The following is a 144179-nucleotide window of genomic DNA, read 5'->3' as shown; positions in this document are numbered from 1 at the left end:
GTTTGGCTCTTCTCTAAGATGGGAAATAACCCAAAATACCATAGCATCTCCAGGCTTCAACTTTCTAAATGGTGGTAATGTACATGCCATCCATCTAGTTCCAATGAAAACACATTTTTAATGTGATAGCATTAGGAATATGATATAAGTTGTACTTCTTTCCCCCCCTTTCTTTAAATCTTGTTCAAGTCATTACATAGACTCATTTTATAGTCTGGGGTAATGTTTAGGAAAAGTGGGAACTGTGATAGAGCAGTTAAGGCAAAGAAATTGGTGGTAGGCAAAATAATGAGCCTCTAAAGATGCCCATGTCATAATCTTTAGAACCTGTGACTATGTTGTCTTACCTGGAAAGGGGACCTTGCAGATGTGATTAAGTTAAGGATTCTGAGATTGGGAGATTATCCTGGATTATGTGAGTGGGTCCAATGAAATTACCAAGGTCCTTATAAGTGGAAGAAGGAGGTAGAAAGAGAGTCAGTGTCAGAGTGATGCATTGTGAGAAAAACTCACCTGACCATTGCAGGCTTTGAAAATGGAAGGAAACCACAATCAATGAATGTGGGCAGCCCCTAGAACCTAAAAAAAGGCAAGGAAATGGATTCTACCCTATAGCCTCCAGAATGAATGTGGCTCTGCCATCACCCTGATCTTAGCCATTGAGATGCACTTCAGACTTCTGACCTACAGGACTTTAAAGTAATAAATTTTTGTTGTTTCAACCCACACAGCTTATATAGTTTGTTACAGCAGCAAGAGGAACCTAATACAAGATCTCTGGTATCCAAAGTCATAACAACTGAGAAGGCCTCTATAGTAGTTGCTTCAGCAAATCTCAAGGAACTTCCACTACCTTTTCAGTTAGAATAATTTAAGTCTCTCGGCTTATACCATCCTACATGGCTAATCCCTTTAGATCAGAAGTAAGACATTCAAATGGTAGGGACAGCAGGTAATATAAATGAGAGAATTGGATGAATATAAGAAACTGGGGATCAGCAAAGACTGAGGCACACTAGAGGATGCATACACCATCTAACCTAGTGCCATGCAAGAGATTTTTCCACAGTGATGGAAACATTCTATATCCGCACTGTCCAATAGGATAACCAAATAGCCACCTGTGGCTATTGAGTACTTGACACATGCTAGTGTGAATGAGAAGCTGAATTTTTAGTTATGTTTAATGTTCATTAATTTTAAATGTAAATATAAAATATACACATGTGTGTCTTATTAGACAACACAGATATAAAGAGTGTAGAAATAAAGGTGCTAGTGTATCCAGATCTTCTGGTTCTTTTTCTTTTTTCCAGATCTTCTGGTTTTTCAAGAAAAACCAAAAACATATGCTTCCATGTGAAATATCTTGGCTTTTACCTGTTGGCTCAAATTGTCTTTTCGTTAAAAAAAAAAAAAGGCAAGTTTGTTGAGCTATGTTTGAAATGCAAAATATTGTACATATTTAACTGTATACAATTTGATGAATTTGGACATATGCATACACCTGCAAAACCAATGTCACAACCACAGTAATAGATATATCCATCATTTCCAAGAATTTTCTTGTGTCCCTTGTTTTTTGTTTTGTGGGAATAACACTTAACCTGAGATCTACCCTCTTAACAAATTTTTAAGTGCATCATGCAGCATTGTTGAGTGGGGGTGGCTCAAATATTCTTTTAAAGAGTATAAAGGCAGGGATACTAAGGAGACGATCTCTTGCCAGCAGACCAAACAGTGTCCTGTCTGTTCTAGATTTAAACAATCTTTCTTGTGTGAATGGACCTAGAGAGTATTAAACTAAGTGAAATAAGTCAGGCAGAGAAAGACAAATACTATATGACTTCCCTCATATGTTTAATTTAAGAAACAAAACAGATAAACATAGGGGAAAAGTAAAATAAAGAGAGACGCAAACCATAAAACAGACTCTTAACTATAGAGAACGAAGGGTTGATGGAGGGGAGGTGTGTGGGGGGATGGGTTACATTGGTGATGGGGATTAGGAGGGCACTGGTGATGAGCACTGGGTGTCATCAAATCCTATACCTGAAACTAATATTATACTGTATGTTTACTAACTAAAATTTAAATAAAAACTTGGAAGAAAAAATAAATAAATAAAATGTTATTTAATTGGGAAAAAAAATCTCCATGTAGAATCATGTTGTCTGTGAATACAGCTTTAGTCTTTAAATAAATAAATAAATAATAAACAATCTTTCTTCATCTCAGATATTCACCAATTACCTCTGCAAGGCACATCCCTCAGATACTGGAGAGACCCTAAAGATCAATATGTCCTGTAGACCCAAGACTCAAGCTTCCAATCTCCTTGTCACTATTATCATCTTCTAAAGTTCTTACATAGCCTCTGATCACAGAATCTACCACAAACCAAAATTCTAAACTCCATGAGACCAGAGACCAGGTCTTATACTCTTTTGAAGCTCTCATTAGTACCTGGAATGATTCTATTTGTTGCTATTGTTATTGTATTCCAGATGGAAATTTTACAATAGGCATGTTCCATTTAGAGCAAAATTAATGTATACATTCCAGAACTACAACAAAAAATTAGCAGGTGATTTTCTGTTTACATAAAGATTCTTTTATTGGCAACATTCTCTACCATATTTAAGATATGATTCTAGAAGAAAAAATAATATGCAATTATCGGTGGACATTCAAACAGTGATGGTGTCTAAGTTGATGGGCTCAAAACTATTATTAATAAGACAGAAACATATTTGATAACCAAGCCTTAGATCAGAACCAAAAAATAAATAACATTTTTTCAAATTTTAGGTAAGAGATTAAACATTTAATACAAGAACATTATTTCTGCATGTATCATTTGATCAACAAGACAATCCTACAGATAAAGGTACCTTAACATACAGTCTAAATCAAATTAATAATTAAAAAGTAATTGCCCATTTTAAAATTGGGCAAAGGACTTGAATAGATATTTTTCCAAAGAAAATATAGAAATGGCCAAAAGCTCACGAAGAGATGCTCAGCATCATTAGTCTTTAGAAAAATGAATTAAAACTCAATGAGATACCACTTCACATCCATTAGGAAAATAACCAGTGTTGTCAAGGATGTAAAGAAATAGAACATTTGTGCATTGCTAGTGTGAATGTAAAACAGCACAACCATTGTGGAAACAAGTTTGGAGCTCCTCAAGAGTTAAGCATGGAATTACCATATGATCCAGCAATGCCACTTTCAGGTCTATATCCAAATTGAAAGCAGAGACTCAAACAGATATGTACAACAATGGTCAATGCAGCATTATTCACAATAGTCAAAAGGCCGACACAACCCAAGTTTCTATCAACATACAAATAGATAAATAAAATATGGTAAACAAAGCACTACCTGAGCTGTGCCGAACCTAAAAAACAAAACAAAACAAAAAACAAAAAACACAGTGCTAAGACCAAGGTCACAATTTCTTTGGCTATATTTTAGCAACTTAGGTTTTAATGGGAATAACCACTGGTGATTGGCCTGATCAAAACAAAACTGATTTAACTGATCAATGTTCAACCTCCAAAGTCCTCACAGTTCTAGTGTATTTTAATTCTATTATGGCAAAAATTGCTGAAATACCCAGCTTTTTGATTTAAAGACTATTAATTTGGGGACTATGAGTACCCACAGTCTTGAGTTTATGATTGACTGACTCACTACTTAGGAAGACATTAGCAATTGTCAATTAAGCTTTAATGATAGTATTAAAATGCAAACCAGGATAATTCATACACTTTTCTATGACTTGGAAACAGAACTTTTGTTCTACAGAACAAAATCTATTAAAACAGCCTTCATGCATAAATCGACTACAGAACAAAATCTATTAAAACAGTCTTTATGCTTCCTATGCTTCCTATCCCTTTATGCTGCTAAATGGAAAAAGAGAATAATGTGCATGAAACTGATAATAATTAACTCACACTTGCATAGGGCTTTAAAATTTACAAAGTGTTTTAACATACATTTCCTCACTTAATCCTCATTAATATGTTGTTTTGTGGGCTGTAAGCTGAATATTCAAATTTTCCATTATACAATCTAAGATGAAAATAATGCAAGTAACAGTGGCTCTAAGAATGAACTGAGAACCACCTTAAATTTACAAAAGAAAGCTCACAATTTTTTTCTTCATAAAACCAGCAAAAATTCCCTCAAAACTAGAACTATACTCCTTAAATAATTCTTGAGCCTAAATTACTTGTTTGAAACATTTAAAAAAAATTACAATATGTGGGCAAATGAAATTCAAACACAAAGATAAGAATGAGTAAGTAGCTATAAGAGAAGACTAGTCAACCCCTTAATCGCCACAGAAAGACAAACAAGAAAGAAAGGCTGAAAATCTGCTATTTAAAATAAGCATGAGTTAACCTTAAGTTATTTTTAAAAAGATTTTAGTTTTTAAAATTAGTTTGCTCTCCTCGTCTCCTTATGCTTATGCTTTGAGGACTTTGTGGGTTTCAAACATACAACAATGATAAGTAAAACATTTTTAAAGTATTTTAAAATGTGAATAACGCAAAACTGAGATAAGCAATTCCAAGGAGCAAATTGTACAGAAATATTCAATAACGAGCAGGACATCAGTTTCTCTGCATATATAAGGATGCAGAAGAGTATTGGAATTTGGCTCCTGTTGGGGAACAGGATCCTGTTGGATCCCTGCACTCTTGAAAAGAGGGCGGGAGCCTAGATTCTGCTAACCACTGCCTATGGCTGCTACCTGTATGAGCCTCATGCCTACTTTTAAGAGGCAGATGAATATACATACCACTTGGACCAAGATGCTGAGCCAAACTACCCATGACTCAGTGACAGATTCCACAGTAGCCCTATCATCACTGAGGGACAAGTGCTGGGAACCACAACACGAGACAGGGTCCTGAGTCAGAGGCCTGGGGATAGTCAAGTGGGAAGCAGGTAGGTGTAACCTCAGAACTGCTAACCAGGGAACATGGAGTACAGAGCAAGAAATGGCCTTCAATACATGATGAGCCTGCAAACCCTTAAGATCAAAATACATAAATAAAACTATACCAAAGAAAGATAGTCCATAAATCAGAACATGGATTTATGACCAACAAATTGTTTGGCATGCTCAAAGAGATAAAGTAATAACACTCATAAAAATAAGCAAGAAATCCTAAATCCAAAGCAGTTAGTAATAAAATAAGAACAGATGATGATAAATAGAAATCAGTAAAAGTGAACTTGCAAACACTAAAACACAATGAACAGACAAGATAACGCCCTTGTTGGACACAAAGAGAAAAAGGAAATAGCAAATTGGAAGGCAGTCTAAAGAATTAACTCAGAATGCAGGATAGAATGACAAAGGGATTTTAAAGATACCTATATCTGGGATGCCTGGGTGGCTCAGTCAGTTAAGCGTCTGCCTTCAGCTCAGGTCATGATCCCAGGGTCCTGGGATTGAGCCCTGCATCCGGCTCCCTGCTCAACAGGGAATCTGCTTCTTCCTCTCCTCCCTCTGCTTGTCCAATCTCTCTCTCTGAGACAAATAAATAAATAAAATCTTAAAAAAATAAAAATAAAGATACCTATATCTATGTGGATAGAGAAAAGGAGCAAGAGAAAGATGGAGACAGAAAGATGGAGAGACTCAAACGAACACCCAATAATAGTGCCGTAAGAATAGAGTAAAGGATATGGTGGAGACGTAATATTCTCAAAGATAACCACTCAGATCTTCCAGAGTTGATAAGAAAAAAAACAAGGATATGCCAATAAATTTATTTTAAGTTAGATAAAATGGATAATTTTCTAGAAGAGCATAAAAATATCAAAATTGGCTCAAGAAAAAAAAATGAATGGCTAAATAAATAGCCATTAAAGAAACTGAATTAATTTTTTTAAAATCTTTACCAAAAGACGATCCAAATCCCCCATAATTTTATCTGGCACATCTACCCCATCTTCCAGGAACAGATAACTTCTCTGCTACAAAATGATAAGTTAATATAAAGACATTATTAAGCTTTGGTAATTAAAATGGCATGGGACTCATGCAGGAATGGAAAAAGAAAGGAATGAAACAGAAAAGGAAGCTCAGAAACAGACATATGTCCATACTGAAACTTGGTGTATGACAGAGATGTCCCTATAAACAAGAATGGGCTAATTAATAAATGTTCTAGGATAATAACCTTCCAACTATCTATCTGAGGGGCGTCTGGGTGGCACAGTCAGTTAAGCATCTGACTCTTGGTTTCAGCTCAGGTCGTGATCTCAGGGTATTGAGATCAAGCCCCACCTAGGGCTCTGCATTTAGCAGAGTCTGCTTAAGACTTCTCTCCTTCTCCCTCTGTCCCTCCCCGTTTCTCCTCCCACCCCCAAATTAAAAAAAAAAAAAGTAGCTATCTGAAAGTTAAAACTTTCAGAAGTAAATACAGGAAAATACTTTTACGATGTTGGACAGAGTACAGATCATTAAAGATAAAATTGATTTAAAAATTCTACCAAGTTAAAAAAGTGCCTGTGTCTCAAACAGCATCTGAGGGTTGCTGGAGTGGTGGGGGGTGGGAGGGATGGGGTGGCTGGGTGATGGACTCTGGGGAGGGTATGTGCTATGGTGAGCACTGTGAATTGTGTAAGACTGATGAATCACAGACATGTACCCTTGAAATAAATAATACCTTATATGTTAATTAAAAATAATAATAAAATAATTTTAAAAAACATCTTTTTAAAAAGCTAAAACATGAGTCCTAACTGGAAGAAGATACCATATAACCAATAAAAGATCAATATCCAGAATATCAGAGGAAGTCCTCTAAATCATTAAGAGACAACCACCCGGCAGCAAAGGAAATGAACAGACAATTTACAGAGAACCACATACTTGAAAGGATGCTCAGCCTCACTAGTAGTGAAGGCAATTCAAATTAAAACATCAACAGGAGCCCATTTCACACCCATCAAACTAGCAGAATGTAACAAGTCTGAAAATACCAGGTGTTGGAGAGCAAGACGAAAAACAGGAATTCTCATACACACTGCTGGTAATAGACAAAATGGTGTAATGACTTGAAAAGTAATTTGGCAACATTTAATAGAACTGCAGATGTGATTTCTCTTATAAAGTAATTCCCTAGATATATGCATTAAAACTCTCATACATAGGCACAAGAAGAGACAGAAAGACAGGTGTGTGTGGGTGTGCATGTGTGCACATGTGTGTATGTAATTTCCCACCCACCTCACACTTGGTCCCTGAAGTTCAACTGTTCCATACACACATACATGGCCTGTCATTGCAATACAACTCATAAGAGTATAAAAAAATTTAAGGCAGAAATCATGTAAATACCCAGAATTGGAAAATTAACAAATAAGTCATTATTCAGTGATATGGAATACTATAGAGGAGTACAAATGAATGAACGGGAACTAAAGATATCCTAATGTATAAATCTGGAAAACAAAGTGGAGAGGAAAAAATCTGGTTGTAGAATTAAACATATAATTTGATCTAACATGTTTCAAAACAGACAAAATAGTAGTATTTTGTACAGATACATACCTTTTTAATGAAAGCTGCCTAAAAGCTAATGACCACCTTAAGCAAAGTGTATATCTCTGGAGAGTGGGGAGAGAGTAATGGCATTAAGGAGGCACAACACCTATTTTTTTAACTTTTTTTTTATTGGAGAGAGAGAGAGCACACACAGGGGGAGCAGCAAGCAGTGGGAAAGGGACAGCAGACTTCCCGCTGAGCAAGGAGCCTGACTCGGGGCTCAATCCCAGGACCCTGGGATCATGACCAGAGCCGAAGGCAGATGCTTAACCAACTGAGCCACCCAGGCGCCCCAATACCTATTTCCTAAAAGAAAAGAACTAAAGTACATGTAGAATATTGGAGTTGAGTTGTTGACACAGGTCTTTTTTTTATGTACTTGTAAATGTATTTGAATATTTTCTAGTAAAAATATTTTTTCAATAATTTTTATCAGAAAACTCCCCAAGAAAGCTAATTCACTGAAAGTCAGTTAGTTGAAAGAAAACAGAACTCTTAGATTCACAAATAGCAGCTACAAAAACTGTTAGAACTTCTGGGCAAGTGTCATCTTGAAAATAAAAATGAATGACATTTTATAATAAATTCAGAGTTTTATGTTCAGCGAAAAATGTCTATGGATGATTCTCTGAGCATTAAACTAGAAAATGCTGAGGAGGAGCACAAAATGAGACTATTTTCTTAGAAATGTAATCAATAAATTTGTGCAACCATCTATAAAAAAGTGACAAGTATCCTACATAATTTCAAGTTTGATTTTATATTCCTTCAATAGAAATCACTCTTTGCCTTTCAAGTGTGCTCTAACATCTGTGGAGCCACAGAAGAAACACCTAACTGACATCTCAGAGCCTGAGCCCTGGATCTGCCATGTGTGGGTCCTTGCCTTCATTCGTCTCCCCCCCCTCCCCAGGTCCAGGGGCCCTTAGAGCCCTGCCCAGCCCTTAGTCAGTTCTAACCAAGGCTTCCAGGGTATTGACAGTCCAAGAAACATGATTCGGTGGGCTCTAAGTTTCATCCTACTGCCCTAAACAATCTGGCTTTCCAATCCACTCCACACTTGGTCCCTTGAGTTTAGTTGTTCCATATACACACCACAGGCCCACCGCCCCATGAGAAGGAGCATCACGTGCATGCCGGCATCACAGTTCGCCATTTTTCTAGCCCTACTCTCCTAAGCACAAAAGCTTCCAGTTTTCTTATTCCAGTTGTGATGTTTCTGATTCTTTATCCCCAATGTTGACACTTACTTGGAGGCTCCTCCAGGATTTGACACCTTCCTCTACATTCCAGTTCTTGCTCTTTTGCCATAGCCTGGTTCTGCTTCAGATGCTTCCCATTGTCTTAAGTAAACTTCCTCTCTTGCCTCCCAGCCTCCGGACAACCATGCTGCAGTCCTTCCCATGCTGTAGCGACTCAGCAAGTACCCTAAGGTATGGTTACACTTCATGAGGTGCCTGGGCAGAGGGGAGCATTGAGGACCTCCCTGTCCACCAAAAATTGGGCCCATCACTCTAGCGTCTGACCTGTGACTGAGCTTCCACTCTGGATTCCACTCCACTTTTCGTTTCTGGAGTAAAAGCCCTGCCTTGTAAAATTAATAATAATAATAATAGCTACTTACATCTGTCAAGGTTGAATATGAAAAATAGAAAGTACTCTGTAGAGGTATATTTTAATACAGGGATTTAGAAGTTTACACACCTGTTGGAAGAGCCTGGGGAGAGAGGGTCAGGAAAGCCCCCACCAGCCACCTTGGCCTGCAGCACTGATATGGCTGATTCTTTAAGGCTTGCTGGAAAGTTCTGAAAAATCTCTCTGTCTGCATTTCCAGCTGCACTGTCTCCAAAGGCTTCCTTCTCTTATCTTCCAAATATCACCCAAGCATTTCTCTTGGAAACACCCTAACTAAGATCTAGAGAGAGAAGGAGAGTCTGGGAGGTGCAATTCTCAGCTTCTGTAGCATGCAGAGAACTTCCAAGGGGGTGGTACTGATGCTGATTTGACAGCAGACAAGCCAGCACACTAAACATTTACTGAATGCTTGGAATGTGCCAGGCACTGTGCTAAATTATATCATCTAATCTTCACAATAAATCTATGACATGGACACTTTCTCTATTAACAGAAAGAGAAACAAAGCTCAGGAAGGTGAAGAAGTATGCCCATGGTTGTTACACAGCTTAAAAAGGGCTCAATTAAGATTTGAATCTAGGTCACCCGACTGCAAAATCCCATCATTTAACCATCATGCTATATGTCCCTGAAATCTACCCTATTAGTTAGAACCCTTCAAATGAACTAATCCTTACTAGAACCCTCCACCTCCAGTTGGAGACTGATTCTGTATCTTCACCTCTGCTTGGGGTCCTATTTCAAATTGGAAAAACCTACCAGGAACAAGGTGGTGGCTCCCAATTGACCCAGTCTTCCAGCTGCCTGAAGTTTCCTAGAACTCAATAAGGCTTTCTAAGACCAAGACATTCATTAACCACTTCCCTTTTGTCTCTGATATTCAGCTGTGGACCCTTCTCTCAAGGCCAGCTCTATTTCCACACTAGTTCACCTAGACCTCAGCTTCCTCACTTCCTACCCTTTCTCACTAGCTCAAGCTCCCAGCCTCCTTCAATGCCACCAAGGCCAAACCATACATGTCAAGCCAATTCTGTCACTACTCTTTGGAACTCCTGAAACTCCCCACCACAAACAGACTGTGAACACTCTTCCCAATTTGAGTTAATTGGACAACTGGCCTAACACAGCAGAAAAATGTTCTGTAGCCATTACTGCCTACAGAATAATATACTCTCAAGGCCTTCAAAGCCATTCCCAAATGGTTCAAATCTACCTTTCTAGCCTTACAGCCCATTATTTCCCTAAATATATCTTTTATCCTGTCAAAACTCATCTAGTTACCATTTTTCTAAAAAAAACCTGTGTGGACCTGCCTCTCTACTTTTATTCAAGCTCTTCTCTCCACTTGGAATGCCCTTTTTACTCCCCAGTTGCCCCTGGCAAATTACAGCCTATTTCTCAAAGCACATTTCAAATGATACCTAACAAAAATTGTATGTCTCAATAACAAATATCAACACAGTGTGCCTGTATCCTGACTATTTGGGTAAACATATTATCTGCTCTATTGCCCTACAAGCCACCAAGGGCAAGGATTATTTGTCTTAATGATGTCCCTCAGCCACACTTTCACAGACTCCTACAGTGGACTAAGACATGACAGATGATCAATAAAAAACTTTCAAATTTAATGTAGAAGTTGAAAGGAGATCAAGAAAACTGTTATCTAATAAAGCAGAACATTTCTAGTTTTCCCAAATTGGAAAAGACATTCTATACAATAATTTCTAGCTCTACAAAATAGAGAGAATTTAGATGATGCAAGTAGAAGGAAATTTAATATGACACTACCAAAAGGAAAATTCCTGGGGGGAAAATCTAGTCTCTAATTACCAATGGATTTTAAGGTTGGAGACCCATGAAGACTCAGTACACGTTATAGGTTCTGACCATTTACCCAATTATGTTCCATTTGCATCCGTTATTTTAAGTCCTTTAAAACACTTATTCAAGCCCTTGGGATTTCCCCTACCTCCATTCCTAAAAGTATTTCCATCAATGTGTTAAATGAATAACAGAAGCTTTTGCTGAATCCTTGCTGAAACACACTAAATATTGAGACTAGAGAAAATATATCTCCTGAGTCATTGAAATACAGGAATATCAAACACCTGGAGAGAATAATAGCCTAAGAATATAGCAGGCATCAAAGACTGAAGCATTAGGAAGTCTTAAGGCACTGATACCAAAGGTTGTGTGGCAAGGAATCTTCTTTTTTTTTTTCACCGAAAGGACACATTCAGATTATAGGCATAAATATACCTCCATCCTGAGGTATATTCTGCCTGAAGGCAGAAGCTAAAGAACCTAGGCTAGCAGCTGTCAGGTATAATCCAAAGGTCTGGAAGCCAAATATTGAAGACAGAGGTGTTAAGAGTCTGTTAAGAGCCATCGATGTGAATACACAGATTCCTGTGGATATCAGGGATCAGGAGTAAGTCAATTTGAAACACAAAAGGGTCAAAGCAGAGGTGAGGAAGACAACAGGATTTTAATGGTCAAGGTAGACATAAATAAAGCATTGTGAATGTCATATTGATCAAGGCACTGCACACCAAGAACAAGAATGCAAAAGTCCGATTTGTGAAATAAACATGATGTATTTGTGACACTAATACCCTCTGACTTCCTCTATGCATTTTATTAATTGTGAATTATTCCATGTTCACAGGTAAATGGAGAAAGTAATTAAACTAGCGGTAGCACAGGAGCTTTCCTGATACAGGTGAGTTCTATTGGCAGCTAGAATAGGAGTAGATGAAACGAGTGTGGCAGATTATATTTTCCAAAGATGGCCACCACAATATCTCCCTTCAAACGTGCTCTTTGCCATGTGATTTTTTTTATTATGTTATGTTAATCACCATCATTACATCATTAGTTTTTGATGTAGAGTTCCATGATTCATTGTTTGCGTATAACACCCAGTGCTCCATGCCATGTGATCTTACCATTTCCCCATCAAGAAGTGAAGTCTCAATGAAAGAGGAGAGATCACAACCAACACCAAAGAAATACAAACAATTATAAGAACATATTATGAGCAACTATATGCCAGCAAATTAGATAATCTTACAGAAATGGCTGCATTCCTAGAGATGTATCAAATAAAACTGAACCAGGAAGAAATAGAAAACCTGAACGGACCTATAACCACTAAGGAAACTGAAGAAGTCATCAAAAATCTCCCAACAAACAAAAGCCCAGGGCCAGATGGTTTCCCAGGGGAATTCTACCAAACATTTCAAGAAGAATTAATACCTCTTCTTCTGAAACTGTTCCAAAAAATAGAAATGGAAGGAAAACTTCCAAACTCGTTTTATGAGGCCACTATTACCTTGATCCCCAAACCAGACAAAGACCCCATCAAAAAGGAGAATTACAGACCAATATCCTTGATGAACATGGATGCAAAAATTCTCACCAAAATACTAGTCAATAGGATCCAACGGTACATTAAAAGGATTATTCACCATGACCAAGTGGGATTTATCCCTGGGCTGCAAGGTTGGTTCAACATCTGCAGATCAATCAATATGATACAATACATTAATAAAAGAAAGAACAAGAACCGTACAATCCTCTCAATAGATGCAGAAAAAGTATTTGACAAAGTACAACATCCTTTCTTGATCAAAACTCTTCAGAGTATAGGGATAGAAGGTACATACCTCAATATCATAAAAGCCATCTATGAAAAACCTACAGCGAATATCATTCTCAATCGGGAAAAGCTGAGGGCTTTCCCCCTAAGGTCAGGAACGCAGCAGGGATGTCCACTATCACCACTGCTATTCAACATAGTATTAGAAGTCCTAGCCACAGCACTCAGACAACAAAAAGAAATAAAATGCATCCGAATCAGCAAAGAAGAAGTCAAACTCTCATTCTTTGCAGATGATATGATACCGTATGTGGAAAACCCAAAAGACTCCACCCCAAAACTGCTAGAACTCATACAGGAATTCAGTCAAGTGGCAGGATATAAAATCAATGCATAGAAATCAGTGGCATTCCTATACACCAACAACAAGACAGAAGAAAGAGAAATTAAGGAGTCGATCCCATTTACAATTGCACCCAAAACCATAAGATACCTAGGAATATATCTAACCAAAGAGGCAAAGGAGCTGTACTCAGAAAACTATAAAATACCCATGAAAGAAATTGAGGAAGACACAAAGAAATGGAAAAACGTTCCATGCTCATGGATTGGAAGAACAAACATTGTGAAGATGTCAATGCTACCTAGAGCAATCAACACATTCAATGCAATCCCCATCAAAATACCATCCACTTTTTTCAAAGAAATGGAACCAATAATCCTAAAATTTGTATGGAACCAGAAGAGACCCCGAATAGCCAGAGGAATGTTGAAAAAGAAAAGCAAAGCTGGTGGCATCACAATTCCGGACTTCCAGCTCTATGACAAAGCTGTCATCATCAAGACAGTATGGTACTGGCACAAAAACAGACACATAGATCAATGGAACAGAATAGAGAGCCCAGAAATGGACCCTCAACTCTATGGTCAACTAATCTTCAACAAAGCAGGAAAGAATGTCCAATGAAAAAAAGGACAGTCTCTTCAACAAATGGTGTTGGGAAAATTGGACAGCCACATGCAGAAGAATGAAACGGGACCATTTCCTTACACCACCCACAAAAATAGACTCCAAATGGTTGAAAGACCTAAACGTGAGACAGGAGTCCATCAAAATCCTAAAGGAGAACACAGGCAGCAACCTCTTCGACCTCAGCCGCAGCAACTTCTTCCTAGAAACATGGCCAAAGGCAAGGGAACCAAGGGCAAAAATGAACTATTGGGACTTCATCAAGATAAAAAGCTTTTGCACAGCGAAAGAAACAATCAACAAAACCAAAAGACAACAGACAGAACGGAAGAAGATATTTGCAAATGATATATCAGATAAAGGGCTAGTATCCAAAATCTATAAAGAACTTATTAAACTCAACACCCAAAGAACAAATGATCCAATCAAGAAATGGGCAGAAGACATGAACAGACATTTCTCCAAAGAAGACATCCAAATGGCTGACACATGAAAAAGTGCTCAGCATCGCTCGCCATCAGGGAAATCCAAATCAAAACCTCAATGAGATATCACCTCACAGCAGTCAGAATGGCTAAAATTAACAAGTCAGGAAATGACAGATGTTGGCGAGGATGTGAAGAAATGGGAACCCTCCTACACTGCTGGTGGGAATGCAATCTGGTGCAACCACTCTGGAAAACAGTATGGAGGTTCCTCCAAAATTTGAAATAGAGCTACCATACGATCCAGCAATTGCACTACTGGGTATTTACCACAAAGATAAAAATGTAGGGATCCAAAGGGGTACATGCACCCCGATGTTTATAGTAGCAATGTCCACAATAGCCAAACTGTGGAAAGAGCAAAGATGTCCATTGACAGATGAATGGATAAAGAAGATGTGGTATATATATATATATATATATATATATATACACACAATGGAATATTATGCAGCCATCAAAAGGAATGAAATCTTGCCATTTGCAAAGACGTGAATGGAACTGGAGGGAATTATGTTGAGTGAAATAAGTCAATCAGAGAAAGACATGTATCATATGACCTCACTGATATGAGGAATTCTTAATCTCAGGAAACAAACTGAGGGTTGCTGGAGTGGTGGAGGGTGGGAAGGATGGGGTGGCTGGGTGATGGACTTTGGGGAAGGTGTGTGCTGTGGTGAGTGCTGTGAATTGTGTAGGACTGTTGGATCACAGACCTGTACCTCTGAAACAAATACTACATTATATGTTTAAAAAAAAAAAGAAAAAGGAAGAAGATAGCAGGAGAGGAAGAATGAAGTGGGGGGAATCAGAGGGGGAGACGAACCATGAGAGACTATGAACTCTGGAAAACTGAGGGTTCTAGAGGGGAGGGGGATGGGGGATGGGTTAACCTGGTGATGGTATTAAGGAAGGCACATTCTGCATGGAGCATTTGGTGTTATATGCAAACAATGAATCATGGAACACTACATCAAAAACTAATGATGTAATGTATGGTGATTAACATAACATAATTTAAAAAAAAGATTAAATAAATAAATAAATAAATAAATAAATAAATAAATAAGAAGTGAAGTCTCATTACTCTACCTGAGCATGGCCTTTGTGACTTACTTGACCTATACAATGTGGCTGAAGTGACCTTCTAGGACTTCTGAGACAGGATTGTAAGAAGCCTTGCCGCTTCCACCTTGGCCTCATAGAAGGGTCACTCTGGGGCTGCTCCCTCCCAGAACTTGCTGTTATCCTATGAAAGCTCTAGGCCCCAAGGCAAGTCCATGGGTAGGTACTTGGGAGGCCCCAGCTGAGCTCTCAGCAGTTAGCATCAACTGCGAGCCACGTGACATTCCAACTCAACTGAACCGTCAGATAAATGCAGCATTGGCCTCTGTGTGACTTCAATTGCATGAGAGACCCCAAGCTGAGCCCAGTTGATCTACAAAACCATGAGAGAAAATAATAAATTGTTATTTTAAGCCATACGTTTTGGAGTAGCTTGTTATGTAGCAGTAGATAATCAGTACCTGGAGTTACAGGGATGATTTTGAAAATTACCTCTACCGATAGCTAGCAATACCGGGGACATGTCATTTACAGTTATCACCTCTAGCAGACTCAGAAATTCACCGTTTCCCCCATCCATTGCCTTGGAGGTTCTAAAAAAAGTTTGGTGGAGGAAGAATCTGAAAATTAAAATGATATTTGGGAGCATCCAGGGAGTTTGGCTTACACTGTCTCTGTAATGCCTATTGCTGCACATACCTGAGATTTGGCTGGAGCCTGGAACAACCAAAAATGTGAAACAGTGTGTATTAAAAGGCCAGGATGGGGCATGGGCATTAGAGATAATTTAGTAATTACTGAACACCGTAGAGAATCCACACTCTGGCGACAATTGCCACACATAGAATGAAATTTTCCGGAGAGATAAATCAAACCTTTCTCAAACAATTAATACCAGCACTGTGCTATTTGTTATGTTGTTACATTTCCTTGTGAAATATTACAGGTGCCAGGCTATTTCGCTTACCCCTAAGCCTTCAGTTGTTTGGTCCCTGGTAATGCAGGGACATAATGCAGCACATAAAGTGACTCTCAGTTTACAGTCAATTCTCAATTACCCAAGGCTTATGGAACTACAGTTCAGTCCATTAAAGCTCTGCTTAAATATTGGCTTCATTGACTTTTGGGCACATCTGGAAATCCAATCTGTTTAATTATAATTTTGTTATCACAAAGAAGTTCTTTCAAATCTAAATAGCCAATCACCTCCCATGAAAGTTTGGGCTAGATAGAAGGAGGGGGAAAAAAACATTTATGTATTGGCTTTTGTATACACATTGCTTTACCATGCATTATTTAATTTAATCCCTGCAACAATTCTATGAGGTACTGTTATCTTTCTTCTATAGAAAAAGAAACTAAGGCTCAGAGAGGTCAAGTTAGGTTTGCTTCCTTCCCCTATTTTGCTGCTTGACATTAGAATTATAGACTCTAGAATTAAACAGGTTAGAATCAATCCTGTTTTCATCATGATATGTTAACATTAGAATCGGTTTTCTAATGTAAAGTTCATCTCTGTTTTTATATACGACAGTTTCTCTATGTTTCAGCTTTCAGAAAAGTTATATTTTTCTTAAATGACCTGGCTTCTACTTTCTTTTAACTCACATCTTCACTATCTGGGAAACATCTAGCTTTAGAGGTGAAACAGGCAAGCATTTAGCTCAAATAGTAACAGCACTATGCACTAAGACAGAACGAGAAGTGGAAAGAATGCGACACGTCATTTTAAAAGGTATAATGACCACATGACCTGAACTTTTTTTTTATGGTGTTTTTCTCTTTGTTTTCGTAACTACAATTCTACCAGTCAATGTACCCTGAGTTTCATTTGGAAAGCACGGTCATCCTTTGTTTAGAGAGGAAAAGTAGCCCGAGACTAATAGTCTATTAAAAGTTGGTTGGAGGGTATGTGCTATGGCAAGTGCTGTGAATTGTGCAAGACTGTTGAATCACAGATATGTACCTCTGAAACAAATAATGCAATATATGTTAAGAAAAAAAAAAGAAGAAAAAGATAGCAGGAGGGGAAGAATGAAGGGGGGGAAATCGGAGGGCGAGACGAACCATGAGAGACGATGGACTCTGAGAAACAAACTGAGGGTTCTAGAGGAGAGGGGGGTGGGGGGATGGGTTAGCCTGGTGATGGGTATTAAAGAGGGCATGTTCTGCATGGAGCACTGGGTGTTATGCACAAACAATGAATCATGGAACACTACATCCAAAACTAATGATGTAATGTATGATGATTAACATAACAATAAAAAAAATTTTTTAAAAGTTGGTTGGTGGAAATATGGACTGTTAATATGGATACAGATTCTTGCCAATATTGCTTCATATTTACATGCAACACAAGGATGGACATATAAATGGTCTGCAATGCAACTTGTAATTTCAACTTATTAAAAAACTTGGTGTTGGTGACTTATCCATTTACTAAGGGACTCCAGGCAGATGGTTCTAATTCTCTTCCAGTAGTGTGTTGTTTGCCTGGTTCCCGGCTGACAGCTGGAATTAAACAAAGAATTGAGTTTCATTCTTTAGTATGACGATCTTAGGGGAACACTAAGAGGTAAATTAAAAATTAGTCTGCAATCTCTCATATAATGAAATCATAAAAACATTTGCAGGCATCACATAAGATGCAACAACAGAATGCAGAGTGCTATAAATCAGAGAGCACACAGACCATGCTGAAGATTAAGTAATGACAATGCACAAAGTAACATTAGCAGTAATCCTTGAGGAATGCGTTTTACTGGGGTAATATCAATCTTAGCACAGGCAGGCAGGAGGGGAAGAAACAAAAGCAAAGATCAAAAGAGAATCTCTAGCAAATATATATAATTTTTGTATGTAAGGTAAAGGAACACAATATGTAACCTAAATTCTTTTAATCTAAATAAAAGTGTGAAGAAATTAAAATTATCTGTAAGTGATAATTAATAAGCTAGAATTGTGTATCAACCCACAGGGACAGGTTAAAAAAAAAAAAAAAAAACAAGTGAAGGCACTCCATCCCAAAACACCCCAGGGAGTCCTAGACTGCACCTACCATTGCTCCAACTGCCCTGCCAAATTGCTCCCTGCTTGGAGTGCAAGGATGCCCACTCCCACCACTTTTTTTCAACATAGCACTGGAAGTTATAGCTGCAACAATCGACAAGAAAGAGAAACAAAAGCCATCCAAATTGGGAAGGAAAAATCAAAATTGTCGCTATTTGCAGAAGACATGATACTATATCTAGAACACCCTAAAGACTTCACCAAAAAAATATTAAAACTAATAAAATTAATTCAGTAAAGTTGCGGGATACAAAACTAATATACAGAAATCTGTTGCATTTCTATACACTAATAATGAACTAGCAGAAAGAGAAACTAAGAAAACAATCCCATTTACAATTGCACCAAAAATAATAAAATACCTAGGCAGAAACTTATCCAAGGAGGTGAAAGACCTCTACTCTGAAAATGACAAAACACTGATAAAAGAAATTAAAAATGACACAAACAAATGGAAAGATATTCCCCATTCATAGATTGGAAGAATTAATACTGTTAAAATGTCCATACTATCCAAAGCAATCTACAGAGTCAATACAATCCTTATCAAAATACCAATACCATTTTTCACAGAACTAGAGCAAATAATTATAAAATTTGTTTGGAACCACAAAAGACCTTGAAACAACAAAGCAATCTTAAGAAAAATCAAAGCTGGAGGTATCACAATTCCAGATTTCAAGATATATTACAAAGCTATAGTAATCAAAACAGTATGATACTAACACAGAATAGATACATAGATCAATGGAACAGAATAGAGAGTCCAGAAATAATCCCATGCTTATATAGTCAACTAATTTATGACAAAGGAGGCAAGACTATGCAATGGGGAAAAGACACTGTCTTCAGTAAAGCATGCTGGGAAAACTGGACAGCTACATGCAAAAGCAGGAAACTGGACCACTGTCTTACACTATACACAAAAATAAACTCAAAAATGGATTAAAGACCTAAATGAGGAGCACCTGGGTGGCTCAGTTGGTTAAGCATCTGACTCTTGATTTCAGCTCAGGTTATGATCTCAGGGTTGTGAGTTTGAGCCCTGTGTCAGGCTCCACACTTAGTGTGGAGCCTGCTTCAGATTCTCTCTCTCTCCCTCTGCCCCTCACTCCACCACTCCCTCTTGAAAAAGAAAGAAAAAAAAAAGAGTGGGACCTAAATGAGACCTAAAACTATAAAATACCTTAAAGAAAACATAGGCAGTAATCTCAGGGGCATCAGCCTTAGTGACATTTTTCTAGATATGTCTCCTCAAGCAAACGAAACAAAAGCAAAAATAAACTATTGGGTACCAAAATAAAAAGCTTTTGTGCAGGGAAAGAAACAATTAATGAAATGAAAAAGCAGCCTACTGAATAGGAGAAGACATTCACAAATGATATGTCTGATAAGGGGTTAATACCCAAAATATAAAAAGAGGGCACCTGGGTGGCTCAGTTGGTTAAGTGTCTGCCTTGGGCTCAGGTCATGATCCCAGGGATCGAGCCCTACATCAGGCTCCCTGATGTAGCAGGGAGCCTGCTTCTCCCTCTCCTGCCCGCCCCCAGCTTGTGCTCTCTTGTTCTGTCAAATAAATAAATAAAACCTTTAAATAAATAAATATGTATATATATAAAACTTACTTATACAACTCAACACCAAAATAAATAAATAAATAAATAATCCAATTTTAAAATGAGCAGAGGACCTGCATAGACATTTTTCCAAAGAAGACATACAGATGGCCAACAGACATGAAAAGATGCTCAATATCACTAATCATCAGGGAACTATAAATCAAAATCACAGTAAGATATCACCTCACACCTGTCAGAATGGCTATTATCAAAAAGACAAGAAATAACAAGTGTTGGTGAGGATGTAGACATAAGGGCACCCTTGTGCACTGTTGGTAGGAATGTAAATTGGTTCAACAGCTGTGGGAAAAAGCATGGAGATTCCTCAAAATATTGAAAATAGAAATACCATATGCTCAAATAATTCCAGTACTAGGTATTTACCCCCTCCCAAAATATAGAAACACTAATTTGAAAATATATATGCACTCTTATGCTTATTGCAGCATTATTTACAATATCCAAGATATGGAAGCAATCTAAGTGTCATTGACAGGTGAATGGATAAAGATGTGGTGTATATACACACAATGGAATATTATTCAGCCTTAATAAAAGAATGAGATCTTGCCATTTGCAACTCCATGGAAGGACCTAGAGGGTATTATGCTAAGTGAAACGAATCAGACAGAAAAATACCATATGATTTCACTTATATGTGAAATCTACACAAACAAAAGAGCAGGAACAGACCCATAAAGACAGAGAACAAAGTGGTGGTTACCAGAGGGAAGGGAAGGGTGAATGGGCAAAATGGATGAAGAGGAAAGAAAGTTAAAGGCTTCTAGTTAGGAAATGTATAAGTCATGGGAATGAAAGTTACAGCATAGGGAATATAGTCAATGGTATTGTAATAGTGTTGTCTGGTAACAGATGGGAGCTACACTTGCTGTGAGCACAGCATATAGTATAGAGTTGTTGAACCACTATGTTGTACACCTGAAACATGGTGTGTCAACCATACTTCAGTTTCAACAAAGTGAAAACAGCAGATTGTTTCATACTGATAATCAAATAAATATGAAAGAAAAAGGAAGATGTTTGAAAAATTGGACAAAGCCCTTTAGAAAGGAAGATCCACTGAAGAACAGAGATCAGGGACATCACTAGACACAGGGTAGATTGGGCTAATATGGGCCCCCTTCCCATTACACATTGAAGATAGCTCTGCCTGGCACTCCAGCAGCCCTACGTGGTATTGAAGCCAACTGTAGGCTCTAGGAGATAACTGCACTGCGTGGAGTTCAGGGTGGGGACAGTGATGCTAGAACCAGGACCCCTACAAAGAACCAGAAACTAGATCCAGGCATCCAGTCCATGAAATAGAAACTAGACACTGTCCCCATGGAAGGCAAAGTGTCCAGGAACCTTGGGGAAAAAAGAAAGTCTCCTAAAAACAATTTTAAAACCCAATCTTGCCCTACATGCGGGGGAGTCAAGAGATAATACTATGTGAGTGATAATAATAAATTGCTATTTTAATCCATAGCTTCTGGGGTAGCTTGTTATATAGTCGCAGAGTCAGTACCTGGAGTTACAGGGATTCTCCCGCATTGCAGGAATCTCAAGCAAAGAAATTAACACAAGAAATCTGGTCTAGAAGTGATGAAACATGAATCACTGACAGAAGCAAAATCATGTTGAAGTGCTGTTTCTAACTCACTGCAACTCAGACATTAACAGCATGATAAAACCAAGTTAAAGATAAACTCACAATCAAAAATTGCAAATCACATATGGAAATGAACAACCATGAGATGGAGAGAGACAGCATACAAAAATAATGGGAAACTTTACAACCTAAAAATATTTATAAACTATGTACTTAAAATTATTAAAGAAATTAAAAATAGAAAGAATAATGAGTATCTCAGCTATTTCTTGATTTCTTTTTTGGTTGTTTTGTTGTTGTTGTTGTTGTTATTTTATTTTATTATGTTATGTTAATCCCCATACATTACAACATTAGTTTTTGATGTAGTGTATTTCTTGATTTCTAAACTATGCCTTCAGACATTCCTTTGGTAATGTTGGTAGTAAACTCTGTTTTTGTTTATCTGAAAATGGGGGTCAGAAGAGGGTATCAACTACAAAAGTCATGAGGGATTTTGGGGGGATGATGGAAATATTTTATAACTTGATTGTTGTGGGGTTACAAAACCGTTTCGTCAAAACTCACCAAACTGTTCACCTAAAGGGGAGAATCGGACTATATGTAAATTATACCTCAGTGTCTGACATTAAAAAAAAAATATATCAGTCTCTTTTCTTTCAGGGTCTCCACAGACAGAAAACAGAACAACATAGACATTTTCATTCAGAGTATAAGAATTTGTGCAAAGATTCACTAAGCAATAAACTGAAACAAATGAAGCCATGGAAAAAAGTAGATTCAAATCCTACTAAGAGTTCACGGATGTAAGTTAAAATTTACCTGAACATCGGTCCCCAAAAGCAGACAAGGATGAGGCAGCTCCCATGCAAAGCAGCTTCCCTGGTAAGATCTGGTGTTAACACACAGCCACATTTTTGAAAAATTTATAACAAAATATTCACATTCATTTACAGCACTAGAAAAATAATAACTAAATCCTTAGTAAACAGGTTTATCATTGATAAGTCAGAATAAATTTGTTGACTCAGTAAAATAAGGAAATCATTCAAATTCTGACTTTGCCAGTAATAAGTAATATGATCTGGAGACCAGATCTCACTTCTCTGTTCCTTAGAGCCATTCTTTGTGATAATAAAGATGATCCCTCGGGTCCACTCCTGCATTCACATTCTAAGGGTTTATGACAATTTAGACTTAGAAAAGAAGCCACGAAAACTTCAAAGCCAAAATACAAAATTGGAGAAAGTTTTGAGGCCCATAAAACTTAACTTCAGTGGTAGATCGAGGTTGTACAGTTTCAGAGAGTAGTAAAATCATGCTTTCCTCAAAAATCTCCATTGGTGGGGTTTATTGTAGAAACTAATTTCTCACCAATGCAAAGAGAAGAAAAATGTGAATTACAATATTTGAAATTCAATACATGAACTTGAAGAAGAATTAGCAAATCACAGCCTCACATATCATGTCCCATTCCTTCAAAGCTCTATTTTCTCTTTGTAAGAGATGGTGGAAATAGTAGCCAACTCCAGCCAGCTCAAGCAAAACGTGTAGTCTGTTAGAAAAATACCAACAGATCACATAGAACCCGAGAGAAAGAAGTATAGCCAAGCCTCAGAAGGTGCTAAAACAGAACATCAGGACTTGAAGTCATTCTTCTTGATTCTCTGGGGCTATATTAGAGCTTATTCTGGCACCAACTGATTGACTGAAAATTAATTGTGCCACTATCTTGGATCCGCACAGAGCCCACAAGTTAGGGGCTGAGTCCTCCACAAGACTACCCTCATTTTAATGCCAGCCAGACATCGGGGTCCCCAGGCCACCTGCACTTCCGACTGGCCGGCTATAAATTCAGGGGTTCCCACAAACCCCTCAGGCTTGCTAATTTGCTAGACTGACTCACAGAACTCAGAAAAGCGCTATGCTTATTATTACAGTTTTGTTATAAAGGATACAGATCAGGACAAGTCAAATGAAGAGACACAATGGCCAAGGTCTGGGAAGTTCCTAAACACAGAGCATCCATACCCTCTTCCCATGGGATCAGGACATGTCACCCTCTTGGCACATCAATGTATTTATCAATCAGGAAGCTCCACTGAGCTTCAGTGTCCAGAGTGTTTATGGGGGTTTCATTATGTAGGCAGGATTGATTAAATCATCGACCGTGTTACTGAACTCCATTTCTAGCCCTTCACTTCTTCCTAGAGGTCAGACTCCTCAAAGTCGCAAACTTCTAATCATATAGTTGGTCTCTTTGCTGGCCAGCCCCCATCCTGAAGCTATTTTAGAGGCTAACCTTGAGACATCTCATTTGCATAAACTCAGGTGTGATCCAAGGGGCTCATGAATAACAAAGACACTTCTATCACTTGGGAAATTCCAAGAAGCTCTGTGCCCAGAACCTAGAACAAAGGCCAAATTCTTTATTATACAACATAGCTCATCTCAGATTCTCTCTGTGCAGTCTTTTTAAATACTTTTTCTCACACAAGCATTCCTGGCTTTCAGATTCTGGTTGATCACAGCTGTCCCAGTTACAGTGCTCCAGTTTGATATGACCATTCCGTTTCAACACTCAGCTCCAACTAACGACTTACATCTCTGAGTTACCATTTAAAATCTCTAGGAGAGAAAATCCAAATGCCACAGCTTGAGTCAAGAGACGATTGGTCTAAAAAGCTGTGATCAGAGGGACAAAGTCACAGGATGCTTCAAGATAGGCCTAACAATTCTCAGAAAACAGAACATGGACTTGGCAAGCATCAGACAATATATCTAAATGCAAGTTCTACAATCATGAAAAGCATAGGTGCATAAAGCAAGACCCTAGGAAACATGAACAAGGATATGCACAGAGAGAACTAAATATAATCAAGCTCCAAGACTGTTGCCATCCCTCCTATAGTCTCTTTGTAAAATAAACACAGAAATATTTCAGTTCAACTTTATCCAGGTAGGATGTCATTAAGATCAATATGGGAGGCAAACCCAAGTTGGACATGTTCTTCTTGTGTGCAAATAATTCTATTTGGTTTTAGAGAATCATCATCAATGAAGAAAACAGTTTATAGGGAATGGGAGAAAGAGAACATCCATTTGGGAGTACTTTCTGGAATCGAAATATGGAGAGAGCTAATAGAAGACTTAGCTAAAGCCTAACCAAATAGCACATAGTTGAGCAAAAACAGAAAAAAGATAAAGGTCTCTTAAGCTGCATATGAGGAAAGCTAATCAGAGCTAGATTAAGAAAAATGAGAATTTGTCCTAATGATGAAGGAGGAACTCATGAACTCCAAGTGCAAAAACGCAATCTGGCCTCCAGAAGGGACTGAGACCCAGCCTCAAAGGCCCTCATGGCTTCTCTCTGTATGTTTGCCTCTCTCTCTCTCTCTCTCTCTCTCTCTAGCATTCCTATTTTGCTGTTTCTCAGGTCACACAACTGTGTATGAGGGCCACTTCACAACCCTGAGTTTACTTTCTGGGAAAGGTAGGGTCTCTTAGTTCCAGGTCTTTAGCTCCAAGAGACACTGTCTGATTGGCCCAGTCAGAAGCAACCAGCAATGGTATTGGGCAGGGATCACATAGTGCAAACATGGCTGCAGGGTCCACATTTGTGCATCAAGGAGGCAGTGAAGGAGCCACTTGTGAGTTGAGAAGATGCCCCAGAAAGTCGCTCTCATTCTGTTCCATTTACTTAGTTTAGAGAAAAACAATAGCTGCCCTGAATAAGGGACAATGTCTAAAAAGCATCTCTCCAGGCTACATGATAGCTTCTGCATTTAATATTTTTCTAAATTATGTGAAGAGTGAATGCTCTAGAAGGAAGGAAGGAAGGAAGGAAGGAAGGAAGGAAGGAAAGAAGGAAGGGAGGGAGGGAGGTAGTGAGGGAGGAGGGAGGGAGGGAGAAGGGAGGAAGGAAGGAAGGAAGGAAGGAAGGGAGGGAGGAGGGGAGGAAAGAAGGAGGGAGGGAAGCAGGAGGGGAGGAAGGAAGGAGGGAGGGACAACTCACATTTGCAGATGAACAAATATCTCTGAAATATAAGTAAGCCAAGGTGATAGGAATAAAATGTCTACAGATAAACTTCAGTGAGTGTAAGGGAAAGGTAATAAAATCAGGGCAAAGTAAATCCAAATGATCTAAATCCATTAGTTGTAAGAAATCAAAGAAGCATAATCTTGGGTGCACTGAAGAGAATTTCAAGCAGATAAAGACCTAAGATATTCCTACGACCTAAAAGATGAAAGGAGACTTTTATTTATTGAGTAACTTTTAGTCTCAAGTATTATTTACTCATTCACTCATGCAACAGAAATATACAAGGAAAGAAAGGGGGGGAAGGAAAAACTGCTGAGAGGGAAGGGAGAGAATGAAGAGAAGAAAGGGAAAGAGAAAGGCAGACAGACAAGGAGGAAGAGAAATCCCCCCCAAATGTCATACATACCTCAGGAGGCAGGGATTATCAATCTCATTTTTCTTTTTTTTTTTTTTAAAGATTTATTTATTTGAGAGAGCAAGAATGAGAGAGAGAGAGTACATGAGAGGGGGGAGGGTTAGAGGGAGAAGCAGGCTCCTCGCTGAGCAGGGAGCCCGATGTGGGACTCGATCCCAGGACTCCAGGATCATGACCTGAGCCGAAGGCAGTTGCTTAACCAACTGAGCCACCCAGGTGCCCCTTCAATCTCATTTTTCTGATGAGGAAACTGGATTCAAGATCCCATAAAGTACCCAAGACCACCAATTAGTAAGTAGAACCAGGATTCCACCTCACACTGGTCAGAATGGCTGAAATTAACAAATCAGGAAACGACAGATGTTGGTGGGGATGCTGAGAAAGGGGAACCCTCCTACACTGTTGGTGGGAATGCAAGCTGGTGCAACCACTCTGGAAAACAGTATGGAGGTTCCTCAAACAGTTGAAAATAGAGCTAAGGTATGACCCAGCAATTGCACTACTGGGTATTTACCCCAAAGACACAAATGCAGTGATCCGAAGGGGTACGTGCACCCCAATGTTTATAGTAGCAATGTCCACAATAGCCAAACTATGGAAAGAGCCAAGATGTCCACCAACAGATGAATGGATAAAGAAGATGTGGTATATATACACAATGGAATATTATGCAGCCATCAAAAAAAAACCCCGAAATCTTGCCATTTGCAATGACGTGGATGGAACTAGAGGGTATTATGCTTAGAGAAATAAGTCAATCAGAGAAAGACATATATCATATGACCTCACTGATATGAGGAATTCTTAATCTCAGGAAACAAACTGAGGGTTGCTGGAGTGGTGGGGGGTGGGAGGGATGGGGTGGCTGGGTGATAGACAGTGGGGAGGGTATGTGCAATGGTGAGTGCTGTGAATTGTGTAAGACTGATGAATCACAGACCTGTACCTCTGAAACAAATAACATATTATATGTTAAAAAAAAAAAGCTAGTAGGAAGGGAAAAATGAAGGGGGGGGAAATTGGAGGGGGAGACGAATCATGAGAGACTATGGACTCTGAGAAACAAACTGAGGGTTCTGGGGGGGCTGGGGGGATGGGTTAGCCTGGTGATGGGTATTAAAGAGGGCACGTTCTGCGTGGAGCACTGGGTGTTATGCACAAACAATGAATCAGGAACACTACATCAAAAACTAATGATGTAATGTATGGTGATTAACATAACATAGTAAAATAAAATTTTTTAAAAAATTATATACTATAATAAAAACTAAACTCTTGATATTATTAAAAAACAAAAAAAAGAACCAGGATTCCAGGTCAGGTGTGTCTCAGTCCAAGGCCTATGTTCTCTCCACCGCATGATTGCCCCACATTTTCAAGATTTGGCATGAAATTCTTAGAAAAACATTAGAGGACATTAAAATAGCCTAGTAAAAAGGCATGAGGTACTGATTTTTTTTTAATACTACATAGAAGTCCAAAGATGAAACAATAATCCACTTGGAGCCAGAGTATGATACAAAAAAAAAAGGTAAACATACATTTCTTTACCCACCTAGATTTGTACCCCAAAAATGCTGCCCTGTTTGCTTACTAGGGCCTAAAATTTCCAAGAGGAAAACTTTGGTGTCAAGTAGAATGAAAAAATTCAAACCTAAAAACAAAGAAGAAATAATGAAGGGGGGAAAAAGATATATCACATTACAGAAAAATTAATAGGCAAGTAATACCAAAAATAAGGTTAAACTGGAAATCATGTGTAACATTTATGACAGTTACTATTCTTAATAGCTAAAGAGGTCAGGGGCACCTGTGTGGCTCAGTTGTTAAACGTCTGCCTTCGGCTCAGGTCATGATCCCAGGGTCTTGGGATCGAGCCCCGCACTGGGCTCCCTGCTTGGTGGAGAGTCTGCTTCTCCCTCTCCTACTCCCCCTGCTTGTGTTTCTTCTCTCGCTGTGCTGTCAAATAAATAAAATCTTTAAAAAAAAAAATAGCTAAAGAGGTCATACAATAAGAAAACATTAAATGCCTCTATAGCAAAAGGGCAGAGAACTTATGAAAAATTGTCCATCCTTATTAGTAAACCCTAGTATTTGTCTATCCAACTGCAAGTCTTCTTTCTTTTTTTAGTAACAATAACCAGGGTTTGTGGAGGATATGGGGAAATGTGCTTTCTTAATATTGCAAGTGAATATATAAATGGTATGCATTTTCTGGAACACAATTAGTCAATAGTATCAAAAAATTCAAACATCTGTCTACCTTTTGACCCAACACCTGCACTTCTAGGAATGTATTCTAAGACAAAAATTAGATCTCAAAGACTATAAACAATAATGTTTTCATATCCAAGTATCAGTGAAAACTGAAAACACCTAATATCCAAAAATAACAATTGCTTAAAGAAAGTTGATCCATCCACATGTCATAATTGTTTGCAACCACCAGAAAGTATGCTCTAACAAATAGTAATACTCTGACTAATTAAATGAAAAGGGTACATTATGAGATTATGTTTACTTATCTATACAATTTCAGATACACATTATATATTATACATAACACATAATAGAAATAATTTAAAGTACTCATCATATACACACCAAAATATTAACAATAGCTCTTTCTGCATAGAGTTATGGGAGATTTTCACTTTGTACATATAGTTGTTGTTCTCTATTTTTCACAGCTTCCATAATAAATTAAGTTGCATTATTTTTATAATCAGAAAACAATGACTTTAAAATAAAAATGCAAATTTTTCAAAGAGAAGGCATAATTTCTGCTCATCTAGTCTATGTGCAGAATGGATTCAAACAGGCTTTGATCCCAGTGGAGGAGGTCACAAAGGTGACAGCTCATCTTGCGTGGCTGTAAGTAAACTGTCCTATTTATAAATTTGTGGAGCCTTTTTAAATATTCCTTCCCAGAGCAAAACATAACCGTACATTTCTAATAAGAGCAATTTGCTTTTGATGACAAATTCCTACCAAAATAATTAAGACATTATTCAGAATCTTCAAAAGCAATAATACAAATAATAGTAACAGAATAAACACACAATAAAAAGGATAAAATACAAAACCAAAACAAGGTCATCTCATTAAAAACAAGGGATTGCTGTTGAAATGTCCAGGGTCTCATTGGAAGGACTTTATTTTCTTTAATAATAGCTTTGATTTGAGAATGTCAATGCCAAAGTGACTTCATTTTCCTCTCATAATGCTTTCATGACCGGGTGTAGATAGCTCTGAGTGCTCACATGGTTGAGGAGGGTGATTGGTGGAAGAGGGAACATATTATTTGCAATATTCAAAAACAAAACATACTATATGCAGATAATTAATTTTAAAATGTACTATATTTTTTATTTCATAGAAACAGTATAAACTGAGTTAGGGTTTTTTCTTTTTTTATTATTTTATTTTATTTTTTCACTGTGATAAGTATACTCTTTAATCCCCATCACCTATCTGACTCATCCCCTCACTCGCCTCTCTTTGGTGACCATGAGTTCGTTCTCTATTAAACTGAGCTAGGTTTAAGCAAGTCTGGCCCCTCTCTTCCTGTTCTGCTCCCCTTCCCAAATATTTCTGCCACCTTAGGCCAAAGGGGCCAAAATACACCATTACTGAGTCATTCCCTGGGGTCCTGTAGGCATTTCCTTTAACAAGAATCATTCATTATTTGAGAACAAATACTCTCTGTGCCAAACTCAGCTCAGTCCTTGGTTAGTTGCAAGTAAGAAAGTGACCAAGACAACATACCAGGTGAGGGGACTGTGTAGGAAGGACATACATATGGGAAGGCATCCAGCGAGCAAAAGGCAAAGTGAAAGGATCATGAAAGCAAGCACTGCTGGGTATCCATATACAGATAATGGATCTAGTCATCAAATTCCAGAGAAAAGTAATTGATGCCTTTTATAAAATCAAGGAAGCATCCACTGGATCGCATTCTCTTAAGGCCCAGAAAGCAAACCACTCACTCCCTGAAATGAGCTACTTCCTCTTCTAACCACAAGGTGGGGCTCTCCTCAGGCTCTGCAAACGGTGTTTAGGGCTGAAACAGTGGGAAGCTTGCATATAAACCATGCTCCTCCGGTCAATTCAGTTTAAATAGGACTTGCTGCCAAGGAAACACGCCAGGCCAGCAGAGAGTTCTGTCCACGGAGGACTCCTCGTTACTGATGCTGCATCTATACGGGCCAAGGCACCTCCACACTGCTGCAGCCACAACCATCTCTTTCTTTCCTCAAGCTGAGTTTTCAGCTAGGCAACTGAGCTCTCTGCCTACCCCCCCGCCCCCACTTTTTCTTCTTTCTTTTTATTTCTTGGATCTCGTTATTTTATTTTTGTGTTATGAGAAATAAAGTGAAATGTCATGCAATAGCAGATAGGGAGACACGGCCACCCAGATTATTCTTCAGGAGAAGACTGGCTGCCCAGCTGTGAGGACTGCAGTCATCAGAGTACAGCTGTCAGGTCCCTCACAGTCAAAGAGCCACCTCCTTCAAGCCCATGCCCTTCCCAGAGCAGTTGACCTCAGGAGTCTGGGGACGGTGGGTAGGGATTTGGAGACCCAGTCACCTCAACCCAATGCAAGACAACTATAACAGGCAATGCTTGTCCTAGAGCTTTGCTGGGCGGCCACTGCATGTCACCTTTGTCCCCTTGTTAACGCTGCTTCCAGCCCTCTTCGTTTCAAGGTACTAATCCCTGATAAATATCTTGCACCCCAAACTACATGTCCGTGTCTACTTCCAGAGAACACAGCCTGCAACAATGCAAAAATAAATTGCTTAGATCATCTGACAATGATAGGCTATTAAATAATTTGGAGTACTTAGCTTTTGCTTTTATACACTTTTGTGCTGCAGATGTTTTCACTGAATCCCCATTTAGTCATTTATGCAATAAATATTCCAGTGCCTGCCATGAGCTACGCACGGTGCTTGGTAAAGAATACCTGAAAAATATCAGGACTGGAGGAGAAGCAGCCATCTTGGAAGCATGGAAATGAAAGCAAGGATCCAAGGGATGGCAGAAGAGAGCCAGAAAGAGCCTTCGTGGAGCAGTCATGACTGCCCTGTATTGCCTAACTCTGACCTTCTCATTGTGTGAGAAAAGTAACCTCTACTTGGTTTTCTATTATGTACAATGGAACATCAACCCTCGCTGAGAGAATCCCCCCAGTTGGTACTCACTAGGCCTGATGCGAATACCATGACTTGGCCATTGTTTGTTAACTTATTGATGGAGTAAATGAACAAATGAAAGATAGTTCTTACTATGATGTGACCCCACATTCCCTGGTCAAATCCAGAAAGGCAGCCGGTAATAAGGAATAAAGCCCTGAAAAATAGTCTCGTCCCTGACAGCCCACTCCTTGGCTCAAATTTGCTCACTTTAGTCTTCCCTTTTTCATTTCAAAACTATATTCATGTTATTCCTTTTATAGTATTGCCACATGAAAATGAACAACAAGCAAAGCATTTCTCCAGTAAGATCATTTTTGACACTTTTTTCTTCTATGTCTCATACAAAGAAGAGGAAAATTTGACACATGGGCTGTGGGGCTGTACAAACTTATTGCATATAACTTAAAATGCTTCAGTTTCAGGGAAACTGAGAGATAAATGGCATGTCTATAACTATCCTTGCACCATCAATAAATTTCAAATTACTATCTACTCTCAAAAGAGGAGAAAATGTTAATTTCTTATGAAACTTCAGAAGTTACATATTTGGTAATTTGTTATATCATAAAGTCCTGGACACAGAAGGTGTCTTGAGATTCTACTTATCTGAAGGGAAGTTTTCAATTAATTGTTCGATTGGGATGTAAGAAGACCACCAAGAAAAGCCTGACCCATGAAGCAAATCCAGGCTCGCTGAGGTTCACGAAAGCTTTCCACCAAAATTACCAGCCACTACTGGTGGTATGACACTCTATTCAGCTATATCCCTATAAATTTCCTCCTTCCCAACAATGTTTCCTCTTAATTTATCAATTTATATATCTATTCAACAGACTTTCATTAAACACCAATTACATGCAGGCATAATAGAAATAATAGTAGAAAAGCAAGTAGAGGTTACTTTTCTCACACAATGAGAAGGTCAGAGATAGGCAATCCAGACACTGGAAAGAAATAAGGCATGGTCCTGGATCTCAAACTACAGAATTTACGGACAGATTTAAACACACCACATAGCATTTCAATACAATATCGTGTGTCTAACAGAGCTGGGCATGGGCTATTTGGGGAAATCACAGAATAGGGAAACCTAGCCTAGCATAGAAGAACAGTACAAGAAGTTTTCCTCAGAGAAAATGGCCTTTGAGTTATCCTAAACAATGAAAAGAAGTTACCTCTACCTACTGTAAATGTATTCAAATCCAACTCCTTCTCCACACATCCACCTCTCCTAGCCAAGTCCATCATTCACCTACCTAGGCCATCGCAAGAGTCTCCTCACAGGTCTCCCTGCTGTGAACTCAGGCCCCTACAGCAGCCAGAGGGAGCCTCCTTCAGATGATATCACCTAGTGATATCATGGCTTTCCTACATCCTTAAAATAAATGTCTTTGCCATGTCTCTAGGAACCGATATGATCTGGTATCTGGCTACCTATTCAATTTCATTTCCTATAACTCTTCCTCTGGCTCACTGCTCTCCATCCACACTTGCACCCTTGACACTCCTCAAACACAACAAGAAATCTATTTCAGGGCCTTTGTACTTGCTGTTCCCTGTGCTTAGAAATATTCTAGCGGCTTACTCACTTCATGTGGGTCTCTGCTCAAATGTCACTTCCTCAGAGAGGCCCGCCAGGACCATACCATTGAAAATACTATGCACCATCCCTTTACTTGACTTCATTTTTCTTCCTAACACTTGTCAATATCTAACATTATATGGAATTATCCATTGTTTATCTCTCCCTCTGGAATGTAAGTCCAATGAGACTAAGATTTTACTTAGTTCAATGTTATGTCCCCAGTACCTGCAGCAATTCCTATTATTCACAATAGACAAACAATAGACATCTGTTGAATAAATAAACCCGTTGCATATGCCCACAACCCAGAAAAGAAGAAATAAAAGGAGAGTGTGTTTAGAAGTTGTTTACACGGCAGGCCCAGGCACTCTGCTCCCATTCTAATTGAGCTAAACAGTCTGTCTAGCTAACTGCATGAAACCAAACAAAGAAAAGATCAGCTTCAAAGTGGGTACAAAGTTAGGGGTGGTTGGAGGGTTTGGGCAGGATTACTTGTCTGAAAAGTTTTTGAAACAGTATTGTCAGCAAATCAGAGCCATGATACTAGAAGCCTTTTTAAATCTTTCAAGTTCTAAGTGACTATAACCCAAGTCCATTTGGGAACATGCTCAGCCACCTCAGCTTGATGTCACACTCTAAAGATAGGGTATTGTGATGGACAGGGTTCCTGAAGAAACGTTTCTTTGCAATCTCGGTGGGAAGCCATGTAAGAATTTCCTACACACAGAGATAAGAGTTCTTAAAATGGTGACCGAGAGGCCCATTCTATATTTAGGGATTGGGGTGGGATTGGGTTGGGGGGGCTTGTATTATATTTTTATGTATTCAAACATTAGAAGATTTCATATTAAAATCCATATGTTCTAGTATCTCTTAAAAATAGGAGAACTCTAGCAAAACGTAATAGTCGCCTGGAGCCTGGTTATAGCTGCTCCCTTCACTCCGTAGCTTGCCACCACGCTTGACACAACCTCTTTATTACCTCAGGTGGGTTCTCTCATTTATTTGACCCGTCTGGGCCAGGTAGGCATGTAAGTCTTGATTCCTGGCCTTAAACTTGATTGGTTACTTGTCCCAGAGTCAGGAAGATCATAAAAAGAACAAAACAATGCCATGAAGAACCACCAAGTATTAAAATGACACAAGTCCTTGTAGGAACATAGAGCTGGAAGGGGCCTCAGAAATCATCGGGTCAACTCCATTATTACAGATGGGGGAACAGAAGCCCAGGTGAGTCAGACTTGAACAGATCAAGATCAGATCTCCTGATCTCTCAATGAGTGGTTATCGGAACACATATTTGCAGGTTAGCAAACATTGCCATGTAACCCTGCTCAGTGTCACAGCCACCCCCTGAGCTTCATCCCTAATGTTTGCCAAACATTTTTAAAAATCTAAATATTAAGAAAAGACAGCATTGGGGTGCCTGGGTGGCTCAGTCGTTAAGCGTCTGCCTTCGGCTCAGGTCATGATTCCAGGTCCTGGGACCGAGCCCCGCATCGGGCTCCCTGCTTGGTGGGAAGCCTGCTTCTCCCTCTCCCACTCCCACTGCTTGTGTTCCCTCTCTCGCTGTGTCTCTCTCTGTCAAATAAATAAATAAAATCTTTAAAAAAAAAAAAAAGAAAAGAAAAGACAGCATTTATAACCATGTAAGGGCAATTGAGAAAAATTTATGGAGTAAAAATCTCATGAGGCCAGGATAAGATTTGGAGAACTGAGTTGGCCTCTGTCAGAGAAAAGTAAATTCTTTTGGTAAAAAGCCAGATAGTAAATATTTTAAATTTTGTGGGTCATACCGTCTCTATGGCCACAACTCAACTCTGCCATGGACCCCATTGGTCCATCCATGGCTGTTGAGGCAGCCATAGACAATATGTAAATAAATAGGTGTGACTCTGTTCCAATAAAATTTTACTTACAGATACTGAAAGTTGGATTTCATGTAATTCTGTGTCATGAAACCATACTCTTTGATATTTTTTTTGGGACCACTTAAAAATGTAAAAATCACTCTTAGCTCGAGGGCTGTACAAAAAGAGGTGGTGGGCAGGATTTGACCCGGGGGCCATAGTTTCCTGATGTCTGGCCTAGACAATGAGAGCAGATAGGAAGAGCAGTCAATCCTGCTTGCCCTGCTCTCCCAGGGCTTCTTCCAGTTTGAATATAAGAGATCTCCTAACTCACAGGTCTGACTTTCTAACGACAGTATTTGAATTGTCTTATAGTTTATCAAGTTTACCCCGTTACTCATATTCTCTTGTTTGCTCTTCACAATGATTCTATTAGATACGTGGAGCAGGTCTATGTGTATATTGCATTTCAAATTTGTTCATTTTTTGTGCAGGTTATAATGACAATAACAGAAGAAAAATTTGCCCAAAATATCACCACCTCAGGAAAAAATATTTGACATTTTTCTTTATACTTCTCTACTATTTTTTTATATGTATGCGAACTTTTACTGAATTGGCATCATAATGCGGATAAAATGGTATATTCCAGTTCTTCCCATAGTGGATTTATGCATCACACCATATTACTAAATAGGCCTCATGGTGAATATTTAAGATTCTGTGTAATATGCCATTATTTATTTAATCCTTTCTCTTTTATTGAACATTTAGGAACTTTCCAATTACTTACCATGATAAATAATGCTGCAATGAATGTTTTTATTCACTTTACTTTATAGGAGTATTTCCTTGATATTCCCAGAAGTGAGGTTACCAGATTACTCTGATTATTAATATGCTTTGGACATTCCTTTCAAAAAAGTTATACCAAAGCAGTTTTCATTAGCACAGGGCAAAACAATGGGCCACGGAGCAGCTCAGCTCTGTCATTGACTTTGGCGTGAACTTGGGAAGTCACTTCTACTTTAAGCTTGAATTATGCCACCTGTCAAAAGAGGAACATAATCTATGCCTTCTGTGAGAATTAAAAGAGAGTACCTATGTAAAGGTGACCCACAATAAGCAACTTCCAAACACCAGTGAAGATGCTATGAAATGTTGATGATGAGATTGATAATAGTGGTGATGAAGGTGATCTGACAGTGATGCTGATCTCCAGTTTATCTGGGAAGAACCAAGGTTCAGATGTTAGTGTCTTGCCCAATGCCACAAACTTGGTGAAGAGCACTTCAGACTCTAATTTATGCCTTTTGCTGTTTCCCTTTGATGGCACCCAAGGATCACCTGGGACTTTGGGTATATAGTTTTGATTTCTTGCTCACTCTCAGTGGCATTTCATTTGCAGACTGACTTTTAAGTCCCAGATATCAGCCAATCTGTTCCCTCCAGATTCTTGGACCCCATTGGTCCATCTCTAACCTGCTACACAAATCCAGAGGTGACGCTTTTTTCCTTTTTATTTTTTAAATTAGGGGTGCCTGGGTGGCTCAGTCGGTTAAATGGCTGCCTTCAGCTCAGGTCATAATCCCAGGGTCCTGGGATCGAGCCCCGCATCAGGATCCCTGCTCGGCGGGGAGCCTGCTTCTCCCTCTCCCACTCCCCCTGCTTCTCCCTCTCCCACTCCCCTTGTTTGTGTTCCTGCTCTCGCTATCGCTCTCTGTCAAATAAATAAAATCTTAAAAAAATAAATTAACTAATTAAACAAGTAACAGATGAGCATTATGTGACATAATATTTGTGCCTTTGAGCCCTCATATCGGCCAGGTCACTAAACTTGCCACAGCAGCTTCCCTTCTGACAGCATCTAGATTTCTATTAAAGGATATGTCGACAAGTTCTAACTCTGAGTTCATTTATATTCATAATCTTTTATCCACATTCTGATATTTCAAGGTTAATGAAATCAGTACTCCTGAAACTGAGAATTAATATCCAAGAAGAATTCACATGAAAGAAAAATGCAATACTTCCTCCTCTTTATTTCTTCCTTTACAAAAACAATATCCCCAAGAAAGGTCACAATTAGAGGCAAGAAAAATTAATGTGAGAATTTTGACAAAACCTATAATCTCTATTTTCTATAATCTTATTCTGAATGAAATACAAAGATAGAAGTCTACAAACTTTCTTGTCAGTTCTTAATCAGTCCTCCCAAGGCGGTTTTCTCTAAGTTTACTCATTGATAGCTGTGCTTCTAGGTGTTGATCGCATTGGGTGGCAACTGTGATTTAAAGTATTTGAAGCAAATCTGGTTCTAGGAATTAAGGATACCTGTGGTTATGGATTGGGGGCATATGTGGGTCTAGAGCAAGTGTCAGGAGACTTTTTTCTTAAATAGCTAGATAGTAAAGTTTTAGCCTTTGCAGGCAAAAGGTCTCTGTTGCAACTCCTCACTCTGCTACTACAACACAGAAACAGCCGCCGACTCTGTGTAAATGAATAGGTGTGGCTATGTCCCAGTGAAACTTCATTTACCAAAGCAGATGGTAGGCCTGCAGGCCATAGTTTGCGGACCGCTGGTCTAGAAGCTGATAGAACTTGCACTTCTAGATGTCAGTATCTTGGCACTTTTTAACATTTGATAATACTCCAATGGCACATACGATCTCAATTTTGGTGTTTTCTGGCACTTTGTGAAACCAGCACATGGTGAAGCCTTCTTGGGACTTGTTGGCACTTATTATTCTAGACCTTGATAGCACTTGAGGGTTTATGCTTGATCATTCTTGTGGTTGTGAGTGCTAGTGGCATTTACATTTCTAGAAGGGTTACCTAATGGCATTAAGGGTCATTTGCCAATCCTAAAGTCATAGCCCTGAGCCCATAGTAAACACTCAGAGAATGTTTGTTGAGTGAATAAATGATCTCTTTGGGGGTCTTCAAGGTGTGCTAAAAATTGTATCTCTAATATTCACAATCTCTCTATTCCATGCTTTGTATTCAACAAAAACTGGCTACTTACTTTGGAAAAAGTGACAGACTTAGGCCAACAGGTGGCTTGGGTTTTCATTGATACTCGCAGTCACCATGTTAGAAAATCTTCGTTGAGAATCTACTGTGTACAGGGTATAGTACTTCCTCTAACCAATCATTTCAAACGTTGTATTGAGGTATCTTGGGTTCACAGCTTTATAAATATCTCTTATGGAAGCATGGTATATCTTCCAAAGTACTCTGGAGAAATTTCTGCATTCCCAAAGGAATCCACAGATCCTACTGGCCTCATTCTTAAATAAATAAATATGGAATTTTAACTTTCTTCTGCACCACTCTGAGAATGTGCTACCCTATATTAGAAAACTCCAATTTTACAAGGATAAAATAATGAGAACAAAGTCAGTTTTACCTATTGACCTAAAAACATGATGAGAAATAAAACATTACTTTGAAAAAAATTCCACTTATCTTCAACGAATTTGTTTTTTAAAATAAAATAACTAAACGAAGATGGCAATATTTATGTAGAAGGAGTTTGCAAGCTGGTCTGAAAAGCCATACTAACTACCAAGGTTTTGGCACCATCATGTGGCCATTTAGATTTATCCATTAAAAACTAAAGTAAGTGCCACCGTAACCAGTGTAGTCCCACAACTCCGCATGAATCATAACCGATATCTGGAAATAAAGAGGAAACTCTTCAAAGCAGAGTTTCAGTCAAACCTGATCTCTGACAGGGGACAAAAGATTATTATAATCAAACTGTTACCTGACTTACAAAGTTAGCTTGATCCAATTATTGTCAAGCCTTGGGGAATGTACTGACTAAATGTCTCCTGAATTTTCTCTCTTCCGTCTCTCCCACAGCCAGCACCCTAGTCCAAAGACCACATCTGTTTCTCAGCCAATCTGTCTCATAGCCTTCTAGCCCAATCTCCCTGCAAACCCTCTTGATTCCCTCCAATTCATTCTCTACTCTGTTGCCACAGTGATTTGTGTTAATATAAAAACTGATGGTGTCACTCCTAAACTCTACCTAAAAGCCTTCAATAACATCCCATTTCTTAAGAAAAATGTCCCAACAAACGGAGGGTTCTAGAGGGGAGGGGGGTGGGGGGATGGGTCAGCCTGGTGATGGGTATTAAAGAGGGCACGTTCTGCGTGGAGCACTGGGTGTTATGCACAAACAATGAATCATGGAACACTACATCAAAAACTAATGATGTAATGTATGGTGATTAACATAACAATAGAAAATTTAAAGAAAAATGCCCCAATCCTAACACAGCCCGCAAGCCTCATCGAGCTGTCCAGTGCAGCACCTCTAGCCACATGTGGTTATTGAGCCCTTGAAATGTGACTAGTGCAAATTAAGTGTGCTATCAATGTAAAATGCACCCTAGGCTTTGACTACTTAAAACATAAAAAAGAATCTTGCCATTTGCAACACGTAGATGGAGCTAGCGGGTATTTCGCTAAGCGAAATAAGTCGATCAGAGAAAGACAATTATCATATGATTTCACTCATATGTGGAATTTAAGAAACAAAACAGAGGAGCATAGAGGAAGAAAGAGAAAAATAAAACAAGACAAAATCAGAGAGGGAGACAAACCATAAGAGACTCTTAAGCATAAGAAACAAACTGAGGGTTGCTGGGGCGCCTGGGTGGCTCAGTCGTTAAGCGTCTGCCTTCGGCTCAGGTCAATGATCCCGGGGTCCTGGGATCGAGCCCCGCATGGGCTCCCTGCTCAGTGGGAAGCCTGCTTCTCCCTCTCCCACTGCCCCTGCTTGTGTTCCCTCTCTCACTGTGTCGCTCTCTGTCAAATAAATAAGTAAAATCTTTAAAAAAAAAAAAAACAAACCTGAGGGTTGCTGGAGGGGAGGGGTTGGAGGGATGGGGTAACTGGGTGGATGGGCATTAAGGAGGGCACGTGATGTAATGAGCACCGGGTGTTATGTAAGACTGATGAATCACTGAACTCTACCTCTGAAACAAATAATACACTATATGTTAATTTATTGAATTTAGTTAAAATAAAATTAAATGTAAAAAAAAGAATGTAAATTATCTCATTACTAATTTTTATAGTGATTACATGATTACATTACATGAAATGATAATGCTTTAGATAGAATGGTTTAAATACATTTTAAACTTATTTTCACCTGTTTCTTTTTACTCCTACAAACGTGGATCTAAAACCTGAGGCTATAGTGAAGCAAACAGGAAGTTCCTTTCCCAATGGCGCTTACATCTCTTGGGAGAAACAGAGCATAAACAACATGTATCAGACAGGATGTGAGATAATGACACACCTTAACAAGAAGGGAGACATGAGGACCTGGACCGGTGGCTGAATTTTACATAAGGAATTTTAGGCAAGGCATCATTAACTAGGTGATTTTGAGTCGGAGGAAAAGTGAGGGAAGATACCAGGAGAAAAATTCATTACGGGCAGAGGAAACAGCAAGGGCAAAGGCAGGGGCAGATCTTGTTTATTTAAGAACTAGGAAAGAAATCAGTGTGGCTTAAGCTCAGCTAACAAGACGAGAAGGGGAGGTCAGGGTAATACCAGAGCCAGTTCTATGGACTTTAGCTGAGGGAGACAGGAAGCTACCAGAGATTTTCAGTATCACATTTATGCTGATGCAGAAATTTTATCTCCGGGGGTGCCTGGGCAGTGCAGTCAGTTAAGCATCCAGCTCTTGGTTTGGCTCAGGTTGTGATCTCAGGGTCATGAGATCAAGTTCTGCGGGGGGTTCTGCACTGAGTGCGGAGTCTACTTAAGAGTCTCTCTCCCTCTGCCCCTCCCCCTCCACTAGCTTGCGTGTGCGCTCTCTCTCTCTCTCTCTCTAAAAAAGAAAGAAAAAAAAGAAATCTTATCTCCAGCCGTAGCTCTTTACCTAACTCAAACCTATATATCCAACCGCTCAGCATCTTCCCCTGGTTGTCTAAAAACTCTTTCAGATGTTACATAGACACCACTGATTGCTGATATACCAGTCCTCCATGCCCTGCCAAGATCTGCTTCTCACCCAGAATTCCCTGTCTTGCTAAAATTGGGTCTGCATAAACCTATTTACCACTTACATAAAAATAATTTACAATAAAAAGCTTCCAGTTTCAGCTCCAATATGTAAAAAGATTCAAAATTGTCGGGGCACCTGGGTGGCTCAGTTGGTTGAGCATCTTTGGGTCATGATCCCAGGGTCCTAGGATCAGGCCCCACATCGGGCTCCCTGCTTGGTGGGGAGGCTGCTTCTCCCTCTCCTGCTCCCCCTGCTTGTGCCTGTGCTCTCTTTCTTTCTCTCTCTCTGTCAAACAAATTAAATCTTAAAAAAAGAGAGATTCAAAATTATCACCCTCAAATTCCAACAAGAAACAGCTGATCAAACTGAAAATCAATGGCTTTTCTTGGACCATCACAGACCTGGGGTAACAAGGCAGATAACACCCTGAAATCTGGAGCGACAGGTGCATGCATTGAGTTACAGCCAAGATCTGCTTACCTGGAGGAGAAGCTGCTGGAGTCATAAACTGGTAGCCTCAGATTCCACATGGTTGCTACGATTACAGAGAATTTGACTCCTAGGCAACTGACAGATGTCAAAGGCTTTCCCAAGTTAGAAATGAAACCCAGAAGTAAAATATTTACAGAAGCCATGAAATCTAAAAGACAGGTTTGACTACCTAAAAATGAAGAACTTCTATACAACAAAAGGAAAAAAAAGTTAAAAGATAACTAAGAAACTGTAGGGAATTATTTGCAGCATAGGTAACAAAAACTCAATGTCCATAATATATAAATAACACCTACAAATCAATTTTTTTAAAAGAAAACCCAACACATTGAAGCATAAGCTGGCATTTGGAAAAAAAATTGTATTTGAAGCAGGCATTTGGGAAAAAAATAGTTGCATTTGGGGAGAATCTAGTAGATTGAGAAAAAATGTTGAGACAGATAACATTCAGTGTCAAAGGGACATGGGGGAAAAAAAGGCACTGTAAAACAACACTGGTAGGTGTATATGTTGGTAAACCTTTCTCAGTGCACAATTTGACAGCATTTGCCAAAATATTAAATGTGCAGACTTTTTGAGCCAGCAATTTCACTTCTAGAAATTATTAAGTGGATATATAGAAATACATTTATGAGCAAGTTCTTGTTACATTGTTTCCAATACAGAAAACTGGAAACAATTTAACATTCACCATTAGGAACTGGTTAGGGTAGGTATACCCATTCAGAAAGGTTCTATGCATGTGATCAAGGCCTGTTGTAACTTATCTACTGTCTTAAGAAAATGTCCATGATTTGTATTTAAATAACAAAAGCATGATAAATATTCAGTCTTATCTCCAAAAAAAAAGCACTTAATGTATTTATTCAAGACTTCTTTTTTGGCCCCACAATGAAGTTTTACACTTTCTTCCAAAAGGACTTTTATAGGTTGTTTATTTCTGTATGGTTTATGTTCTATGTTGCCATTATGAATGGAATATGTTTTTCTATTATATTTCCCAAATAAATTTCTATAGTTATATAAAATATGTTTTTTTATATAAGAAATCTGCTGATTTTGTATGTTTAATTTATAATTGAACTCCTTAATGAACCATCATATTGTTTCTAGTAGTTTCATTACCTACCACTTCTATTTTTTAAATTTCCTTTCCTACCCCCCAAGAGAAGCTGTTAAATACGATTGCAGTTCAGGGGAATTTTACTGCTAAACACCTGGGAAAAGAGAGTAGGGAACCATAAAATTACACATATTTGGAAACAAAATTGTTTTGCAAAATCAGGTAAGTCACTATGCGGTCTCTGAACTAAGGTTCCTAAAGTCATTCTCCATCTAGGCAGTGATGTTATTCACATACTTTTTAAGTTTTCTCCAAATGAAAACTTGGGCAGGAGCACAATATGTAAACCCAAGCTTGTCTGGTTGATGCTGCCCTAAAAATTACTCTTTTTCAATGCATGGAGGTCCCGAGATAACTTTTGGACTCAAATAAACAGGGCATTTGCTACAGTCCTAATGGAATGTTCTGTGATCGTCATCTTCTGGGATTTGATTTGGCTTTAAGGAACCAAAAAAAACCAAAATACTGCACATGGTGACTCTTTGCTTTAAGCCTTATTTAGCCAATTCTTGAAAATTCCTACCTGTTGACCTTAAAAACATATCACACTGAGTGATTAAAATACCAATGTTCCTGCTGATTTTATGTCTATATGAAGGTTATCAATTTAACAAAGGTCTTACTCTGTATGCCCACCACTGCTGAAGGAGAGACAGCTTCCCCAGAAGTGAGGAAATTCAAATCAAAAGTGGAAAGGAAGGAAAAAAAAAAACTTTTAAAACAATGTAGACTAAGGATGGAGCTTTACAACAGTGGGGCTTTCACCCGAAACTGTGCCTGGTGCAAATCATTCTCCAAGTTGCATTTACATAATTGGCTAAAGAGAAGTCTGCTGTCTGGCAAGCACTCACGTATAAATTTGGTTCTTTGAGTCCTATGTCAGGTAGGACTGGCAGCTGTGCTTTGGGACTTCTCTCACTCTCCTGGCACACATCTCTGTGTGCTTGCATAAAATTCCATCTGGTGGTATATGGAGGGATTTTAATTGCAAGACTGCATTTGCTGAGTGGATGAGATTAAAACATCAAAAGTTTTCCACATGATGAAATTGCATCTCCCAGCATTATACTTTTTGAATCACTGACTAGGCTACACTACATTGTTTTTGAGCAAAAGCCTTTCTCCCCAAATCATGTTTTACAGCAGAAGAAGCTGTCATGCTCTGAGCAATCACAGTGACCAGAAGGCTTTCTCTAAAGCAAACACTGTCAGCTGCTCAGGCTCTATAGAAAGTACAGTATGGCCCAGGGATTAAATGAATATCTTTGGTAACTGCTTTGCCATGATTGGTATAAAGAGAATAAATACACAATTGAGGAAAATTGCAGCTATCCAGATGCACATTACTTAATTAGCTTAGCCACAACTGAATGCACTAATCATTTTCCCCTTAACATGTCCTGCTTTCACTCCTCTTTCTTACAAGTTAATTGTACCCCCATCCCCAGGCTTTGGCTACACTCTAGCTTTCTGTCTAGGTTTAAGTCCGGGCATAGAAGCTACAGAATGCAATACCTCCTCTTATAGCCAAACGATGCATGTATAAGTTCTATCTGTGTCCATATCTTCCTGCCCACAGAACTCTCCCCTTGACCCTGAATATACTGCACATTTGTTTTATGCATCAAGTATTGCTGATGAAAAGTCTGATATCATTCTGATTTTCTTTTCTTTGTAGGTAATCTTTTTTTATTTTTTTAAATCACTGGTAGCCTTTAGGATTTAAAATACTAGGGTCCCTAGTATTTTAAACTTGCACTACAAAGAGTTCCTTTTTGTGAGAGGCGTAAGGTCTGTATGTAGGTTCATTTTTTACCATATGGATTTCCCATTGTTCCAGCACCACTTGCTGAAAAGATTATTCTTTCTCTATTGCAGTGCCTCTGCTCCTTTGTCAAAGATCTGAGGGGTCTATTTCTAAGCTTCCTATTTTGTTTCATTGATTATGTCAACTGTGTGTCTGTTCTTCCAACAACAACATGCTATCAGTTTGCCCTGCAAGAAAGGTTTACAAATGCATACTTCCACCAACACTGTTTTACATTGATCTTTTAGCCTCATCCCCATCAACACTACATGTTATCTGTTTTTTTAATGATTTTTCCAATCTACTAGACACCCCCCTTCAGAAAAAAATCTTCCTTTTTTTCAAAATGCCTGCTTACCCTTTAATATATTGGGTGATATTTTTTAATGATTTACTGGTACTGTTAACATATTATATATTGACCTTTTGTTACCAATTTGTAAATAGTTCCCTCCAGTTTCCTAGTTACCTTTTAACTTTTTTTTCCTTTTGTTGTACAGAAGTTCTTCATTTTTATGTAAGCAAACCCATCTCTTAGATTTCATGACTTGTATAAACATCTTACTTCTGGTTTCATTTCTAACTTTAAAAAGCCTGTGACACCTGCCAGGTGCCTCGGAGTCAAATTCTCAGTTTAATTATAGTAACCATGTGGAATCTGTGGTTTACATATTATCATTTGAAGTTTTTGCTTTCTCATCTCAGCATTCTAATGTTCTTAACATTACTTAGTATTTGATTTGGCTAATGTATCTAATACCACCTTAATTAATGTGTCTGTCTCACAGGAAATAAACTCCCAGCACAAAGTGAGTAAGAGTAAATGTACATTCTACTCCTAGGTACATACCCCAAAGAATTGAAACCAGGTGTTCAAACAAAAACTCGTACACAGATGTTTATAGCAGCACTATTCACAAAAGCCAAAATGTGGAAATAACCCAAATATCCAACACATGATAAATGAATAAACAAAATGTGGTATGTCATACATTGGAATAGTATTCAGTCATTACTAGGAATAAAATATTGATACATACCACAAACCTAATGAACCTTGAAAACTTTATACTCAGTAAAAGGAACCAGATACAAAAGTTCACATATTGTATGATTCCATCTATAGGAAATAATCGAGAATAAGTGAATTCCCAGAGACAGAAAGCAAGTGAGTGGTTGCCAGGGACTGTGTGTGGGGAGAGAGTAATGGAGAGTGATTACATAATAAGTATGGGGTTTCTTTATGGGATGATGAAAATGTTTCGGAAGTACATAGAGGGAACGGTTGCACAACATTTGTGAATATACTACATGCCACTGAATTGTACACTTTATTTTTTTTTATTTTTTATTTATTTGACAGAGAGAGATACAGCGAGAGAGGGAACACAAGCAGGGGGAGTGGGAGAGGGAGAAGCAGGCTTCCTGCGGAGCAGGGAGCCCGATGCGGGGCTTGATCGCAGGACTCTGGGCCATGACCTGAGCCGAAGGCCAATGCTTAACCACCGAGCCACACAGGCGCCCCTGAATTGTACACTTTAAATGGTTAAGTGTACATTATGTGAATTGCACCTGTTTTCTTTAAATACAAATATATAATAAACACTTCTTTCTTAGTTGGGGATCTTAATCTCTACCTACTGCAAATGATTATTATAATGCTTAGATAATAAACAGCAAGTTAGAGCATTGTACAAATAAGAGCATGATCAAATATAACACAATCATGATTGTTTTCCCTTCTAGGACAGATTTTGCCTTCCTTTCAAAGCTTCTCAGCTGTGGTTTGTCATTCGTAAATCTGTTAGGACAACAAATTGCTTAGTTTCCACCCCTGCTCTGCTTGAATTTCAATAAAAGGAAGGTCATGGTTAAAATTCTAGCCCGTCTCTGTCCCTGCTCCAATTAGGAGCAAGCAGCTGGTGTTCCTACTGACTGGATTACAAACTGTGTGGACTCCAAAAAAGCACAAAAGGCAAAACCTGTGAGCCCCTTCCCTAAGGGCACAGTTCACTTTGGTGTTGCTGTTTTATTTTCTTATTCAAAAATTAAACATTGTTGAGCACCAACTATGTGTCGGGTACCTGGGATACATTTACCAACAAACCAGTCAAAAATTGCCAGTCCTTGTGCAGCTTGCCTTCTGTAGAGGGAGAGAGAAAAAACAATAATAAACTTAATAAAGAAGTAAATTTTATAGTTTGTTAAAAGGTGATGAAGTGCTATGGGAAATGGGAAAGGAAGGAGCATTAGGAGGGTAAGAAAGGGTACCATTTCTAATAAGTGATCAGGCAAAGGCTCCTTGGAAGAGTGGAATGTGAACAAAGATGTTCAGGAAGAAAGAGGTGGACCTCCAGGAATCTGACACTTATCATGAAGAGTGCCTCATGCAGAGCCTAGGCAAATGTCCTAAGGCAGGAACATGTTAGAGTCTCAGCAAGGAGACCAGTGTGGTTAGAAAGGAGCAATGGGAGAGAAGACAGAAATTAGATCAGAGAGGTAGAGAGGGAAACAGATCACACCTGGTCCTTGTGGGCAGTTATAAGGACTTTGGTCATGAGCAAATGGCAAGGTTCTGAGCAGAGGCCTTGCTCATGCCCAGCTTGTTCCAGCTGGGTTTCCCTCAATGACTCCAGCTCAGCATAACCGCCCAGAATCATAGGCTTCTTATGCACATTTCAGAATCTTCTTAACCCTATCTCTTCCTTTAGCCGCTGCTGCAATTACTAGTTCTCTATAGTTACTAGTTCTTCGATCTCCTTTGTCCCAGAGCAACTAGAACATGCCCTGCCTTAGGCTGCACTGCATACCACTTGCTTTCTGCCCAGGAATTCTTTTGAGGCTGAGCAAAGATGTCTTCCAAATCACGTGCAATTCTTAATCCAGATGTACAAGGAAGTTAACATCAGTGAAGCCATTCATGACCGTGGGGAACAGAAGTCAAGGAGTAAATGCTCCCCTCTTGCATCGCCATGCATTTCTTAAGGCTCCTCAGGAAGTGTCACTGGATCCAACACAAGATGCCTCTAGCACTCATTCAACTCAGTAACACATCCTTGTGGGTGTGGTTTTTCCTCCCTTCCGGTTTCATTCCTCCATCCTGTACCCCTGCTCCCTGAGACCATATTTCCAAATAAATTGACTTCACACAAACCTATCTCAAGTTCTGCAGGAACTTGAAGGGAAATTAGGGGAAATCCAGTTTAAGACACCTCCCTACACTTTCAAACTGTGCTCTTACTCCAGAGTGCAGCCCTCTAGAATGCGGTACCTGCCTGGAATGTCACAAACTGTCACACTCACCCAGCCTTGATTGACAACCAGTTCTACACCGGCTGTCCCTTTAGCTCCCTCTGTTCCCCACAGCCAGAAACAGAAAAATGAACCCAGCAGATTGCGAAAGGGCTGGGATGCCATGCCCAGAATTTGTAGGCAGAAGAGATTCATTGGATGTTTTTAATCAGGGGAGGAATGTGATCACATTTTGGAAAAATAACCAACAGCAGTGTAGATGGTAGATGGGAAGAAGAAAGTCTGGAGCCAGGTTGGATTGCCATAGGTTGAGGGGCTGGCAGGACAGCTGCAGGATAAAGATAAACAGATGAGGGAACATGGTGATGTGAGGATGTGGTTGAAGGGATAGACTGTATTGAGATTGTACTGAGATCCCTCATATTGAATGGGAAAGGTACAGAAGCCAGGCACAGTGGATGGCCTAAAAGAATCAAGACAGTCAGAAAGTGGTGAGAAGTGAGAAGGGACAAAAAGGTGAAACTTTAAAATGTCCATCTTACTTCTTAATTACAATTCTGAGTGGAAAGCTTGGTATAAATACATGGATACTAATCACTCAGATGAGGTTTGGGGATTATTGGTGGATTTCAAGGATAATTGGACTGAATATGCAATGAAATTCAATTCTGCTTAACTGATGGGAACTAATCTCATTTCAAAGTCTAAAGTGAGAATGGACAAAAACTTTCTATTAGTTCAGCATAAATATTAATATGGGGCCATGGGTACAGGACTAGAAAAATGAGGCCAGAGTACAGCCTTAAATGTACTTATAATAATGGTCAGAATGAAATGCTATAGAATTTGTAAAACTTAACTACACTGATACAAATATAAGTAAATTAACAATCTTTTAAGCCAACTTTAAAAATAAATTTGGTTTATCAATTTGGTGATTTTTCCTTTTTCCTAGTAATTTAACTTTTCCATTTTCTTTCTATAATTGAATAGTCACTCATCTTCCTTTTTACAATTAAAATTATTTTCATAGACATGAAAAATAAAGAGCCAAGATAAATGCAAAAGCCAAGATAGGAATGAGTCTGTAAACCAACGAGATTTTTGCTTGTTTGTGTGGTTCTTTTACTTTTATCTAATTATAATGGATGTTCAAAATCACTTCCACTAAACTGCATTCATCACCTTCAAAAAAGTCCAGAAAAAATATAACAAGGCTTAAAAAACTACAAATCAATATATGTACCAATAAAAAAGTAAATAGCTAAATCTCACTGTATCAATTATCTATTGCCACATTAATGCTTTGTAACCAACACCCACAAATCCTCATTGGCATACACAATCTTTCAGTGTTCTCATCACTGTGGATTGGCTGTGTGGTTCTGCTGATCTCACTGGGCTCACTCAAGTGTCTGTGGGTTGGGTAGGTGGCTCTGATTTAGTCAGAGCTTTATTGAATCCATTTAACTGGGCCAGTTCTGCTTTCACTCTCCTGGAAACAACAGGCTAGCTAGGAATGTCCTTCTCATGGCAATGGCAGAAGCTCAGTTGCAAAAACACTTTTCAAGACTTGGCTTGCACCACATTCCCAACATCCCATTGACCAAAGCAAGTCATCTGAGCCCGAAATTGGGACGTTACATCCTGCTCACAGTGGAAGAGTGCTGGAAAGGAACCTGGCAAAGGGCACAGATACAATGTAGAGGGAAAAAATCCAGCCACTGGTGCAACCTACCATACCCATTGGTCAGAATTTACCCAAGGAAATATTTTAAAAGGACAAAAAACAAAACTATGCATAGGACTCATTCATTAACATACTGATTACAATATGGAAAAATTAGAAATGTAAATATCCATGAATAGAGGCCTTGTTAAGCACATCATGATATAAGAAAATGATCATTTATACCACTATTAAAATTGATGTAGATACTTTTTTCTTTATCTTTTTAAAATATTTATTTGAGAGAGGGAAAGTACACCCACGAGCCAGGGAGGGGCCAAGGAAGAGAATCTTTAAGCAGACTCCCTACTGAGTGTGGAGCCCATCATGGAGCTTGATCTCACGACCCATGAGATCATGACCTGAGCCGAAATCAAGAGTTAGATGCTTAACTGAATGAGCCATCCAAGCACCCCAATCCTTTTCTTTTTTAAATGGAAAGATGTCCAGGGCACCTGGGTGGCTCAGTCGGCTGAGCATCTAACTCTTGATCTAGGCTCAGGTTATGATCTCAGAGTCGTGAGATTGAGCCCCATATCAAGCTCTGTGCTGAGCATGGAGTCTACTCAGAATTCTCTCCCTCTCTGCCTCTGCTCTGCCCCTCCCCCCACTCGCTCTCGCTCGCTCTCTCAAAAAAAAAAAAAAAAGATTAAATGGAAAGATGTCTACTACATGTAGTAGACTGGAAAGGGATGCAGGGGAGAAGCAACTTACAGAGTAGAATGAATGGTATGAATCCATTTATGTAAAATACATACATATTTTCACATGTTATATGCATAAGAAATATCTCAAACAATGTCATCTATACTTTCCTCTGAACTCTAATTTCAGATGTTTATTTCTTTCTCCGTATTATTTGATTTTTTTATAATACTTGAATATTTTACAGAAGCAATACAGTGCTCAAAAAATAAGTAACTCCTCTTTAAGATTAAATATAGAGGGAATAGACCTTTCTTCTTAATTTTATTCCTGATTCATTGTCAAGATTTAGATGGGAAGTCCTAGTTTTTATCCACAAAAAAAGAGAGTAAATATGCATTTAAAAACAAACTTTTGGGGCACCTGGGTGGTTCAGTTAAGCATCTGACTCTTGGTTTCAGCTCAGGTCATGATCTTAGAGTCCTAAGATCAAGTCCCTTGTTGGGCTCCACACTCAGTGTAGAGTCTGTTTGAGATTCTCTCCCTTGCCCTCTGTCCCTCCCCTTAGCTCATGCTGTCCCTCCCTCTCTCTCTAAAATAAATAAATAAAATCTTTAGGAAAAAAGTTTACTTTTTAATTAACTGCGGGGAAAGTACAAGGGTATTTGTTATATTGTGCTTTATACTCTTTTGTGTCTTATTTCATATTAAATATTTTTGAAAAATTCTTAAGCCAAACCTGTTTCACTACTCCATGTATTTGTATTATAAATGCAATTTTTTATTAGCCTCTGTCATGATGTCCAAAAAGGAAGATGTTCAAATTTGAGACTATTTTTAATAATTTGATATAATCCTCTAAAATATAATCATTCATTTAATAAAACAATCATTTATTGAACTCCTACTGTATACAATGTACTATATCAAGGGCCATGAAGGCTTTTTTAAATGTACATGATAAAGAGTCTACTCTCAAAGAGCCAAAAGTTTCATATTTCGAGGAATATTCTCTAAGTAGAAAATGATATGAAGAATTTCTACCTCTAAAGTTACCTAATATCATGTTAGCATCAATGGCTTGAAATGACCACGTAGGTGTTCTGGGTCCATGCTTCTATTGGCTTGAAACTGCTCCAAAAACTGTGGGCAGTCAATAAACAACTTTATGCCCCCAATTACAAGCATTCTGGCTACAGGGCACCAAAAGGAATCTATACTAAAGAAAAAGAACAAAAAGAGTGATGTTAAATAGTAAGCCTAGTATGGTGATCCAAAATTGGTCAATATCCCAAGGTGACTACTCATCAAGACTACTTAAAGTTCCTGCATATAGTTTGTTTTCAAAAGAATCTAATGTATGTAACTCAGTCTGAGCTTAATATGACCACGTACACAAATTCAACTGCCATATTTTCAACTCATTGTCCTCCACTTTCCACCAAAAATAGGGATTCCAGCTGCCTGTATGTTAATATACACTGCAAGAACTTTGCATCATTACCAAACACCATATTGCAGTCAGGCTTCCTAGTAGAATACTGAATTGGTGATATACTCATTTTACTTTTTGAATACCAAGTACCAATTGAAGGCAATATTTGCTTCTTTGCTCTAAAATTCTATAGTTCAGTTTTTTGGTACAATTGCATTTATTTTTTTAATTGTCTTTATTTATTTATTTGAGAGAGCGAGAATAGAGAGAGAGAGCACATGAGAGGGGGGAGGGTCAGAGGGAGAAGCAGACTCCTGCTGAGCAGGGAGCCTGATGCGGGACTCCATCCCGGGACTCCAGGATTATGACCTGAGCCGAAGGCAGTCGCTTAACCAACTGAGCCACCCAGGCACCCTCAGTACAACTGCATTTAGATGTTGACCTACATTTAAAGCATTTTCATTCAGGTCCTGTCTTCCTTCATTGATTGTATATTCCTTAAAGACCATTCAGGTCCTGCCTTCCTTCACTGATCGTATATTCCTTAAAGACAAGAACAGTATCTATTAATCATTGAAGCCCCAGAACCCCTACCACGCTGTCTGGTAAAGAGTAGACTCTTGATAAGTGGTTTCTAAATAAATGAATAAATTCTATTTCTACTTCTAAGCGATAAAAATAAATCTGATGAGATAAAATTAAAAGAGCACTGGACTTTGAGTACAGAGATGTAGACATGGCTACCAAACCACACATTCACTTTGCAATACTATCATCTTTTACAGCAAAATCTTCCTCCACTGAGAGAGACTAAAAATGCTAGATATTTACTTTTCCTGCCTTCCTTGTTACTAGGGATAAAAATATAACCAAGTTCTAGCCAATGAGATATATAGATAAATATTGGCAGAATTATTTATTAGAAAGATGTCTCTCCTAAGTAAAGAGAGGAAGAAGGAAAGAATGTGAGAGATGAAAAGACAGAGAGAGAGGTAGACAAAATCAAGGAAAAAAGGGGGAGGGGAGAGAGAGAAACAGGGAAGAAGGAAGGGAGAGAAAAAAGAGGCAGAGGGAGAGACTGAGAGAGAAAAAGAGGTCTCCTATCTTTCTCCTTCTGCTTTAGATTGATTCCATAATGTGAAGATGTGATGTTTGGAGCTACTGTAATCATCTTGTTGCTTTGAGGGAAAGATGAAGAGAATCAGAGACATCAGTCTAGCTCTCTAAACTAACCTAGAACCATTGGTTTCCAATCTTCTTCTAACGTGACATCATTAAATGTCTTTTTTGTTTACACCACTGTTAGCTAGGTAGCCAGTCATAATGAGCCAAAAGTATAATATTTGATGTAGAAGGCATAGGTTTAAGTCCCAGCTCTGCGACTTACTATTTGTGTGACCTTAGAAAAACTTCTTAATGTCTCTGATTCTTCCTTTCTCTATCTATCATGACCTTCCTGACAGGGATGGCATAATGAAGGGAGGAACAATGGAGAACAGTAAACAGCTATAAAAATCAACTTAATTGAAAATTGAAACTAAAGATATTCTCATAGTGTTTCAATGACTGTCAACAGATCATGTCCTCAAATCTCGAAATCAACAGGTAAATATACGTATACCATAAAAACAAAATCAAAATCTGCTGACAAAGAGAAGCAATTAAATTCCTTACATCTCTAGCTTATCTTCCTACCAGAGAGAACTCACAAGCCTCATTTGACCAACTCCAAGAAGTACTTTTTTTCTAAAATACTATAACATAATTTTAAACAATATGGATTTTAGTCTTCTTAAAATATGTTTAAAGTGGGCCAAGAGACATTTTTCTGGAACATAATTACAGCAAATATGGACTAATTACAGGATCAAGCCAAAGGCTGTGTTTCTACGACAGATTGCACACTATAACATATAATGGCTCAGTCACAGCAGCGTATAATTACTCAGCATTCACAGCTAAGTCCTTTCTATGCTGGAGGGCCAAATGTAACCATGCAAATACTAAAAAATAAGACTTTAGACGAGTACATGGATCAGAGAGAGCATACATGTTTTGTTTTCAGGTTGCCTAGTCTACGACTCAGGATGATTTGGTATTCTTTGTTGCACACATTTGTGGGAGTGAACTCCAGCCAGCTTAAAGTCAAACAAGCAGAGGCACAGCCTGCCCTAAATGAGAGGCTTAGACTTGACTTCTTGCTGATCACAGCAGACTGTAGTAACTATTATTTTATCCACTCAGCATACACACTTTCTTCTCTCCTTTCTTCTGGTAACAAATTTTCCCCACTAGTCATAGGCTTGGGCATGTGACCCAAACAAAAATCAGTTAAGTGCCACGCCCTCCTGACCCCAGTGACTGGTTCAGGAATGTGCATGTGACCCATGGATGGCCAATCAGAATCCTGCTCTGGACTTACTGTATGAATGTTAAGAAAAGTCCATCTCCATAAGAGAGAATCAGCTCAGTACATAGAAATAACTAGTTTCATTGTTTGGGTCAGGCTTTTAGCTTCTGCATAACTGGCAAGTTACCAATCAATGACTTCTTTTTTTTTTTAAATTCAATTAACCAACAGAGTACATCATTAGTTTCAGATGTAGCATTCAGTAATTTATCAGTTGTGTATAATACCCAGTGCTCATCACATCACGTGCCCTCCTTAATGCCCATCCAAATGACTTCTGGCAAATATTCGCTGGTTAACCCAAGGGAATATGACTCAATTGTTCCTCCAGATGGTAGCAAGCAAAAAGTGGTCAGTAAAATCAGCTATCATCTGAACGCAGGTAGAATTCAGGAAAGACTTGGGTTATCTATACCGTTAGAACACTGATTAACATAACAAGCAGAAATAAAAAGTAATTGAGAATAAAGATTAATTGATCCAAAGAAGAATCTAGAGCAGCACTATCCAAGAGAAATATCCATGAGAGATGATGGACTCTGAAAAACAAACTGAGGGTTCTAGAGGGGAGGGGGTGGGGGGATGGGTTAGCCTGGTGATGGGTATTAAAGAGGGCACGTTCTGCGTGGAGCACTGGGTGTTATGCACAAACAATGAATCATGGAACACTATATTAAAAACTAATGATGTAATGTATGGTGATTAACATAACAATAAAAAATTAAAACAAAACAAAACAAAAATATCCTGTAAGCCAAATTTAATTTTAAATTCTCTAGTATTAGCTATACTTTAGAAAGTAAAATAAAAGGTGAAAATAATTTTAGCAAATTTTATTTAACCTAATATAGCCAAAGTCTTATCATTTTAACATATAATTAATATTCTAAAATTATTAGTAAGATTTTTTTTAGTAGTAAGTATTGAAATCCCATGTGTGTTTTATACTTACAGCTTATCTCAATTCAGACTAGCCATATTTCTTTTTTTTTTAAGATTTATTTATTTATTTTGGGGGGTGGGGGAAGGGTAAAGGGAGAAGGAGAGAGAGTCCCAAGCAGACTCCATGCTAAGCACTGAACACAGAGCCCGATGTGGGGCTTGATCCCATGACCCTGAGATCATGACCTGAGCAGATACTAAGAGTCAGACGCTCAACCGACTGTGCCACCCAGGTGCCCCTAGCCATATTTTAAGTGCTCAACAGCCACATGTGGCTAGTGGCTACTACATTAAATAGTAAAGGTCTAGAGAATAAAATATCCTGATTTTTAAGTTTTGGTGGCAGCTCCCTGTTACACTTTGAGCTGGGAATCAGGGTGATTTTCCCTAAACCAAAGACTCATTTACCAATGTGAAAAATAAAAATCCCATCTTTGATATTAAAAGGCAATTCCAAGATTATACGTGGGTGTGGGTACACCCAGACATGTGCGCCAAGAACCTGAAACACCTCCTGTGGACTATTACACCTCCTCAGCGAACACACAACGAGTCATCTTCTCTGCACCTGTGCCCAGATTGTTGAGCTCTCTCTCGGAGAAAAATCCTATAACTCTGAGCATTGGTATCATTTACAAATTCAAGGCTTCAAATCTCAACTTGAAACTCAATATTACCCAAAATAGCCTGCCCCTGATCAATTCCCTTTGCCATTGTCCTCAAAAGCAATTTCATGTCTTCACCATTTTCTTTAGGTCTACTACCTTTGCACACCACCTTCTTCTGTCATTCCTCCCTGGGCAACCCCAACCGTCCTTCATAGAGAAATGGAAGCTTCACATAAGAACCCCATTTCCCTACCCCTGTTTCCTCCTTCAAACTCCAGGCTTCAACCTTCATCCATCCTTTTTGGCCTCTTATCTAAATCTAACTGCAGTCACCTCTTGCCTCTGTCAGGCTTTTCTCCATCAATCACATCACCCCTTGCATATCCAACCTTTCTTCTCTGCTTCCTCTTTTTCTTCAGCATCTAAAGTTCAAAATTTTATTGTATTGAAATTATACATATCCAATTATTGCTACTGCTTGCTTTCTCTGCATCCCTTTGTAGCAATCTACCCTCCTTACTCTATTAAAACTGCCCGAAGATACCTCCTCCTGGAAAATCCAACACAGCCTGTTCTATCTTTATGTTATTGTTTCTCAGCAATATTTGACCAAGTTAAGCATGTCCTCTGTCATGAAAATCTTTCCACACTTGACTCCATAACATCAGTAACTTTCTGATTTCTTCTTTTTCTGGCTTTTAACAATTTCTTTGCCATTTTTTTTCTCCTTTGCCTATTATTTAATTGTTCTTCCTTAAATATCAACCGTCTTCCTTCTTCATTTTCCAAGTGTGGTCCGTGGACCAGTAGCATCACCATCATCTGGGAGCTTGATGGAAATTCAGAATCTTGGACCACACCCCATACCTTCTGAATCAGAATCTGCATTTTAACAAGATTCCCAGGCACAAGAGGCATATCAAACTTACTCTGGTCCCACGTGCATATCTGATACCATGTGTTTCGATAAAGGGAAGATCGTGAGAGGCGTAATCATAAAAGAATACATTGGAGTTGGAGTTGGAGTTGAATTTGACATGAGCCTAAAAGGATGGGGAGGACCAGGATTCATGTAAATAAAAAGTGACAGGAAGCACAAAGCCCATTTATCTTCAAAACTGATAATGTAACCCTTTTTCCCCAAGGCAGTAGTCTCCTGCCAGGGAATATAAGGAAGAGGTAACAGTTCAGAGTTTCTTCAGCTAGTATGACAATTCACCTAGACTTCTTGGTCTCAACCCTCTTCAAATTTCTTTTCATTCACAATTATTTGTTGAGCTTCTACTCAATAATGTCAGGTACTATTCCCAGTGCTGGTGATAGAGCAAAGAACAAAACACAAAAGTTTCTGCACTCACATTCTTAGTAGAAGTATTTATTTTCTCCCCTTAATGAGTCATTTAGAAGAAAGAAGTCATCATGCAACTTGAGTCCCTTTGTGATTAACTCCCTATCAAGCTCGAAGGTTCAGGAAGAATTCCAAAATATCACTCGAAATACTTGAAAGCAAAGACTTTATACTGGGAAAACTTACAAGTAAGGGTCTGTAGGCAAAGAAGACCTGGATCCTTCATGTTCCCATTGCTTCTACAAAGAGGCTTGCTGGAAGCTGATCCTCTGGTAACCCCAGAATGACTGAGGCACTTATTCAATGTTTATACAGGCTGAACTCTGATATCACAACAAAAAAGAATGTCCCTGCCCTCCCCTGCTGGAGGTGAATATCCATGACAAATGCAAATCCACCACCACATCTGAGAAACTTTTTCCAAGTAGATGAACAGGTTTATTGGTGCATATAAAAACAATATGGAACATTCTGTTGTAGCTCTTAGTTATACAGATTTCACTTGTGACATATTCCCCACCACTTTAATGGACTAATTAGAACCACCACCATAGTTCAACCACAGTAGTGCACCATAAAAATGAGTATGGAACGCTTGTCCACAAATGTGAAAGTAAGTCTATTATAATAGAGTCGTTAGGAGCAGAAAAATATTGATAACAAAACACTAAACCACAGAAAATTTACAGTGGAATTATAGAATAACTGCAGAAATAGAGCATCTCCCTGACACTTTCATAAAAGGATGTTTTCCTCAAACCCTAAAGATCATGACCTTCAATAAGGTCAATAATTGTAAAAATTTCAACTGTAAGTCACCACACTTATCTCTTTACATTTCTCTTTTTATATTGCATTTTAATGCTGATAAAATAAAACAGTGGAGAAAAAAGTAGAGCTCTGATATCATGCCTCTTACCTTCCAATTTGATTTCAATCCCATTATCACATATTTCCAGAAATACACAATAGTGCCAAATAGCTTTCTCTATCTTGGGGTAGTTTCCCTGTATATTAGCTTCATTGTAAAATTATTGTGCCTCCTACATGCAGACTAAAATTCCAAACAATGGCTAATGACAAATTTCCCTATAGTTCACTGATTCCTCCCAGAAAAATGGATTTTCTACCCAGCTAAAATTAATTACCATTGTTATAGAAATCAGAATGCATCTGTCAGCTTGAACAGAAAACACTGTGTGCTTTGCTTTCCTTTTTATCATATCAGTAATGCATTCTCCAAAATCAATTAGTATCCTATAATCTTCCTGAAGAAATAGCTACCCACTATACCTGCTTACTGTGGAAAAGCCCCTGGGTTTGTGTATTCCTCGGGCACAAGAATCTCATGACCATTCAGACACCTTTTTGGGGAATAGGAGAAGGCTTCAGCAAATATTTTATCTCCTGTAGCCTGCCCCAAGAATATAAAGGATCTGGGAAAGTGACACTATGGTACTAGGAGCCCGAGATGGGGAGGGTCAGGGCGTTGAAGTTACTACTTCTACCTAACAAGCCACCTAAAACTTAGTGGCTCAATCAGCAGCCATGTATTATTCCTCATAGATCTACAGGGCCACCAGGCAGTTAGCTCATTTGAGCCCACTTCTATGTCTGCAGTCAGCTAGCAGGTTCAGCAATGGCTCCAGCAGGACACCTTGGAGGTCTCAACTCTCCTCTCTGTGGTCTCACCTTTCAGCGAGCTGGCCTGGGCTTATTCTCAGGACAGCAGCAAGGAGAGAAGAGAAGCATGCAAAACCCTTTAGTGACTCAGCTTGGAAGGGGCATCCCATCTGGTCCACAGCAGGCTTTTAGCCAGAGCAAATCACCAGTCAGCCCAGATTTAAGGCACAGGAAAGTGGATTCTACTTCTTGATGAGAAGATTTTAAAAATCACATTGCAAAGGGCTAACATAGGGGGTAGAGCATTATTAAAATGTTTCAGCCCTAAGTCTAACATTCATAGGAAGTCCCTGGATAGCCTCCTTGGGTATTACACTTCTACCTGGCACCTCCTTGAGATCATGTTCATGCTGAGACTTTCTCTTACTGTGGTCTCATCTTGCAGATGCTGTTACACCCAAAAGGGCAAGTCAGAGAAGAGAGAGCACCAGAGGAAAAGAAGATGATGTTGCCTGTGTCTGTAGGACTTCACTGTCTCTCAGCTCCCACCAGCACATCCGAAACACTTGCTGTGGCTTCTTCGTGGGGGGGAGTGAGCTTTCCCACCCCTTGACTTTGGGAGACCCATGTGCCTTGCCTTGGCCAATGACATGTGCCACCAGCAAAGATTTAAAATGCATTTGGGGCGCCTGGGTGGCTCAGTCAGTTGAGGAGCTGCCTCTTGATTTCAGCTCATGTCATAATCTCAGGGTCTTGGGATGGAAGCCCCGAGTCAGGCTCCATGCTCAGTGGGGAACCTGCTTCATGATTTTCTCTCTCTCCCTCTGCCCCTCCCCCTTTACGCGCACCCTCTCACTTTCTCTAATAAATAAATCTTTTAAAAAATAAATAAATAAAAATGAAATGTGTTTATACATTGCTTATATTATTGCATTTAGGCCTGGGCCACAAGAAAAACATACCCTGAGTAGACACTGCCCCTTCAGCATGGAGCAAACCAGCCTAGACAATCCACAGGTGCGTGACCCACAAACAAATGCTTACAGTTGTATGTAACTGAAATTGTGTGACTGCTAAACAGCAAGCATTGAATGAATTATTGATAAACTGAATTAAAAGAGTAAAGAAAAAGACAAGGAGGAGACTAGAAATTCCGAAGGCAGGAAACCAGCAAAGAGATGATGGAATCACTATCTTTAATCTGGGTTTGTACAACACATGAATTTTCTGGAGAGAAATCATGCAGAAAGAGTCTTTTTTTCTTTATTGAGCATTACAATCATTGATCCAAGAACATCTTTTCTATTGTGTGTGTGTGTGTGTGTGTGTGTGTGTGTGTGTGTGCGCGCGCGCGCGTGCGCGCATGTGCATGTGTGTATAAACATATTTCTTATTTAATAGCAGGTGCTGGCCATGACCACTCATTAGGTGAGAACTTTGCATTATTTTTGTAAGTATAACAGGACAGACTGGTGTTTGTTCAAGAACTAAACCACCTTCCCCCATCTGTGAAATGGAGATTAACATGCTAAGATGCTTCAAAGGATTCTGTTTTCTGGGTTGTTTTTTTTTTTTTTTATCTTTCAAAGAATAATGGAAAAAATAATTGAAAACACTTAAGAAATACAAAGTGATATAAACACTAAATAATAATTACTTGTGAGAACTGAAATGAGAATTGCTTTGCCAAGAATCCTAAGTTAGATTATAGCTCCATTATTTGTGAGGAACAGCTAATGGGAATCTTCATTAAAATTTCTAATTTTCTACTGACTGACTCTTTACCAGATCAAAATTATTAACAAATCCATATCAACCATCCATCATGAAAAAGAATGATATTCAGCGCAACCAGCCTAATTTCCTTTTGGGATACAGTTGATCAGGGTTGTCAGAAGTCACACAGCCATTGCAGAAAGATGTACTCCTAGTTGGAGAGGAAAAAAATCATTCCCCCTGGCAGATAAATCTTCACAAGGATACGAGGCTGGGGCCTCTAGTTAGTTAGTTGGAAGACTAACTGATATAATATCTGTCTTATCACCATTCCAAAAGACTCATGGCTGATTTACTTATGTACACTAATAATAACAACAATAACAATAGCTACCAGTTATTGAATAACTACTATGTGCCAGGCACTTTATATATATTATCTTATCCCCAACACCTATTACATACAGTTCTTTATATACAATAGAAGTTATTGTATACTTAGAATAGAATACAATAGAATAGAATACAATACAATAGAACACAATAGAAGTTAATGAATACTTAATGAATGAATGAATATTCCTTCTTACAAATAAGAAAAATGGGACTTAAGGAATTTAAATGACTTGTGTGGCACATAACAGAGCCAGAATTCAAAGAAACTTTCTGAATCCAAAGCTTAGTCTAGGACACATTGTACATTCTAGTACATCTTACTCCCTCTCCAGTGTAGACACAAAGAACATAATGTAAACTAACAGAATCCTTGCTCTTTCAACATTTCTGGATCTAAATCAAGGCAAAGTTACTTGGTGCAGCCTGAGTTCAGTGGGGTCCAGCTGTCCCATGCAAAGTAAGGTGGAGTGCCATGGATCAGATCAGGGTGATTTTCTCTATGCCCTTCTCTGATTCTCCCCGTGTGCCTTCTGGAAATCAATCTGAAGTAAGGTATCCTGGTTATTTCGAAGCACAGCCTCCACCATAGGGCCTCAGCTCCAGCCCTTCCCTAGTTCTCTCATTGGTCAACCACCCTGAGAACACACTGACCTGCCCTCGTTCTACAAAGATGACCCTGTTACCCAGCTCCAGGAAAACATATGGGCTGACTGGGGCTTCCAGGGACCCTTAATCTTCTAATTTTCCTCTTATCTATCTGGCTACCCAGAACACTCCCCACAGCCCACTTAGCTCACCATGTTCCTCTCCAGTGTTTGCTATAATTTCATGAGCATAAAATTTGGAGCCAGAAATCCCAGCTCTGTCTTTTACTAACTGACTTAAAGAATGTCTCATAATCGGGGCACCTGAGTGGCTCAGTCAGTTGAGCATCTGACTCTAGATTTCAGTTCAGGTCATGATCTTGGGGTAGTGAGATCGAGCCCCGCATTGGGCTCCGAGTTGAGTGTAGAGCACACTTAAGATTCTCTCTCCCCCTCCTTTTGTCCCTTGCCTCCTGCTCACATGTGCGCTCTCTGTTAAAAAAAGGAAAGAAAAAGGAATGTCTCATAATCATCTTAAGCCTTGGCTTTCTCATCTATAAAGTGGCAATGAATCTAAGCAGAAAAAAAATGTACTTTAAGGCAGGCCTGGGACGCCTGGGTGCCTCAGTCAGTTAAGTATCTGCCTTTGGCTCAGGTCATGATCCCAGGGTCCTAGGATTGAGCCCCACATCAAGGCTCCCTGCTCAGTGGGGAGCCGACTTCTCCCTCTGCCTGCTGTTCCCCCTGCTTGTGCTCTCTCTCTCTGACAAACAAATAAATAAAATCTTTAAAAAAAATAATAAGGCAGGCCTTTCAAATCTCACCAAAAGTATTGTCAATCCACATACTTCAGATAGAATATTATGACAAAATGGGATGAAGGAGAGTGATTTTAGATGAGGGAGCTTTGTCTGTGACCCTAAGATCATGCTGCCTAGGAGCCTACCTGATTCCCCCTTTACACTGGCCCTGAACCATAGCTCTTAAAAGAGGTAGATGTAATAAAAACTCAGTGAGGGCAAGGATTTTTGTTTGGTTTACTAATATATCCTAAGGACTTGACACATAGTTGGTGTTCAGCAAATATTTGTGGAATGAATGAATAGAGAAATTGCCATAAATGGCCAAACTTAGAGCAATTATACCCACTGGGGAAGTAATTGGCCTAGTGGTTTAAAGCAGCAATTTAGGGGTCTGACAGATTTGAGTTCCATTTCTGGTTCTGCATCTTACAAACTATGGGAGCTTGGGCAGGAGCTAAACTCCTAGGCCTGAGTTTCATCATCTGGAAATGAAAATAATAATAGCATCTACTTTCTTAGGGCTGTTTGAAGGATTAAATAAGATAATATATGGAAAACATTTAACGCAGTGCCTGGCACAGAGACCAATTGCTGGGAGGAAGAAAAGCTATGAGTATTGCAGGAGTGGTCATGTGAGTCAGAGGTCCTTTGGTTTATGGATTGCATTTGTGTTCTCTTTATAGGTATAAGTGACAGCAATTCATTCATTCACTCAGCAAATACGTTTTAGGGACTTTCTATGAGCTAGACATTGATTTAGGCACAGGGGATGTTTCAGGGAACAAAACAACAAACTTCTGGCAGAAACAAATGAAATAAATGAGTAAATTACAAGGTATGTTAGAAGGTAACTAATGCTTTGGAAAATTAAAAGTAGAGCAGGGTGAGTGTGATAAGCAACGGGAGGTGGGAAGCAGAATGTAGTATTTAAATAGGGTGATTCTTGAGAAGGTGACATTTGAGCAAAGACTTAAAGGAGGTGAGAGACTTGGTCATGTAGGAATCTGGAAGATGAGCACTAAAGGCAAAAGGGAACAGCCAGTGCAAAGGTCCTGTGGAGGTATATGACAGGTGCCTTTATGAGTCTGAAAAGAGATAATCAGGGCTGGAGTAGAATGAATGGAGGTGGGTACAGATTATTTAGAAGCTGGTAAGCCATTGTAAGGACTTCAATACTTATTTTGAGTAGTACAGGTAAGACAGGAGGGGTTTGAACAGAGGAATCATTTGACGTAGCCTGGGTTTTAAAAGGGTTATTCTGGCTGCTGAGTTGAGAACGTGTCATAGGGAAGCAAGTTCACAAACAGGTACACCTGTGAAGAAGCTATTGCAGTGAATGTGGACAGGAGATAATGGTGACATGGACCAAGGTAGCAGGGTTCTGGGAAATGGCAAGAAATGGATAGATTCCAGATATATTTTAAGATGATTAGAATGGGTAGAAGTCAGAGGTTTGCCCCAGTGAAGGTCTGCTCATCTCCACCTATTTCCAGATGCCATGATGCCCAATCAGTAAAGATAAATATGAATCATTTCATAAAATTATAGTGGGTGGGCCTTGCCCTGTTCAAAGAAACATTGCCTCCACTGCTGACTTTTATTCAGAATTAGAAATTTATAAAACTCGGCCTGTTTGCTAACGTCACAAAAAGAGAGCTGTTATGTGCTAACTCATGAAGGTACATACTATCCTTGAAAGGTGTGTGTTCTTGTGAACTTGGATCAAGTCAAGTCTCTAGTTCTAACCACTAATTTCTAGGCAATCTAGAGGATACAGGAACATGTTAAATAATACAACAGACTTGCAACCAGCAACATACAAATGCGTAAAAGTCTATAAAACAAATGATCTGCTTCTTTAACAGATAAATTGCAAGGGGAAAAGAGAGGAAAGAGACTGACTCCTCTAGACTGAAAATGACTTAAGAGCTACCTCTTCCAAATGTATTAACCTTATTTGGATCCTGTTTTTCAGTAAGTCCATATTTTTAAAAATTTATGAGATATTTGGGCAAATTTTCACAATTGATATTTTATAATATTAACACATTATTATTAATGCTTTTAGGTGTGAAAATGGATCATGGTTATGTTTTTTAAAAGAAAAAGGGTGTATCCCTTGTATCCTACTAGAGTAGGAGTTGACAAACACTTTCTAAAAAGGGTCAGATAGAAAATATTTTAAGCTTGTGGACCAAACATTCTGTCACAACTACACAACTCCACCATTATAGAACAAAAGCAACCACCCACCATAAGTAAATGAATAGGCATCACTGTTGCTGAGAAAGAAAATCTTTTCCTCTACACTCTTAGATTCTTTTAATGGGGGCTTGTGAATTAAACTGCATGAAAAACAGATTAGGAAAGACAGATTTTTATTCATGTACATTAGAGTTCACACATATAAGAGGTGGTCAGAATTTGGGACTTATGTATCACCTTAATAAGGGAAGGGGGGGGCAAAGGACACTTATGGGAAACCAAACGACTTTTAGAAAAGATAAATGGGCCCTTAGGAAAATAGATGACACATATGATAGTTTTGTGACAATGTCTGTTTAGATGTGGTTCCAACTTCTTTGTAATAAGAATCAACCTTTCATTGTGCTGAAATTCCTGGGGAGGGAATTTATGAGAGTTGAGTTCTTTTGGGAGACTCTGCTCTTAGGCAGATAAGGGAGTTGATGGAAGAAAAGCCTATTCTCAAATGACTTCAGCTCAAAATAATTTTTATGCCCCATGGAATATTCTGGACCCCTTCACTACGTTCTAATTAAGCTTTATTGTAAAACAGACATTAGGCTGTAATTTGCTACCTCTATGTTAGAGATACATATTGGAATATTTATATGTGAAGTAATATGATGTATGAAATCTGTTTCAAAATAATCAATTAGGGGAAGTGAATGGGCATTTAGGTAAAACAAGATTGCCCATAAATGGATAACTGCTAATGAGCACATAAAGGTTTATTTATACTTTGCTCTATATTTTTAAATGTTTGCTATTTCCCATCATAAAGGTAAAAAAAAAATGGTGAAAAAAAAAGAAGCAAAACAAAAGCAACGAAACACGATAATACTTAAGATTTTGAATTAATCACTATTATTGAACACATTATATTCCAGGAACAGTGCTAACCGCTTTATATGTACTAACTCATTTAATCTTCAAAACAACCTTAAGAAGTAGGTACTATTATTATCCCCATTTTACAGATGAGGAGCACGAGATACAAAAAGGTTAAATAAATAGCCAAAGTCACAGAGCTCATAAAAGGTCAGAACCAGTATCTGACCTAGGCCGGTTGGCTCCAGAGTCCAGTCTCTTAAAATACAATACAAGTTACTTACTAGGTATAAGATGCCTATGGATTTGTAGAATTCTCTCTCTGTTCTCTGCTAACAATGACTCTTTTCTAGTTAATATGCTGCTCCAGTAATGTCTAGTCTGGGAGGATTACCTCCTGGATCTTTGCATTCTACATTATTATTCATCTTTCTGAACGGGAATATGATAACTAAGCTCAGTTATTAAAATAATCTAAATCCCTCTGTATCTGAATGCATTTTTTAATCAACCTTCTCCCTCTTGCTTTCGTCCAAAATACAACAACGAAAAAATCTTCTTGAGGAGAAAAAAGACCCAATGGCTTGTATAAAACATGAGCATTTGAGTCCTGCTAATCTCAAGTATACAATTTGAACCAGGCAGGCATAGATTCAGGTCAGAAGCCAGTATTTTCAACCATCACTGTGTCCAAAGGATTTCACATGAGCAGTATTAGCATAATCTTTAAATAGACATCAAAAAACAAAACCCAGGCTACAAGGAACCTTGAGAGGTCATCTAATCCCCCCTGCTGCTAGGAAGGGGTGGGCCTGAGCCAGCCAAGAGAGGCAACCTTTCATCCCTTCACCAGGAATTTCATAAGCTTCTTTGTTAACATTTCTACGCTTCAAAATGCTTATTTTAGGGGAAATTCCTGAAGTCTGGATATGGTGCTTTTTACCTTGACAAAGTTTTTCTCCATTTAATAATAGGTCTCAGGATGACACTATAATAGTAATAATTAACAAATAAATATAGGTATAAAACATAAAAATAATGATAAAATCCAAAAGCATTTGAATTTTCTGGACGTAGCAACAAAGGTCCTGGAGAATTCATTACTATGGAAAAAACCATACTCGTCTCTTAACATAATAGCCGCTTTTTATACAGATGATCACACTCAGTGTATTACTGATCAACCTATTTGAGGCTCAAAATCATTGTTGCACAAGTAGTATTATTGACTCCATTCACAGATGAGAAAATCAAGGCCCAGCAACAGTGATTTCAATCTAGGTCTACTAAGTCCAAATCTCCCAGTGTGCCCACCACACAACCCTGGGAAAGCAAGGAGATCTTTAGGTGGGTTGTTGGCCATCAGACCATAGTTAACAGAGTTTGGCTAGGGTGGAATCAAGCAGTGAAAGGAAAAATGAAATTCTCGTGTGCTGTTTTCTGAAGTCGGGCCAGACCCAAATGGCAACATGCATATCAGTTACTTTGAGGTTATAACGTATTTTTAGCCAGTGATGAGGGGTGTGGAGAATGAGTTGACTTACATTCTTCCACACTGCTTCAATTTTTAAAAATGCACATATATCGGGGCACCCAGGTAGCTCAGTCGGTTAAGTGTCTGACTTGATTTGGGCTCAGATCATGATCTCAGGGTTGTGAGATGGAGCCCTGCACCAAGCTCTGTGCTGGCTGTGGAGCATGCTTAAGATTCTCTCTCTTTCTGCCCCTCCCCTGCCCTGCACTTGCTTATTGCTCTCTCTCTCACTCTCTCTCTCTCTCAAAAAAAAAAATATATATATGGGGTTCCTGGGTGGCTTAGTCAGTTAAGCATCTGCCTTCAGCTCAGGTCATGATGCCAAGGTCCTGGGATTGAGCCCCACATCGGGCTCCCTGCTCAGTGGGGGATCGGCTTCACCCTCTCCCTCTACCTACCATTCCCCCTGCTTGTGCTCTCTCTCTGTCAAATAAATAAAATCTTTTAAAAAATGAGCATATATCACACATCATCTGTGGTATATGAAAAATATACCATCAGTGTTTTTACCTATAAATTAGTAGGTCCTTCCCTTAAGATACAATGGTGAATTTTAAAATTCTAAGTATTACAGGGCGCCTGGGTGACTCAGTTGGTTAAGCAACCGCCTTCGGCTCAGGTCATGATCCTGGAGTCCCGGGATCAAGTCCCACATTGGGCTCCCTGCTCAGCAGGGAGTCTGCTTCTCCCTCTGATGCTCTTCCCTCTCGTGCTCTCTGGCTCTCATTCTCTCTCTCTCAAATAAATAAATAAAATCTTTAAAAAAAATAAAATTCTAAGTATTACAAAATTCTAAATAAAGATATACAAATATTGTACCTGGAAAGAGCAGAATATTTACACCTAGAGAGGATTATTTTGATTTTCAAGTTGGGGTTTGATTATCAGACTTTAAACATTCTAATTTAATCTACCAATAGCTGCAAAACCCAAATAGGTCACATCTTTGTTCTTTTCCAAATAGACAAAGGAGACATCCAATAAACTTCCCACCGTTCCTTCACCCAACTCAAAACAGGGTCCATAAGAGTTATCTACCCCCTTTCTGTATGATTTCTCTTTTTTTAAAAAAGATTTTATTTATTTATTTGACAGAGAGAGACACAGCGAGAGAGGGAACACAAGCAGGGGGAGCGGGAGAGGGAGAAGCAGACTTCCCGCTGAACAGGGAACCCGATGTGGGGCTTGATCCCAGGACCCTGGGACCATGACCTGAGCCAAAGGCAGACGCTTAACAACTGAGCCATCCAGGCGCCCCTCTGTATGATTTCTCGTAATAGGGAGCTTCAACCCTTGCTCTTTGAGCAGGTGTTATATTCTTGAGGTTAAGAAGATGCTCTTTGGGGTCAGAAGATACCCTTGAGCCGCTGTTCTGCCACTTTTCGACTGTGTAACTTTGGACCAGATTTTTAACTTCAAATTCCTTATCCATAAAATGAGGACAACAATATTACCAAAATTACATAGTTGTTATGAGGATTAAATGAGAAGATATTAAGAAAGGCACTTGAAACAATGCATGGCATGTAAGCATTAGTTATTGTTCTTATAATTACTATTATCACTCCAGTACTGAAATCCACCTTTCTAAGATTATACTGCAAAGTTTCTGGATACTTCACTAGTGCAGAAAGATTAGATGGCTAAACATTTCAGAGAATGTAAGAGAATGTGCTTCCTTGAAGAGTTAGGGCAGGAACTGTAAAAATACAGCCCACTGACCAAATCTGCCCCCATCCCTGCCAAATACTGCTACACCCACCCACTCATTTATGCATTGTCTATCACTGCTTTTGAACTATAAGGGGAAGGTTGAGAAGTTGTAACTGAGACCATATAACATAACATGTAACATCATGAGCCGAGCCAAAGGCAAACACATAATTGACTGAGCTACCCAGGCACCCTTAAACGGGTATAATTTCTGATAGTAACAAGAGATAAAAAGAAATACCATAGGGCTCGGGGATGGAGAGAGATTAGTAAGGAAGAGAAGGGGCTACTTTATTTTGTTTTTTTAAGATTCTATTTGTCAGAGAGAGAGCGAGCACAAGCAGGCGAAGCCGAGCAAGGAGCCCAAGGTGGAACTTGAACCCAGGACCCTGGGATCATAACCTGAACCAAAGGCAGGCGCTTAACTGACTGAGCCACCCAGGCATCCCAGGGGGCTACTTTAGATTGCGTGACCAAAGAAGACATCTGCCAAGAAGAGACATTTGTGCTGAAACCTGAATAACAAGAGGAAGCCAATTTGCATATAAATTTAAAAAAAAAATCACGTTCCAGGAAAAGGAAAGAGCAAGCATAAAAGCAGAAATGAGCATTGTGTATTTGAGGAAGAGAAAGAACACCAGTGTGGCTTGAATGTGAGTAGGATGAGGTGAGATTGGAGAGGGAGGTCAGGGCCAAATCACGTAGAGTCTCAGGCCTTAGTCAGGTGTTTGAATTGCATCCTACATCAAATGGGAAGCCATGGGAAGATTTTCAACAGAGAAATGACATGATCTGATTTATATCATACAAAGATCAATTTGGCAAATATGACAAAAGTGAATGCTGTTTAGGAAGCATTGGATAAGCGGAAGCAGGGAGACCAAAAAGTTGGCCCTTGTACTTGTTCAGGGGATAAGCTGGAATTGCTGAAGGACTGGAAATGGGAAAACAAAAGCAGGGGAATCGAGGATGACTCTAACTAGTCTTGTGGTCTAAGCAACTTGTGGTCTAAGCAACCAGGTAATTGGTAGAGCAATTTTCAAGATTAATTCATTTGTTCACTCAGCAAATGTTTATTGAGGACCTACTTTGTGCCAGGTACTATTCTAGGTACCAGGAACTCTAGCAGTAAAATAAACAGCAAAAATTCCTACTCTGGTAAAATTTATATTCTAGGAGGGAATAGTAAATACAGAAGATTAGGGAGAAGCAAAGAATTTGGGGAGGAAGGTGGGGGGTAATCATTTACCAGATCCTGCTGATTCTGTCTCCTAAATATTTCTTGTAGTAGTTCAAGTTGAGGGGTGCCTGGGTGGCTTAGTCATTGGGCAACTGGGCTCGGATCATGATCCCAGGGTCCCGGGATCGAGCCCTGCATTGGGCTCCCTGCTCTGCGGGAAGCCTGCTTCTCCCTCTCCCACTCCCCCTGCTTGTGTTCCCTCTCTCGCTGTGTCTCTCTCTGTCAAATAAATAAATAAAATCTTCAAGTTGAAAAAGACGGCAGCTACTTTAAAGCCACATTCACCTTGTTAAATTAATTAAATGAGGAAGCTATTAGACTGAGGTGGCTCCAAGATCATGGCAGCTGATGTAAACAAACCAAAATCTAAGCCTGTATATGCCTCGTTTATTAAATAGAAACCTAAGGACAACCAATCACAAACAGCCAACTAGGATATAAGCTATAGCCAATCAATAATTGCCTTGCTTTGCTTCTGCCTTTTGTCTATAAAATCTCTCCCTGAGCTCTTGCTGGTGGAACGCTCCTAACCGTTTCTCGTTTGGTACTGGCCAAGTGAATCAATAAATTTTCAGATAAACTCTGAAAATGTTTAGTATGCCTCATTTTATCTTTTAACGAAGAGTAGACTTGAAAGACATTGGTGAGAGGAAATCTTCCTAACGGGCAGAGCTGCAAACAACACAACTGGCCATCTGCTTTGTACAAAAGAAGCCCAAGAAGTGAGACTATATAAAGATTCCTAGAGAGTAGCCAAAAGTCTGGCCTTTAGTCAGGGGTCTGGAAAGAAAAAGACAGAAAGATCAGAGATAAGAATATCTGGTGCAGAGTCATGCAGACGGACATATAGACACTTAGTCGAAGAATAAAGACTTTTGTATCACACATTTATACCCCCCAGAAAACATTCACCACTGTAAAGGAACTGAACAACCAGGTAGACAAAAGCCTTGTCATTGGCAACCTCAGAACTTGTATGAAAGACACATGAAAGAAGTAGTCACAGCGGCAGAAATGGAGGCTACATATGGGTCCACCAATATGGACTCCCACTTATGAGATGGATCTAGCTACTGCTGCCTCCATTTACTAAGTACAATTTAGCTACAGCAGCGCCCGCTTGTCTGCAGAGGATACCTTCCAAGACCCCTAATGGATGCCTGAAACCACGGATAGTACCTAACCCCACAAATACTATGTTTTTTCCTATACATACATACCTATGATAGAGCTTACTTTATAAATTAAGCACAGTGAGAGACTGACAATAATAAAATAGAACAATTATAATATACTGTATAAAGTTATGTGAACGTGCACTCTCAAAATACCTTACTGTGCTGTACTCACCCTTCTCCTGGTGCCGACTGCAGATAGAAAATGCCTACGTGAGGAGATGACATGAGGTGAACATTGCGGGCGCTGTGACGGAGCACTGGGCTCTTACTGACTTTCTGACCATCCATCAGGAGGATGACTGGCTTCTGGACTTGGCTGCGGGCAGGGAATTGAAACCTCAGAAAACCAAACTGCGGGTAAAGGGGAACTACTTACTGTACCATTGCCCCTGAATGTCCAACATAGCTCAGAAAGAAGCATCTGTGTCTCATGGTCATAGGTATAGATACCTATTTCAGGGGAGGATGTGCCTGTCCTGCCCACAGAGCCTCAGCCAGCACCACTATCTGCAGGCTCATGGAATACCAGATCCACAGGCATGGAACCCCACACAACACAGCCTCTGAGCGGTGCTTCACAAACTCGGGCGCTTCTGTAACAAGATCTGAAACTGGCCTCTTGCACCCACCGGAAGGCAAGGAAAGACTGAAGAAAGAGGCTGGCCACTCCTGATTGGTAGGTAGCTGTCTTAACAAGTAAATGAATTTTATGAGGCTTGTTTCCAGTGGATCTCTGCATCAGCTGCAAGAATCTTTAAAGTTTATGTAGAGGCCTTAATGAGGTTCAGTCGTGTAACTGCCCAGATAGTCTCAACAACACATTGCTCGCTCAAGGCTGTGTCCTTGAAACTGCCTCCCTCTGTAGAAACCGAGGGCTGAATGTACATTTCCAGGACATGGGAGGGAATCAGGAGCTTCTAATTGCCCGGGTCCAGCCGGAGGGTCAACTGGTGTTTCTGTCCTCTGCATGACCTCCTCCAACACTTTACCCCTCCTGACCTGCCTTGAAAATCTTACATGCCCCCGCCCCCAACCCTGGCCTCTTCTGCAAATTACCCTGAGCAGGCAGCAAGGAGTTTCACGGGACAGAAGTGACTCACATGACAGCTACCTGGCTGCACTGGAGGCAGATGCCACAACCATACAGACACATGCAAGAGAACACAGATTAAGATAATGATTCCCAAAATAAAGAACAACTTTTTTCCACCAAAGACCCCATGAAACAAACCACCAATTTATTAAGTCACTGAAGAAGAGTGTCAGTTCATTCAGAATATTCCCTTGTATCCTCATGTGACTCTGCTAATGTATTAGCATTAACAGGTATGAACACACAGCATTCTCTTGGGTAATGGCATAGGCGCCTCCTTGCAAGGCAGTAATAACATTCAAGGCCATCCTTTTTTGGAGGATAGTTTTTCTCGTTAGAGACATTTCAGTGTTCAGTAAGGACAGGCTGTATTGGCTATCATTTAAGGCTCCCTAAGTAAATTTAGTAAGGCCTTCTATGTGAGCTATCATGCCCTCCAGGCCAATGGTGGGAACAAAGACAATGGCCAAATGATTGTACCAGTGGAAAACAGAAGGTGTCCATCTGGCCTAGAGGAGAGTGAGTTTGGCAGCTTTAGGAATTTGACCTGGTTATAATACCCTGCCTGTTTCCTGGGGGAAGCAGCACGGTCAGACATGAGGAGATGGACTGGGGGCCAGATATGCCAGACCAGGACCTCTACCTTCCCCCTGTTTACAATGGTGCATGCTTCATTCCAGGTATAGTACATTTCAAAGGTCCAGCTTGCAGAGGACAACTGGATCCCAGTGCAGATTAAGTAGTTCCTCCACACCCAGGGGTGCAAAGTAATTATTCATCCATTCTGGTGGGACACCACATTTCAAATTCCAGTAGGTAACACCTTTCCCAGACATCATGGGACTTGGTATTCTCAAAAGCATAGCACTTTGATCCATGGTGACAGTTGGGAGGGGGGACTGTTTCCCACAATTCCCATACCTTTGTACTGGGTATCTCAGCAGGGTCCTCAGTCTGGCATACAGAGCAACAAGCGCTACTGGTTGATCATTCAAATGTATTAAAACATGGGAGAGTACCTTAGTCTACCCGGGGAAGGTGGTTTTACCCTTTAGTAATTTAATCTATTGCTTGCAGATTACAGGGAAGATGGAACCTCCATTTGATATCATACTATTTTGCCCAGTTTTGTATATCATGACATCTGCAATGTGACCCCTAATCACTATCTATTTGATGAGGGTATCTACATGGTACTTAGCTTCTCTAATACCCTAATGGTGGCAGCATGGTTTGTGCAGTGACAAAGGAATGCTTGGGTTAGGCCAGACACAATGTCAACACAAACCAAGGCATATTTAGAACCCTCACTTGGAGGGAGAGGGCCAACATCATCAACTTGCCAATCCCTCATCGGTTGGGAACTCCGGTGAACGGCCCTAGAGTCTTTTGGCAATTGCCTTAGGCATTGTTTAGAACACACAAGACATGTTGTTACTGCATTAACCAAGTCCCTGTATTTCGAGGGCAATTTGGCATTCTTGGCAATATGCCATTCCACCTGGGCACTGAGGTGGCATCCACGGAAGGGCCAGTACGAGGGCTCATACAGAGCAAATGGCATTAACTTCCTGATTGCCAGGAAGTGTCAGTGCCTTAGGAGCCAGGATATAGAAGGCAGTGAGAAATGTCTCAGGCCCTTGCAGGTGAACCCAAATCCACATATCCTGACCTCACAAGGGCTTATTCATGATCATCCATCTCTCACCTTCCCGCTGGTCCAAGCCATGGGGTTAATCCCTTTAGAATAGCCCAACTGTCAGTACAGAGGATTAATGGCCAGGGCTCATGAGTGATCACCAGCCAAACTGCTCTGAGTTCAACTCACTGGCTGCTGTAGTTCTTTCCTGTTACAAGGAGAACAGATTCTTACTGAACTTATGCAAATAACTATATGGACATGAAAATAAGAATACACATTAAGATTTTCCAAATTCTGGAGGAATCGGGTAGGGAAGAAAAGATAAATGTTTCAACTTTGTTCATAAAGGTATATGTTGGCAAATTGCTGATAGCTGAAGAAAAAAAGAGAAAAAAAATCTTCTTAACTCTGGAAAAACAAAACAAAAAAATCAACGTTTCCAATAAAAACTCATAAAAATTATAGACATCATCAGCTTTTCCATTAGAGTTCTATAAATTCTTATTAGTTCAGTAGTATGATCTTAGTTATCAAACGCCTGTACTTGTCAGTCTTTTCCATGAATCTCCTGGAAGATGAAGCACTTTTGCAGGAACACTTCTGCAAGGGCATCGGAGTACAACAATAACTGTCTGTAAATGATAAGACTTAAAAATAGCTATGGTTAAAGGGGCGCCTGAGTGGCTCAGTTGGTTAAGCGACTGCCTTTGGCTCAGGTCATGATCCCGGAGTCCCAGGATCGAGTCCCACATTGGGCTCCCTGCTCCGCGAGGAGCCTGCTTCTCCCTCTGACCCTCTCCCCTCTCATGTACTCTCTCTCTCATTCTCGCTCTCTCAAAGAAATAAATTTTAAAAAAATAGCTATGGTTAAGATCTGGTAAGAGTTCATTACAATGTGATTAACATGGAAATTTGGTTATTTCTGTGACACACATCCTCTTGATGACTCCTCCAATACCGAGCAGGGCGGCTTCCAGCACAGCAAAGGGGATGGACCAGAGGAGCAGGCCAATGACATGGGATCCATGAGTTGTATCCCATGTCATACCATCCAGAAGCAGCCAGCCTCAGAGAATGCTGGAACAGTCTTCTAAAGGCAAACCTTAATGAGTAGCTCAGAAGCAATATCCTGAATGTGGTGCCATCTTCAAGATGCAGTATATGCTAAAATCAAAGACTTCTGTATGGGGTCAAGTCCCCAATAAGAAGAACACAAAGGGTGTGGGGAACAGGAGTGGCCCTACGTACCATCACTCCCAATGATTCAATCACAATGGGGAATTTTATACTTCCCATCCTTGCAACTCTGGGCTCTTCAGTGTTAGAATTCTGGTCTCCAAAGGGTATACATATTCTTGCCAGGAAACACAGAAAGTGCCACATTGAACAACAAACTATAGTTACCACTAGGACACTTTGGACTCCTTGTGCCCGGAGCCCAGAAAGTCAACATACTGGCTGTGGTATTTGACCCTAATCAGCTGAAGAAGGTGGTGCTGCTTTACAAGGAGGACAGGGAGAATATGTGTGGAATCTAAGTGGTGTACTTGGGCACCTTCTGGTATTTCCTTGCCTCCTGATGCCAGTGGTCTAGACACAAACAGCAACTGCTGTCTGGAAAAGGTGTGGTATGATTGCCTAGGGCCCAGGCTGTCGGGAATGAAGGTTTGAGTCACACCACCAGGAAAGCCAGCAAGGCCTGCCATGGTAACAACTGAGTGCGAGGAAGAATTCAGGATGAATAGTGGATTATGGGGAGGGTGAGGACCAGAGTGAACCTGAAACCTACCGCAGCATTAGGAGCTATTTGTCCCACTAAGCTTCCTCTTCTAGGAGAAGTGGTTCAACAGTCTCTATGAGGCTGTTACGTTCACCTGTTATCCTCTGATGCTGATGCTCTGATCCATCTGAAGTCCACAGGGCAGGCAGTTGGGAAGGGAAGATGGATGTAAAGTTTCAGTAACAAGCTGGAACCCACCACCGCGGGAATGAACTGAAATCACTCAGGCCTTGCTGCGTCTGACGGTGGTGGTATGGGGCAAAGCTGGGGCCCTTCATTATCATGGAGCTAGACACATACCTGGTCCAGGAGTCAGGGAAAGAGAAGGAAGATCCAGCGGAAGGGAAAGCAGTTGCGGGCTCAGCCACTGCCTCGTCATCAAGGTGAGCCAGCAAAGCCCCAACACGTATCTGCTAAAAAATGGCTGCTGCTTCACCCCCACCCACCCCCCAAATCTCCCACAAGAATCTCTTGAGGCCAGCACTAACCAACAACATAAACAGAATTCTAGGAAATGCAGGTCAGCCTAGCCAAGTCGACACCTTACAAAACCATCCTCAACTTACCTTAAATGACCTCCCGTTACTTTTATGTCCTTAACAAAACTTGTAAGGTTCCTTGTGACCTGACTTCCAGCAGATTTTTTGCTGTATCTCCTATTCCTCGCCACCACCGCCCCCAATCTCAGGCTGTATGTATTTATGTTTAGCTTTTCTAACCTTTCTACACTATTCCTCAAGACTGCAATACTCTTCCTTCCTTTCCTCTCTTCCCCTTAACCTGGCTGAGACCTATGCACCCATATGGGCTCAGCTTCTTTTAGGAAACCTTCCCTGACATATCACTTTATCATCAGTGGCCAGTACAAAACCAGGGCCATAGTTAGCACCCAACAAATTTTGGTTGAGGAAATTAATATGTGCCAGTGACCGTTAAAACAGATTATAACTGAATGAACATGGGTGCAATCTTAAGTCATACAGGGGATAAAGTGCCATAGTTAAAGTCAGTAGACAGACAATATATCCAGCCTATTAAAACATGTGGAACACTATTCAGTTCTGCAGAAACATATATGCTCCATTTATCCACTCACTCACTCTAGCCCTTTGCTACCATTTCAACACACACTTCTTGCCTTAATCTGAGTCTCCCACAAAGCAGAGGCTAATGCAAGGTAGTTTGTTTAGGAGGTGATTTCCGGGAGCAGGGTAAAACTCAGGAAGGGACGAAAGGGAAGGGGGTAAAAGCCAGTAAAGAGGGTTATTGAGCTGGTTAATGCCTGAGCACTAAAGTTTTATCTGACCAGAAGCCCCCTGAGGAACTGCGGAGAACATGAACTATGCCTCTGAGAGGAGGCGGACGCACTCAACTCACCCTATCCCTCACTGGTTTTGACTGCTGCTCCAGGGGACTTGTCCCTGCCCCTTCCCAACGCTCCCAGCTAGATGGGATGTCCCCTGGACAAAGCCCCAGGGTGGAAAATTAAGAGGCACCACCAGCACTGGCAGGGGACATTAGAAGCAGACACAAAAATTATCTACCATAGCTGCAATAAAGGTGGGCTGAGGTGATGTGGCTTAAGTCACCAGCAAGTTCCCAAGGACCTTTATCTCCATTAATCACTAGCTGCCACCATAAATACAAAAAGAGTAAGAAACACCAAACCAATCTTCTCTCCTTCTTTCAGAGAACTCATGACTGGGACATTTAGGGAAATTTCACTAATCGACTGCACCTCTGTATGGATAATATGAAGAAAAGAGAGCTAGCTAGATAGAAGGGGTAAAGAGCTCATTGCTGGTTGACTGCTTTATTCAAAGAATGCTGATCACTGAGGCAAACTCCCAGTTATATTTGTATTCCTTCTCCTTATGTTGTATGGGAATGGCATGCCTGGAGTTGTACAATGCAACAATCTTGCCTAGCACAGAGCAGCTACTCACCCAATGTTTGTGGAAGGGACAAGAGCGGGTGAAACATCAAAGAGCTGTGTGACCTAGAGTATTAGGAAAATAGAGATCAGTGGTTCTCCTATGAGGACTGTTTCGCCACCCAGAAAATACCTGGCAATGTCTAGAGACATTTTGGTTGTCAGAACTAGAGAAGACCGTGCTTCTGCAATCTAGTGGGTAAAGATGAGGATGCTGCTAAGCATCCTATAACATATAGGACAGCTCCCCTTACCCCAACAAAGAATTATCCTGTCCAAAATATCAATAGTGGCAGGGCTGAGAAACCCTGACACCGATGAAGGGTATATGGGTATTGATATAGACCGATATATATAGATTGATACATATTGATATATTTATATAAACATTTTAATTCTCCACTTAATATAGTTCATATGTTTTAAAAATCAATGTTTAATTACAAATGATTTGTCCTACATGCCAGCAATACAAAGTGTTGCATTAGTACCACCAAAACCAAAGGAATTGGTGAGTCCAATACGTCTTTTCTCAATTTTCCATTCCTGTGCCTTTAGTGGAACATAATTGAGATCAAATTCTGGTTCTGTACAGTCCAGGTTTAAAGTAGGTGGTAGTTTTTGATAATAACAAGCCAGAGCAGTAAAAGCTGCCTCAACCGCCCCTGCAGCTCCCAACAGATGTCCCGTGGCTCCCTTAGTTGAAGAAACCGCAAGGGAAGGTGCATGGTCTTTGAAAAGATTTTTGATAGCTTTGTTTTCAGCAGCATCTCCCAATGGGGTGGAAGTAGCATGTGCGTTGACATAGGATATCTCTTCAGGTTGTACACCTGCATCTTTTACAGCTGCAGCCATACATCTAATAAAATAAGGAAAGAAATTTATCAGAACTAAGTTTAGTTTGAACACAGGAGTCCTTATATGGCTTATGAGAAAGAAATAAACATACATGCTGGATGAAGAGACTCCTTTCCTCTAATAACAGAACCCCAACTTGGATTACCATAGGAGTTAGAATGCCACCTGCACAGGAATAATGAGTCACCCCCAGTACCCTGGACTGATTCAACACCATGAGATAAATACAAAGGCCTATGGGTTTTATAATCTCTAACAAAATGTATTTCCACTTACTTGAATTGGTATTTTTCCCTGGGGAAAAACCATGTTGACTCAAGCCTAGAATAGTTTTTCTTCTAGGAATTTATCAGTGGGGTGTGTGTGTGTGTGTATGTAGTGATTCCAAATGTGGAGAAAAATTTTATAACCGTGTTTTAATTTTTTCTCACGTTTAAATATAAAACTTGGCATATTTCCCAATAATCTAAAGATGTCTGCACCATTACTTTGGTGCTTCAAATAACCTCTCAAAATTCTATTTAAGCTTTAAGAATTCTAAATAAATGAAGTACAATGCCAAGCCAAAAAAAAAAAAACAAATCCAAAAAGAAAACATTTCTCTGGAAGAATCTTTGAAAACATCATGAATGTCAACACCTTCTCTTTTAGTTCCCGATCTCTGGGTTGCATATATTTCCTTAAGAGGCATCTCAGTGTATAATTTGAAGTGTGATGAAGGGTTTCACCTGAATATAACTAGTTCTTCATGTAGCTGGCTACTATGTTTGATACTTCTAGCACCAGCAACTATTTACCAAAACTCAAAAGCATAATTCAGAGGCCAGTAAAGTATGGCCCTGGCCAGATGCCTGTTTTTACAAACACAGCTGACCCTTGAATAACATGGGTTTGAACTGTGTGGGTCCGCTTACATGTGGACTTTTTTACACTACTGTACTATAAATGTATTTTCTCCTCCTTATGATTTTCTTAACAACATTTTTTCTCTAGCTTACCTTATTGTAAGAAAACAGTATATAATACATACACAAAATACGTGTATGTTGACTATGTTATCAGGAAGGCTTTTTGTCAACAATAGCCTATTAGTAGTTAAGTTTTGGAGAAGTCAAAGTTATACATGGATTTCTGACTGCACGGTGGGCCAGTGCCCCTGACCCCTGCATTGTTCAAAGGTCAACTGTACTTTCACTGGAGCACATCCATTCATTTTTGTATTGTCTATGGCTGCTTTCACACTAGAAGACAGATTTGAATAATTGTGACAGACACCCTATGGCCCACAAAGCTGAAAATACTATTTGTCCCTTTACAGAAAAGGTCTGCCAACCCTTGGTCAAGTTAACTGGTTAAAACATAATATGATCAGGCGCCTGGGTGGTTCGGTTGGTTAAGTGTCTTCCTTTGGCTCAGGTCATGATCCCTGGGTCCTGGGATTGAGTCCTGCATCGGGCTCCCTGCTCGGCGGGAAGCCTGCTTCTCCCTCTGCCCGCTATTCCCCCTGCTTGTTCTCGCTCTCTGTCAAATAAATAAATAAGAATTATTTAGGGGCGCCTGGGTGGCTCAGTCGTTAAGCATCTGTCTTCGGCTCAGATCATGATCCCAGTGTCCTGGGGTCGAGCCCCACGTCGAGCCCGGTGTCTGGCTCCCTGCTCCGCGGGAAACCTGCTTCTCCCTCTCCCACTCCCCCTGCTTGTGTTCCCTCTCTCGCTGTCTCTCTCTCTGTCAAGTAAATAAATCTTTAAAAAAAAAAATTATTTAAAAAACCCCAAAAAACAAAAAACATAATATGATCTAAGCAGGCTAACCTATTAGCTAACACATTAACAGGGATTTTTTTTTTTTTAACTATCTATTCTGCAATATCAACTTGCTTTTCAAATTGTGGTCCTCAGACCAGCAGCATCAGCATCATGCGAGCTTGTTAGAAAGGCAGAATCTCTAGCACCACACCAGGCCTAGAGTCAGAATCCCTGGGTAGTGAAAAGTTAGAAAGTACTGATTTAGTAACAGCAGAACCCTGTTGAAATGACACAGAGACCAGACACAACTAGAAGGGTTGACTTTACCGTCTGAGTCTGATGAAGGGCCAAAGAGGAGGACTGTGGGAGGGAGCACTCTGACAGTTGTTAAGCACAACTGGAAGTATGAAAAATTGGCAAAGACACACATGGCCCTCTTCACAACTTTACAGGCCTTAACTAAAATCCAATGTTTGTTAAAGACGTTCAAATGGTTTCAAATCTTACAAACATGTTAAAGAATTCAAAACCATTTTGTCTAGTCTAAAATGGAAAAACATCAAAGATACTGTACACCAAGGGCAGATACTACTATATTGGACTCCCCAGTTTGAAAGTCTAATAAAATGTCTTATTTGAAGAAATATTTTAAATAGAGTAAGTCTTGGGGCACCTAGGTGGTGCAGCTGGTTGAGCGGCCCTTGGTTGAGCTGCTCCTGGTTTCGGCTCAGGTTGTGATCTTGGGGTCCTGGGATCATGGGATCGGCGTGGAGTCTGCTTGGGATTCTCTCTCCTCTCCCTCTGCTCCTCCCCCACACATGCTCTCTCTAATAGGTAAATAAATCTTTTAAAAACAAAACAAGTCTTTACCTTAAGGCACCTTCTCCTTCAGGGTCAGGCGCAGTTATGTGACCAGCATCACCTGAGAGTCCATAGCCCAAAACTTCTGCATAGATCCGGGCCCCTCGTTGAACAGCATGATCATATTCTTCCAGCACCAGCACAGCTGCACCTTCTCCCATGACAAAACCATCTCTCTTTGGGTGAAATGGTCTACATGCCAACTTAGGATCAGGGTTTGTGCTCAGAGCACGGGCTCTGGAAAACCCAGCAAGAGATAAAGGACTAATGCAAGAATCTGTACCTCCAGCCACCATCACATCAGCATCACCATGGGCTATAAATCTAAAAGAGTCTCCCACAGCATGAGCTCCTGTGGTACAGGCTGTAGACACTGCATGATTGGGGCCCTTGAGTTTATATCGAATACTGACCTGGCCTGCTGCCATATTGACCAGAATCTTAGGGACAAAGAATGGGCTGACTTTACTATAACCTTTTGTCTGAAACATCAAAGCAGTTTCAGAAACAACTTCAAGAGGAACCATTCCCATGCCAATTGCAACTCCGGTAGCCATTTGATCCGCTTCTGATTGAGGGTGCCAGCCAGAATCTTTCATGGCTAACTCTGCAGCCCCAATGGCCATAATGGTGGGAGAAGACATGAACTTGATATCGGATTTGGACACAAAGTTTTGTTCATTGAACTGACCTTCATCACAACCTCTTGGCACATAAGCAGCAACACTGCAAGGGATATTCTTATACTCCTCACTGACCAGTGAAATAATTCCACTCTCTCCTCGAATAAGACGATCCCAGACCAGCTGAGTTCCAACACCCAGAGGAGTCACTAAGCCAATGCCTGTAATGACAACCCGCCTACGAAATCTGAACGTTGGCGCAGTTCCGAAAAACCTTTTACTTCCTAATAATCGCTGGCATAATCTCGAATATAGATGAGAGCTTGTAATTTTTAATAAATTTTCCAAGCAGTTTGACACCATGGTTGAGATTCAGATGATCAGAAGCACATTCCTGAAACAGATCACAACACGTTCAGGAAGTAATCACTGCTGTTTAAATAGCTTATAGGCCTAGGAAACAATAGCCGAAAACTTCTTTCAGGTGCTCGGTGTGAGCTGTTAACGAACACAAGGAAAATAACGTTAACATCACTTTATACTTATCGTCAAACCAACTGTTTGGAGTTCCCTTTTTAGACTGTAAGTACCCTCAGACATTCCAAGACAAAGAGGTGAAATGATGATTCATTCAATTCACCACAACAGAATTACACCATGAAAAACATAAAGGCATTCCCAGCCTTTTATGGACTGCAGAAAGCATCCTTTATCAGGATTACTGAGGCCTTATGCTAAGAAGTATTTCTGGTGCCAATGACACAAAAAACACTTCAGGGCCTATTCTTTGAGGTAGGAGTAAGTGAACGTTATTGATCTTCAAAAACGTGGAGATAATTAGGGTTTTAATCCAGGGGCGGGGTTTGGGAGTGAGGGGGCGTGACCAGCTCCCCACACCGCCTCCCAAGCACCGCACCCCACCCCACCCCACCCCACCCCACCCCACCCCCCGAAGAAAGCATGCCGAGAGGGAAAGACACCAGGCCCGGGTCATCAGACTCCCCTTTTCCGATCCAACCCCCACCCGATCTGGCGGTGGAGGAGCGGAAGGAGAAGCTTAGCAAGCAGCTGATACCTTCACCAGGCCTGGCGCCGGCCGCGCAGCCGCCGTCTGCACACGCACGTCCGCTCATGCGCGCGCACACGCACGCGCTACGTCTGAGCCGGGTGCGGCCACTGGCCCTTCCTTCGCGTCACCTTGGTGGAGGTCATACCGCGGGTGACTGCGAGGCTCAGGTTGCACGGGAGGGAACGGCCCTCGTGCGACTTCAGTGACTGGATGATAATTAAGAACGTGCACAGGACGCGAGGAGATAGCTTTTTGCCGATCAGAAAAGGATTTTGAGGGGGGTAATGATGTCCAAATATTTCCATCTGCTGGGAGAAGGGACGCTGTCATATTCTACTGAAATCCTTGGGAAGAATTAAGGAAATTACTGTAGCCTTAAAGTCATTACTGTACCTCCCAAAGCTGTTTATAATAGTAAAGTAGAACTAACCAAAGTGCCCAGCATCAGGAAATGGGTTATTTTGTAGTACAACTAAAGGCTGTGGAAAGAGGTCGAAACCCTGTTAGGAGATACAGGTTACAAAATATATATACTTTTTAAAATACGTGTGTGTATATATTTATTTATTTTAAGATCTGCAAGGATGTACAGATTGTGAAGTTCTCCCATTTTGCCTAGTCTTATTTACTATTTTTTCTACAATAAACAAATATTGTTGGATCTGGGGCAGGGCTGAAAAATGCCATGCACAATGTCTAACAAGAATGGAAACAAAAACAGATTACAGACATTTATTCCTAAGTGTCTAAAAAAAAACTTCATTTGTTCAGTTAGCTGTGAATCGATAAAGGGAAAAATATAACATGAAATATTTTTTTAAAAAAGGAAAGCAGCAAGGTATTTATTTAGATGACCATCTGTTGCTCACATGCTATCCCAGGTATGAGGTTTGTGTCCTTTTTCTTTTTCAGATAAAGGATTGGTGATGTAATCTGCATCTGATCCTCCCAGCCATATTTGTTTCTTTCTGGACAGTGTGTCTTGAAATGATTGTTTACTAGTGCTCTGCCTTCTTTCCCAGCTCTAGAGAATAATTTTGGTCAAGCTTAGCTTTTCCTGGTTAGTTTGGAAATGTACTTTCCATAAAATAGTTTAGGAAAGCCCAGTATGACCTTTAGTCTTCCTTGATCCAAGGCCTATTCAGTTACTTCTTAGCATGACCTTCATTCATTAACTAGAGAGTTAATTTAAGAGGAATTAAACAAACACATGTGGTTATAAAATAACTAAAACTTGTGAGTGAGAAATATCCAACCTTGCTGTCCCTTTTCATTGTTTGCAATATGTTGAAATTACAGTGTGAAAAGAATTCTTTTGAACCCAAACTCCTATGAAACATACAGTTTTAATGTACTGTTTTTTCTTTTGTAATATCACAAGATTATCTTGGATAAGAAGTGACAAATCAATTAAAATCTTGTAGAAAAGTAAAACCACCAGAAAGTCATTTCATTTTTATTTCTACCTCTGATCTCCTTTCCTTTGGTTTGGAAAGGGGTAAGAATGTCTATGATAATCCAATAGCCATAAAATGATTTAGTACCATATTCCTTGCTGGTGATGCTGATGCTGATTTAACCACGGCTGTAAACTCATGATTTCCATGAAAGCAGGGCCAATGCTTATCTACTTCACTGCTTCACAGTACCTAGCACAGTGCCAGGCATGTAGTAGCCACTTCATAAATATTTGGTGAATGACTGAATTATGAAATGAATGAATAAACACATACACTTCTATTGGTTAGTATATATACACTGCTTTGTGTGTTTTTCTACAAATGACTTTTTTTTCTTTTCACAGTAACTTATTTCATCAACTCAAGGGCTGCCTGTGTGTAAGGTATGATCATCAGTTCAGTCTTTCCTACTAGATTCAAAATCTCTTATGTCCTTCCTCAGACTGCTTTGTACACAACAGGTGCTCAATAAATAATTGTTGGTTAATCACTTAATGCAATCACACAATAGTGAATCACCGCACCAGTTCCTAAAAGGCTTCACCCCTTCTCCTTGTTACAGTCTTCACTGAGGTCAGTGTTTTCTTTTTTATGTCAAAACTGATCCTAGGGAAATTTAATGGGTTATTTCTTTTTTCTATTCCATTTAAGAATAGTGCCACCATGTGTCAACTCTAATGATGGTGTGCTTAATAAAGGTGGAATCCTAAAAAAAAAAAAATTTTATTATTTTGGAGTAAAAAAAATAACGGAAAGATCACTGATTTAAAACTAGAACAACCTTTAGTTGAAGCAATGTTAAAGTATAAAGAGATTAAGAGTAGCCTACTATCTTCAACTTTTCTAAAGGAACCAAAAAAATATTTTCAACTTAGTGGAAGAAGCAGACAGGGAAAAGAACGAGTCAAAGTCCCTTATAATAAACCCTCTTAACAGCTGCATAAATGGTGATATCCAAGAGAGACTTGTATTTACTCAAGTACTTCAACAGGAATATTGGTAAACAGTAATTTGGAATGATTTAAATTTCAGGTGATTTAAAATAAACAACTTACTAAATTACCCTCAAAATGATGATTTCTATGATTTCTTAGACTGTGCATTATTATTACAATATTAACTCTATGGCATTGGTTTTCACACTGTGCTTGCATGTTCCCCACAAAGATGCCTGGTGGCCATTATCTCTGTCAAGAGACAGGCTAAGCTGATGGCAGGCATTCTGTCCCTCTGCCCGCCACGCCCCCTCCACCAGCTTCAATTCTAGAGCATGTCCACATTGGTGTTTTCTATATACTGGGTTTCCTCCTAAGAATTTATTTGAAGAAAAAAAAGTCAAAATACTATATAGTATATAATAACTTTAAGCCACTATAAGGATAAATAAATGTGAAAAAAGAAACTCAAATTAAGGTGAATATAGTTTGTGGTTAGAGACAGCTAGCTATAATTCTAGGCCCCTTTCCCCGCACCTTTCCATCCTTTAGAGTTGTGGGTAGTACATGTCCAGCTAGGGACTACATTTCCCAGCCTTCCCTCTTTTATCTAGATGGGGCTTCATTTTCTCCAATTTTATGGTAGAGAAAATGCTGTATGTCATTTTGGGTGCATGTGGTTAAGAAGCAGGTATGCCTTCTTTTTGCCCAACCACTAACTAAATGCAGAAGTCTCTGAGGTTCTATGGCAGGAGTTAGCCAACTACAGGCCAAATCCAGCAGGCTGCCTGTTTTTGTAAACGGTTTCATGGGAATGCAGCCATGCCCATTCATATCAGAGTACTGTCTACAGAACTACAAGGGCAGAGGCAGAATTAAAAGAGTTGAAACAGAGACCCTATGGCCACAAAGCCTTAAACATTACAATCTGGCCCAACAAAAAAATGTTTGTTGACCTCTATGCTACAGGATGGAACGAGCCTGGGAGCCTGAATCATTACATGGAGGAAAGTTGCCCATTGACTAATGACACCTGCTTTTTATTTATTTCTAAGATTTTATTTATTCATCAGAGAGAGAGAAAGGGCACAAGCGGGGGAAGCTGCAGGCAGAGGAGAAACAGGCTCCCCGCTGAGCAAGGAGCCTGATACAGGACTCGATCCCAGGACCCCAGGATCATGACCTGAGCCGAAGGCAGACACTTAACTGACTGAGCCACCCAGGTGTCCCTGACACCTGTTTTTTAAACTGTTATGTGGCAAGAAAGAAATTTCTCTTGTGTTAAGTCACTGAAAATTTTAATTACAGCAGCTAGTAACATACCATCAGTTAAACACACTAGTCTTGGAAGCTGGTCCAAAAACCTACATATTAAAAACTTTTCCCACATATCTAGCAGATGAATGGTGATTGAAGCAGATGGCATAGTTCAAGGTCTTGCTCTGAGATACTGAAAGAAAAGTTCAAATTTAAGAAGCAAACAGAAGATAAATCATCAAGAACATTTAAATAAGCTACTTACGCAAATAACTTACCTTAAAAACAAGGTCAAGAAAAATATTTGTTGAGGTTTGAAAGGTAGGTCTGCAAAGAAGGAAGCCATTGGTAAAGTACACTTTCAAGGACATGGTGAGGCATTGAATGGATTAAAGAAGTTAAGATTCATCTTCTAAAAGGAATAAAGGACATTAATGACATGATCTACCTGTGATACAAAGTCACAAAATAATACCTGCCCTTACTATGTGAGATGCATATTTTTACTGCCAACCCCCCCCCTCCCATTTTATTCTATTCTATTTTGTCCTTATGGTACGTAGGTTTTATGCTGGTCACTACACGGTAAATTGAGTCCACAACCCACTACTTTGCAACCTGCGGTTTGAAAACTACTTCTTTACGGAGACGTCATACTATTTGAACTGCTACTTACGAAAAAGATTTTTCATTCATCTAATTCTAAAAAGAATATATATATACCAGAAACCCAGCAGAGTATACAGACACCCGTTTGGTTTTAAACATTTGTTGCTCCTTCCTTCTGGGGTCTTTTCATCCACACGTATCTAGGAACACCTGGCAGTCTGCGAGGAGGAAGCTATAAGATTGCTTTGTTCGGGGAAAAGGGGTGGTTGTACTACAGGGTTTCCCCACCTTCGTGGCTGGATCAATCTAAGCCCACTCTAGGGCGCGGAAGGAGCGGATTTCTGGGACAAACAGGCCAGCATCTCCCTGCTCCTCCTAGCTGAAGCCCCCGAGCCCTGACAATCAAGCACCCCGCCCCTTCCTTCTGATCGAAGCCCCGAGGCCCTGGCGACGATGCCCCAGTCCCTCCAGGTCCAAACGGCAAAGCCTCCCGGAACCACCCCCAGCCCGCCGCGCTGAGGCCGCCCCCGCCCCTCCAGACCAGTCCCCCGCCCCTCCCCTCCAAGCCCCTCCACCTTCGGGTCGAGCGCCCCGCCCCTCCCGGCTCGCCGCAGAGGAGGCCGCGCGTTGTAGCGCCTGCTCAGTGCGGGACGCGGCGCGCGAGGGGCGGCGACGGCCGCGGGCGCTCAAGCATGGCGGCAGCGGCGCTGGGCAGCGCGTCGGGGTCCGCGTCCCCGGCTGTGGCCGAGCTGTGCCAGAACACCCCAGAGACCTTTCTGGAGGCCTCCAAGCTGTTGCTCACCTATGCGGACAACATCCTCAGGTGCGGGGCTGAGGAGTCGCACGGGGTGCCACCGCGGGCGGGGAGGGGACGCCTGGTTGGCCGGGGTTTAGGGGCGCCCGGCTCGGGCCCCGAAGGGTGGCGAGGCCAGGAGGGACCGGGGCCTGAGCCTTGCCCCGGCTCAGAATCGGAGCCCACCGGCCAGGGGCCTCGAGACCCGGCCGGGCCACTCCCTCCCGAGAAGAGTAAGTTTCTTTGCACTTATGATTTGGCACCTAATGTCGGGGTCCTCTAGGGTGAACTGGCGGTCGCGGGCATGGCGCAGGGCGGAGGGAGGTGAGAAGGCGTGTCCTAAACACTTGCTTCCGATCGAGTTAACTCTCTTAATGTCAGCACAGAAACGGTAACAGCCTTTCATTCCCTCTGCGTGGATTTTCCCGAACATAGTACCTTAGCCGCAGGCTTATGAGAAGTTAGTCTGTAAAAACCCTACCACTTCAGTAGTAGTATGCTTTAATATCCAGCCCCCCAACGTTTTGTGAATACCTTAATATTAAAGCATACTACTACTGAAGTGGTGGGGTTTTTACATTTTTATGGCCTTTTCCTGCCCACTTTTGTTGATTGAAATATTAACCTTATTAAAGCTACAATTTTTCTCTTAATACCTGTATTCTGCTTTTCAACATGACCTTTTAAGTAAGAATTAGTGAAGATTACCTTGGCTGAGAGTGTTTTGTTTCATTCTCTTGTGAGCAAAAGTACACTTGTAGATCCTTAAGGGACCTTACAGGTTTGGGGAATTGGGAGGCAATTTTGATTATTCATTTTGAATCATTATCCACTTCAGTTCTTAGATCAAATCATGTAGTGGCTTGTGTGGGGGAGGGAAATGGAACCAAGGTTAAAGGAGCTCCAGGTGCCAGGTACTTGAGTGGGGTTACCTCATTCATCAGGTTACCATGATTACTATCTAGGTTCTTTCTCCCACCTCACCCCCTGGTGCACTTGTTCTTCTATGTGGCGGATATATTGGCATGAAGTCTAAAAGGAAATTCTTAGTTTCAAGGTTATAGATTTGATGTGACCCAATTTTAGAGACACTAGTTACAAGTGTGTTTTAACCCATGGCATTTCATTGTTCATGGCAATATATTGTTCATAGAGGTAACATTAAGGATTCTAAAAGTAAATTGAAGGAAAAATGAACCTTTATTATTCGCCAAATGCTATAATGGATATGCAGCATGTGCAGCGTACACAGCTACACAATTGTGACCTATGTGGAGACTGCCTTTCTCCTCTGTGACATCTTCTCAACTCACCTCCACCCTGTGAGGTCTAACAGCTCTTCAAAGCACAGGGATGCCAGTAGACTCTGATGGATGAACTCATAAGCTGAGTCCTCCGGATCTTATGAGTTGAGACCTCCAACCTGAAAGCCACCAAACTATTTAAACCCCATTATTCAGAAAAGGGAAGTGGCCTTGTAATAGAATTCACTTCTGCTTTTAATCTAGTGAAACCCAAAATGCTAAAATCAAGGTGTTTTGAGGAAGGAAAACCTTTGCATGCAAATAATGACTTGGCATCATAATCACCATTATGAATATTTATCAAACTCATAGAAGAAACCTTGCTTTCAGTTCATGTTACAGTCTTTCCTATGGCTTATGTTTCTAATCTTGAAAAGTTTTTATCTAAAAAGGGAATTAGGAGTCTGGAACTCATAATTGAAGATGGTATGAAAAGCTACCCTTGTTTAGTTAAGTACAAGTATACCTTGTTTTATTGCTCTTCACTTTATTGTGCTTTGCAAATACTGTTTTTTTGGGTTTTTTTTTTTTTACAAATTGAAGGTTTGTGGTGTTGAGCGAGTCTATCGGTGCCATTTTTCCCAACAGCTCGCTTTGTATCTCTGTGTCACATTTTGGTAATTCTTGTAATATTCATACTTTTTCATTATTGTATTTGTTATGGTGATCCCTGATCAGTGAGCTCTTTCATTTAATTGAAATAGAGTTGACACACAATGTTACATTAGTTTCAGTAGTACAACATAGTGATTCCACAAGTCTGTACATTATACTGTGCTCACAAGTGTAGTTACCATCTGTCATATACAGTTCTATTATAATACCATTAACTATATTCCCTATATGTATCTTTTATCTCCATGATTTTTTTTTTTAGTGAGCTCTGTGCCCAATGTGAGGCTTGAACTTATGACCCCAAGATGAAGAGTCACATGCTCTACTGACTGAGCCATCCAGCCCCAGCCCCACCCCCGTGACTTATTCCATAACTGGAAGCCTGTATCTCCCACTCCCCTTCACCCATTCTGCCCATCCCACACTCCCCCCTCTGCCCCCGCAACCATCATTTGTACTCTGTATTTATGTGTTTGATTCTGTTTTTTTATCCACATTAAGTGAAATCATGTGGTATTTGTCTTTCTCTGTTTGACTTCTCTTGTCATAATGCCACCTAGATCCATCCATGTTGTCACAGATGACAAGATCTCATTCTTTTTTTTATGGCCGAGTAATATTCCATTGTGTATCTATACCATATCTTCTTTATCCTGCGATCAGTTATCTTGATGTTAATATTGTTTTGGGATGCACCAACTGCACCCACATAAGATGGCAAACTTAATCTATACATGCTGTGTGTGTTCTGACTGCTCCTCCCGTTGGCCCTTCTCCTGTCCCTCCCTTTTCCTTAGGCCTCCCGGTGTCCTGACACACAATAATAATTTAAATTAGGCCAGTCAATAACCCTGCAGTGACCTAAGTGTTAAAGTGAAAGGAAGGGGTGCACATCTCTCACTGTAAATCCAAAACTAAAAGTCATTCAGCTTAGTGAGGAGGGCATGTCAAAATCCATGATAGCCCAAAAGCTAGGCCTTTTGTACCAAACAGCCAAGTTGCAAATGCAAAACAGAAGTTCTTGAAGGAGGTTAAAAGTGCTAATCCAGTGTACACACAAATGATGAGAAGGCGAAATAGCCTTATTGCTACTAATGGAAGAATTTTTAATGGTCTAAATAGAGGATGAAGCCATCCACAACATTCTCCTAAAAACCAAAGCCTAATCCCGAGCAAGGCCTTACCTCTTCAGTTCTCTGAAGGTTGAGAGAGGTGACGAAGTTGAAGAAGAAAAGTTGCAAGCTAGCAGAGGTTGGTTCATGAGGTTTAAGGAAAGAAGCTGTCTCCATAACACAGAAGAGCAGGGTGAAGTAGCAAGTGCTGATGAGTAGCTGCAAGTTATCCAGAAGACCCAGCTAAGATGATTCATGAAGGTGGCTACACTACAACAGGTTTTCAGTGTAGACCAAATAGCCTTTGATTGGAAGAAGATGCCATCAAAGATTTCATAGCTAGAGAGAAGTCAATGTCTGGCTTCAAAGGACAGGCTGACTTTTATGTTAGGGATTAATACAGCAGGTGACTTTAAGCTGAAGTCAGTGCTTGTTAACCATGCTGAAAATCCTAGGGCCCTTAAGAATTATGCCAAATCTACTTGGCCTATACTCTATAAATGGAAGAAACAAAGCCTGGGTGATAGCTAGCACATCATCCATCATTGACAATGCACCTGGTCGCCTAAGAGCTCTGATGGAAATGTACAATGACATAATGTTGTTTTCATGCCTGCTAACACAGCATCCATTCTGCAGCCCATGGATCAAGGAGTCATGTGGACTTTGAAGTCTTTTATTTTAACATTTACATTTTATAGAGCTATAGCTGCCATAGATAATAATTCCTTTGATGGATCTGGGCAAAGTAAGTTGAAAACCTTTTGGAAAGGATTCACCATTCTAGATGCCATTAACATTTGTGATTCATGGAAGGAGGTCAAAATATCAACATTAATAGGTGTTTGGAAGAAATTGATTCTAATCCTCATGGATGACTTGAGGGATTCAAGACTTAGTGGAGGAGGGAACTGCAGATGTGGTGGAGATAGCAAGAGAACTCAAATTAGAAGTGGAGCCTACAGATACAGCTAACTTGCGGCAATCATGATAAAACTTTCATGGATGAGGAGTTGCTTTTTATGGATTAGCAAAGGAAGTGGTTTCTTGAGATGGAATCTTCTCCTGGTGATGATGCTGTGAAGATTGTTGAAATCACAACAAAGAATTTAGGATATAACAAACTTTGTTGCTAAAGCAGCAGCAGGGTTTGAGGGGATTGAGTCCAATTTTGAAAGCTGTTCTATCAAACAGCATTGCATGCTACAGAGAAATTGTTCATGAAAGGAAGGGTCAGTTGATGTGGCATATTTTACTGTCTTGTTTTAAGAAATTGCCACACCCACCCCAACCTTTAGCAACTCTCAATATTGAGGCAAACCCTCCACCAGCAAAAAGATTACAACTCGGGGCACCTGGGTGGCTCAGTCGTTAAGGGTCTGCCTTCGGCTCAGGTCATGATCCCAGGGTCCTGGGATCGAGCCCCGCATCAGGCTCCCTGCTTGGCGGGAAGCCTGCTTCTCCCTCCCCCACTCCCCCTGCTTGTGTTCCCTCTCCCGCTGTGTCTCTCTCTGTCAAACAAATAAATAAAATCTTTTTTAAAGAAATACAACTCACTGAAAGTTCATATGGTAGTTAGCATTTCTTAGCATTAAAGTATGTTTAAGGTATGTGTACAATTTTTTAAAACATAATGCTATTAAAGACTTAATAGACTACCGTGTAGTATAAATATAACTTTTATATGCAGTGGGAAATTTTAAAAATTCATTTGACTTGCTTTAGTGTAATTTTCACTTTACTACAGTGGTCCAAACCCTAACCTATAGTATCTCAGAGGTGTGCTTATAATAGTATTAGTCCCTGCTCTTATATTAGAATTAAAACTCCTTTAGGCTTCAGGGAGTTAGAAAACACGCTTTATTCCACTTCTAAGTCCAGTGACTTGTTAACCTCTTAACAGAAAGCCCCTGATCTCTTCTTGATCTCTAGCTACACTATCTTACAGATCCATTAAACTAACTTATTTAAGAGTAGGAAAAAAACCAAGGTTTCTGTTCCTTTTGCTGTTTTGGGAAATCAATCAGTATTAGAGATAAGGGACTGTGTCAGGGATGTTGTCTTGATATATCTTGTTCCTGCCTCAGGGTTTGACATAGTATTTTATGAAATGAATGCTGAAATGAGAATTTCATTACTAGGTTTTGTTTTGTTTTGTTTTGTTTTGTTTTTAGCAGCAATATTTGTCACTGCACTCAAGTGAAGGTAATATTTTTGATTACATTTCAAATTTCTGCTTCAGGTGATGTTTACCTATTCCCCAACTAAGAGTTATAAAGTCAATGAAATTATAGAATAAAACATAAACTAATTTGCATGCACAATATGCTATGGGTTTGAACTCCTTACTTTTTTTTTTTAGTTCACTGACTTAAAGATGAGCTGTCCTCAATAATACCTACTTTGCAAAGTTTATAATAGTTTGACTAGCATTCCACATGTGTTCCTTAGATAATTTGCTCTTTAATTCTTTAAAAAATATGTTTGATGGGACGCCTGGGTGGCTCAGTCGTTAAGCGTCTGCCTTCGGCTCAGGTCATGATCCCGGAGTCCTGGGATCGAGCCCCACATCGGGCTCCCTGCTCGGCAGGAAGCCTGCTTCTCCCTCTCCCACTCGCCCTGCTTGTGTTCCCTCTCTCGCTGTGTCTCTTTGTCAAATAAATAAAATCTTTAAAAAAAAAATATGTTTGATGTTCCACTAATTTCCTTTGCAAACTGCACACAGTTATTGGTTACAAACTGCACTGCGTATGATTGGGAACGGCCAAGAACGGAAAGTGGTTTCTTCCAAGAAAATAACTATGTTTAGGAGAAAGACACAAGTATGGAAAATAGCCACAGCATAAAATCTAGAGAACAATTGGAAGACAGTGTTCAAGCAGTTACATGTTTATGTGTGGAGCTAGCGCAGGGACCTAGTGTGGAAGACTTTTGAGAATGGAGGTTTGGTAAGATGGGATGGGTTCGTGGACTAGCAGAGAACATATATTTGACATAAGAGGCAAGAGAAAATGATTGTACTTTCTAGAGTCAAAGAGAAACATGAAGGAATTTCATGTAGAATAATGGTGTAAGAAGACACAGGGCATGGGTTTCATTTGTGAAGCTATTACAGTAATCATAAGCATAAATGGGGATAGAATAGAGAAAGAAGTATCGGAGGCAGGGATTGGCAGTTCTTGATGACTGAATGCAAGGAGTAGAGCCGGTAAAGAGAGGAGACGAAATAACCCAAATAACTTCAGGTTTCTAATCTAGGTGACTGTTGACAACTGGAGAAATTTAGAGAGGATTGGTGAGTTTGTTGGCATATTGTATGGTGGAGAGTATGTAAGCTTTGTAATAAGACCAGTGGGTTTAAATCCCAGTCAACCATTTCCTAGGAGTGTGGTTATAGGCAATTTATGTAAAGTCTCTGGGTTTCAGTTTCCTCATTTTTTTTCAGTTTCCTCATTTTTAAGAGGAAAGAGAAATGCCTGCATTATAGGATTGTTGCAAAAGAGAAATGAAGGCACACACGTTATCTGTTGTTGCCATTATTCAGTTTTTCATGTTGAACAAGCTAGATTATGTGTATGTTTCCATTTTTGTCAGCTATATAGAATGGTAGAGTTAGAGCCAGAGATGGTTCCCAGATGGTTCTAAAGATGTTTTTGAAAAATTGACATGTATCTCAGAATAATAGATTTTCAGAAGGACCAGAAATATTTTTGTAAATGGCCTACAAACCACCTTTTTGATTAGTAATAAAAATACAAGATTATAGGATCTCTCATGTACTAAATTTCCATTTATGTAAACCCTTTCTGAGATTATGCATTCTAAAGAGGTAGAGGGCTAGTAAATGGTTAGATATATTTAATAATCAGCATTTCTGAAATTCTGAAATAGAAACATTTTAAGTTTTTCTTTTTTCTGAGTCTGTGACCTCAGTAGGAAGCTACATGTCTTAAAATCTTTTGGGGGTGCCTGGGTGGCTCAGTCAGTTAAGTGTCTGCCTTTGGCTCAGGTCATGATCCCAGGGTCTTAGGATCAAGCCCTTCATCAAGCCCTGCATAGGGCTCCCTACTCAGCAGGGAGCCTGCTTTTCCCTCCCCCTCTGCTATTCCCCCTGCTTATGTGCGCTCTCTCTCTCAAATAAATAAAATCTTTTAAACAAAAATCTTTTTTTTTTTGTTTAAAAGATTTTGTTTTTTCATTCATTTTAGAGAGCAGGGGCTGGGGACTGGGACTCAGAAGGGAAAGGAACAGGGAAAGAATCCCAAGCAGACCCCATGCTGAGCACAGAGCCTGACATGGGGCTTAAATCCTATGATCCCAAGATCATGACCTGAGCTGAAACCAAGAGCCGGACCCTCAACTGACTGAGCCACCCAGGTGCCCCAGTGTGTCTTAAGATCTTAATTATATGGTTGATTCTAACTTTCAAGGTGAAAAGCATGACTTGTTTTTTTACCATTCAGTTGTAAAAACAAAGACAACTAGGAAGACACCAAAATATGTTCAAAGTGGTGGTGAGTGGGTCAGGACGTTTTGCTGCCCATTCAAGGTCCCATTCTTTCAACATCATCCAACAAACAACCAAAAAAAAAAAATAGAGTGCAAAATTATTGCTAACAAGCAAGATAAATATTACAAGTTGCAGAAATAGTTAAGGGTCAGCAGAGGTAGAAAAAGCACATTGAAGAATTACAGCAAAAAATATTTGAGAAAAGTCTGCAGAGGAAATTAAGTTAATGGAAGAAGAAAATGAAGCAAAAATAAAGGTGATCCTTAGAGGTACTTTAGACACTGCAAGATAAGGAGAATACTAATGAGTTCAAGGATGGTGGATACGCTGGGATGATGCTGTGAAGCTAGAGATTTAGAAAGTGGTACTTTTCCAAGGGCAGGAAATGGGATCTGTTGGGTTTGAGCTCTAATGGCTTTATGGCCCAGTTCTCTAAGCCTGTGAGGGCTTCAGGACAAACTTTTGGCACTATTGTGTGTTTAGTGCTATGGCTGGTGTGCTCAACATATTTAAAAAGAGGAAGATAGGATTTGGGTAACTGGACATTACTGTTGGTTTTTTTGTTTGTTTGTTTGCATTATGTTTTTAGTGAGAAAAACAGATAAATGGTATGGAAGGCCCATAGATGTTAAAAGGTAGAAAATTGCTGACTAGACTAGAGCAGAAAAGCTATATCAAGAGTTACTTTGAAACATGTATCAAAATAATAAGCTGTATCAGATCAGCTAGTCTAGGTTTTATAAGAATTTTTAAACAGTGGTGAAAGAGGGAGGAAAAACTAGAAAATTAAAGCCAGAGAAAGACTTTGATCATGTAAAAATCTGGAAGCTATTGGGGAAAAAACAGGTTTAAAAATAAAAAAAAATCAGTGAGTTTTGCACCAGTAGATTGTATCATCCTAGTGGTACTAATGTTTATGACCCTGTGAAATGTGTTGAATATCATGAAAAGATGCTTCATTTATCTATAACTGACATTGATAAATGTAGGAGTATTGTATAGTTTAATGTTTTTTGTTTAAGTGGTAAGAAAAGGAGGCACACTTATGATATAATGTGGCATAAAAGCCAGGGTTGGTGAATACCTTGCTGTGCTCAGGGCAGTCCCCTACAACAAAGACCTCAAATGTCAATAATGCCAAGGTTGAGAAACTCTCATTTTAAAACACAGAATAAAAGAATAGAGCATATATTTTTCTTTGTGTTTTCCAACCACCTGTGATGCTCAAAAGACCTGTGTTGAAGAACAGTGTTTTTGTTTTTAATTTCCAATTTTTTGTGGATCTGTAACTTATATAAAGTACAATAAAAATTTCATGGCAAATCAAATTGTTAGAAAAATTGCTGAGTAGTCTCAATTTCTGCACTTCTCGTGAATGACTAGCAAGGAGTTTATAGATGGGCACCAGTCTGTGGACATTTTGAATAACACTATTTTAGAGCTTTATCTCTGAATATTCTGTACTAAACTTGAATAATTTTTGAAATTAAGGAAAAGTTTAAAGAAGATTTGTGTATTTATGACAGTTTGGCAATAGAGAGTTGCTTGATGGAAAACAAACTGAAATATGTTGAAATTTCCACAGTTAAATTAGGACAAGAATGGTTAGTGAGTTGCTAGCCTTTGTCCACCATCCCCATTCCATACCCCAGGCAGATGGCCTCAGCACTCCTTCCTATGGACCCCTGACACAGCCTCAGAATCCTTAAAATAGTGCTAATAGAAGCCACTACTATTGTGAGGGAGTTTGTGTCAGATATGAAATCTGCTCCTCAGGACACCTGGGTGGCTCAGTTGGTTAAGCGTCTGCCTTTGGCTGAGGTCATGATGCGTGGGTCCTGGGATCGAGTCCCGCATCAGGCTCCTTACTCAGCGGTGAGCCTACCTCTCCCTCTGCCTGCCACTCCTCCTGCTTGTGCGTGCTCTCTCTGACAAATAAAATCATATAAAAAAATTACTCATCCTAATTATGTTCGGAAGACTTTTTGAGTATAATACTGTGATTATCTTTTTTTTAATTTTAATTTATTTGAGAGAGAGAACATGAGCAGGGAGGAGGATCACACGGAGAGGGAGAAGCAGACTCCCCGCTGAGCTGAGCAGGGAGCCTGACGTTGATCCCAGGACCCCGAGATCATGACCTGAGCCAAAGGCAGATGCTTAACTGGCAGTCCCACCCAGGTGCCCCAATACTGTGATTATCTTAACCTTGTATTTTTTTTCTGATTTTTTTTAAAACAGCCTTTCTGATTTATCAAGGTTATTAAAAATTTCAAAGCTTTTCATATGCTGGTGTCATCCCATGTATGCTATTCAAAATCTTAATCATGGTAAAAAAAAAAAATTGGCTGTGACAGAAATACATCTTAAGGTGAAACAGAACTTAAGAGTAAAAGCAATCATTGGTCTAGGGAAGAAAGAAAATCAAGTGACTCTAAGGTGTACCTGGGTTTGTATTTGTCAGAGGTAAAGTGTTTGAGGAACTGTGATCCATTTTTATATAGATTCTTAGTGTTTTTTTATTCATGCATTTCACAAGTATTTGTTAACTATCATCTATGCATCAGGCACCATTCTTGATTGAGATCCATCAGAACAAAATAGGCAAAACCTACACCCATGTCTGGAGCTTACCTAGGTTTTTTTCTTAGCAACCTAAAAACTCATAAAGGTATGTGGCTTTAATAGCATAGAATGAAAATGTTGCATGGGTTTCTCTTATGGAAGCATTAATATTATCAGCTATGAAATTAAACAGTAAGGTGGTAGTAAATGTATATTGAGGTAAGAATCACAGAATCAGGCTATTTTTCCAGACTGTGCTTCCTCTTTCTTTAAAGTTGGGAACTGTAATACCTTGTAGCAGTGTAGCCAATATAAAATGTAAAAAGGAGTGCAAAAACACTGTGAAAGTATAAATTGTTATATATAATCAAACTTTTTTTATTTAAATCAGAAACCCTAATGATGAAAAATATAGATCTATCCGGATTGGAAACACAGCTTTTTCTACCAGACTCTTACCTGTCAGAGGAGCCGTTGAATGTTTATTTGAAATGGGCTTTGAAGAGGTAAGTTGAAGGGTTTCTTCTCCCCGGTTCATGTATAAAGAATTTATTATAATGTTGATGGATAATTATCTAAATAAGATAATATTTTTAAATTAATGGATCATTTTGGAAATCTGCAGAACTAGTTACTTCTTCACCTATTAGACATTTAAAAATCACAGTAAATATATTTTAAAATCACAGGAGAATATAACAACTCTCCCACAGGGAAAATTCTTACAAGTTTTAATCCTTCAGAACAGGGAGGTCAGACATACAACCCAAAGACCAAATTGTGGGTCATTTTAGACTTTGCGAAAATCTGATTTGTAAGTACACAACGAATTCTAGTAAGATCTAGCCATCTGTCTCCAGTAAGAAATGAAAAGAGTAAATACAGAAAAGCTGAGTTCAATTGCCACATGTAAGGGATTTCTTCTGTGACAGAAGTGAAGAATCTCAGTATGTTTTTTTGTTTTTTAGTCAAAATAAAAGCTTGGTGTTTTCATCTTCTGGAATCTTGTACATAGCTTTTTTTTTTAATTTTTTAAAGATTTATGTATTTATTAGAGAGAGAGAGAGCACAAGTAGGCAGAGAGAGAGGGAGAAGCAGACTCCCCGCAGAGCAGGGAGCCCGACATAGGGCTCGATCCCAGGACTCTGGGATCGTGACCTGAGCCAAAGGCAGCTGCTTAACCAACTGGGGAGCCACCCAGGCGCCCCAGTACATAGCTTAATTTTATGACACAATGAAAGTAGTTATCAATATTGTCAATTTTCTTTATGTATATATGCTTAATCATTTCTAGTTTATGGAATACTGAAAGAACTTGAACCAGGTTGTGGATACACATTAGTCCATAGCAGTCAGAAATATCAAGGCTATAGAAATTGTTAAAGAGATCTGCTGAGTTGCCATAAGAAGTACTTTCCTTCCTGCCTCTCTGCTTTTCTTCCCCGATTCTGTCCCAGGCCCTGAAGGGTATAGTAGTGAACTAGAGAAATAGATCCCATCTCACATGGAGCCTGGTTCTAATAGGTTAGACAAACAGTAGACAGGAAAGCAAGGAAGGGTGCAAAGAGGAAAATACGGCATGGTGATACACTAAAAAGCAGCTGTAGAGGTGGGCAGCTACGTAAGAATGAGTGGTTAGGGAAGGCCTCTCAGGAGATAATATTTGAGCTGGGACCTAAATGAAAAGCATTTCAGATACCTGAAGCCCTCAGGTAAGAGTGCTTCAAACAGAAGGATTCACATATGCAACAGACTTCTAGCAGGATTAGCTTTGGCACAGATAGTAGCTACACAGGCCAGCAGAATCCAGGGTGTGCGGTTTTGAGGACTGTGATAAAGACTTGGACTTCATTCTAAGTGAGATGGGAAACCACAGGAAGGTTCTAGACATGGAATAATATTTTAGCTGTTGTAAAGTGAATGTTCTGGATGTTCTGGGATGGAGGCAAGAGATGAAGCAGTGAGACCAGTTAGAAAGCTTTTATCAGCCTAAAGGAGAAACAAAAATGGTTTGAAAATGGTTCCATGAGGGCAGAGCCTTTTATCTTTTTGTTCCCTCTTGCTAGCTCCTAGAATACATTGGGGCACTCAGTAAACATTTGTTGAATTAAAGACTGATAGCAGTGGAGATGGGGGAAAAGTAGAGACATCTAGAATTTTTTTTTAAGCAGAGCCTGCAGGACTTGATGAATTGATTGTGGGGTACAAGGGAAAGGAAGGAATCAGGGATACTACTAGGTTTTGGTTTGAGCATCTAAGTGGATGCAAGTACCATTAATTCAGATTGAGAAATCTTGGAGTGTAGCAGATGCCAGGAGAAATCACTGCTTCCTCATTTTGGATGATTATAACCAATATACTGTTAACCATTCAAGTAGAGATAACAAGTAGGCAGTTGGATGTATGAGTCTGTAACTCAAAAGGAGAGGTCAGGGCGCCTGGGTGGCTCAGTTGGTTAAGCGACTGCCTTCGGCTCAGGTCATGATCCTGGAGTCCCGGGATCGAGTCCCACATCGGGCTCCCTGCTCAGCGGGGAGTCTGCTTCTCCCTCTGACCCTCTTCCCTCTCATGCTCTCTGTCTCTCATTCTCTCTCTCTCAAATAAATAAAATCTTTAAAAAAAAAATAAAAAAGATAAATTGTTCAATAAAAAAAAAAAGAGGTCAGCCTGGAGGTATAAATTATGTTGTCATCTGCTTGTTAGTTACCGACATCTGAACATAAAGAACTTAAAAGGATAGAAGGAAAAATTGAGAACATTGCTGATTTTGTTCAAGGAAATACAGACTTTTGAGTTAAATGACAGAAAAATTTAGTAAATGACAACTGGAAACTGATTTCTCAGTTTTGAAGTGTCACATATTCTGTGGAGTCATATTTGTCTTTTCATTCAACGAATATTTGAGTGCCGGGTGTGGTGACAACCATCCCAGTTTGCCTGGGGCTGTCCTGGGTTTAGTACTCAAAATCCCACATTCTAGTAAACCCATCTCAGGAGACCCAAAGGTTGGGCACACCAGTGCCAGGTAACAAGCCAGATTGAGACTTGCAGTAGTATTTGACACAAATGGAGCAACAATTTCAGAAACGATTAACATGCTTTGATCAGACTGATTTATACTTCAAATTTCTGATTGTCTTTAGACTTTGCACCTCAGGACCCATCTGCAATAATTTTTTTTTTTTTAAGATTTTATTTATTTATTTGACAGAGCGAGAGAGAGCACAAACAGGGCGAGCGGCAGGCAGAGGGAGAGAGAGAAGCAGGCTCCCCGAGGAGCAGGGAGCCTGATGTGGGGCTGGATCCCAGGACACTGGGATCATGACCTAAGCCGAAGGCAGTCGCTTAACCAACTGAGCCACCCAGGCGCCCCTGCAATAAATGTTTTATCAGTGTGGCTAAGTTGCAGAAGGAACCAATGGAACTGCAATTGAACTCTACCATTAGAAAGAAACTCAGTAGGCTTTAAGATGAAGTAGGAATCTCAGACCCATCCCCAAAATGTTCAGGTATATATTAAAATCCTGGGTACTTTTGGGCCTACTTGCCTCTGAGGCTACATTCTTTGTGAAAATTTTGAGAAGGAGGTTAAGAAAGACTGGGATCTGCATGGATATGCGACTCCTCCGGCTTCCTGAGTGGAGTGGTTCTCATCAGGTACCATAGGAGGAGGGCAGTTTTGGTTGTTTTGGTGACTGAAAGATATTACCAGCATTTAGTGGGCAGGAGCCAGGTTTGCTTAACATCTGACAGTGACAATTGTCTTAGCAAAAATGTGTTGAGAAATACGGATTTTGTTAAATACTGGAATTCTCATTAATTTCTTAAAGTGTTATTGTATCTAGTGCATTAAGCCTGTAATTTCGTTCTTTTGTGAAAATACAGTGCTGTGGATGAAACTTTTTGGTATAGACACTTTGGCCATAATCCTGCATTTTTTTAGGACTGGTCCTGAAAAGTTAGAAGGGAAGGGAGCAAGGCACAAGCAGCATCTCTGTCTTATCAGGGCCTTCTCTGTGGTATGGACTGAACATAGATCCAGATAGCTGTTACGCTGGATTTCCACCTTGGCCCATGGTGTCTTCTACCTCTCTCAGTGCTGCTCAACTAACGGTATGAGATGGGAAGCCTCTGTATTTGGTTTTAACCTAGATATCTGGTTTCTAAAGAGAAACCTCATCAGAGATGTGAGGTGGTTTCTTTCTAATGTTGGAAAATCATTGCGATCCAATGCTAATCATATATGTCATTATCACAGCTGTAGAAATATTCTCTTTTTGCTCAACACTTCCAACTATTAGTACAAGCTTATGGTTTTTGGTCTCTGTTCAGTCTAAGATGTAGTCAGTTTTAGCTTAACAATTAAAGTTTACTCCAACAATTATTCTGTAGCATCAGGCAGATTATTTTACTTTCCTGAGCTTTCATATTTTCATATAAAGAATAGTGATAAGCCTAATAATACCTACATTTCAGGGTGATTGTGAGAATTACTTGAGATAACATACATAAAATGTTTAGCATAGCACCTAGAACACATGAACACAATAAATGATAGTTTTGTTTTTACAGCTATTATGGGTAATGAATATATAGAGCTTAATGGCCTCTTCTAGCTTTTTAAAAGGGATTCATATGGAATTAATTTTCATGTCATTAGTGAGAAGTGTGTTGGTCAGTTGATTCTGATAGGTCTGCCGTCACCAGGGAAATAGGTCATTCTCATTTGTGGAGCCTAACTTAAAATAAGCTTAAAATCTGCAGGTCTGTCTACTACACGTTAACAATCATTTTATCTCATATGCAGTTGGTGGAAATAATTATTTTAACACTGTTACTTCTCGATGCCTTGAAACTTGATTGAAGATATTTTCATTTAACTTTTGTTTTGTAATTTGCTGACTACATTGTGAGCTTTGTTGTAATGTTTGTTGTATTGTAAAGCACTCTGATTATATGATGGGTATTCATTAAATGAATCACCACTTGAAGAACGGGATTTTTGTTTGTTTTGTTTGGACCACCTTTGTATTACTGTTAACAATCCATAGTTTTGAATTGACCATCAGGCTGTACTTTCTGTTTTCTTGGAAAAATTAGTGTACCCTATATCCAAACTTCTAATCATGTAGCTATTCTTTAAAGTCTTGGGTTTAGGAGATTCAAAGGTTGTTATATATATAACTTCTTGACCCTGGATCATTTTGTATGGCTGCATCTCTAGTAATTACTATTATTTCATAAGGAATTTCACAGAGAATAGTAGTATCATATACAATTGCAGAGAAGATAGGAATGTGCATTTTTATAATTCTTATGAGACTTTGTGACTTACTATTTCTAAAAGAAAAGATTTTTCTAACAGCCTTTGAACCAATCAAATAAGCTAAGCATTATATGCAAAGGAGGAGACCAATTTTCTTAACTTCTTGTTTCATATATAGGCACTTTTTACCTTTAACTACTTAAAAAAAAGTGCCATAATGGTAGGAAAACAGAATGATTGTTAAATATGATGTATTCTATGGTATTGATTTCATTTTATAGATATATATGAATGTCAGTATAAAGCAAAGGTTAAAATTTTTCCCAATTTTATAAATTCCAGGGAGAAACACATCTTATCTTTCCTAAAAAAGCTTCAGTGGAGCAGCTGCAAAAAATTCGTGACCTGATTGCCATAGAGAGAAGTAGCAGATTGGATGGATCAAATAAGAGTTACAAAGTAGAATTATCTCAGCAACCTGCATCCAGTACCCAGCTTCCTCTAACACAGTCTTCAAATCCTAGTGGGTTAATCCAGCATGCAGGGAACAGTGAAGGACAGTCATCAAATCGACCACCTGCTCCAATGGTAATGTTAGAATTAAACCTTTCTTAACTATTCAAAGTATTGAAACAGCTTTGAGATATGTTGTGATTTATTCCTGAATTTATGCCCTCGGTATTCTTGGTTCTTAGAATGTAATACATCCAGATTTCCGTAGGTCTTTAAAAAATTGTCAAATTTGTAACAAAGAGAAAATGGTTGTCTTTTTTTATACTTTTATTGATTTTTTTTAAAGATTTTATTTATTTGAGAGAGCGAGAATGAGAGAGAGAGAGCACATGAGAGGGGGGAGGGTCAGAGTTGGTTAACTCTGACTGCCTTCGGCTCAGGTCATGATCCTGGAGTCCCGGGATCAAGTCCCGCATCGGGCTCCCTGCTGCTCAGCAGGGAGTCTGCTTCTCCCTTTTTTATACTTTTAAATCTTAACTTTTGGTTTATTGCTTCTTAGGCATTTTATCATTTTGTCGTTCATAAATGTACCCATTGCCTTGGTACATAAATCAGTAACAAATTAGCATATGTCTTTAAAACAAAGTAACAGACTTGCTGGACAGTAGCAGTCATATTAGATTTCCTTTACTGGAAACTGATGACTTCTGATCTAAATTTTACCTGCTGCCATTCATTATGAAGATTATTAATTCCAATAACCTAAGCATTATCAATCCCTCAGTTTGATAAAAGAAATCAGCTTCTTTAAGGTAAATAACAATGCATTAATTTATTGAGAGGAGTGCTACCAGATTAGTGAAGTTTAGTTAGTGGCATACACAGATGCATACTTCTGAAGAACTGCAATCAAACTTTTGATCTCTTACAGGCATCCTTGGTACACTTAACCAATCTCATTTAAGAGGAAACTATCCTATTTACAAAAATTCCTTTTGACAGAGGTCCTTAAGTTTTCCTCTGAATTTTCACTCAAAAATTTCACGATTTTTTTTCTATAGTAATTTTGTCAGTAGCCAGCTTAAACTTGTATTCTCTTATTTTAATTTTGGTAAATCTTGGCACTCTCCTCCATAAAACGGAACTTATATAGAGAGTCAGTTATTAAATCTACCCTTAATTTTCTGCAGTTGAGTAATTGCAGAGTCTTTAACCTCACTTCCCTGGTGGTGATTTCTTTGTTTATGCTGAAAAGACCCTAAGCTTGTCTTTGAAAACTAAAGAAAAAAGGTAGTAAAGGCTATCGGGAAGAGACAGAGTTAACTGTCCTTTTATATCGTTCTTGTTGAGTGGTTTCCAAACTTTTTTTGTGGAGGATTAACTCCTCTAAAACATATTTCTTTGTGCTTCAATTTACTTACAGTCTTTAAAATATTTTCTCCTCTCATTAGCTTCACAGCTAATGTTTACTTATAATAATAATAAATACAACTAGTGTTTACAAATGCTTTCGAGAAACTGTTACTGAATATGTCAGATCAATTAGTAATGATACTAAATGGCTGTGGGTATTCCATGAGATGGCATACATGAAAACATTGTAAACTATAAAGGTTTGCTCTTGGTAATAATACTTTCTGTAAAGTATCTGAGCTGCTCCATTCAGTACAAAGTTATCACAGAATAATGGAAAAATGTGACTACTTAATTCTAATGTGACATAATAGTAACCCTACTAGTCAGTCCGTTCCTTAGAAGAGTGGTTTTCGGTTACACATCTTAACAGTAATAAAATGTTGAGTACATAACCCAGCATCTATTTCCTTATAAATTATATACTTTTAGTATGTTATGTACCTTATACAACAATTTTGTAAAAAAGGTGAAATAAAAAGTAAATCTAAGATGCGCCCCAGTGGATTCTTTTGTGCCCCTCTCATGAGCATGTGTGTTCCATCTTGTCCTCAGTTTTGCAGTTAAGGTTGATACAGAAGCACATTTAACTTCTTCATTTTGAGCACCATTTCTTACGTTTTCTAATTACAGTGTTAGAATATATCTTTTAGCCCTACTTTATCTTTTGTTGAATCTCAGTGTTACAGTTTAAAATGCACAGTACTAACCAGCTTTACAGAAAAGAGTGTAGGGGCGCCTGGGTGGCTCAGATGGTTAAGCGTCTGCCTTTGGCTCAGGTCATGATCCCAGGGTCCTGGGATCGAGTCCCACATCGGGCTCCCTGCTCCTTGGGAGCCTGCTTCTCTCTCTCTCCCCCTCTGTCTCTCATGAATAAATAAATAAAATCTTTAAAAAAAAAAAGAAAGAAAAGAGTGTAATACATGAAAACATTTTATTTTACAAAGTAGCTATTTCCTGGACTAAGTAGTATTTTGTTAGTGTTCTGACTCAGAAGATAAATTCACATTTTCTGACTCTTCTGTAACCTCTTTTTTTTTTTTTTGATTCTTAACTTTGTATTTTAGATATAATTTGGGGCCTTTAAAACACTGTAATCATCAGAAAGCCTCTGGATACTAAACTAAAAACAAAATGTCATTTTATTGACAAAACAAATGTAGAGTTGAGAAGAAAATAACTTTCCTATACACATATGCTTTTAGTAGGCAGTCTATTACCAATTCTTATTTTTCTAGTCCTTGGGACACGTATCTTTTTCTGAGTTCCTTAAGGGAATTGGGAGAAATTAGAATGCATCTTGTTTTTTATCACCAAGTCTTGGTTATCCCTGGATCACTGGAATGCATAGTTTAAAAAAGTATTTTGTCATTTAAGCATTCATCACCACTATTTGTTATACTACAGAATTTGACATTTATGTTCCCCTGCCTTGCCTGTTTTGAGTGGGGGTACTTAATTGATAATTAAAATAGACCAAAGTCAAGCAGCAAGAGAAAGAATTAAAAAGCATTGAATGCGTATAAACTAGATAAGTCCTGAGCACTCATGTGCTCATAACTATTATATTTCTTTGGTTAAAACTGCAAAGTAAAATTTTGAAATATAAATTGATAGTCAATGATGTTGAAGTTTGCCAATTAAGCTTTTCCTTTAAGATATAAAGTACTGGAATATATTGGTACTCAATAAAAGGTGATGTTAGAAACTTATTTTGCTGCTTTTTCTGGATATTTCATGTAAGTGGAATTACACAATATGTAGTTTTTTGCTTTTGGCTTCTTGTACTTTGTATGTTTTTGAAGTTTATTCATACTGTAGGATGTATCAGTAATTTATTCCATTTTATTGCTGGATAGTATTCCATGACGGACATTTGGGTTGTTTCCCATCTTTGCCAATTATGAATAATGCTGCTGTGAACATTCACATACAAGGTTTTGTGTGGGCGTGTTTTCATTTGGGTAGATTCCTAGGAGTGGAACCACTAGGCTGTATGGTAAGTTTATGTTTAATGTTTTAAGAAATTGCCAAGCTGTTTTCCAAAGTTGTGGCACCATTTTACATTCTCACCAGCAGTGTGTGAATGTTACAATTTTTCAGTATCCTCACTGACACTTGTTATGTTTTTTTATTGTGGCAATTTTAGTGGATATTAGGTAGTATCTCATTGTGGCTTTAATTTGCATTTCCCTAATGACTCAATTGACTTTTAAATTTGCTGGTTATACATGCTGAGTGTCTAGTGTTCCTAAAGGACATAATTTCCCAATAACCCTTTACATATTTTTATACCCTTTGCCTTCGAAAAGGAGTTTCAAAACAGCAGAGATAGTTTTTCAAAGACATAGAACATTAGAATGTTAAAAGCATTATATTTCCACTTTTGCAACTTTATCTAGGTTGAAAATATGTGATTCTGAAGTATGATTTGCTTAAAATAAGCCTTCAGTTGTTACACTAGTTTAGCTGCATACTTTTATTTGGCACATGCCTACTTTTAAAATGTGTATAGAATTGTTAAGGACTTTTCAACAATTCTAATCACTCTAGAAATTCTTGCCCGTTGTGTATATGGGTATGCATTTATTTATTTAAAAGAATTATAATTTGAAATTATTCTGTTGAAATTATAAATGTATTGTTAGACAATGATGAGTTGGTTTATTTTTTTATGAGTTGGTTTATTTTTAAACTTAATCTCATAAGAAACCTTTTAGTCTGGATCTTTATATGATCTTTATTAGAGAAGAAGTCTTCTATTTGGACATAAGATTTAAATGTCCAATTTCTTGTTGTGAACCTACCATTCTTAAAGGTAAAATATACTGCATATCGGATCACTTAAATTACGTCTGTATACCAGAATTCTTAGCATCCATTAAAAATGATGCTGTGGTCTATTTTGGCATTAAGAGAGTTATTATATGGGGAAAAAATAGTAAACTGAGAATTCCAAAATTAAACAACATATGTTGTGTATATGTATATTATATTTCAATTTTTTTTATTAAAAATGCACATACATAAATATATTCATTTTTAAAAGGTCTGGAAAGCTATACACAGACATCTTAGCCATAATTTTATCTTAAGGTGAAATTACAGGTGATTCCTTATTATTTATACCACTCAGTATTTCCTGAGAATTTCTTACAACAACATTTACTTTTATAAATAGAAAAAAGGGGAGGGGATTGTAAGAAATAAGGTGATTGAAGTCACAAGCTGATTAAAACTAAGGTTAAAAAATTATTAAACAGAACTTTTGTGCTTAAAAACATGTTCTAAATTTAAAAGTCACAAAAGTAAAAGGCTACATAAAGGTAGAAGGAAGACTGGTGGACTTGAGGACCCCTGGTCCTTTACTAAAGAAGTAAATTTGCTAATCCAGCTTCCACGGGTTATATCACATGATTTGACAAGATATGCATATTGTATATTTTTTCTTAAAAGAGTCTTGAATATATTTCACATTAGAAACCAAAATAATTGAAATCTAAGTATGATCAGTGAAGCAAATCATCTTTTTGACCTAAAACCAGATAGATTGCACATTTTGAACTTCTCTTTGTACTCCAAATAACTTCACCTCCCTCAGGCCCTCAGGCAGTTAACTGCTGCCTTGTGTACCTGGTTGCCCAGCTGCTGTAGTTGCCATGCAATCAGCAGACTTTGCTTTTATCTCTTAGTGTGTATGGAGTTGTGCCAAAGAATATGTAAAGAAATAAGGCAAGAAAATAAACTCTATTGTTCAGGATTGTTTGCCATAAAAACCACAACGAATGAGGTAATTTCCAGATTGGAAGTATCAAATTGAAAATAAAAGTTCTTTAGATGAGTTCTTACCCTCTCTCAGTAAACAAAAACCTACGTTTAAGAACAATAACAAAAATATAGCTGTGCCTCCTTTTTGTAAGAATTCTTTAAAAATGGAGACCTGTTTTGTGTATTTCTGTATCAGTTCTGGTAAAGGAGCATATTCCTCCCTGTTGGGAATACCCTGGATTTCTCATCACTAGATCTTCAGTAAGTTTCTTCAGTCATCTGTTGCACTCATCCCTTCTGGAAGTGGGGCAACCGGATCTGCTCTAAACAAGAGTCAGTTCCTCCTCTGTCTCTGCGTCCCTTCTTCTCTGCTCACTGTGGAATCTCACATGGACTGTGTGCAGTCTTGAACTTCCTCTTTTCTTGGGGATTCTTCTCATTGGCATTTAAACCTTGCTTTATAAAGGCCAGTTTTCCTCTAAGGTTAGGCTGTTGGCATCAGGATGAGCTGGACATTCAGGTTCCTAGATGTAACCCCAGACTGGCTAAATCAGAAAGGGATGGGGAGGAATTGGGGAATCTGTATTTTTCACAAGCAGATCAATGTTTAGGAACCTTTCCTGTAAACTCTCCTATCTGAGAAACAAGCCAGCATACAAATATCCCTGGATCCTACATGTCCTGTAGTTCTCATTTCTTTACAGCAAGTTTCCTGAAGAGCTCCCTGTACTCATCACTGTAGCTTTACTTCTCACATACTTGTCTAGCAAGCTTCCATTCTTTAATCATGTACCCTATCAGTAAAATGTTTGAGCATAGCCTTTCAATATATATTTTTGTTATGAATTATATACATGTACTATTATGCCATTATACTGTATCGGGAAACAATGTCAACAGAAGCTATTGAGTAAATGTTTTTAATTTTTAAAAATGTATTAATATATCATTGATGTAAGGGGCGGCTGGGTGCTTCAGTTGGTTAAATGTCTGCCTTTGGCTCAGGTCATGATCCCAGAGTCCTGGGATAAAGCCCCACATCAGGCTCCCTGCTCAGCGGGGAGTCTGCTTCTCCCTCTGCCTCTCCTCCCTGCTTGTGTTCTCTCAAATAAATAAATAAATTTTTAAAATAAAGATAATCACAGTATTATACTCAAAAGACCTTCAGAACATAATTTAGGATGATGAGATTTCTTTTTTTTTTTAGGATTTTATTTTTAAGTAATCACACTCAACTCAGGGCTTGAACTCACAACCCCAGGATCAAGAACTGCACGCTCCATCAACTGAGCCAGCCAAGTGCCTCCAGTCTTTATAATCTTTTACAGCTAGGTTGAGGGTTCATTAGTGAAAACTATATAACATAATCTATAAATTCACTTAGCCAGGCACATATGAATCGCAAAACCTTGTAATATGCTAAGAGTAGAAGTAGGAGTGAACATGCCAGTTGTTAACTCCCTCTGTAGTTTGATCCTTTCTCTCCTCAGGCTAGCTTGCTAGCCACTGATCACCCAAATACTAAATGTTATTATAACTTAATTGCTTTATTTTTTGGCGAAAAAAAAACATAAATAGGAGTTCTAATATTTTCTGTACACTTTCCAGTAGACCATTTTGTGCAGCTGCTTTGGTACTCTTAGGCCACTTGGGACACAGTTTCACAACTAAGTTTTTTACAACTTGTTTTCCTTATTAACACTATTAGAAATCGTCCTAAGATCATCAAAAATCTCCATGCTGCTAAATTTAATATACTTACTTTCAGTTCATTTTTACTTGACCGTTCATCATCTTTAGCTCAATCATTTCCTGGTTTTTCTTCTACCATAAGTGGTTCAACCATTGACCCAGTTAGTTGCTCACTCAAAATCCACAGATTACTAATGTATTTTTCTACTTTTCTAACTGCCCCGACTCCACAGTTCAGTCACCAGGACTTGTTGATCCTATTTCCTAAGTTCTTTTTACACTTTACTTCTACTAAAGCCACCAGCTCTTTCAGATTTCTGCAGTCGGCTTCCATTGGATCATCTGTAACCTCCTTTCTCTAGCTACAGCTAGAGTGATATTCTGAAAATGTAAATCTGATGGTTTTACTCCCTTGCTTAAGTGTCTTTAATAGCTTCCATTACAATGGAAAGAGACCAGAAAGATCTAGCCATTTATCAACTCTGCTTCATCCTCAGCTTTCTCCGCCATTTCCCCTTGGTTCTCCATGCTCTCAACACCCTGATTTTCTCCATGATCCTACATAATTTCCTAAGCATGTTCCCATAAACATACTCCCCAGCTACCTGTATGCTGTTCCTTCCTATAGGATTAGCTTTCCCTTTCCTATTAGCTTCTTATCCTTAGTACTTTGCCACAAATATAAAAAATCTTTCTTCAGGGAATTCTAGGTTCAGAATCCCTGTTGTACAGTGTCACTATCCTCTATATTTGCTTACTCTTCTTACACCTATGAATAAATTGTCTAACTTACCATTATATCCCCAGTAACTAGCAAATAATAAAGGCTCATTAAATATTTGAGTAAATGAACATTGTTGTACCAGTATTAGTTTCTGTATCCATAGACTACTTTGTGAGGATGATATCCTTGACTATTTTGGTCTCCATTATTTTTCCAGTATGTAACACAGACACACACACACAAATATTTGTTGACTTAATAATGGTGGTTTTGTCATTATTTAATGCCTTTCCCTCCCTTAGACAATAAAGTCATCGTGTCTTTCTTATGCACCTATCCCCAGTGCTTTAAAAAATCCTGGATAATGTCAGGGAGTATTTGATAATGGTTTTTATTTTTTAAATTAATCTATGTCTACTTTTTTAATATACACATTTAATCCATTCGTATTTACCATAATTGCTAATATGTTTGAATTTATTTCTGACATCTTATTTTGTGTTGCCTGTGTCCTTTTGTTTTTTTCCCTTTTTCCCATCTTTGTTTTATTTTGAGAACAGTTTTCTTCCATTATTTTCCCTTTAAAAATTAGAAAGTTAAATATTTTCTTTTTTAGTCTTCTATTGCACTTAAATTTTTAATGCAAATATTTACTTTTATACTTTTTTACTAATATAATAAGACAGGAACCTCAGAAAGTTTTTACTCTTTTTCTCCTCCCTTCCTTGCTACCTTCTTTATGAGAAAATTTGAGATTTTGCTTTTCAATTATGATTATTTTTAATAATCAGAACTTAGGTTTTACTAGTTTATTTTTTTAACTCCTGCTTTTATCTCAGTTTCTACTCCTGGGTGATCTGTTTATTTACTTTGATTATATTATATTTTGAGGGGACAATAACTTTAAGAATTCTTTTAGATAAGATTTAGGAGTGATACACTTCTGTACTGCTACATATCAGAAAACGGATTTATTCTGCCCTCCTGTGTGATTAGTTTGGCTGGGTAGGAATCCTGTGTTCCCAGTCTTTTTCCCTCAGAATTTCAAAGATTTTGCTTTATTGTTTCTAATGAGATGTCTGATTCATAAAAGGCTTTTGGAATTTTGTTTTTCTACTTACCTGTTATGAAATGTCACTATTTTATGCCCTGTTTTATCCCCATTCATACTGGCTCTTTCTTCAACTCTCAGAAATTGGTTTCCATTATTTCTTTGAGAAGTTTATCTTTTCTACTGTTTCTACTCTACTTTCTGGACTTCCTGTCAGCTGGATTTGGAAACGTTTGGATTTATCTTCAGTGTCTATTTAGGTTTTTTTTGTGCCACGTTCTCAGAAAATGTCTTGGCTCAGTCTTCTAATCACTCTTTAGCTATGTTTATTCTTCGGTTTGACACCATGTGTACTTTCTTATTTCACTGTTTAAATTTTTTAATTTCCAAGATCCATGGTTGTCTTTCTCTTACTGTATACTGTCGAATCTCTGAAGACAGACTTGCTGCTATGGCTACAGGGTTAGTTCTTCTGATGTTGATTGTAGTTTATCTTTGCAACAGTATGGGTTGTTGCAGATCCAGTGAGTCTGAGAGCTCCTGCTAGCCTATCTGTGAATGCAGCATCTGCTTCTAGCAACTGTGGGGAGGGGTAGAACATGCTACAAGATGGTCTGTACCAGAAGCAACTGTTCTGAGCTTGGATGTTTCTCTTTCCTTTTGGGAATCTAAGCAGCTCCCTCACTTCTCAGAAGCATAGTTCTTTGTTGAGAAGGAATGATGGGGTGGGGGCAGGGAGAAGATGTCTAACTATTCCTCCTGCAGAGCCCAGCCAGTGTCACTAATGTTTGTTCCAAGGCCCTTTTCTGTCTGGATCCTGTGGCTCCTCTGCTCTTGGGATTATTTTGAAAACTTTAGTTTGTATAACCACTCTTTTGGGGGGGGGCATATTGCCATAGTTTTTTCCTTTAATCCATTTGTATCTGTTTTTCCTCTTTCAGGAATTTCTCAAAATTCCTGATCCCTTAAGAGTACTCCTCCTTTGCTAATGCCATATGGAGTTTTGTTTTGTTTTGTTTTTTGTTTTAATTATGTTACTTGCAGGGATTTGAACTGGAAAGGCTGTCAGATGCATTGCTCAGAGCACTATTTCTTTTTTTTTTTTTAAGATTTATTTATTTTAGAGAGCAGTCAGGTGCACATGAGCCGGGGGAGGGGCCAAAGGAGAGGGAGAGATCATGCAGACTCCCTGCTAAGCATGGAGCCCAACTCAGGGCTTGATCCCAGGACTCCACAGTCATTACTGGAGCCAAAAAAATGACCTGAGCCAAAATGAAGAGTCAGCCACTTAACCAACTGGGCCACCCAGGCGCCCCTCAGTGCACTATCTTGATCCAGACTTGTAATCAAGAATCTAGCATATCTCTGTTTAAATATGTCCTCAATAATATATTCAGAGAAATAGAATAGATATATCTTTGACTGTGACACACACATGGGTATCTCCTAAAACTAATATTGTATAGCTTTTGAGTATTATTATATTTCAGTGAATCCATACATTCCTCTTTATTTATGAAATCATAGAACCACCGTTTTCGGTTATGTGTTGTTTTTGTAGCATATGGAGAAAAGCTAACCAATATTTTTTTTCTATTAGGTTACTACTGATTCAGTCATTCTAAAAGTTCTCCGGTCCAACATTCAGCATGTGCTGGTCTATGAGAACCTTGCTCTCCAGGAGAAAGCACTGGCTTGTATTCCAGTCCAAGAACTAAAAAGGAGATCTCAAGAAAAGTTATCTAGAGCTAGAAAATTGGATAAAGGTAGTGGCTTTATATAACCATTCATTGCTAAATATACATCATTGCTAAAGACAAACACTGAACTGCCTTTTGCTGTATACATCATAAAATTCTAATCTATTTCTATTTTGATTTTTAAGAGTACAACAGTAGTAAAATTTTACCGCATGTACCTCAGACACATCTATTAACACATCTTTTTTTTTTTTAAACCTCAGTATGTGTTTGCAGTTTAATCATTGGTATATGAGTTTTTTTAGGTATAATAGAACTTAAGTCTGTGGAACATATGATAGTATTATTAGTGAATTTTAATGTGAATTAGAAGCTATGTTCAAGATTAATCCATATGATTAGACCATTGATTAATTTTGGCTAATAAAGATAGTATTTACTGGTGTATGGTTCTTCCTCACCCACTGTTGTCCACTGCCTAGGAATAAATTCAGCTCTGCCACTTTACTGTGCATTACTGAGCAAGTAATTTGATCTCTATGCCTCAGTATCTTCATTTGAAAATAGGATGATTTTTAAAAATAGGTGAAATAGTACATGTAAATGGCTCAGAACAATACCTACCACATTCATCAACCAATAATTATTTGTGTGTTATCATTAATGGTCTTAAGATTTTAGTTGTTAAATTTTTCCAATGGTAGCATTTTTACTTTGAGTTTTTATGTAATTAGCTTTTATCTAATTCATTTCTTAATACTATATTTTCTAGGGGACTATGTAATTTTTCTGGTGGTTACCTTAGTTTGCAATAAATGTTTTAACTGAGTCCACCTTCAAAAACACTATTCTGATTCATGTATGGTGCAGATACCTTTTAACAGAATCATCCCAATTCTTCCCTCCCATCCTTATAACATTGCTGTCATATGCTATAATCACCCAGTATGTTGCTATTGTTATTATTTAAAGAAGTTACTTTTTACGCCAAGAATAAGAAAACAAAAGATTCTCTTTTACTTTCATATATTCCTTTTCTGATGCTTCCTTTCTGTAGATCCAAGTTTCTGATCTGTATCATTTTCCCTCTTCCTAAAGAACTTCTTTTAATATTTCGTCCAGGGCAGATCTGCTAGAGATGAATTCCCTCAATTTTTCATTGCCTGAGAAACCCTTAATTTTTTCTTCACTTTTGAAGGATAATTTCACTGGGATATAGAATTCTGGGTTGGTGAGGTTTTTCTTTCAATAACACTTTAAATATTTTACCCTCCTGTTCTTGCCTGCATTGTTTATGACAAGAAGTCTGCTATAATTCCCATCTTTATTCCTGTTTAGGTAAGGTTTCCCCCATATCCCCTCAACTTACTCCCCATCCCCAGCTTTATTCAAGATTATCTCTGTCTTTGGTTTTCTACAGTTTGAATATGACATGCCTAGGTATAGTTTCTTGGTTGGTGTTTTTTGAGCTTCCTAGATCTGTGGTTTGGAATCTCATTAATTTTGGAAAATTCTTGACCATTATTGCTTCAGATACTTCTTTTGTTTCTTCCTCTCTTTTCCTTCTGTATTCCAAAATGAATGTATCGTATTTTACTTTTATCTGTCTCTGCCTCAATTTCCCACAGTTCTTAGATGTTCTGGTCCATTTTGAGATTCTCCTGCAGTTCTGTGCCTTTTTTTTTTTTCCTCTTTGATTTTCAGTTTAGGAAGTTTCTGTTAACCTATCTTCAAGCTCACAGACTCTGGCCTTGGCTGTGTCCCATCTACTGATGAGCCCATGAAAGGCATTCTGTTACAGTGTTTTTGATTTCTAGCATTTCCTCTAGATTTTTTTAAAGCTTCTAAAGAAACAAAAAAAATCTATTTATGTTATCCGTCTTACATGTTGTTTACTTTTTTCATGAGAGCACCTAATATATTAATCAGAGTTACTTTAAATTCTTTGTTAATTCCAAAATCTGGGTGGTTCTGATACTTACTTTATCACTTCAGACTGATTTTTCTTGCCTTTTAACACATCTTGTATTTGTTGGAAGTTAGACGTGATGCATTGGCTAGTAGGAGCTGAGGTGAATAGGCCCTTTATATAAGGTCTTATGTCCGTTTAACAAGGAGTTGGGCTATGTTTAATGTTAGTTGTAGGTGTCAGAACCTTCAGACTTGCTCTGGTATTCTTCTTGTCTCCCCTGTTGTCTTTGGGCTTTTCTAAAAACTCCTTAGATACAGTCTGCATCTTTTAGTAGACTCCATTGTTGTTACACCAGAGCCTTGTTGGTGTAGTGGTAAGGTACGGGGGAGTAGAAGCCCCCTGTAATCTGATGATTAAGTCTCAGTGCTTTAGTGGGCCTGTATCCTCAGGCCTGTGACCTTCCCAAGTCTTTCTTAACTTTTTCCCCCCATAGACGAGATAGGAAGACTAGAAGTGGCTAGGGTCAGGGAAGTTAGTTCCCTTTCCCCACTTCAGAAAAGGCTCTGGTAAAATCTTTTTCCCTGAAGAGTAGGCCTTTATTGTAAAGAACGTTCTGGGCATACTTTGCAATTCTTAATCTTCTCCTCTTCTTTTCAGAGCTATGAGATCTTTTTTGGTTCTTCACCAAGAAAACCAAGTAGGATTCTTGGAGGGAAAACCCACAAAAGTGTTAGGAACCCCTCCTAAGATTGTGTTTCTTACTCAAGCTAGTCCATATTCAGCCTCCAGCAATTTGTTGAAATTATCATTTAAGTGTTTTTACCAATTTATGACTCCAGTGGCTTCTGTTCCATGTAGCAGATGGCTGGTTGTGATTCTGTGTATTTGGCTAAGATTCTCTGTATTTGTCTCATCTCTCCAGATTTCAGGGTGACAGTTTGCCCTGTGAATTCTAAGGAGCTCAAGAAAAGTCAATGATTTTGGTTTGTTCAGTTTTTTGTTTTCATAACGATGGGAATGACAACTCTAAGCTCTTTACATGTCAGAGCTAAAACCAGAAGTCTCTCTGAGGGATTAATTATGTATCTCTTTTCCTTTTTTTAATCATTTAATCACTTCTTACATATGTTGTTTAGGTATTTTGCTGCCCATTGTATTTTGGTAGTTTTGTTTTTATTATAATATTATACTATGTCATTTTCTTGTATTTGAAGACCATTCTGGGGCTTAGACTTAATTCAGCAACATTGCTGTGAGACCTTGAGACAGTTCTTCATCTTCTTGGATTAACAGTTTTTTTACTGTTTATGAAATAAGAATGCTTATTAACGTGATCACAAAGGCCCTGTCCACATTAAAGTACTGTGTTCCTTCAGACGATCCCTGACATAAATGCCTGTTTAACAGGTACTTACCGAAGCATGTTTTATGTGTGAGTCAGTCATTCAGCTGAGTCCCACAGAGGAGACACAATTAGCAGTGTCCCTGTTGACATTTGCCTGGCATTTTTTTTCCCCTCTAATTATAAAGGTAATACATGGCTTTTTTTTTTTTTGGTAGAAAATTTGGAAAATAGGGGTAAGATAAGCCATCTATAACTTCATTCATAGTATGACTTACGAGATTTGTCTATATATTCTTTCACACTTAAAATTTAAAAGCAGTATAATGGAGTTTTAATTTAAGTAGGAAGGAAAGAACATCAGGTTGGTAGAATGGTATTATGAAAATCAGTAAAAGACTGAGCTTTTTTTTTTTTTTAAAGGTTATAAAGGATGAGTTAGAATAGTAACCTAAGATGCCAAAGGACTTATTAAGCCAGGGATTGGGGATATTGTTCCAAATGTAGTTAACAGGATGTGTGGAGGCAGAAAAGTTAGATTCTATACGGGGAACAATGAATAATAAAATCTGGCTGTGTGTAGTGTAGGAGTGGGTAAAACAGTAGTGAGAGATCAAGTAGACTGAGATCATATTTTGGTTGACATTGAATTTCAGGCAGAGAAATGTATACTGAATTTATCTTATATTTTTAATCTTTCCAAAAAGAACTAGAGATAAAATGGAACAAAGAATACTTCTAACAAAGTTTTAAAATAGAAAATAAGGACCAAAGAAATTAGGAGGATGTACATGTCTTACTTGTAAGGCTAACATTACAATCTTAGTATGATTGAACATAGAGCAAAAATGTTATGTAATCTATTCATTAGCAAGGAGGAAATAAAGCGTTCGCTCAGGAAAGTCAAGTATTCTTTGGTTACTTAATTCAGCAGCATTAACCATTGAAGCTTTAAGCAAGTGAGTGACATCAGAGGTGTGCTTAAGGAAGATTGATCTAGGAAAACCTTGTAAGATGAACAAGAATAAGAGAGTGCAAGGAGAGAACAGTTGAAACACAGTAGTAATAGAGAGGAATAGGGTGAACAGGGTATTGTGACAGCAGGGGAGAAAATGGATGTGAGTTATTGGGGTGATAGAATACATATTGTTTGCAGTTGATGAGTACATTTGATGTGACAAGGCATCGTGTATGCTTAAGGAAAATGTCAAGGAGGACTTTCCAGTTTTGAATTCAGGCAACTAGAAGATTAGAGGAGTCAATAGGAACAGGCTTTGAAGGGAAATGTTTTAAAGTAACTGCTGGCCATTATCTGGACCAGGTGAAAATGTAGGTCTGGAATTCTGTTAAGAAGTACACTTTAGGGTGATAGGTAAAACTGTGCAAGTAAATGAGATTTCCCAGAATGAAAAGGCAAGGGGGAAAGGGAGGATTGCAAAGGTTCTAGAAAACAGGACGGTACTAGTACTAAATACATGTAGGTATTTATATTTAAATTAAGTTTTAAAAAATTAAAAATCCAGTTCTTTAGTTACAGTCAACACATTTTAAGTACTTATTAACCACAAGTGACTTAGTGGCAACCCTGTTGGACAGTGTGGATATGAATTATCTCCATTATTGCTGAAAGTTCTATTGGATGGTACTGTTCCACAAAAACAGTAGGATACTGAAAGAGTTACAGTCGTAAGTAGAGGAAATTCAAATATATAGTGAAATAAGTGGTATTATAGACATAATGAATGGATCATTGAGGGTTAGACTGGGCTGTGAGTAATGGGATTTGTGACCCCAATGGCTTAGGATTTATTTTCTCATGTAAGAAATTATTGAGGTAGGCAGGCTGATGCTATTGGTAAGCTCTGAAACATTATCAGAGGCCTGGGTCCCTTCTGTCTTTTGGCTCTGGCATACATGGTTTCCATTCTGCAGGTTACATCTCATAGTCTAAGATGGCTGCTAAAGCTCCAGCCACTATATCTGCAGACCAGGCATCAGGAAGACGAAAGGGAGAAAAAGCAAAATGGAACTACTGAGCCTGTTCTCTTGAAGCAGCCTTCTTTGGACTCTCACCCAAATTTAGTCAATCTTTAGTCTTTTAGCTGATGCATTGCCATCCCAAATAAATTAGAATTCTGTAAATAAAGTACGGGCTTTTGGATATTGTGTGGCAGCCAGGTCCCTCTGCCCCAGTGACTATCTGGCTCTGAGATGATGACAAAGCCTCATTTGTCCAGGTTGGTGATTTTTTCTCATTCATGATTGTGTTTTGTTTTTTTTTGGTTTTTTGTTGTTGTTTTTTTTTCTTTTCATTTTCTCCCCAAGTTAAATCTTACTCTGAGTTTCTAAACTAGGAAAGAGTATTCTGGTTTGTAGCAGAAGTGAGGACCTAGGAACCCTACCCACTGAGATACCTTTAGAGATAGTTGAGGCTCAGAGAAGCATGATTCCATAGCTCTGGCTTGGAAGATTTGTCATGATTGAGTATTCCAGATATAGGGGAAACACCTTTTGTGAAGAGGAAAGAACCCTGTCGTTTTGGGAAAGTGAAACAAAATATATGTTGGCCTACTAAATTGAATATGAAGACATGGGAGGAAGAATGTTGAGTACTAAGGTGTGTCAAAGGACGAGGCTACCTGTACTGATGTTTTTACTGATTTTCTTCTCATTCTCTCTTTTGCACACTAATGGTCTGTGATTTTCATAGAATGGAGTTAAGACCTACACTTGTTAATTTTATCTTTGTTACTGAAAAGTTATGAGAAATCTATTGTATTTTTGAAGATGCTAAATGTATTAATCTGAAGTCTTGATTATAATTTTAAAATGTACTCTCCACACTCTAATATATTCTCCATATTCTCACAGAAATTTAGTATCTTAAAAAAACAAATAAAAAAGAATTCAGCATCTAAGTCCAGCCTCTCTTTAAGCCCCGTATCTCTGAGCTTTCTGAGCTCTTGTCCTCTCTGGACAGGATTTCACTTGCATTTCTCTGAGCCATAATTCAGGACATTGCTTGATCAAGGAGCACTGACCCTCAGGTGGGCCTCACTCTCCGTGCAATAGTCCTACTTCTAACTGGGAGGCTGCCGCTCTATACCTGCAGTACATATAACACAGAAGCACAAGGATGCTGTCTTCCTTTCCCTTCTTTTCCCAATTTGATAATGACTATTTGGTGAACAGTATTAATTCTAATTAATATTATGAGGCTTCTTTGTTTAGTCCTTCCATCATTCATTCAGATACATACTGAGCACCTATTGTGTGACAAACACAGCTCAAGGCCCCTACTGTCATGGGGTGAGACAGACTACAAAACCCCAAATACTCAAATAGAATAGGTAGATAAGTGCTGGGAAGACAAACAAGTCAGGTTAACAGTACAGAGAGTGCCTAGAAAGATGCTTTTTGGTATAGGGTTGTCAGAAAAGGCTTCTCTGGAAAGCAGTGACTTCCATTCCAGGTAGAGGGCACCAGCAACTGCAAAGGCTCCCCGAGGTGAGAGTGAGCTTGGCGCATTGAAAGGATGACAAGGAGGACCTGATGCCTGTAGCAGAATAAACAAGACAGAGGTCAGAAAAGTAAAGGGGGTACATTAGTTTCCTCTGTCTGCTGTAACAAATTATCACAAACTTGGTGACCTAAAATAACAGAAATTTATTGACTCCTGGTTCTGGAAGCCAGAAGGCCATAATCAGTGTCACTGGGGCCACGATATCTCTCTCTGTTCCGCTGTCTCATCACCTTCTGTGTGTGTGTGTGTGTAAAATTTCCCTCTGCTCCCCTCTCAGAAGGATAGTATGCATTTAGGGTCCACTCAGATAATCCAGTATAATCCCCCCATCTCCAGGTCCTTAACTTCATCATATCTTCAAAGACCTTTTTTTTTTTCTTTTGCTGTATCTGGTAACAGTTTTAGACTCCAGGGGTTACAATGTGGGTATCTTTTGGTGGACCGTTGTTCAGCCTACCAGAGGAGACCAGTTGTGATAACAAAGAGTAAGAGTAGAGACTTTGAATTGTATCCTGAGTGAGATGGGAACCTCATTGGAGGGTTTTGAGTGATATAATCTACCTTGCATTTTTAAAAAGATTACTCTGCTTTAGGCACTTGATAGAGAAGAACGGTGGCAGTGCTGTATTACTAAAGTTCATTTTTAATTGAATACAAACTTTCATATTATATGAGAAAAGCTAAAATCTCCCTGTCAGTCTGTCCTACACCTCTTCCGTAGGTAACAGCTATTATCATGTGATACGTTCCTTTTCATATCTTCGCCTATGTATTTATATCCATAAATAATTACCTGAAAAAATAGTTTAAGTTGTATGGGTTTACATAAAATTTATCATCCCATATATATTGAGTTTCTTGGTGTTTTTCATTTACTAACTTGTCTTAGAAATCTTTTTAACCATAGTGTTCTATAGTATGCATATACTAATATTTATACAGTTTCCTATTGATAGACATTGAGATTATTTACCATTTTTCTCTATTCTAAATGCTCCTGCAGTGAGAATTCTTGTAAAGCATGCCTTATGGTATATATGCACAAGTATTTCTCTGAGATAAATATAAAAATGTCAAGGGTGTGTGACTTAACACTGTAAAGGATCCTCTCAAGTAAATTGCCTTTCAGTTCACATCAGAAGTGTCCGAGAGTATTTATTTCCACTTAATGAAATTATTGGACTTCTTTTATAGACTTTGAATTTTTCTAATGGGTTTGCTGATATTCTTATCGATTTATAGAAGTTCTTTATATATTCTGGATACTTTTCTTTATTAGACATGTTACATTTTTTTTTTCTCCCAGTGTTCTTTGCTTACTTTAGTGTATCTTTTGAAATTCATAAGCTATAACTTTAAATATAAGAAAGTTTATTTTTTCCCATTATTGATTTCACAGTCTGCATCTTGTTTAAGAAGGCCCTTCCCTATCACAGTCATAAAGGTATTCTTTTGTAACTTCTATTGCCTTCATAGTATTCCTTCTCTCAATATAGAATTTTTATATTGTCCCCAAATCATTTATTGAACAGTCCATCCTCTTAGAACTACTTTGAAAGGCTAACTTTATTAGATACTATGTATCACTTAGAAATCTGTTTTTCAGGAGTCATTCTTTTGTTTCAGTGATCTGCTTTGTATGTTCTTCACCAATATCACAATATTTTGATTATTAGAATTTTGTGATGTGTTTTGACATGTACTAAATGAATTTATCATATTGCTCTTAGTCAAATTTTATGAAAAAATATTTTATAAATTTTTAATTAAATTTTTTAAATTAAATACTTTTTAAATTTTTTTATAATTATAATTGGGTTTACATTAAATTACAGATTAATTTGTAGAGAATTAACAACTTTGGAAAATTGTTTTCCCAACCAGGAACGTAATATATTTCCGCCCTTTATATTCTCTAGTTTTTTCCTAATATAGGTTTTTTTTCATTTGGCACTATATCAAACAGAAATAGAGTATAATGTATCAAACACCTATGACCAACATTAAACTTTACTAGATCTTCACATTATGCCATATATTTCCTTCATATTATGATCACTTCTTAATAATAAAACAAGAAAGAGATGAGAACTCTCTGTGTCTCCCAGATTCTTTTCTCCTCTCCTTCTCTTCTTCCCAGAGGTACCACAGTCTTGAATATTGTCAAGAGACATCTTTTTATTTGATAAATAGATACAATTTTATGTAATATTATAAGCCATACTTACTTTCCAGGGTTGTTATATACTGTGTAGACATTGTTGTGTTTTTAGGTGATTTATGGTGAGTATTCACAGATGAATTATACTGTATAGTTGAAACACTGATAGAAAAGCTGGTAGGTTGATTTTTTTAAGGTGTCTAGAATTCTGTGATTTCTGCCTGTGATTTTGTGATTGTTTCTTGTTTACTTGTATATATACCTGATAAGTTGAATGTAGTCCTTTTTAAATGTTTTTAAAAATTAAACTGATTTCTTAACCTCCCTGTGTTTCAAGATCAAATACACATTGACCATAGTTCCCTAAGAGGTTGTTGTGTTCAGCTCACTTGTTAGTACATAATGTTGGTTAGAGGTTACAGAGTGGTAAATGTCCTACTGCTATAAACGTACGATGTATTATGTCATTGTATTTCAGCCTGGTTCACAATATGCCGACAGTTCTTTTCTTGCATCATATTTGTGAAAACCTTTTAGATCTTCTTATATTTTCATATATTTCGGCTCCATATTTGAGAATAAAATACATGTGTGTATTTTTAGTTTTTGTCAGCTTTAGATCTTACTTGACTCTGTTTTAACTTCTCAGGTACTAATGTAAGTGATGAGGATTTTCTTCTGCTGGAGCTTTTACACTGGTTTAAGGAAGAATTTTTTCAATGGGTGAATGATATTTTGTGCAGCAAATGTGGTGGCCAGACTAAGTGTAGAGGTGAATCACTGTTCCCCAATGATGATGAGATGAAGTGGGGTGCAAACAGAATAGAAGATCATTACTGTGATGCATGCCAGTTCAGCAATCGATTCCCAAGGTGGGTGTCCACTGCACAGTAAAGTTGCAGTGCACTGCAAAGTAAAGTAAAGAGTGATCTCTTCATGGAATGGTTAGAAAAGAATTTTTATTAAATGAACTCTTCAATTTTTAGAAATATATTCCTCTAGGACAGAGGTTGGCAAGCTGTGGCTAGCAGGCTAAATCCAGCCCACATCCTATTTTTATAAATCAAGTTTTACTGGAACACATTTATGCTGATTTGTGTGCTTATGATCTGTAACTCTTTTTACATTCCAGTGGAAGGGTTGAATACTAGCAGCAGAGGCTATATGGCCTGCAAAGTCTAAAATAATTACTGCCTTTTTATAGGAAAAGTTTGTTTATTCTTGCTCTGGAATATAAATTGAGTATAGTCTTAGCACATTTAATGATGTAAATCTGGTGTTGTTCATTTAATTATATAACTTTTGACTTTCTGATAACTTTAATAATGATTGATAGCACATAAAAACAGCACTAGCAACATTAATAATAATGATAAATTGTGACAGCAAAGACAATGCTGTACTTAAAATAATCTTCATATGGTAAAATGGAAGGTAGAAGTATAGTACCATCATATTATTTTCTTTTTAACAACAGAATTTTGTTTTAATCAGGTGCCTCCCCTGCCCAACCTAACATATTCTCATTATCTAAATTTTAAACTAAAGAAGTTTGTACTTCTCAGTTAACTTTTTTCAGTTACTGTCAATTCACAAGCCTCTTATCAATTTTTTTTAAATGACAATACTTATAAATGTTGGCTGTATCATTGGTCAAGAAAAGATACCAAGTATTTGAAATACCTAATTTTTGGAGCTTATAGACTCAGTTTTGTCCTAACTAGGAACCAACCCTCTGATATACATAATATAGAATATACAGAATCCAGTATCTAATAATACTGGATATATATACTAATAATATAAAATTAGTTCAAGTTATTTCTTCAGTCAGCATACATTTTACACAGGTACTTTGCAAATATTGGAAGGTAAAAAATATATATAATTAAATCTCTTTTCTAATAAACTTTCCTAGGCAGTTAGATATAAACTGATAATGCAGTGTGAAGGGGCACAGGCTAACAAAGATATTTACTGTTTTCCTTTCTACTTCTTTGCTTGTTTAACTGTTAGCTGGTCTATGTATATAGAGCTGGGATGATGAACACTGTCAATTCTAGGCTAAGCTGATCATTCAACTTGGCACAAGTAGTATATAGAAGAGGCATAGGATGCTCTAATTTTGCCATTATTACTTTTTCATGTAAATTTACATCTTTTTTCAATTACTTAACTACTTAAATTAAATTCATTTAATTTAGCTAGTTTAACCAACAGCATCTGCTTAACACAAACTTGTCACTGTCGAGCCAGTTTATTAATGTAATGGTTTCCTTCCACAAGCTCATGGCCAACATCTCTGCTCAGCTAGGGCACATTTCTTGCTTAGCTTTATCAGCCGAGATCCTTCTCAACACAGTATGCAAAATTTGGTATTTTCCAATTTTATGATAATTTTGTAATTGGAGTACCTTTTTAAAACATTGTTGCAAACATCTTTCAAAAAACAACTTTCAAATTAGCAAGCACCTTTAAGTCACTAAGAAGGAAAACAGTTCAATCAAAAAGATCATTAGAGGGATGCCTGGGTGGCTCAGTCACTTAAGTGTTGGCTCAGGTCATGATCCCAGGGTCCTGGGATCGAGTTCTGAGTTGGCCTCCTTGCTTAGCAGGGAGCCTGCTTCTCCCTCTGCCTGCCACTCCCCCTGCTTGTGCACTCGCTCACTCTCTCACTGTCTCATTTTCACTCTTTCTGACAAATAAAATCTTAAAAAATCATTAGAAAATTAGTATTTTAAGTAGAATTGAGTTCCCTAAGTTTTAAAATCTTTATTGAGTAGTTTAAGTTGTTTACCTTTTAAATGCATGAGCTAATTATACGACTTGTTAGAATAATACTGACGCTTTAAGCAGATTTCCTAGAGAATCTCTGCCTGTCCAGATCTAATCTGCCCTTCAAAGCCAGTTTAAATACAAGCTGTCCTCCCAACCACTCTCCCATAACACTCAGTCTGACCTATTGTATGGTTTTGTCACATTCTGCCATGTATTAGTTATTTGTGTTAATTTCTTCTTCCTCTAAGGCCTGTAAACTTGAAGGCTGTACCACTGTTTATAATCATTTTTCACTAAAGCTTCTATTAACATAATGCCTCATACAGTCTAGGTTCTTTAATCACTATCTAAGAATGTGAAATGAAGCTAATGTAATATTAGATATCAACTATATTTCAATTAAAAATAATTTTCAAAAATGTGAAATTAAGAAATATTACTGTTTAGCACAGAGGTAATATAAATTGTTTAAAATTCTTGCTTTTATTAATGAATCAAAGCTTTTTTATGGTTATTTTAAAACAGATATAATAACCCTGAGAAACTTTTGGAAACAAGATGTGGACGGTGTGGCGAGTGGGCCAATTGTTTTACACTGTGCTGCCGAGCCTTAGGGTTTGAAGCTCGCTATGTTTGGGATTACACAGGTACAGAACATGGTGTAAAGCAGAGTAGTAGGGCTATGCAGACTTCAGGATTGGGTTTATTGTCTGGGCTCATCGTTTTCTGTTACTTTCTGGCCTCGTCATTTTGAGCTTCCATTTGCCTTCTTTTAAAATAACAATAATACCAGCCTCATAAGATTTTTGTGGGGATGTCAAGATTTTTGTAGTACACTTACCATTTTGCCAGGTACTTTAAACATGACACTACAGACACTCTTTTATAAACAATTTACTGTGACACTTGTAATAATGCTTTTTCTATATGAATAATAACGTGTAATATGCTCTAGAAATCTTCATTTTTTTGTAGGGATTAGTATAAAAGATGTAGTAATCTTAAATCTCAGTATACAAAAAAAATGTAATAAAAACCATGTGAAATTTATATTGTCCTTATTTAGAAATGACTCTTCTCATCTTCATTTTTAAAAATTGTTTCCCTTGTTCTCAGAATTTTACTTGTGTTTCCGTTGTTTTTTAGGATAAAATGAAATCTTCACTTAAGAATTCCTGTTCTCTTACAGTCAAATATAGAACATCAATAACCAGAGATCCTTTGTTAGACCTCCTACTGGTTCTGGGTATTAAAGGGCAAAAGAGACTGCAGTTTCAAAAGTGGCATTAGCTCCTTCGTATCAGCAAAGACTGAGCCTGATGTTTTTGATGCTGTTGTTCAGTATGTTTGCCTTTTTAGAATTACAGCTCACATTATTTTTAATTAAGCTTAAAACTGACTGCATTAAAGGACATATTCCAAAAACATTTTCAAGGATTTCAAAGAGACAGAAAAATTAAAACAAGTATTCTAGAGTCTCGTGTGCCCCCAAATGCTCAGACCTATTAACTAAAATTTAAGACCTTTACAAATTCTGACCTGATCCTTAAGAGTTTGCGTACAGTTGTTGGGAATCATTCTGGTTTTAGAAACTTCACTTTCATTTCCTTTCTTTGTGTTGCTCTCTTGTCTCTTGAGTAGACCATGTCTGGACGGAAGTGTACTCTCCTTCTCAGCAGCGGTGGCTGCACTGTGACGCATGTGAAGATGTGTGTGATAAGCCGCTCCTTTATGAAATAGGGTGGGGCAAGAAGCTCTCCTATGTCATTGCATTTTCTAAGGATGAGGTACGGCAGAAGCAAAAAACATTTTTTCTAAGAATGAAATATAATTCCTTTTGACAGCTTTTGAAGATATAGTTGACATACAATAAGCAGCTTATATTTAAAATGTATAATTTAATAAATTTTGTCATTTGTATGCACCCATGAAATTATCTTTGTAGTCAAGAGAGTGAACATACTCACTGTCCCTGGAAGTTACGTCCTTTCTTACCCCTCCTTCTTGCCCCTCTCTAGGCAACCATGCATCTGCTTTCTCTCATTATAGATTAATCTGCACTTCCAGAGTCTTATATAAAATGGAATCATACAGTGTATGTTCTTTTTGGTGAGCATGGTCTGTTTTTTTTTACTCAGCATGATTATTTTGAGATTCATCCATGTTATTCTTACGTATCAATAATTTATTATTTTTGGGCACCTGGGTGGCTCAGTTGGTTAAGTGTCTGCTTTCGGGTCAGGTCATGATCTCAGGGTCCTGGGATCGAGCCCCGTGTCAGGCTTCCTGCTTAGCGGGGAGCCTGCTGCTCCCTCTCCCTTGCCCTCCCCAACTCGTGTTCTCTCTTGCTCACTCCACTCTCTTTCTCTCAAATAAATTTTTAAAAATCCTTAAAAAAATAATTTATTGTTTTTATTGCTGAGTATTCCATTGTATGCATGTACCATAGTTTGTTTATCCATTCACCTGTTGATGGGCATTTGGGTAATTTCCAGTTTTTTACTATTTCAAATAAAGCTGCTGTAAACACTTACGCACAAGTCTTTATATTGCCATATGCTGTCTTTTCTCTTTGGTAAATGCCTAGAAGTGGAATGACTGGATCATATGGTAGGTGTATGTTTAACTTTTTAAGAAACTGCTAAACTCTTTTCCAAAGTCATGTGCCATTTTACATTCTCACCAACAGTATGTGAGAGTTTCCAGTTTCTCTGTATCCTTGCTAACACTTAGTATGGTTATCTGTTTTTGTTTTTGTTTTTGTTTTAATTTTAGCCCTTTTAATAGATGTGAGGTGGTATCTCATTGTGGTTTTCATTTGCATTTCCCTAATGACAAATGATACTGAGTATCTTCTTACTGCTTATTTGCCATGCATAGCCCTCTTTGCCCATTTTTTTTTAATTGGGTTGTTCATTTTCTTATTGTTGAGTTTTGAGAATTCTTCATATATTCTGCATACAAGTCATTTTTCAGATAAATGCTTTGCGAAGATTTTCTTGTCGGTGGTGTGTCTTTTCATTCTGTCAGTGACTTTTAGAGACAAAATTGATAATGTCCAGTTAATCAATTTGTTCTTTAGGGATTGTGCTTTTTTTATTTTTTAAATGAGGTATAGCAGACATATAGTTGCACATGTACAACATAATGAATGATTCAGTATTTGTATAGATGTGAAATGATGGGTTGTACTTTTTGATGTATCTAAGAATTTTTTGCCTCGCCCAAGCCACAATGATTTTATCCTGTGTTTTCTTTTAAAAGTTTATATACTTTCAGTTTTACATTGGGTTCTATCATCCATTTTGAGTTAATTTTTGTATATAGTCCACTGTGTGGGTTGAAATTCATTATTTTCCATTTGGATAACAAATTGTTCTAGCATCATTTGTTGAAAAGGTTGTCTTTTTTCCATTGAATTGTCTTTGTACCTTTGTCAAAAATCAGTTCTTTAATATAAATTTAATACAGTAAAAATGGAACAAGGTTTTATTTAATTTTATGTAATCAACTTTGTAAATACAAGTTTTTAAAAGCTAAATGTTCTGGAAATCTCATTTTGTCACAGGCTTTCCTGAAAGTGTACCTGTTAGAAAATGAATAAAAAGTATATTCTTTTTTACTTTTTTCCATAGGTTTTAAAATTTAACAAATTAAACAAAAGATAGCATTTAAAAAAATCTATTTAAGAATTACATACATTCTAGGTAGTTAGCAAAAGGTTGATGGTTGTATTCTTGTTAAATACTGTATTCTGTAATTTGAGGTGGTTGATGTCACTTGGCGATATTCTTGTAAACATGACGAGGTAATCTCCAGAAGAACTGAGGTTAAAGAAGAATTACTTCGAGAAACTATTAATGGACTTAATAAGCAGGTATGAGCATTTCGCATTTTTGAAAAGACATTTGAAGTTTTTGATATAATCAGGAAAGGCCAGTTTTTAACCCATTGAAATTCTGAAAGTAGTAGTAGTATTTTGCAAGCAAAAATATTCTAATATGTTAAATGCTTTTTCATTGAAAATTTTGAGGACTTATTTTAAATATGTGGCTTTTTTGCATATTCACTTGTCATAACATCTCTTTCCAAAGTTTAGTGAAACAGAATTTCAGTGTATGTAATACTAGACATAAAAAGTATGTTTTTATTTTTCAAAGAAATTGTGTCTTGAATATAATTACACACATTTCTCCAAGGATGGAAATTTTTGAAAACAAGGCACAGGAAATTGTTAACAGTGACTACTTCTGAAGAGAGGAACTAGAGGTTGAAAAAGGAAGATTCAGTTTTTATTTTATGTCCCTTTGTTAGTATTGAAATTTTTTACTATTATATATGTGTGGGTTTTTTTTAATAATTTAAAAGCCAAACCACTAATTTTGCTTCTGGCAAGCAGTTAGAATAGGGCAGATCCACTTAGCCCCGTGATTGAGTTTCAAGGTGAAGTTTCTTTCCATCTGTTTGGAATTTCACCTTCTAATGTGTAGCCCTTCAGAGAGCCTAACCTGAAAATCTGGAGTATTTACTAGAGCCTCTCACCTTGAAAGGCTTTGAACTCCAGCTTATTTACTCCACAGTACTGTGATTCTGTAAAAATTCTGTGTTCTTCAGCACGTGAGCCATCATTTCGTGGTTGCTTTCTCACTCTCTTTTGCTCATACCAGTTAATAATTGGCAAATGCCTGGAAGGGAAAGAGATGGAATATGTTCAGTTCACCACAATTCATTTCTTTCCTTGGGATCTTAGCTTCTTTAGCTCTGGTTACCTTGGTAGCTCTCTGTTGTATTTAAACAGGCGTTTGTACGTGTGTGTCTGCGTGTAATGTTTTGCCCAGCTTTTGTACCTTTTCTTGGTAGGACACTTGGTCTGGCACAAGCCAGTCTGTCATAGCTGGAAGCAGAAGTTGCTACCTCCATTTTAAAATCTAGGACAGTAAAGAAGAGTTGGATATGGATGTCAAATTATTTCTTTACATAAAATTTGTAAAAATTATTTTAAGTTTTCCACAGTGTCTTATTTTCCAAATAACTATGTGTGAACAAAAAGTTGGTTATATCTTTCAAGATCCCATTAAAATACAAATGTTTTATGTATATTCCTCCTTAGAGGTGGACCTCTACTTTTCCCTCATCTTAATGACTTTTTTTAAAACATGAATTTCAGAGGCAAATATCTTTGTCAGAAAACAGAAGAAAAGAACTTCTCCAGAGGATAATTGTGGAACTTGTTGAATTTATATCTCCCAAAACCCCTAAACCTGGAGAACTTGGTGGAAGAATATCTGGGTCGGTGGCTTGGAGAGTAGCCCGAGGTGAAATGGGTCTAGAGGTACTTAATTCATTATAGTGTGATAATCTTCTTACTTCACTCTTTCCAATACTGTGCTCTTTGCTTACAGAAAAATGCAATGGCCGTGACCTTTCTTTCTTTCTTTTTTTTTTTTAAGATCTTACTCATTTGACAGCATAAGCAAGGGGAGCTGCAGGTAGAGGGCGAGGGAGAAGCAGACTCCCTGCTGAGCAAGGAGCCCAATGTGGGGCTCGGTCACAGGACCCTGAGATCATGACCTGAGCCAAAGGCAGATGCTTAACTGACTGAGCCACCCAGGCACCCCAGGCCATGACCTTTCAATTAACTTTTTAGAGTAATTATTAAAAAACATAAACATTTGAAAGAACCAATAATTGATTGACATAGTATATTCACGTGCAGGAGTTAGCAAGGCATTTTAAAATAGGATTTTTCCTATGTAAATTTTCAGTGTCGTGTAACTATTACTGAAGTACATACAGAAAAATATACTAATTATAAGTGTACAGCTTAACAAATTTTCACAAATGGAGCACCCATGTAACCACCAACCAGAGTGAGAAATAGACCACCAGAATCTGAGGAACAACCATGAGTTCCCTTCCAGTCACTTCTGCCACCACTAAGAATAACCATTATCCTGGTTTCTAACATCATAGATTAATTTTGCCTGTTATCGTGCTTTATGTAAATGGAATTGTAACATACGTACTCTTGTAAATACTTTTTTTCTCAATATTTTGTGAAATTCACACTTGCTGCATGTTTATGGCACATTTATTCTCATTGCTGTATAATATTCCATTTTATAAATGCAATTTATCCATGCCACCATTGATAGGTATTTGGGCTGTTGCTAGGTTTTGACTGTTAAAAATCATACTGCTGTGGACATTTATATACATGCTTTAGGTGAATGTCTTTATGCATTTGAGTTAGGTATATACCTAGGAGTGGAATTGCTAGGTGATAGAGTAGGAGTTAGGAGTATGTTCAGCCTTGGTGGATACTGCCAAGAAAGCTTTACAGCTTTCCGTTTGGGCCATTTTACACTCTCACCAGCAGTGAATGTGAATTTTCCACATCTTCACCTGTAGTTGGTTTTGTCTTTTTCATTTTAGCAGCTCTGGTGGTATGTAGTAGTATGACATTGTGATTCTACTTTGCATTTTGGTGATGACTAATGAAGTTGAATGCCTATTCTTTAAATTTTTGGATATCGACTTTTGGGAAATGCTTGTTCAAGTTTCTCAAAATAAGATTTTATACGTTTTAGAGAGCCGTGTTTACCTTTTTTCATATATATGAAAATATATAAATATATATGTATATTTATATATATAAATTTATAAAGTACAGTGAGAAAAATAATAGAATCTGGATAATCCAGTGGATGAAAGTGTTTTTTCATATATATTTGCTATATACATCTGGTATTGGCTAGAAATTATCATTACTGGTGTGATTACTATTATACTGTCAAATTTATATTAAGACTATGTCTTGATTAATGTCCCAAAATTAAATAATGAACAATGGAAATATGCCTATATTAGGGGCTAGGTGAAAAGCAATGTGCTCTGTAATGGACATTAAGAAAGTACAGCAGACCTGTCCATTGCCTTTAGGCAACTTAAAGTTGACTCACTAGAAAGTGTTTTATATAAATGTCTAAGAAGATATGTAATGAAAAATGCTTAGAAGGAAAATAACCCACCACGGTATCATATCAAAATTCCAAAGAAATTAGGGTTTTATATCTACTTTTTCTAAGTTTGCCATTGTTGCAACTCATTTCTCCAACAAAGGAATATGTCCAAAATGGATGAATTATCCCCAGTAAACTTTATGTTTGCTTTTTAATTTACTTTAGGAGGCAGTTGAAAGTGTTGGTTCAGCCACAGAATTACAAGATCTAAATTCAACAGATAATTCAAATCACTGCTGATGCAGTGCAAGTTACAAGTTTAAATCTAAATGAAGCCAGTTTAAAAGAGCTAATTTAATTCACAGCTGTGTTCAATTTAAATAAAACATCGATATTAGGTCTTCATTCTTTTTTCTTTTTATGGACGGATGTGCTTCCTCTTGTATGGCATGTAAGTTGATTAAACTTTAAAAATATGAATTGGGTCATATGCCCAGATTGTCTTCTCTTTTGAAATTTTTTTTTTAATTTCTCAGTTACTGGAGACCATTACAGACATGGATTTAAAAAATCATTTTCCTGGGCGCCTGGGTGGCTCAGTTGGTTAAGCGACTGCCTTCGGCTCAGGTCATGATCTTGGAGTCCCGGGATCGAGTCCCGCATCAGGCTCCCTGCTCGGCAGGGAGTCTGCTTCTCCCTCTGACACTCTTCCCTCTCGTGCTCTCTATCTCTCATTCTCTCTCTCTCAAATAAATAAATAAAATCTTTTTAAAAAATCATTTTCCTTTTTAGAAGTAGATGTTTGTTTTAAAAATAAATTGAATAATGAAAAATGTCAGTCCTAAAAAGTTATGGAACTGTACCTTGAAATCATTTGGAAAAGAAGGAAACATTGGGGATAATATTTCCAGAAAGAAAAATTTTATCTTAATCTTAGATTTAAAAGATTTTACAAGAGGCACCTGGCTGGCTCAGTCAGTTGAGCATACGACTCTTAGTTTTGGCTTAGGTCATGACCTCAGGGTCATGAGACCGAGCCCCACATCAGGCTCTGCACTCAGCACAGAGTCTGCTTGTCCCTCTCCCTCTGCTCCTCCCCCTACTCACTTGCCCTCTCTATTAAATAAATAAACAAAATCTTAAAAAAAGATTCTATGGAATACTAGTTATTCTTGCTCCATTATTCATATGCATATATGATTATGTTCAGTAGCATAAATATCTTTCTTTTCCCTTTGGTAATTAGTTATCCTTTGTAAATTAGTAAGTAATGCTACTTTTAAATTTTATTTCCATTTGGCTTATGTCAGCGCCCTAAAATATCTTTGATAAAGAAGAAAAGAACTGGGAAGTTTTGTTACATGCTTGTTTTGAAGTTATCATTCATAATTATAAGTCATTTTCTAAAAATAAGCTGTTTTTTTTTTTCTTTACCTTTTTGACAGTAATATTCACAGGTTCTACTAGGGAATTATCTTTTTCATATATTTAGCGTTACTATTTTAATAATACCGACAGTGATGTATATACACAAACACTTTTTGTTTCTAAGATGTTTTATATTCTGCTTATTGATTCTTGTACATTTGAAGTTTTCATATTGTTTAATACCTAGTACCCAATGTTTAACAAAAAAGCATTGCCTACTCTTTTGATTGATTAGCAAATACTGTGGCAAGACATTGACACAGACTAGAGCAGTGGTTCTCAATGGTGGGTGATTTTTGCCTTCCAGGGGATATTTGGCAGTGTCTGGTGAGACAGCCTGCAATGCACAGGGCAGCCCCTATAACACAATGCTACTATGGCCATGTCTAAAAGACAGGGGCCATTGTGTTAGGAGCACATAAAGACACAGGATAAATATATTATCTTTCTTAGACTTTAGATTCACTCAGTGATTTCAGGATTTCTGGGGATTTACATTACAACAAACATGAATTTATTTTGGGCTAGAATGTAAATTTTTCCTGGAATTTTAAGATAAAACATGACCTTTTGTAGTAATTTACACATGTGGAGAATTGTTTCAAACTATGTGTCCCAGGCACTCTCCTAGCTTAGGGTATCAGGAAAAGATACTAATGAAATGGCTTTAAGTTGAGGCCAGAGGATGAGAAAGAATCAAGTATATGGAGAGTAGAAAGAATAGCATTCCAGACAGCGGGAACAGCATGTGTCAAGGTCCTGAGGTAGGAACTAGCTGGACCTTTTTGAGGAGCTGATGGAAGAGTAACATGAGATTGGTTGGAAAAGTAAGTGGGGAATAGATCATTTAGAGTCCTAGTAGCCATGGTAAAGGTTTGGAGTTTAAGTACAGTGGAAGTCATTGGAGTGAGTTAAGCAAAAAAGTGACATATCCCAATTTATCCCAATATCTAGAAAATCGCTTTCATTACCATGTGGAGCATGGATAGGAGAGGTAAGAGTTGATAGCTGGGAGTCAACTTGAGGAGACAATTGGAGTCCAATTTGGAGATGTTGGTGGTAGAAATGAAGAAAGAGAAGTGAATTTAGGTTGAACACAAATCACAAAAATATAAATCAGAGCTATACATAGTTTATACTTCTCATTTTCTGTTTAGTAATGGTTGGTGCTATATCCACATCATACTAATCCTATTTAACCTATAAAATATTTTCCAAATTTTTTAATGGCACCAACTCTTCATTTTCAAGCTGAAGGAAGCTCTTACCACTGTACATAGCAGTTCCTCATATATAGTCTTCCATTATTTTGAAAACTAATTCTGCTTTCTTTTTAAGAGAAAAGAAACCCTGTTCATCCCCTCTGAAAATGAGAAGATTTTGAAACAGCTCCACCTTTGTTATAATGTTGTGAAAGATAGTTACGTCCGAGTTTCAAATAATAATCAGACCATTTCTGGATGGGAGAATGGTGTGTGGAAAATGGAATCCATATTCAGAAAAGTTGAAACAGACTGGAACATGGTAATTTCATGCATGAAACTGTTTAAAAACTTTGTCATTGTTTAAACAAATGTAGATTATTTCAGTTGTGTATAATGTGAAAACTAATATATCAAAATTTTAGTGATCTTCAAACCTGTAAAAGAAAATCCTGCTTCCAACATTTCTTTAATCAAAAGTCCCTAAGAAATTTGTGCATTTGTATCAAGGAAAGCATCCATTTTCATCAAAGAGGCTGAACTTAATTCACTCATGGGGAAAATAAGTGTGTGACCAACTCATGACTAGTGTTTGCCTGAATATATAAAATATAGTGGTATTTAATTCCTTCACAGGTACTTATTGATTACCTACTAAATGCAGGCTACTGGGGACTCTAACATTCAATCTAAATTTAACATACTTTCATTTCATGAGAATGTAGATGATTGGGCGCCTGGGTGGCTTAGTTGGTTGGGCAGCTGCCTTCGGCTCAGGTCGTGATCCTGGAGTCCCTGGATCGAGTCCCGCATCGGGCTCCCTGCTTGGCGGGGAGTCTGCTTCGCCCTCTGGCCATCCCCCCTCTCATGTGCTCTCTCTCTCTCATTCTCTTTCTCAGATAAATAAATAAAATCTTTAAAAAAAAAAAAGAATGTGGATGATTAAGCAGCAATATTGGTTATTTCTTCTCCGTGCCCTAAAGAATAAAGGAATGGATGCTAGGACTATAGTAGTTTACTTACACCAACCTGCGCTGTCGGCACAGGTTATCTGTTACAAGTAAGAAGCTTTGCCTTTAAACTGCCCTCCCCTTAGATATGCACCAGGAATGAACACAGAACTATTCACATGACCTCAGTAGATTGAGCCATACTATTGATAGATTTTCATAGGAGTTAATAGCTTATAGGGAGCTTTTAAAGTTTGGGAAGGGAAGTTTCTCATTTGTAAGACACATTGGCTAGATTTTAAAAGTAAGTCACGGGTTAACAGCTGCTAGTGTTTATGCTTATCACTGTTCTAGGCATTAGTCAGAATACAGAAGACATACAGAGATAAGATCCTTGCCTTTTTTTTTTCCAGTCATATGTTTTTGTTCTGAAATTTACCTTGGTGCTTATATTGATGATCTTTTTGTATTAAACTAAGAATAGCTTACAACATTATTAAAATTGTAGGTTTAGGAATTTTCTTCTTGAGTTGAAGAACATAAAAAATAGAGCAAGATCAAATTGAAAATTTTAAGATGTGTATATCTGTAATTGATTATATTGTTGATGAGAGAGGATGAACTTCTCTGGAAGACTATCCTTAGCCTAAAGATTCTTCTGAACAGAAAGCAGGATGGGATAGACATGTTATTTATCCAAGGACTAAGCTATCCTTGTGGAACTGAAGAAAGAGTATGCCTTTCTTCCTCACCAGCAGTGTTAATGGAGAAAGTTAATGGAGAAAATAATGACTTTCTGAAGAAGATGTGGTGTGGTGAGAAACAGGTCGATTCTTTGGGATAGTTCTTCTCTGCCTTACTCATTTGTTCATCAGCAAACATTTACTGAATGCCTGTTATGTCAGGCGTTGTTCTCAGCTACATGGATAAAAAGATAAAGATACGGTTTCTGCCCTCACAATCTAACAGGGGAAGCTGAAGCATAAACAGCCGTCTTACCCACGATGCAGAGTGCTATAATAAGGATATCAACACATTGCTATGGAAACACCAAGGAGGGAGTAATTAGCTCCGGCTGTGGGAGTTGGGGAAAGCTCCGCAGAGCAGGCAACATTTGAGCTGGACGCTGAAGGATGAGTAGGTGTTCATAAAGCAAGGGAACAGTAGGGGAAAAGCATGCAGTACATGGCATGTTTTGGAGTTCTCTAAATAGACCATTGTGGCCAGACGGTATATTTATGAGTAAGATTTAAATAATGTAAATGAGATGCAGAGGCCATTAAGTAAAAAACAGGCTCCCACTCAAAGTTTATGCCTTGATAATATGTGTACAAAGGACATCACTTTTAGAAGTTGAATGACTCAAGTTATAATATGAAGAAAATATTAGAATCTTAATTACACTTACAGAGTCTAGTAACTCAGAAGTAATATATTGCCATTGAAACATTGAATTTTCCACCTAAGTCAGTATTTTTAGTTTTGTATTAGCATGTTCCCAATTAGGGATTCTCTAGCTCCACTAAATAGAAGAAGCCTATTCCCCACCACACCTTTCCTCAGTAACCTCCAGCCTGGAATCATGACAGATCACATGCAGTCTGCCCTCAGATATTTAGAACAGATTCTTACCCTCTCAAAGAGTTACCCTCCCAGGAACAGGGAGACTTACTAAATGTTACTATTTGGCAAATACACTGTTCAGTGATGTCTTATTTGGAAGGAATATAAAAAGCTGAATCAAGAAGACCAATACATCTTTTAGGAGGCAAATGACAACACCTTGATAAAAGTGTTAATAGCCTCCTAATTAGTCTTCAGGCATCTCATAGTTGTTTTCCATGCTGTTAAGCCAGAAAAGCATTTTCCAAACCCCAGTCATTACTGAGTGCTCGTAGGGTAAGAAATAAGTCTCTTCTGAGTCTGGCCTCTGCCTTCTTCTCTGGCCTTGCCTTGCACAATGCTACCCCCTTGCTCTACATTACAGCGGCACTGCCCTTCTTCCTTCTGTACAGAACCCCTTTTACTTTCCTTTGTGTTAGATTCATTTATTCCTTTGCTTGGAACTTGGTGTAAGCCTCACTCCCTCTAGTCCCAGCTAACTGGATCCATTTCCCCCTTTATTTATTCACCATACATGTACCTCTTCTTCACGACATTTATTTAACAAATTTGTGTAAGAATAGATTGTCCTACTGGAATTGTAAGCATTCTCAAAAGGCTTTGTCTTTTTTTACTCACTTGTACTCTCAGTATGCATATGTCTAGCATAGTGCCTGATAAATGTTTAGTAAAGATTGCTGAATGTAAGAAAGAATGAATGCATATGGCATAAATTCTACACCACCCTCAGATTGTATAGAGTGTCAAAGATACTCTGTCTTCATTCAGACTATCCCTTGGCATGTTCTTAAGTACTTTTTGCAAAGTGTCATCTTTGTCACTAGAGTCACTTTAGCACTTTTTGGTGCATGGTATTATGTCAAGAATTGATTCATTTAGTCATTCAGTAAACATGCATTGTCAGACATTGTGCTTGACCCTTAGGATGTAATGATAAATTAGGAGTCAAGCCTCAAGGTGAGCATAGACTACTGGAGGAGAAAGACATGTGGACCAGTTGTTCAGATTAGTGAAATAAGTGCTAGAAAAATATGGGTCTGTACATGACTCTAAGGGAAAGAAGACAGAATGAAGAACCACTATCCCTTCTTGAGTCCGAGATGATGACCTTGCAGAAGAAGGAATACCTGAATAGGCTTTTGGAGAAGGAAGCAGGAGAGTTTCTCAGTGTGGAGATAGGCTATAGAAGAAGGGAGCAGGAGATGCAGCATGTGCAAAAGCACTGGGGTGAGAAACGTCTGGTATATTTAGGGAAGAGGATGTAGTAGGAAATAATGGGGAAGAGTGGGAGATGAGACTAGAGGGGCGAACAGTGGTCAGGTCCCAAGGACTCTGATTACCTTGCAGTTATGTAACAGGAAACCATGAAAGATTTCAGGCAAGGGAAGGACATGATCACATGATCCAGAGGTAATTACAGAGGCTACAAATAGAAAAAATAAGCGTAATAGAGAAAGATGTAAATACAGTGGGGACTGACAGTGATTTATGTTTGATTTCAGTGATAAAATGAAATAACCACAAAGAATCATGAGCAATACCAATTTACTAGCATTAAATTAAAATCTATTGAAATGCAGTTCTGCTAGATATGTGTAGGAATATGTGTCTGTTGTACAGTAAACTTAATTTTTTTTTTAACTAGAGTTAATCTTAGGCTAAGCAGAAAAATACATTTTAAGAGCAGAGCAAAGAACAGCTTCAACAGTGCAGTACAAACCAAACCTCCAGAAAACCATAGCAGTAGACAGAACAGCCTGGCATACGGTAATCAGAAAATCTTTAAGTAAGGATCTTCTGTAGAATGTGAAAAACATAAAGCATAAAGAAGCTCACATGCATATTGTTCTCAGTCTTGAAAATAGTGGTCACAGCCATAACCCAAAGGATAAGTTTCCATTGTGTGCATTGTTAGTGGCATAGCTGAGACCTTAAGCCATACACAGACTGGTCTCATTGTCACCCACAGATTGTGATCTGCCTATACTGTATGCCTTACAGTTGCCAAAAAAAGGGGAGGGATGGGTCACTAGAGGGAGGGTGTGGGGTGCTGTATAGATTTCAAGTCTGTAGGGGGTAAACTCCATGACTTCTGATTTTACTCTTCCTGCTACTAAAGTAAGGTAGCTCTTGGTAGTCCCCGAAACTGCAAGACCAAACATGTAGAACTGCACACAGTAAATGGCACCAATGAATTAAAAAGCCGACAGCCAAAAATTTGCCTAAGATAACCCAAGAAGTAAGGAACATCCAATAGTTTAAAAAAAAAAATTCTTTCTCTACTTTCTCTAGACCAAACAATTGAATATTTGAAAGTTTATAAAGTACTTTTTTTCTCCTAAATAAATTATAATTACTGGTTCTGTTGCTATTACACATAGAAAGGACTACAGTTGGGTATTTGTATAAATCTTACTGTTTGGGCACATTTCAGTTATCAAACTGAGTATACATATTCTTGATAACTTCTACCTCCAAAAATGCTGAGTGAAAATTAGTTGGTTAAAATGGTAGACAGAATATATTGTGAGAAAAAGATGACATGAATTTTCAATATCAGTAGAGTCTTTTATTTCCATACACTGTTTCTTTAGCCTAAGAGACCTTTTATTTGCTCACAATGTGTTTGTTTAAGCATTTAAGAATTCCATGATGAATTCTAGCCTATCCTTTAACTTTTTAGAGTCTTAAAAACTGATGCCCTTACAACTGAAAAATGAAATTTTAGAACAAGCAATTGTCTCAGACATGTTCAACAGCTATTATAAACCTTCTTATGACAGTTAAAACCACAGCTGTGGCCCAGACCCGTTTGGTATATAACTAAGACAATTCTGGGGGTAAGCTAGGAATTTGAAATTAACCTGACTTCAATCTGTCATATTTTATACCCACACCTTTGAGGGGGTGTCATATTTTATACCCACACATTTGAAACTACTGAACTCTAAAAAAGTTACAAGACGTAAAAAAGTATATACTGACATAAATCTGAGTGTATTTGTCTTAAGATTACTTTTCCCAGTCTTTTAATTTCTTCCAACCACCTTTCTTCCAATAACCCTACTGTTTGGCTCGCCTTTTCCAGTTAATCCCCTTTACTAGGCATGGTTTTGATATAGTAATTAAATTACAGATAATCCATAGATGGCCAGTAGTTTAGGATAGATGGAACCAGTGACTCCCAGGGAGCACTGGTCAGTCCTCAGCCCCAGGTGTAGGAGAAACACTGCAGTAGGAATATGTGGGCATTAGAGGAGTTTATAGTGAAATTGCCCTAAACTTGAGTGGAGCAGTCAGCACTTCCATACATCTAGATGTGCCATCCAGTGCAATCTAGTCTAGAGAGTTCAAATCATTTTCCTTGGGGAGTGATTGTTTTTAGTTATTGATAACCTCCAGCTCACTGATTCTAAAAACTTTCCAATTAAATTAGCTGACATATTTAACCTGGAAGAAAAACTATAGGTTGTGAAATAGAATAGAATATCAATAGAATGCTAGCAGCGATTGATTTTTTTACTTGATGACTAAAAACAGGTAGTAGGTCATTTCCATGGCAGATGTATCATATGGTACTTCTATTTGTCCCGAGAAGTAAGAGATTTCTAAAAGAATATGTGTGTATGCAGACTTTTAATACTTAAATGCTATTTATTAAACCCATATGAATCCAGAGCCTCTGCCCCCAGAAAACTTATGATTTGATTAAGATCATACTAAGTATACACCTGATAGAAGTTACATTTGGGTAAAGAATTTTTGGCAGTTCACAATGGGGTGAAATTCTGGAGCACTGCGAAAGCTGAGAGTTTGGATTTAAAGCTCGAGCCAGTTACTTGCTGTACATTCTAGACCATGCAAATGATAAGAAGGAAGTGGGCTTTTAAAAACATTAATTAGGCAGTTGGAGAGAGATGAGCATAAAGTCATGACTATAGTGGTAAGTGTGGTATAAATGAGGAAAGGGTTTTTTTGAGATTTATTTCAAAGAAATGCATGAGTTATTGTGTGAATTTGAGCATCAGGGATAAGTGATTAAAGAGACAAATTTTTAGGGGTTTGGGCCTGGGTGAATGGAATTACCTGTGAAAGACCAAGGCTGTGGATGTCAATGTTTACGTTCACATCTTCAAGAATGTACTTGAAACTATGAGAGGAGATGAGCTGGAAGCAGCCAGTAAACTTGGATGCCTTAAATAGTATACATTTAAAGTGGTAAGAGTCACTGATAATGAAGGAATGGGAGCATACTGTGTAGAGAGGCAGCATGAATACTACGTATTAAACCATTACTTAACAATGACTGAGTTATTTTCTTGACTTAGGTAGATGGCCCATCTCGCTCTAGGAAAGCTTATCTGAAAATCCAGACTTAGAAAAGATAAAGAATAATTGCATTTAAGAGGATTCCTCATTTTCAGCAAGGACCCATCATAAAGCTCATGTTAAATAGCTAGACTTAACTAATTTAAAAGAAAATATGATTTACTAAAATTTGGTTAACATCTACCTCTTAGGGCTGTATTTCTTGGGGCACCTGTATCCAAGTATCTTTCTTCCAGAGCAAAATACACTATAGGAAAAATTGCTGATGAAATGCAAAATGTTAACAGTGAAAATCTTCTCAGTGGAGAAGAAATTAGGTTTTTAGTAATCATTTGTATATAGTACCCTATGACAGTAAGACTTTGACTATATGTGTTTTCTGCACTGTTTTATTATTTATGACAATTCTTTGTTCTCCTCCTCCTTTGTAGGTATATTTAGCCCGAAGGGAAGGATCATCTTATGCTTATATATCCTGGAAGTTTGAGTGTGGGTCAGTTGGCCTAAAAGTAGATAGCATTTCCATTAGAACAAGTAGTCAAACCTTTCAGACTGGAACAATACAGTGGAAATTGCGATCTGAAACAGCCCAAGTAGAACTGTCAGGCGGTAAGCATTTGACTGGAGAATTAATCATGATGAGTATATTTAACAATCTGAAAAATAATTGCACTTATTTGGGCTTTTCATACCCAAGAGTCATTCATACTACTGCGCAAAAAAAGTAAATAAAATTAAAACTTGTATAACCTCATTCTAATAGAACTGTTTGTGTTTTTTACTGTGAAACACAAATGGATGAAGAAAAGCCATTTCTTTGTTTCAAAGGACATATTTCCTCTATAAGGAATAATTTATATTTATTTTTTAAAGGTTGATTGTACCTACAGGTTAGGTATAAAATATGTATTCCAAAACTATTTCTTTATATTCTTTAAGTTACTAAAAACAAAGTGTTAATTTTTTTTTTTCCTCCAACAGATAAAACTCTTCGCTCCTATCATGATTTTTCTGGTGCCACTGAAGTTATTTTGGAAGCAAAATTAAGCAGAGGAGATGGTGTTGTTGCTTGGCAACATACCCAGCTGTTTAGACAAAGCTTAAATGACCATGAAGAAAATTGTTTGGAGATAATTATAAAATTCAGTGACCTTTGAGAGCCTGAACATTATAGAAAAGCTGGCAATAATCAAGGACTTACCATGTTCTAAAGTAGTCTGTTGGTTCAGTTCAGTGCATGCGTAGTTGGCAATTTACTACCCTCTGCTAGCGTATTTCTTTTGCTAGCTATCTGTCATGTACCCCTCATGAAGATATATCTTTATACTATGGACCATAATGAAACCTTGAATTAAAAGCTCCCTTCCATATGTGACTGTAATTTGAAGTAAAGTCTTATTGCCTCAATATGAGATTTTAATCTAAAAACTCTTAAGTATAGTTTTAAAAGTAAAATGAAGGTATTCATGATGAAATGCTCTTCGTGATTATGATATAATCTTAAGCTAAGAGTAGTTATATGACATTTTTTGATCAGCCATTAATTTCTTCGTAAGTAATTAGATTTCCTAAGATTTTTAATAAGTGTGAAAGTATAGTATCTCATAAGTTATAATGCATGAACATTTTTATGATTGTAAATACATAGGCATTTAAGAAATAAAATGAATTATTTTGCCTTATATCATTTTAGTGTTTACTTTGGCTAAATAAGAATCTTTAATAAGTATGCTAAACATTGAAAATTGTTGGAATAGATGAGTTATGAAAACATTTATTGCGTATGTTCAGAAATACATTATAAATCCATGTGTGGACGTTTCAGAATATGCTTTACTTTTGAGTTTACTTTTGAGTATTTCTATCTACCTCATTGAATAAAGATCTGTTCCTGTCTTTGAAACTGTGTAACTAGATTGTACGGTATATGTTGATCAAGAGTTTTTGGTATGTCCATATAACCTCGCCAACTGAATTTAGTGAACATTTATTAAGCATTTGTGTGCAAGCATTGTGATAGCACCGAAGGAGGCAGAGGAGAGAAGGACACAGCTCCTGTACTCTCACTCTTTGTGATGTTCTGCAGTAAGCTCTCAACTCTTCATACAATAAAAGTACATTCTCAGAGATTCTCACCCTGTGCGACTCAGTAGAACATTCGTGTGCATTATTAAAAAATGCACTAAGATCCTGAACAAAGGTCTTATATTTGCTTTTTTCTTTGTAGTCAAACTGTTGAGGATCAGTTTCTTTCTAAAAAGTTACATTTCAAGAAAATGTTCATGCCTCTAAAGGTAGGAGTCTTGAATATTAAAAAGTTTTCTGGAATTCTCCTGAGTTGATCATCGCTTCATATGTGGCCAAATACATAAAATTGGAGAGCCTTGACTCTTTACCTGTCTTGAGGTGTCTGGTACTGGCACATGAGTATTGTGATGAGCAGGTGGCCCAACCTTCCTAACCCTCATGAGAAAACCGAGAGATTGGCAAGCATAAAGATGTAAGAAAAATGTCAGTCTCGACTGAATGTCCCTCAGCTGTGAAAAGAGTACATTCTAATTTTTACTGTGGCTGTAAGCAGAAAAATGATTCAAGTTCAAATGTCTTATTTTTATAGAGATGAAATGTTGAAGAGGAAAAGTAGTTGCACACTTTTAAACGTATTCCATGAGAGTCTCAACCCCTAGGTTACCCAGTACATAATAATATTTTATTATACAGAA

At 38.4% G+C, this 144179-nt stretch overlaps 2 protein-coding genes across 5 annotated transcripts; one reads left to right on the top strand and one right to left on the bottom strand.

Annotated features, from left to right (window-relative positions):
- Positions 1-77258: 77258 nt before the first annotated feature.
- OXSM (3-oxoacyl-ACP synthase, mitochondrial) lies at positions 77259-87358 on the bottom strand. Of its 3 annotated transcripts, XM_088026436.1 has the most exons (4): positions 87083-87358; positions 85950-85998; positions 80337-81344; positions 77259-77722 (listed from the first exon to the last, which is right to left on the bottom strand). In XM_088026436.1, the coding sequence occupies exons 3-4, from the start codon at positions 81311-81313 to the stop codon at positions 77320-77322; spliced, it is 1380 nt and encodes a 459-aa protein (XP_087882562.1). In that variant the 5' UTR covers positions 81314-81344; positions 85950-85998; positions 87083-87358; the 3' UTR covers positions 77259-77319. The 3 variants fall into 3 exon arrangements, with proteins under 3 accessions (XP_087882562.1, XP_027955047.1, XP_027955046.1); XM_028099246.2 differs by lacking the exons at positions 85950-85998; positions 87083-87358 and adding an exon at positions 82026-84153; XM_028099245.2 differs by lacking the exons at positions 85950-85998; positions 87083-87358 and adding an exon at positions 82026-84152 and having other exon boundaries at positions 80337-81448.
- NGLY1 (N-glycanase 1) lies at positions 86940-143097 on the top strand. Of its 2 annotated transcripts, XM_028099206.1 has the most exons (12): positions 86940-87103; positions 97571-97685; positions 102788-103033; positions 113147-113312; positions 122834-123056; positions 125488-125609; positions 126604-126749; positions 128729-128839; positions 130130-130294; positions 134691-134876; positions 141888-142065; positions 142438-143097. In XM_028099206.1, the coding sequence occupies exons 1-12, from the start codon at positions 86973-86975 to the stop codon at positions 142611-142613; spliced, it is 1965 nt and encodes a 654-aa protein (XP_027955007.1). In that variant the 5' UTR covers positions 86940-86972; the 3' UTR covers positions 142614-143097. The 2 variants fall into 2 exon arrangements, with proteins under 2 accessions (XP_027955007.1, XP_027955008.1); XM_028099207.2 differs by lacking the exon at positions 141888-142065 and having other exon boundaries at positions 142438-142598.
- The last annotated feature ends 1082 nt before the right edge of the window (positions 143098-144179 follow it).

This window comes from Eumetopias jubatus, unplaced genomic scaffold (assembly GCF_037043125.1).
Source record: "Eumetopias jubatus isolate StellerSeaLion01/CBP00866 unplaced genomic scaffold, mEumJub1_p1.0 scaffold_1, whole genome shotgun sequence".
Classification (NCBI taxonomy): Eukaryota; Metazoa; Chordata; class Mammalia; order Carnivora; family Otariidae; genus Eumetopias; species Eumetopias jubatus.
This window is presented reverse-complemented; position numbering and strand designations above follow the sequence as displayed.

Coding starts and splice junctions, on each gene's coding strand:
- OXSM (XM_088026436.1), bottom strand. CDS start 81,313: ATGGTGTCAAACTGCTTGGAAAATTTATTAAAAATTACAAGCTCTCAT. Junction 77,723..80,336: donor GAAGGAGAAGGTGCCTTAAG/GTAAAGACTTGT, acceptor TTATTTTATTAG/ATGTATGGCTGCAGCTGTAA.
- NGLY1 (XM_028099206.1), top strand. CDS start 86,973: ATGGCGGCAGCGGCGCTGGGCAGCGCGTCGGGGTCCGCGTCCCCGGCT. Junction 97,686..102,787: donor TTGAAATGGGCTTTGAAGAG/GTAAGTTGAAGG, acceptor TATAAATTCCAG/GGAGAAACACATCTTATCTT. Junction 142,066..142,437: donor CCAAGTAGAACTGTCAGGCG/GTAAGCATTTGA, acceptor TTCCTCCAACAG/ATAAAACTCTTCGCTCCTAT.